Source organism: Mus caroli, unplaced genomic scaffold (assembly GCF_978045245.1).
Source record: "Mus caroli unplaced genomic scaffold, Mus_caroli_1 scaffold_6, whole genome shotgun sequence".
Taxonomy (NCBI): Eukaryota; Metazoa; Chordata; class Mammalia; order Rodentia; family Muridae; genus Mus; species Mus caroli.
The window spans coordinates 94,668,955-94,813,133 of NW_028227261.1; the positions used below are offsets into that span (position 1 = coordinate 94,668,955).

Below are 144,179 nucleotides of genomic sequence, written 5' to 3' on the forward strand. Positions count from 1 at the left end.
AAGAGAGCTACGACCTTCAGAGTAGTTTTGACTCTTATTGCAACATGCTTCTCGGTCAGACCTGTTATCTTGAAACCCACAGCAACTACTAGAAGGAATGACTCAGAAAAAGAACAAGTCAGAGGAGCATGATGGTTAGTTAGGTCAACCATGGCACCTTCTTTCAGGTTTAAGACAATGACTGGAAACTTCTAGGTGCTGCTCTGGTGCTGGAGTAGCACGTCTTAAAGCTAGAAGCTACACCTGTGGTATGTTGTTTTAAATGCTACTGCTTTTGCCCAGGGTCACCCGCACTACCAGCCCCTCCCACTTCCCTTTTGTTTACCTGCCTTTGCTCTGGAAGGTGACCTTGATACCAGCTCCCACCTGAGACCCTTGAATCTTTGAATAAAAGACACACACACACAAACACACACACACACACACACACAGATTGTTCCTCTACATTTGCCTTCTTGGCACAATTGTTGGGCACAGAAAAGCATACCCTTATTAATTTATTATCTCTGTCTCTCCACCTGCCCTAAACTTAGTGGCTAGCCCCTGCCAAACATCCTTGGCCACCTGCCTGTAGTGGAGGCTACAGGCCCTAGCTCCCTGTCCCCAAGACCTTACATGGTTGTTATTTTCTTCTTCTTCCAAAGCAATGGCAGAAAAGCCCTCTCTCCTTCCCTACATCTGCCCTTTCCTCCTGGGGTCTGGAAGACTCACCTGCCTGTACCTTCTGCCCAGCAATTGACCCTCTGCATTCTTTACTGACAAATCAAATACTAATTGGGGAACAGGACTTTAACATCAGAACTGCCCCCTTCATCAACCTCTCTGCCACCTCTTCCATGAGAATCTTGGGAACTGGGGCAGTCTATGATCCAGACGTTCCACTTGTGGCTGAGCGTTCCACAGACACTTTCTCTGCACTCTGCAGCTGTGTTTCTGCATTAACCACAGTCCACTGCAGAGAGAAACTTCTTTGATGAGGCTTGAGCTGTGCTCATCTATGAGCAGAGAGATATTAATTTAAGAGGGAGTTTCATACCATGCTCACTTAGCAGAATAATAGCAGTAGGTTTGGGGATCGAGGAATATAGTGGAACAGTGTCTTCTGGACAAGAGGGGACCACTGCATTGATGAAGTTAAAGCAACTGTGATTGCTCATCAGTTAACAGCCCCGTGGGCAAGGGAAGAAGGCTCACAAGCTGCAGATATTGACAGTCAGAGGGAGAGTCAGCTTCCCTTAAGAATGTGACCCTTGGTGGGTTAATCATGTTCCCATAGATGACTCCACACACGTAAATATGAATATCACAAATTAGGCTTGTTGGGTTATAAAAAGGTGGAGTGGGCTGGGCCAGAGAGATGGCTCAGAGGCTTGGAGTGAGTATGTGCTCTTGTGGAGGACCCACTTTTGGTTCCCAGCATCAATAGCCAATAGTCAGGTGGCTCACAACTTCCTGTGACTCGGGTTCTAGAAGATTCAATAACTCTGGGCCCCTTGAGCACCTGTACTCAAGTGCACATACACAAGCACACACACATACTTACAAGTAAAAATAGATATATTTTTTTAAAAAGAAGACACAGGGTTGGGAAGAGATAAGGGTCGAGGTGTAACTGGGAGGAATTAGAAGAGGAGGGGTCAGGGATGAGTATGATCAAATATATTGCATGTACGCGTGAAATGCTCGAAGACTTGATAAAAAAATAAATCACATACACAAAAGGCTGGCAGTTGACAACTTGTTTATTATTTGTTGATTAATAAACCATACCTTAGTTATTCTTCAGCCTTGCAGAATTGGGGGTGGGGGTGTTACCAGTTTCAGGTGATCAGTTATTAAATACAGACTTAAGCAGAAATCTGAACTAAAGTTTAAAGTAGCCAATGGGGCAGAAGCAATATGAACCCATGGATGCCCAGTTGCTATCCTTGTTCTTGGTCATTTGTCAGGCCTCTGAGCCCAAGGGAAGAGGCAGCACTCTAGCCAACAGCAGCTAAATCTCGGCTACACATGGATGCTCACGGCAAGATCTGCCTGACTTCTTGGCTGAGTGTGTGTATCTTTCTTTGTTTGATGCTATAGATTTAAATTTTACTACATTTATTGAGTGTCTGCATGCCACGGTGTGGATGTGGAGGTCAGAGGACAAGTTATAAGAGTTGGTTTTCTCCTTCCATCCTGAGGGGCTCAGGCCCTCACACTTGGCAAGCGTCTTTACTGGATGATGTATCTCACAGGCTCTATTCTGTTGTATATTTATGTTTCATATCTTATTTCCATTTTGTTGGGTGCAAAGGTTTACCTCAGCCCCAGAAACACTAGCAATAAAAAGAACACCTCTGTCTTGCATGTCAGCTGAGGGGTTCTCTTGTTACTCCAGATCCAGGTAAAATGGTTTAGCTCCTCAGTCCTGTGGCCTGTGAAAGCCAGAGCCTGCGCCATATGTCAGCCCACCTATGGGAGATGTGTGTGCTCTGTGGTCCTTGCTCAGCTTCGTGCCAGTTCATGTGGAAGTCACCAACTCTCCACCAGTTTCTGCTGAATAAAAGAACAAAGACTTGCACTGGCCATTCATGGAAAGAGGAAGCTTTCAGATATGAAACAGTGAGCTGTTGGAAATCTCTCCCAGCTATCTTTATTTTATTGTTTTATTTTGACTCATTGAGTTTAACTGTGACTGCTGGCATGAACAAGAATGGGTCCCATTTCCTGAAACATGAGCGAATTGAAAACAGTAAAACACAGCAAATACATGTATGGAATTATCAAAGAATAAGAAAAGGGAAGACAGAAACTGAAGGACACTTTTAGAAAGAGAGCATGTTAGTTCTTATATATGTTGCTTACATATGTATATACATGTATATATATGCTAATATACGTATATATGTGTGTGTATGTATATACACAAATATGTATACATATGTATATATTATATGTTTACACAACATATATACACACATGTATGGATACATATTGTATCCATACATGTATATGCATATACGTGTGTATATATGTTGCTTATAAAATTTTAAAAAATATTTTAAAGATATTTATTTATTTATGTGTATGAGTGCTCAATTTGCATGTATACCTGCATGACAGAAGAGAGCAACAGATCCCATTTATAGATGGTTGTGAGCCACTGGAGAGATGGCTCAGCAGTTAAGACCACTGACTGTTCTTCCAGAGGTCCTGAGTTCAAATCCCAGCAACCACATGGTGGCTTACAACCATGAGATCTGACGCCCTCTTCTGGTACATCTGAAAACAGCTACAGTGTATTTAGGTATAATAATAAATAAATCTTTTTTTTTTTTTTTTAAAGAAAAGATGGTTGTGAGCCACTACATATTAGCTGGGAATTGAACTCAGGACCTCTGGAAGAGCAACCAGTGTTCTTAACCGCTGAGCCATCTCTCTAGCCATATAATTTTATTTTATATTTTTCCTATGAGCTATATTCCTTTTAAAGATTTACCTTTGGTGCATGTGTGGGTGTGGGTGCACTCATGCCACAGTGAACATGTAGAGGTCAGGAGACAACTTGAAGAAGAAACTTCTCTCTTCTCTGCTCCTTTGTAAAATACATTTGAGGACATTAATTAAGGTAACAAAAGTATTTCCTATTTGACTGTAAAGTACCTGGGATGTATCTCAGTAAGAAGGCTTTCAACCACACCTCTTGTTCATTTCTGCAATCCACCGTTGAGCAATAACAAGTTCCTGCCCACATCATCGACAATGTTTTTGCATCTCTCCATCCTGGTTGCGAAGGCATCTTCAGATGGATTGCAGCATCCCCTCCACAGCTGTAGGCTTTCAAAGACTCCCTGATGCTAAATATTGGCTTTCTGTGTGAACTTGTGCAAATTACTTCAACATCTAGGATTCCAGCTCATAGGCTTCCCAGGACAATTCATTGAATTCATTAATATAATACGATTAGTATAGGGTAAAAGTTCAGTTAATGTTAGATGCCTCCTTTCTTCCTAGAAACTGTGGGCTAGGGTAGGGCTGACGATGTAGCTCAGTTGGTAGACGGCCTGCCTCGAATGCCCAATGCTCTGGGTTCTATCCCCAGCGCCACAAAAGCACAGCACAATCCCTGTAATTCCATCAAGAGGTAGAAGCAAGAGGATTAGAACTTCAAGGCCACCATTGGTGTCATGGTGAGTCTGAGGCTCGCCTAGACCACGTGAGATAGTGAACTAGTGTACCTTTATTCATATAGAGATTAGCCAGTTATGACTACAGATTGGTTTCCAGAACAATCCCCACAGCTGATATACAAGGCAGTGGTATTCACTTTATTGCTGGTGCTTTAGGAGTGGAGGAAACCTTTTCCAGAAAATCCAGGAATAAGAAAATTAAGATAGTCTGTAAAAGATACTTATTTTGATGTGGCAGAGAGTCAAGGCTCAACCTGCTGGTAGCCTGGGTCACAGAAGATGGCCAGTATGACTTCAGTTGGGTCCAGCATTCAGAGATGGAGAGGGGAGAACAAACAGAATGAGAGTATAATCCAATCCATGGTAGTCTACATTGGGAAATACATCATCGGATCTGAAACTAGCTCATTTCTATATTTTTTAACTATATTTTTTAAAGTTTTTTTTTAAATTTATGTATTAGTTATAGGAGTACACTGTTGCTGTCTTCAGACACACCAGAAGTGGGCATCAGATCCCATATAGAGATGGTTGTGAGCCACCATGTGGTTGCTGGGAATTGAACTCAGTACCTCTGGAAGAGCAGTCAGTGCTCTTAACTGCTGAGCCATCTCTCCAGCCTCTAGCTCATTTCTAGACCAGAAGATTCAGTTCTCAAGCCTGGAGAATCCCAAGGCTGACTATCACCTGGCTTCTCCCAGGTCCGATGTGAATCCCTCAGAGGTTTCTTACATTCTACAAAAGAAAAAAAAAAAAATAGATGACAAGAGCTGAAAACCCAGAAAGCCTGCCAGAGAGTGGGCAAGGTTGCCTCCTGCTGTCTACAGCACCAAGACTCCATTGATAAAACGGTCGGAGTGGTCCTTCTGGTTGTACTATCGTTGATTGCAGAGCTCTTGTAACTCAACCATCCCTGGAGTTTCTGCCACACACAGGAGCAGGTTGCTGAGTTGCCTCCTGCAGCCCTAGAAAAATATGTCAGGAATGGAGTAGGAGAGCCAGGCATGGGTTGGTGAAAACAGGCCAAGGTCAGGAAGAAAGAGAGATACAGGTGGGAGCCAGATCCACAAGGCACGGCTCTCAAGGGCAGATGGGGTACATCTTTCTCTTTGCAGAAGCCACAGTTGTCTGGATCTGGACACACACACAAAAGAGGCTGAGTGGTAACAAGGAGAAGAGAGAACACGCCACTTTAATATTACCAAAGGGGCACAGAGTTACACAGGACTGCCTGGAATCTCATCGCTACCCACTGTAGACGCATCTGACGTTTTAGACTCTCCTAGGTAGGCACCTGTATCCTTTTTGTAACTTTGAATCTGTGCTAGTCATGTGACCATTACTGTGTCAGGGTTGAAGATGGAGAGGTAAAAGCACTCAGGAGGCAGAGGCAGGTGGATTTCTGAGTTCGAGGCCAGCCTGGTCTACAAAGTGAGTTCCAGGACAGCCAGAGCTATACAGAGAAACCCTGTCTCCAAAAAAAAAAGCAGGGACTGGGTGATTTTTAACTATCCATGTGGAAGAGAACAATCTTCTTACTCCCTGGGTCACCTAGGAGCACCTCATCCAGATGCTTGAAGGAGAAAGAAAGGGGCCTGGGAAAGCTTAGCCCAGGCTAGACAAGATTGAGGCTATGAGATGGGAAGAGCAACTACTAGGAAGCAAAAGGATCTCTGCTCCCTTCTTTACTCAGACAAACCTGCTGACTTCAGTAAGCTCCACCAGGCCCTGCTAGAGTCCAGTTGTGTGCTGTGGAGGGGCATCTGGGATTGAAGCTGAGGCTGGAGTTCAACGAGAAAAGCCCATTAATACAGGTGCCCAACGTCCTCACTGCTCTGAGAGGCCTGGCCTGAAGGAGCTGCCGTTGAGATGGCTTCTTTGAAGTCTGTGTTACTAGCTTCTGACAGATGGGTCCTTGTCGTTTTTAATTTTTTTTTTAATCAATTCAATTGTGTGTGTGTGTTTCTGTACCACAGTATGAGTGTGAAGGTCAAAGGACAGTTTTCTGAGTCGTTCATTCCTTCCGTGGTATGGGTCTCGGGGATTGGTCCAGGGTCACAAAGCTTGATGGCAGACCCTTTACCTGTTGAATCATCTTTTATGTTTGTCCGTTTTTGTTTGTCTGTTTCTTTGAGATAGAGTCTCTTGTAGCAAACTTTCTATGTATCAGGGGATGACTTGAACTTCTGACCCTCCTGCCTCCCTGTCTCAAGGGCTAGAATCACAGATACGTTCCATCATCCCTGGTTTACATGGAGCTGGGATTAGCATCCTGAGCGTTGTACTTGGCTGCGCGCTCCAAGGTTCCTGTTACTTCCAACAAGGAAAACTTGACGCCTCAGAGTTGCATCAAGCAGAAGCCTAGGCATCAGACCCCTGCCCAAACCTGCCTCAAAGGAGGAAGAATTTGAAACGTTCTTTGGGCAGGTCCCAGAGCTTGCTTGCATGCTTGACTGAGCTTCAGCGACTTCTGTCCTCAGCTGTCAGGGAAAGCTGGTTGTCTGGGCTGCTCTGGGTTCGTGGGGAGGGAGCCAAGGCTTGCGAGTGCTCTGACTGAGTGAGTAGCTTCTCTGGGCTGTTGCCAGTCTGCTCGGCCAGACCCAGGTGGAGGTGGAGGTGGGGCGCTGCTTTTTCTGACCTGAGGAGGAGGGGCCGCAGCCAGGCAAGTTCCTTGGCATCTAAAGTAGCTACTGTCACACAAGCCGCCCCAGCTCTGCTCTTGAAGCACGCACCTGAAACACATTCTGCGATTGAGCCCTGACCCTCCAAATTCGGGAGCATCTCCCAGACTCTGCAGAGAGCAAGCCCTGTTCCCTGTCACGCAGGTCACATGGGTCCCGGGGTCACCTGTCCCTGGAGCGGCCGGCTCTCTGGCTTCCGGGTGAGGACTTGGATCGAGCCTGTGGTGGCCTCAACTCAGGTGGCCGGCTCCCTCTACGACGCAGGACTACTCCTGGTAGTGAAGGAGTCCTTCGCGTCTGAGGCTGGAGGCTCCTCTAATTACAGTGCCAACCAGTCGCTGGTGGGGTATCAGGAAGACCAACAGCAGAAGGCTATCTCCAATTTCTACATCATTTACAACCTCGTGCTGGGCCTGACGCCTCTGCTGTCCGCCTATGGACTGGGCTGGCTCAGTGACCGCTACCACCGTAAGATCTCTATCTGCACAGCGATGCTGGGCTTCCTGCTGTCCCGCATCGGACTCTTACTCAAAGTGATGCTGGACTGGCCAGTGGAGGTGATGTACGGAGCAGCGGCGCTCAATGGGCTATGCGGGAGCTTCTCCGCTTATTGGTCCGGGGTCATGGCGCTGGGATCCCTGGGCTGCTCCGAAGGTCGCCGCTCCGTGCGCCTCATCCTCATCGATTTAGTCCTGGGCTTGGCTGGGTTCTCTGGGAGCATGGCTTCGGGGCATCTCTTCAAGCAAATCGTTGGGCACTCTGCGCAAGGCCTCCTGTTAACTGCCTGCAGCGTTGGCTGTGCGGCGTTTGCCCTTCTCTACAGCCTCTTTGTGCTGAAGGTCCCTGAGTCCAAGCCCAACAAGGTGCACCCCACTGTAGATACTGTGTCTGGCATGATGGGCACCTATAGAACCCTGGATCCAGATCAACAAGACAAACAGAATGTACCAGGGAACCCTCCGACTCCTGGGAAAGGGAAGTCTTCCCAAAGGGAAGTCGTTGCTCTGCTGTTTGTGGGTGCCATCATCTATGACCTGGCTGCTGTGGGCACAGTAGATATTATGGCCCTTTTTGTGCTAAAGGAGCCTCTCCATTGGAACCAAGTGCAGCTGGGCTATGGGATGGCTTCTGGGTACATAATCTTCATAACCAGCTTCTTGGGTGTCTTGGTCTTCTCCCGCTGCTTCCGGGACACCACGATGATCATCATTGGGATGCTTTCCTTTGGGTCCGGAGCCCTTCTCTTGGCCTTTGTGAAGAAGACATACATGTTCTACATTGGTAAGTCTGGGGGCTTAGAGAAGCAGGGCACTGGGGTCCCTCTGTGCCATGGTCTGATGTTAAGGGGCACTGTGGTCTAGGAGTTCCAGTTCAGTACCAGGGACTAAACTTGTTATCCAGGAGGTACAAGGGAGACAGGAATAGACGTATCTGTATTGTGACTGTGTATCACCTGTATTGCTGTCTGAATCTTGCCATGGTGGGACCCTTGGCTCTGGGCCAAGATGTGGTCATTGGATCTTGGAGTGAGTATGGAAGGCTCAACACAGCCCTAAGTGGAGATGGATTGGGGTTCATTTAGCTTTAGTACATTCTAAAATCATATTTATTTACTCAGAGTGGGGAGGTGGGCATGGTCAGAAGACAAATGCCAGAGTTTATTTTCTCCTTCCACTGTGTAGGTTCCAGAGATTGAACTCAGGTTCTCCCGCTTGGCCTCAGACCTTTACCTACCAAACTATCTCTCCAGTCTTTTTTCTAGCTTTAAAGCAGTAAGACACACAAAAAATATTCCCTTAGTCGGGGCCCAAAAAAGGGCTTTTTAGCAATGCGCAAAATTTCTCAATAACTGGCTCCTATGATACCTTCCCACAAGACAGTGGCCTGAGGTTTCCACTGGAGGACAGAGAAATGGTCAAGCCCAAGCAGAAAGCCCTAGACTCGTGCTGCAGCAGAACTTTCTACAGGTGTAGAGTGGCCTCCATCTGTCAACACAATGTCCACTAGCCATGCGTGGCTATTGAGCATTTGATAGGTGATTGATGTTAAGGCTTACTTCATGTTAGCTTACATAGGCCACATGTGCTTAAGAGCTAACAACTTGGAAAGGAAAAGTCTAGAAAGTTATCAGAGAACTGCCCCTAGATCATACACCTCAGAGAGGCAGCTAGCCTTTCCCCTCCCTAAGTTTGACTAGTTAATAACGCTGCCGTAAGGAGGAGTGGCAACTGAACTAAGGAACCTTTCTGGAAGGGCTAACGATTCAGCCTGGGCCACTCAGGGGGCTACTAATGCTTCCAGGCCAAGGCCACAGGAACTGTGGGGAGAGGGGCTGGAAGGGAAGCCTTTGCTTTGTTCCCATCTCCTGGGTGGACGCTGGACTCAGGTGAGAGGTGTTCATTCTTACGATCTGTTTCAGCCCGAGCCATCATGCTGTTTGCGCTTATTCCGATCACAACCATCAGGTCAGCCATGTCCAAACTCATAAAGGACTCTTCCTATGGTGAGTGAGAGGACTCTCTTGAGGATGTCCCTGAGGCTGTCTCAGCTTGCTGCACCGACTTCCTGAAGACTCAGAAGTGGGGCCAGGGAGAGGGCTCAGCTGGTAAAAGGCTTGCATGAAGTCCTGGAATTGGATCTCCAGCACTTGTAAAATGATGGTGTGAAAATACATGTCTGTAAACCCAGTACTGAGGAGGCCAAGAGGGGGGCACCTGGAGCTTTATGTCTTGCTCTGCCTTCATACAAGCACACACACACACACAAACACACACACACACACATGTTCTAGAAGCATCCTTGGACTCATAAGGAACATATTGGTCTCTTGGAATGGAGAAAGGAGGGTGGAAAAAAACTCACAAAGCTATCACTAGAAATCCAGAGTCAAAGAAAGATATTTTGGGAAGCTTCATCTAGATGGAGGCAGGACACTCATCAAATTGCGCCACGGAGACTGGAATGGAGTCCTCGGGAGGGTGGGGGTGGGGGTGGGGGTGGGGGTGTCTCCTGGAGCTCCTCAGAGACCAGGTAGGCGAAACAAGAACGGGACAACAGCAGATCTGTTGATAACCTTTGTCTCTTCCACAGGAAAGATTTTCGTCATACTACAGCTGTGCCTAACTCTGACTGGGGTGGTGACATCCACCATATATAACAAGATCTATCAGCTTACGCTGGACAAGTTCATTGGCACCTGCTTTGTTCTATCATCTTTTCTCTCCTTCTTGGCCATTGTCCCAATTGGGTAAGACAGAAACTGCCTGCTGTGTGGGTTGGGGCCCCAGTGCGTAGGTCAATTGTAGACTCTTTTGTTTGTTTGCTTGCTTTTTGTTTTTTGTTATTGGTAATAATAAGCTCTCTCACAAAGAAGTTCCTTCAAACTGAAAATCCAGCAATCCTTAAATCACAGTAATGAATAGACGGCTCCAAACCTCTGGCTCCTTTCGGGCACTTTCGTGAGATGACTTATTTATAGGTGCTTCATCTGCCTTCTTACATTTGGAGACCAGGCAACAAAGCTGCTAGAGCCATTCTGACCTCTTTGGTTTGGATCCCTTTAGGCAAAAGTCACCCAGCTTGTCCCTTCCAGGGACTGTCTCTTCTCTGTGCTTTGAAGGCACTCAATGACCAGTGCACAGTGTGAGTTCCCCAGCAAGGCCTTAGGCAACAGTCCCTTGACCTCTTCCTCTGGGAAACTTTCTTAGTTGTGAGACAAGAGCACTCAGCTCCAGGCAAGCACAGGCAGGAGGACCAGGCAGAGAAGAGGCAGCGGCTCCTCGGCCAGGCACTAGCCCAGGGGTCAACCGAATGGAAAGAAAAAAGGGGTTAGCTCTGGCTTCACCGGCAATGAGTGTAAATCACAAGTGTGTGTATGTGTGTGTGTGTGTGTGTGTGGCTGTTTTTATTTTGTGTGCACGAGTGTTTTGTGTGCATGTACATCTGTATGCCATGTGTATGTAGTGCACAGAAGTGGAAGAGGAGATGAGATCCTGCAGAATTAGTTACAGATGGTTGTGAGTTTCCATGTGGGTGCTGGGAACCCAACTCAGGCCTTTTGAGAGAGCAGCAAGTGCTCTGCTTTTTTTTTTTCCTTTATTGGCCTCATAGAATACACCATGACCACAGTTTCTCCTCCCTCTTCTCCTCCCATCCCCTCTCATCACCTATCTCCCCCACACCCACTGTTCCTCTGTTTCCCTTTGGAAAAGAGCAGGCCTCCCAGTGATATCCACTGAACATGGGCAGTAAGTGTTCCTAACCACTGAGCCATCCCCACCCCAGACCCAAGGAGCCCCCATTTTGTTTGTTGTTTGAGAGACGGACTTGCTATGAAGCTCAGGCTGACTTCAAACTTGCATCTTCCTGCCTCAGTTTCCTATGAACTAGGATTGCAAGGGTGTGCCCCTATATCTGGCAGGAGCCTATGTTAAAACAGGAAAGGTGGGCTGGGTGTCGTTTAGTTGGTACGGTGCTTGATTAGCATCACAAGCCTCAGCTTCCATCCCTCCCATCATATAAGCCAGTGTGGTGCCACACATCTGTGATCCCAGGACTCAGGAGGTGGAGGCAGGAGGATCAAAAGTTCAATGTCATCCTGAGCTACACAATGAGTTTGAGTTTTGCCTAGATCATATGGGATCCTGTCTTCAAAAAGAAAAAAAAAGATGGTGAAATTAATTATAATACTATAGCTTAATATAGCTGGTACACAAACATTCCAGCACATAACAAACCAGCACGCACAATCAGGCAATACAAATGCTTTACTTCTTCCTTTTTAAAGATTTTCTTATTTCATGTATGTGAGTTACTTCATGTATGTGAGTTATTTCATGTATGTGAGTTACTTCATGTATGTGAGTTACTTCATGTATGTGAGTTACTTCATGTATGTGAGTTATTTCATGTATGTGAGTTATTTCATTTATGTGAGTTACTTCATGTATGTGAGTTATTTCATGTATGTGAGTTATTTTATGTATGTGAGTTACTTCATGTATGTGAGTTACTTCATGTATGTGAGTTACTTCATGTATGTGAGTTACTTCATGTATGTGAGTTATTTCATTTATGTGAGTTACTTCATGTATGTGAGTTATTTCATGTATGTGAGTTATTTCATGTATGTGAGTTACTTCATGTATGTGAGTTATTTCATGTATGTGAGTACACTATCGCTGTCTTCAGACACACCAGAAGAGGGCATCAGATGCCCATTACAGATGGTTGTGAGCCACCATGTGGTTGCTGGGAATTGAACTCAGAACCTCTGGAAGAGCAGTCAGTGCTCTTAACCGCTGAGCCATCTCTCCAGCTAAGAATGCTTTTCTTCTTAAAATGACCAAACCTTTGAGATCCAGTTATGTATTGTTATGTATGTAAATTCCATTTTGTAGACACATTTTAAGTGTTTGGTAGCTACATGTAAATACCACTGCCCCTGAATTGAAGCTCTCTCATGTACCAGTGGGGGCTAGCAATAAGAAAAATGTATCTTTCAGGACAGCCACAGAATATGCCCTAGGGTACAATGGATTTGACACAGTCTCACTCTTTGAGGTTCCCATAATAGTATTAGATATCAACATTAGTATTAGTATTTATTAGTATTAGGAATAGCTGTATAGTTGACAGCAGAGTAGATAATAGTTGAAGGCAGACTTGATGAAGCTGTTTTTTTAAAGACTTTGTTTGTTTGTTTGATTGTTTGTTTGTTTTATATGGATACACTGTAGCTGTCTTCAGACACGCCAGAATAGGGCGTCAGATCCCATTATAGATGGTTGTGGGCCACCATGTAGTGGCTAGGAATTGAACTCAGGACCTCTCAGAAGAGAGGTCAGTGCTCTTAACCACTGAGCCATCTCTCCAGGCCAAAGCCATTTTTTGAATCCTCACACTAATATCATAATATCTAGTTCTCTGCCAGGCCTCCAGTGATAGGAGCCATTGGTTGGTAAGGCTGTTAGCTTTGTTAGTTGAGAAAAATAAGACACAAAAATCAAACAGGTGGGGATATTTAGACAAGCAGACGACCATGGCCAAGTCTCATGTCTTAAGATGAGGGGACTGAGCCAGGACTGTCCAGGACTGTCCATCTTTAGACTTTTCCATTGGATCGTGGCTGCATGGATTGGACTAACTTGGTGAGAGCTAGCTAGCATACAGTATAGATTTTTCAGGAGTTCCAATTCCCTGGTCAGCTTCATAATGGATTAATAATTTCATCCAAGTAGCCAATCCCATTTCACTGAAGGTTGACACAGCCTTTCTAACCCAAATAAACACCCAGAAACAATAGTAGGAAACAAGTCTAACTAGCCAATGTAGGTCATCAGGTTATAAACAGACCAACAAATGCAATGACTGGATCCTTCCCAGTTTCACATGGGTTGTGCTAAGCAGGCTGGCTTGCCTTCTTCAATAAAAGGGTTGAGAGAGCATGGAACAGCCCTGACCCTTCACCCAGTGCACCTGGATACAGCCATTTTCTTCTGCACCAGTTTCTTTTAAATTTTTTTTTTACATTTACTGTGTGTGTGTGTGTGTGTGTGTGTGTGCATGTATGTGTGTACAGGAGTTCAACCTCTCCTTATACCATGATACCATGTAGGCTCTGAAACTTAATTCAGGTCATCAGGCTTGGTGAATTTATTTACTTATTTTGTGTGTGTGTGTGTGTGTGTGTGTGTGTGTGTGTGTGTGTGAATGAGAGAGAGAGAGAGAGAGAGAGAGAGACCATGTGTGTTTGGGTGCCCTTGGAGGCCAGAGGTATTGGGTCCCTTGGAACTGGAGTTATAGGCGGTTGTCAGCCTCTGACATGGATGCTGGGAATCAGACTCAGGCGCTCTGGAAGCTTCCTTACCTGTAGAACCATCTTACCAGCCCTTACCAAATCTCAACTGGCCACACAGGGCCTTCATGATTTTTTTGTCCCAGAAGCAGGAAGAGGTTCTGGAAACACCCGAGTGAGCAGCTGATCGGATGCTCCTGTGGCTCAGGCACCTACCTGCTACGTGTTTCTGCCCCCTCCCTTCTGCAGCAGAGAGACATGTGCAGACATACACATTCTCTATACATTGCATGGCCAGGGAAGATTTCAGAATGACTGGTCTCAGGTCCCATACCCACAGACTAGGACTCAACTGATCTGGGCTAGACATGACTTTAAAGCTCTGCAGGTCATTTGAATGTACAGGGAAGATTGAACACGGATGGCGTAACAACCGTGTTTCTATGACCTTCCCCTTCCCCAAGGTCACTCAATAAGAATCTGAAAATCTCTTCCAGCTGGAGGTTGCCAAGCTGTGTCACCAGTCATTAAGTAAAAGCAACAGGAAAGACCTGTGTGGTTTTTGGTCACAGAGGGAAAAGCTACATTCCAATCACAGAGAGTCCCAGGGAGGTGGGGCAAAGCAGAGGCGGCCAAGAAAGTCAGAAGGCTGGACCAGTTGTCATCTGCATTCTCCTTGATGCCAGCAAAGGTCCTGAGGCCAGGGCTGTCTATAAATGGTGTGTGTGTGTGTGTGTGTGTGTGTGTGTGTGTGTGTGTGTGTGTGTGCGTGCATGCTGGCCCCGCCTAGTCCCTATAACAAAGGCAGGCATTGTCACAGTCACTGTGGGAGTCTGTCTTCCCTTCCTGCTCTTCTTTACGGGAAAAGGGAGATGCTAAGGAAGTATTTGTGAGGCTCTGCTGCTGCCACAGCCCTCTTCCCTACCCCAGTCCATACACCACACACACAAGCACACAGGTCCTCATGGGTGCTCTGTGTTGCACAGAGCAAATATAATCGACCAAAGGAGACTGACTTCATCTTCTCCAACCTGCACACTTAGGTGAATCCCTATCCATCTCCATCCTAGACTTTTAAAAAAAAATGGTACTAACAAATGTGTTAGATATTTTATATATGATAATTCATAAGGATTCCATCGAAGTGACTATTATTTATCCCTATTTTACAGATGAGAAAACAAAACTCCTCCCTTTACCTTGCTCTAATCTGAGTCCTGCTTAAGCTCCTGTAGTTTTCCTTCAGAGCACACAAGCTGGTGACCACCGTGTTAATGTTTAATATGCTTCCCACTAGATCGTAGGCTTGCCGAGGACAGAGGCCACAGCTGTGTGGCTCCCATGTGTCCACTGTGTCCAACGAGAGCGCAGCACCTAAGAACTATTCTAGAAAGATTTGTTTAATGAATAAATGCTTTGTCAAAAAGGCGTGGCACCTGAGACTGGCACTATAGCTCAGTTGATAGAACACTCACCTAGCAAGCATGAAGCTCTGAGTTCAATTCCCAGCACACCATAAACCAGACATGCTGGGCCATCTCTGTCACCCCAGCTCTCAGAGGGTGAAGGCAGGAGGATCAGGAGTTCCAGGCTAGCCTCAGCCTAGGCTTCCTGAGGCCTGTCTAAACAATAAGGAGAAAGATTTGGGACCATGAAGACGACTTGGTAAAAGCTTGCTGTGTAAGCGTGATGATATGAGTCAGGTCTCCAGCACCTCAGGAAAAGCAAGTGCAACCCCAGTGCTGGGGACGGAGTGTAGGCAAGGTCCTCAGAGGTAACTGGTAACTGCAGTTGAGGCCACTCCGTGGCATCAGTAAAGGCTAATTTGCTGTTGAGATATTCACAAGAAGTCATCACTATGCTGGAATGCGAGGCAGAGTTGCTAGGACAATGGTGCAGCTGTCTAGTTCACCATGTCACTAGAGACAGGGAGAAGTTCATTATCATGGGACTGGAAGGCATCTGGAGAGTTCTCTAGAGCCAACCCTCTCACTCATGCACTATGCACTATGATGCACTATGGAGTTAAACATCAGTGACTCCATTGGTGAGAAAGAGGGGTGGGAGATGACTCAGGCATGGGTGAGGAGGAGGAGGAGGAAGCTACCTGCTTTGCCTCATTTCAGCTAGCCTTTTACAACTCTCTTCTGCAATTTCTTACAGTGTTGTGGCCTACAAACAAGTCCCGAGGTCACAACAAGGAGAGTGTGCAGAGAAGCAGAGGAGCTGAAAACGCCAGCGATAACCAGGTTCTGCCTATGAAAACCCAAGCTCCAGTCTTCCAATAACCTGTTTGGTCCCTGGTGGGAGGGAAAATCACTTTCTGGGTGTTGGAGAAGATTTCCTAGTTCTCAGATGCCTCTGCCAGGCAGAGGTTGAGGTCTGTGTGTACCAGCTGTTTTCACAGGTGTTCTGGATCCTGGAGGGCTTCGGGCTCCAGCCAGCCAGTCCCCTTCTTCCACTGATGTCTAAAAGGCGCCAATGGGGCACATGGGAATCGTGCTAGTTCTATGGAAGACTGTGACTAAAGCCTAAATTTAACCAACCCAAGGGGAATGAACATGAAATGGACATTTTGTAAAAACTGACAACTAAAAACAGTTGTATGCATGACAACGGTTTTTAAATTAATGTAAACTCTTAAAAAAAAAAAAAAAAAAGAGTTTTCTTGGCTGAGTATTCCTCGGCTGGAAAAGAGAGCAATGAAGTCAAGGTGGTGTCGGCTGCCTTTGTTGCTTTTAAAAGCACAGATCAGGACTGGGGCCCCAGCTCAGTTGGTGGAGTGCTTGCCTGGCATTGCCTGGGCTCAATCTTCCGCACCACATAAGCCAGGCATGGTCGCACACACCCGTAATCCCAGCACTTGGGGTGGGGTAGAAGCGGAAAGATCAATCCTTAGCTATACTGCCGGTCTGAGACCAGCCAGGAATACACAGAATCCTGCCTCAAAAAAAGCAAAAACAAACCCAGGAACAGCACCTACCACCAACAGAAAACAAAACCCACCAGCAGACTTCCTTATTGGAATACACAACTGATCGCTTTCAGTCAATACTTTCCTGAGTGTATGGGGGAAAGATAGGGGATGTAGCCTTGGTTGACCTGGAACTCAATATGCTGAGAAGACTGGCCTTTCTGCCTACCTCTTTCTCCCATGTGCTGGAATAACAAGTGTGTACCCTACATCCAGCTTCATTTTAACTACATATATATGTGATTGAGTGTGGATGAGAAGGCCCAGAGGTTCTGGGATCCCCCTGGAGCTAGAGTTTCAGTGTTCTGAGTTGCCGTACACAGGGACTGGGAACTGAATTCAGACTGTGTCCTCTGAGCAACCAGTGCAAGAAAGCTCTTTACACTGAGCCTCTTTCTCAGCCCTGGTGGCTTACTTAGAAATGCTAACGCTCTCACAAACTGTAGGCATTCCTTTTCTTTGAAAACAGGAAAAAAAGAAAAAAGAAAAAACCCAACCAAACAGGAGGTGCTGCCCTGACCCAGAATATAACGTTTGGCTATGGTTCCGCGCAGGAAATCTCTGTGTATCATCTACCTGGCAATCACAATGATACTATTCTTCATCTGCCAACTTGTGAGATGCAGGAGACGGAAACTAAGGCAGGACCTATACAGAGTGAATACAAAGCTTGTACATGCGTGTACATGCGTGTGCATGTGTGCATGCGTGTGTCTTTACGGTTGCTCTGTGTTTTGATTCTCGTAAGAAAATTACCATGTGTTCAGAGAAACTTTCAAAAAGCCCAAAAGGCAGACGCCCTGTCTTCCCAGTCCTAACAGAGACAAAAATGAGCACGTGATCCGGGAGAGATGAAGCATCTTTGATAGGTTTATTGGTCCATTAAGTTAACTGAGGTAAAGAAAAAAATTTTAATTTACAAGCTAATAGTTTATCAAGCAATACAAATTCTTTGTTTACCTCAAAATGTAATACTAATTCCATAGTAAACAACAAACAGAATTTCTTACATACAGAGATAAGAAAAACCAAAGTGGACAAGAACCTTGCGCCAGCATCAAAAATACAACAAGACAACTTTTTTTTTCCTTTTTTTTTTTTTTTCCTTTTTATAATCTCTGGTTCCACAACAAAGAAAAACGGTGACATTCTTTTTTGGTAGTTTCATGAGACAAAGACTTGGGTCTGTAAATCAGTCATTTTCCTGTCAACACGCATTCTCTCAAGCACCTATGTTCACAGCTTTTGTTTTGGCTTAACGGCAGCACGGAGAGAGAGCACACAGCAAGACCCCGTACCTCAGAAGCCTGCTTCTATCTCTGCAAGTTTTAAACATAAAGAACAATTAAAAAAAATAGTCCAAAAGTTTGTTTTAATTCCCCCCTTGAACGGTTAAAATGAGTTAGAAAGTTTGCTGGCAGTTTGTTTTGTGGGAGTCTGTCAGATGTAGGCTGTCTCTCCATGTATTCCTGACTCAGGCATGAAGGGAACAGGCACACAGAACTACAGTGAGAAAGGACTCTGAGGGAGAGGCCCAACCCTCAGCATGGTCCAAGACAGTGCTAACTGGTAGAAGATGCTGGTTTATGCTGGTCTGTTCCTGGATGAAGGCCCAGCTGACACAGCCATTGCTTTGTTACACCAATCCGAAGTCAAGGAAAAATCCTTCCTCCCCTCCAGCATCTCAGCAGAGCGTGGGTCTAAGGCTGTGAACCAGTCTGTCCAACAACAGTGAGCATGGGTGTTAGCTGCTCTGAGCTGGACTGTGGAGAGCCCAGAACCTCCACACACTCAGGCAGTACTGCAGGGACAAAGGGGTTTGCAACTCTTCACCCTGGCTTTAATATTGAGTCAACAGAACACGTTTCATGTTATTTGGCGTTTCAAACTTTGGAGAATCTCAATCCTAAGTGACCTCTGGGGTCCACTCTGCAGAAGCAGAGTAAACCTGTCATGCTGTCACACCTGTCATGTTGTCACAAACTGGAGGAGTTTTTGAAGCTATGTGATTTGTCACTGCCGATAATGTCTGTATCCTCCACTCCCAAACTATGCCAAAGCATACTACATTCCTCTTTCTCACTTGAAAACATCGAACAGTACTGTGGTCCCCGTTTCCTGGTATTATTTCAAATACTATTTGGCAACAGCAATATTTATTCTTGCTACCTGAAAGGCCGCCTTCCTTCCGTGGCCCCCACCCTCTAGCTTGAGACTTTAGGAAGGACTGCAGCTGCCTATATGAAGTCTCTACATCAGCTGCTTCCATGTGTAAAACTTTCTATGCAGCCTCTTTATAAACCACTAGCTGCAGAATAAGGCAATTAGTAGGTACTGACAAATTGTTACAAGCTACAATTAGGCTTTTAACAATCTGTGGCTTTTTCTGAGTGTGTTGGTTTTCAAGTGCTAAGTTCATAAATATGAGAACCATCTTACTGATCTTTTAAAGGTTCCCCCCGCCACAACACTTATTTACAAATTACAGTAGTTAAAAACTACTTTGGTAATGTGGGTTTTTGCCACACAATAAAGTCATACCCAGGAATATTCAAACAGATAAGACTATGAGAGAACAGTCTGCCCTGTAACAGAGCCCTCATCCCAGCCTTCTTAGACACAGAGAGTCCCTGTCCTCTGAAGTGTACAACCACGGGGACACTTTCAAAATGGAACACTGACAACCTACAGAGTGGGTTAGTAAAATATTGGGTCTGTGGTTATTCACTGAATTATAAACAGGGAGGAAGCAAGCAGTTCCCACACACCAAGTGCATCTCAGTTTGGTCAAGGAGAGGTCGTTTTCCTCAACTTTACTGCAAAGCGCCCCCTGCTGCCTCGAGCAGAGAGACCTGCAGGCACTGAGATGGCACATCCAATCTGTTGCCATCCTGAAGGCTTTTGAAAGGCAGGAGGCAACCCCATATTCCCACCATAGGGTACACAAAAATGACCAAACTCTCCTAGTCATATACTTAGCAAGACCAACTGAGGGAAGGTGGTGTGCCCTGCCCCAGCCACAGGCAGCTGTTCCTCTGGGGGGGAAAGGGGGGAGAATCACCCTTCAAGGTTGCCAGTTCCACCTACTCAGGCAGGAACCCTGTTCCAGCCCATCCCAAGACCCACATCAGTAGGGCCAATGCAGCCCAGTCCTTGCCTTCTTCTACCCACCCCAACCAGCTCAGGATAGTGTAGTGTAGGGACACTCCCATGATTCAAATGACCTCATCAAAACAGCCAGCTACCTACAGCTTTGGTGCCACAGGACAGGACAAGTCACACAGCCTTTGAGTGTTCCGTGGGTGTTGTCCTAAAAGAGAAACACTGCCATCATGCCCACTTCTAAAATTAAAATCTCTACAGAGCCCTGGCCAGAGGCTGTAGTGTTCACATATGGTTTCCTCCTGTTTATGGGCTGAGAGGGTACATTCTACAACTCCATTTGGCATAGAGACGTATCCTACATTCCGCTTCTAGCCCCAGGCATGCTGGCTTTTCTTCTTTCAGCTTTGGGAAAATATCTGGTGAGGTGAGGAACAGCTGGGAGAAGCTACTTCCCACTCGGCAGCAATAACTGCTGAGCCTTCCGAGAGCATAAAACTGGACCACACACAGGCTGAGGGGTCACTCCCTCCTCACTCCAGAGCAAAGCCTCCTTGTTTGAAGCAGCACAGCCCAGATTCTTCTTGCAAATTCCCAATATCAGGAGTATCCTTTCCTGCTACAAACCACAACTTCCTAAACAATCTCGGCTCTCAACCTCCTTGTCTTTATGAATTCCCTCTTTTGCCTTTGCAGGTTTTTTGGTTTTTTTGGTTTTTGGTTTTTGGTTTTTTGTTTTTTGTTGTTGTTGTTGTTGTTATTGGTTTTGGTTTTGGTTTTGGTTTTTCGAGACAGAGTTTCTCTGTGTAGTCCTGGCTGTCCTGGAACTCACTCTGTAGACCAGGTTGGCCTCGAACTCAGAAATCTGCCTGCCACTGCCTCCCAAGTGCTGGGATTAAAGGCATGCATCATCACGCTCGGCTGCCTTTGCAGGTTTCTAACCCCGTGAACAAGCCCTCCATTTCTCAGGACCTGGGCAGTTGCTAAGGCCAACTTTCATCTCACTGGCATGTGTTCAAGCCTCAAAAGCTATCTATATCTCTCCACCTGTGGCACCCTCAAGGCAAAGTCTCCTGGAAAGTAAGTCGGAGGGACCTGTGACATCAGGGAACAGCTGTGTAGGCTCCAGAAGTAATGGAGCCTCTCTGGGGCATTTTGGCACTGTAGTCTCTGAGCTATGTAGGGAGTCTCTTTTGTGCATACTTTTCCAGGGACTAAGGGGGCCTGTGGAGCAGGGAGGGAGGAAGGCCTCTTCACTGTCTGCTGCCTTTTTTCCTCTAGGCCAGCCTCCTCAGATCACCAGCTGCCATCCCAAGGAGAAGGGCAAGCATGCCTCCTTGTGCATGGGTGTCCCTGGCTCTGCCACTGCCACTGGTCCCCAGGGAGAGAAAGTCTCCATTATTCCATCTCTTTCTGGAAACTCAAAGCCCAGGGACATTCCTTACTGACCAAATGAACAGAACAAGACAAACATTGCAAGATGCCATGAGAGCCACCTCTCATGAGGGAATGGCTGTGGACCCTGCTTCCCTCCCTACATCTCCCAGTGCAGCTGGAGGTTGTTTCTACGGGGCTTTCTTCTTGCATAACTAACCAGCACACAGGATTGACTTGAGGTTTTGGCAACCTGCTGGCCATCAAATTTTAGCTTCTGGATAATTCTTTCTATAGTTCCTCCCATGTATCATCACATGACTATTCATCGTATCAGGCATACAATCCACAAAGCAAAGCTTCATGTTTCTCAAAGATGGACATCACCTCTGAGCGAGTCTGGTGTCTGCTGATACACACAATGGAGGCCAGTTGGTGACTAAATACACACCCTGACTCTACCAGCATGCTTGGGTTAGCTCTGAGCATTCATACCCACACCAACCCAGTGGTTTAGAGGTAGAATGAGATACCGACTTGCTGGCATTTGGGTGTATGGACCACTCTTACTCCTCTGCCTCAGTGGGCCATTTCTATTTGTACCAAAGAAAATTCACATCAAGGACTTTGGGATGGCACAGACAGGGTTTAGGCAAGTACCGGTAGATGCGGGAATTATTATTTCTATCACAAATTTGTCAAGTATGAGAAGACAAATTGTTTCATGCTATCTAGCTGCCGTCCCATGATGTCCCATGATGCAGCTGACTCCATGTTAGAGGGAATTACAGGACTTAGCATGCTGTCTGCTCCGGATTTACAAATTAACTTGTATACGGAGCAGTGCTTGGCTGCCTCACCTTAAAGACAATGACGCCCCTTCCGTTTACCTGCAACTCATATCTACGGATTTTTAGCAAAGAGCCACAGATGAAAGAACACAAATATGCAGCTTCCTTTTAGCAAGAACAGTGGTATGGAAGAGAGATCCTTTCTGATTGCTGGCTTTATGGAAATCTGAAAGGCTTCAAATGAAGATGTTAAGTACAGTAGCAGCCCCCAGATTTTGGCTGCGAATGGAGATTTCCACATAGCCAGAAGCAAAGAGCATGATGTTGCTCTTCTCGTCTCGGAGGGACCTGCAGATGCTTTTGTCTTCCTGACCACAGAATGCTGAGGGTTAAAACACTCATGTAGAAGTCACACTGAGTTTACAAATTGTGACGGCAAAAACAAGACAGCACATCAGCCCCCACTGCAAGGCTGCCCAGACAGTCAGCGGGCACGGCAGGAAGATTAAACTAGACATTTTTGGTGAGGTAAAGGCAAATTGCACAAAGCAGACATCGGAGCTGGGGCTTGGCACACAGGAGCATCACTGACAGCAGCTGTTTCCAAACAGGTCTAATCCCAACCACGATGACAGTTAACAAGCAAAACACACACACTAAGACCTTCACGGAGAAAAATGCACCTTTTTTTTTTTTTCGAGTTCACACCAAAAAGCTTCTCATCTGTTGCATTCTGGTGTCAGAAACAAGATCCTGAGGCATCCCGTAAGGACAAGGACGCTGGCGTGCTCGCTCAAGCGTCAATGCTCACAGACACGGAGTCAGGTGGCCCCACGTGAACCAGAAACAAGTCAACAGAGGCCACTCATCATGAGCAGGCAGCAGGCCACGGCCACGGCCACAGGCCACTGTAAATTAAGGACTTTCTGAGAAGGTACCCACACCTCCTTCCATGCTGGGTCAGGTTAATGCCCTCATGGGTAAAGTGCAGAGCCACGGGGTCTCCACAGCAAGCTGCAGCTGCCTTCTTCATGTCTCCCCATGTCCCTGAAACGCAGGACTGGGATTCTGTTCCACAATGGCAACTGGGCTGTCCCCAAAGTGATGTCACGTGTCATGTGGGGGTTATCTTGCCCCTCAGTTTCAAGTCTTTTAGTGTTCCATTTAAGAGGTTCCTTCACAATACGGAGGTATGCTTCTGCTGAGAGATGATTACAGTCTCATAGACTCCAAGGAATAAATACTAACTGAAAACAAATGGGGGCAGGGGTAGAAAGTACACACACACAAGAGGTGCTGTTGTGCTGTTTTCCCACGGCGACCTCTCCGGCACTGCAGGGACATTCTGGTTCAGGGTTCCATGCCCTGTGGAGGCAGAAGAGTCTCTGTTCCAAAACCTACTTAGTCTCTTGTTTCTCTTGCAGTAGTGGAATAATGGACTCCCACGCCATGAGGCACTGAAACGAGAACACGCATACAAGGTCAGCTACTGAGTCCTACTCTGTTAATCCTCATCCTGCCGGGTCACCTCTGTCTAGTGGCGCCTACGTCTGTTATCAATACTATTATCAATAGGGGAAGTGACAGGTGTTTGTCTGGAATCTGTCACCCCTGCCTTTATGAAAGAGGCATGTCCTTATAAGGCTTGCATGCCTTCACTCTAGTGTGAAGCCTACACCCAATGTATGGAAAGATCCACTCTCACTAAGCAAAAACTGGACCAGGCAGGAAACGCTTGATGAGGATGGCAGCTCTGGGAACCGACAGAGGCATTGTTGGAGGTGTGGGCAGGGCTTGTCTAAGGATGGAGCCAGGAGAGGCCAGCCACCTGAGTCAGGGTGGGTGGAAAGCACACTCTTGCTCACCTGAAGTTTGGTTTGCTTGTTTGGACAATTTTATATATCCCCAAAGACTGGGGAGAAGGGAGTCTAGCAATCTTTACATTTATTTATTTTATGTGAAGGGTGAGGGCACATGTACCATGACGTTCGTGTGGAGGTCAGAGGACAATTTTAAGGAGTTAGTTCTCTCTTCCCACCATGTGGGTTCAAGGGATCAAACACAGGCTGTCAGGCTTGGCAGCAAGCACCTTTACCCGCCCCACTGACCCAACAATCAGGTTTTACTAGGCCTACATCCTGTTGTGTATTTTCTACTCATTATCCCACGGTTCACAGTTAGAGCAAGAACATGAATGCACACTGACGTTCTTCTCATTCCAGATCCTTCTGACAGGACAAGAACTTAGAAGACTTGGGCACTGCCTGAGAGTGGCTGACCCAGGACATACTGTCCTCCCTCTGAAAAGCCTTTTGCAAAAGGGAAGGACAAGCCCGCTGTACACACAGGCTCAGGGTGAAGAGCTCGACCCTGAATCACCTGGGAGGAGGTCTGCAGGGTGGGTGGAGAGAGGCAGCATGGGGCCAAGCAGAAAGAGGAGTGAGTGCTGAAACCTCTCCCCCACACCTTCCTTGTCCACTCTGAGGCTGGTGAGGAAGTCAGACTCAGACGCCTGTCCTAAACAAGGAAAGCCTAGTCAGCCTCAAGGAGCTTGCTTCCAGCAATGGACTGGGAGGGAGGCCCACAGCATTCTAAACTCAAGGTCACCCCTCACAGCTAAAAGGGCCTTCCTTCCTTCCTGTCCCAAGAGGAACATGCTGATCATTCTTTTCAGTCATCAAATGTGCCAAGCTCTTTCCTCACTTAGGGACCTCCATGTGCTGTGCCCTCTGCCCAGAGTATATGTTCTAAGGCTGCTCCGAGACTCCGCGGGCTGCTCTTTCCTGACTACTCCATGGCCCCAAGGACTTTTTTCCTTGCTCCTTCCCTTTGGCACACTTATTCCATCCTTACCTCTGGGAATCTATCACTAATGCTTCTCTGATGGACTTAGGATGCCTACAGGGTTAGGCAAAGTCCGCTGTTGCTCAGCGGGTTATTTGATTGATCCCTTGCATATGAAATGTGCAGAGAAACAACCTCAGATACAGGTAGACGCCAAGGTCAGGCTACAATGGGAAGAGACAGATGCAGGCGTGGAAGGTTAGAGATGGTGGTTCATCCACAACAGGCATGCTGGAGACACTGGACCTCGTTGGTTTTAGACTGTCAAATGCGAGCATGGAGGTAAACGTTAATTGGGGGTTTGCCGCATGCTGGGCGTTCTGGTGACATGCATGTGCATCTCACTTCATCTTTGCCATCACCCTGCAAAGATGATTAGTACTCACACATGAACACAGAGAGGCTGGCAGGTGCCTCCCCTAACACACAGCCAGCAGGAAGAGGCCTTGACTTCACATGGGGAGGGCTTTCTACCTGTCCCCAAAAGTGTATGACCCCTGTCTCCTAAGCTGGTTGGGCGGGGACAATCCAGACTGATGGTTCCATCAGTTAAATACTTATAGTTTGGTACTCCAAGACTGGTCAGCTTGGGAGGAATTTTTAAACTTCTGTGAATGATGGTTTCAATCATAAAATTCTCTCTATCACACTACCTGCCATGACCCTCGGAGTCCTGAGTCCTGCAATCCTGACTAGACGTGAAGGGAGAAAGGAGAGACACACAGACACACACACAGTAAAGCTGGGATCAGGAGGTGTGTGTTCACTGTGATTGAGGGCTCATATTGCCAGCAACATGGAACCTCAGTGAGCTTATTAGGAATAGCATAGGGGGAGGGGTTGCTAGTATCTGAAGATCTCCTGCTACAAACATCTAGAAGGAGGAAGCAGCAGTTCTAGTCTTCGAACACCCTGATCAATTATTCACAAACACTCGTACTCAAACCCTAAGGAAAGCTTTGCTGTCCCCCAAGCCTGGCACACAGGATGAAATGCATCCATGGGTTGGAGGCCTCAGGGTCCTTGGAATGGGTCAACAATGCACATACACTCAGGACTTTGGCTCACTCGGGGCTCCTCTGATACCTACATGGCTTGGCAGGATGAAGAGTTAAATTTAATGAGCTGACAACTGCTAAGCACCCAGAGCTAACCCAGTTCAGAAGTCGTAGGGACTCCAGAGAAAAGGTGTGGAAGGGTAGAGGGCGGCTTTCTCCCCCAGCTCCCTTTAGTAAACCAGGCAGAGTGCGGGCACATCAGCAGCCACAACCACCTAAGCCTCAGGACAGCAGGGGCCAAGGACTGCTCTCTGTGTGGACGGCCCTGTGTGGACGGTGCGGTTTGTATTTTGATGCTAACTCTGCTTCCTCAGGAGGGGCTGCCCTGGCGGAGTGGATCACTGCTCAGGTGATCTCAGGGGAAACTTCTCCCCATTGTAACAGGTCAAATAAAGATTAGAGCCTGTGATTGAGCAGAGGAAGGAAAAGGTGGGGCTGGGAGTTTTAGAGAGGGTAAAGGAGGAGGGGGAAGACAAGGAGATGGAGGAGAGAGAGGAGGACAAGGAAGAAGAGATGGAAGGAAGATGGAACAGAACCACGTGGTCTAGAGGAACCTCAAGTAGCAAGGGATTTCATGGCTGGGGAATAGAGTAGTGTAGTGGTAGATCTGCCTAATCTAGGTGTGCAGTTTATAAATATTATGTCTGAGTTGTGTGTTCTTTGTACTTATTTGGGCTTATTGGGATTGGAGATTTAGCTCAACAGTCCTAGGGCCACAATCTAGGAGAGAGGCCTATCCCTAGCATCGTCCTACAGGGTTCTGTTCTGTTCCCAACAGCTGAACTTCAAGGCCAAGCTATTTCAACTAAAACTGGGCCATTGCTTAACTGTAAGTTTAGGCTACAAAAGGACATCAGGACTTATTGCTAGAAATGATTCCAAATTAGATACATAAGGAGTGGACCTTGATTTTAGGAGTTAGCTCTTTTATCCTCTCCTTCCCTCTGTGTGTGTGTGTGTGTGTGTGTGTGTGTGTGTGTGTGTGTTAATGGGAATACTAACTCTGAGGTCCACAAATCAAAAGGATATATAAATAAAAGTCTTTTTAGTAGCATTGCTTTCCTGTGTAATTCCATATACCTTTATTTAAAAAGAATGTTTTAAAGTTCAACATTAACAACAAGTATTAGTGTGGTCTGGAGAGATGACTCAGCAGTTCAGAGCACCTGACTGCTTCTAGAGGTCCTGAGTTCAGCTCCTAGCATGGTGACTCACAACTATCTGTAATGGGACCTAATTCCTTCTTCTGGTGTGTCTGATGTTTGTCAGCTTCAACAGATGACTGGAGGGGCCCACAGCATAGTGAGAGTGAAGACACGTTTATGTAAAACCACAAGGTAACATGAAGTAACCCCAAAGGCTCCATTAACTGGGGGTGCCCACATGCTGGTATCACTGGGAAGCAGCTAGCTGCCCAGTCACAGAGCCACTTCCTCCAGCAGGAGGAGGCCTAGGAGAGCAGATGTCTAAGCTTTGAAACTCAGCACAGTCTGCCAGGGAACTGGGGTAGCTCACATGAGGCAGGTCAGGGATGGAACGTGGGGGATCTGGAAGACACCGGTGGTGGTTTGTATATGCTTAGCTCAGGGAGTGGCACTATTTGGAGGTGTGGCCTTGTTGGAGTAGGTGTGTCACTGTGGATATGGGCTTTAAGACCCTCATCCTAGCTGCCTGGAAGCCAGTCTTCTCCTAGCAGCCTTCAGATGAAATACAGAACTCTTAGCTCCTGCACCATGCCTCTTTGGATGCTGCCATGTTCCCGCCTTGATGATAATGGACTGAACCTCTGAACCGGTAAGCCAGCCCCAATTAAATGCTGTCCTTATAAGAGTTGCCCTGGTCGTGGTGTCTGCTCACAGCAGTAAATCCCTAAGTAAGACAATGCCCATGAAAGGCCTTGGCTCCTGGGAAGCACAGTGGCATGTGTTCACCTTCTCATAATACTGGATATTCTTGTCAGCCAAGCCCACGAGCAGCTGCCGGAAGTCGTGCCGCTTGTTGCTCTGCCACCTCTCCATATCAGCCTTCAGGTCAGCGTTGAAGCACTCCATCCTATCCTGGCACTTCTCCACATCTGCTGGCACCTGGAAGGAAAACATATCCTTGGCTCCAAAGTGTGACTGGGTTCTCCTCCACCACAAACACTGCTCTCAATTAGAATGTCAGAGGCTCCCTGGAAAGCAGGCCCTGTCCTGCCTCAAGAATCATCTGACCCAACCGAGCAGAGCAGACACACGGGGGAACCATTCCTTCGTGTCAGAGTAAGGCGGTGTGGAGCCCCTTTAGGATTTACTCAGCCATGCTGACAAACAGGTAGAGAGTTAACAGGCACACAACAGCCCTGGGCATTAGTGTCGTGTTGTGTCAGAACTAGAGGAGAAGGGGTTCCTGTTCTGGTCACATGAGCTAGTCCAATACTTATGATATCTGATAACGCCTTTCCTTATTCATCTGAGTGAATTGAGTAAGGAGTTTACCAGCCAGGTCCTCTGAACTCCCCATCACACATAAACGGGGCACCATTCTGCACTCTGGGTGGCAATTAACCACAGAGCTCAAGAACAAAGGAAAAAAAATCCCTGAAGGGTATTAAAGTTTTGAAGCATAATATAGCAAGTGGCTTCAGGTTTTTCTTATGGTTTAGAAAGGACGTATGTCCCTGGGTTTCATGACTGTCCCTTTGCTGTGGTAAGTTACATTCAGCCCACATGGCTAGGGAGGGTCTCCTGGTCATGCTGGTTCTCCAAAGCCAGGTTTTCTGTCATAGCTCAAGTGTTCCATGCCAGAGGCAAATGGTGCTTGAACCTTGAAAGTTTTAAGTCCCCAGACCACTGAGCCCAAACATCCCCAAGCTACAGGAGTTTGAGTCAGTATCTACCAACCAGAGCAATGTCAACACGGCGTGGACACAGGGCTGAGGGACTCGGCACCTTTCCTTGTGAAGTTGCCCAACTTATGGATGCCAGGACGGCTGACAGCTGGACACTCAGGCTTGCAGGTAGCTGACAGACACTGTGACTATTTCTTGCTTGTGGGTTTTTATGACGATTAACTGACAAGGAACACTTGGATTTCCTCCTTGTTTCAATACTCTTGTTCTGTGACTGAGGCAGGCATGTGTTCCTGTGTCTGACTGACATTGGGACGGCAATATCCAACGATAATGGATGAGTGCTGTCTATCTCAAGGTACAAAAGATTGGGGGATTGGGCCACCTGTTAAGGCCTTCAGGTGGCAAAAAATGTCTGAATGGAGGAAAAGCTACAGTGCCCACACAGGTTCCTCCATGTCGGATGTGGTGGTCTGTACGGCACCCAGGGTTCTTGCTGTTTGCTTATTTGTTCAGTGTTCAAACTCTGTTTTGTGTGTTGCAGTGCAGGGTGGTATCCTAAGTCCTCTTGAAATACATTACAAATATATATTCTTGAGTTCTTTTGTGGGCAGGACATATAGGGCATTTACATGCACTAACATATAAATCCCTACCTATTTCCTTCTCGGAGCAAGACCAGAAATTCATGTAAGATGCAGGCAGCTTTCAAATTCTAGTGTGGATCCATGGTAACACACGAATCAACGTAGCAGACTTGCATCCACCTGCTATTACAGCATACTGGATACAGACACATCTGCACCCCGAAAGACCAGGCAATCCCCAGAGCTCCTCTGTGACTCACTTCTCCACCCCCTCTGAGTCCCAGATGACTAGCACAGTATCATGTGAGGCAACTACATTTTTTAAAAAGCATAAACAAAGTGAAGGAGTGTTATCTCTGAGGTGTCTGGACTTTACATTTCCCAGGTCTGTTCCAGGAAGGAGAGGTCAGGTGACTAGTTCTGACATCAAACTATTGGCCCGGACATTGGTCTTTACCATTTTCTTTTTAATAACATTCCCTATTCCCATCCTTTCTGTGAATAGAAATACAACTTTGAGTCACAAACAAGTAAGAAACAGAATAACCAATAGATAGAAGCAGATTCTATCCTTCCATCTAAGGACAGGCAGCAGCCGCAGGGAGCCTGCAGCTTGGCCCACCCTCGCTGGGTGTTCTCCTGACCTTGGGACGCTCTTCCTTCCTTAGAGCCACAGCTTCCAGTTTGGCTTCGTACTCTGCTTGAACTTGGTCCCTCTTCTTCAATACACCCTGTGGGAGGTAGAGAGAAGCATGTAACAGTCTTCATCTCCAAGTCCTCCCCAAATCACAGTGCCCTGAACCATAACACCATACTCATAGCACACCAGCTCTGAGGACAGGAGGGAAGGAAGGAGAGCCAGCCCTGGAGGGTGGGGTTGCCAGGGAGTAACCCACCAGATGTTGACAGCAACAGTTTTGAAAAGGGCAAGTCAGGAAGATTGGCACCACTGTCACACTGCTGGGGGCCTCAGCTTTACCACGTTCAAAGACCTCAGGCAGACACTAAGCTTTATGCTTAAAATGCAGGGCTGTCTCTGGGTTCAGTGGAAAACTCTTAGCAAAGACAGTTCTTAATTATTATTATTAACATATAATTGACAAAAATCATACATATTTACTCTGCATAAACTGTTCCAAAATACATGCCTATTATGGTATGGCTAAATTGAGCTAATTAAGAGACATTACCTCATACTTATTTTTTTGTGGTGAAGGCATTTAAATCTCTCCTCAGCAAGTTTCATGAATACACTAATCAGCTCCCCTCACCATGCTATAGAATGATCATAAGAGAGTTCTTGAGAGTTCTGATCTGTTAGCGGACGCCTGGAGACTGATCTGCCCATTGTTTGCTCTCTATTCTGAGCCAGGTAAAGGATGCGGGAGACTCGGTCCCTATGCAACGGTTCAGTCTGAGAGAGATCCGGATATGGAAGAGGATGTGTGTAAGAGAGTTCTGAGTGATGCGTCTGAGCCCCTCGATTCATATTGCAAGCTCGCAAGGAGGAGGGGCAGATGGGCCCAGTGACATCCGGCCTGGGATAGACAGAGATGAGGAGAGCCAGGAGCTCAGGTGGCAGGCATAAGGTCACATTCACTCTTCTGTCCATGCTAGCAGGCAGCACCAGAGAGGGAACATCCCCTTGAGCCTGCACGCCAGCTTCCCTTTCCTCCCCTTGGCCTCAGCACTGCTATGCAGACCCTCAGTGCCAGGCAAAAAGCTTGCAGTTGAAGAAGCACAGCTCTGTAAGGAACATAGTGAGAGGCCTTTCTACCCACTGCCTCTGAAGCCACCGGTTATCAAGACAGGTCCTCCTAACACAGCATGGAGAGAGGGCAGGAAGGCCCCATGCCTGGGGCACTTGGTGTCCCTGCTGACACTCAGGAATGCTGGGTGACTGAACACCCGAGGGCCCTCAAGGCCCATCTTCTAAAGGAACTCATCACTGGGATGGCAACTGAAGTCTTCTCCTGAAGATTAGACCCTGCCATCATTCACCTCCCATTCACTTTCTCCTAAGTGCTCCACACACTGTCACCAACAGAGCTTTCTGTGGTGACAGAAACATGCTCTAACACAGCCATCACAAGCCCCATCTGCCTATCAAGTACCTGACATGTAGCTCATGTGACTGAGGAAATAGATGTGTGTGTGTGTGTGTGTGTGTGTGTGTGTGTGTGTGTGTATGCGTGCACACACACGAGTGCACAGATTCCCACCAAGACCAGAGTTGTCAATCCTGCTGGACCCTGACTCATAGACAGTTGCCACGTGACATGGATAAGAACCATAATTTGTGTCCTTTGCAAGAGCAGAAAGGGCTCTTAACCATTGAGCTATCTCTCCAGCCCTGAATTTTTATTTATTTCTTTAAATTTAAAGTTAAATAAGTCTTTTTATGGCCAGTGGGTACCACATTGGACTAGGTAAATCTATAAAGGAAAATAACAAAAACCATGGGTCATTTCTGATTTCACAAAGCATAGACTATAACCTAAAATACTGGTCTGGTACCAGGAATACTGACATCATCATTTCTACCCAAGAGAAATAAACACATGATGATAATGGCCATCTGTCTGTCTGTCTGTCTGTCTGTCTGTCTGTGTGTATACACACCCCCTTCACAGAATGCTGCACATCTTACTGGAAAAGACATCATTTTCAGTCTAGCACTCCAAGGAATGACGCTGCACAGACATGCACCCTGTTGGTGTGACAGGAATCTCAGAACCAGCGTTCTTGAGATGATGCCTCGGGACTGTCAGCCCAGTGTGTGGTTTTCTCTCCCGTTTCTTACGGTATCACTTGGCTGAGGATGCTGAGACTCCTGAAGGGGGGATGTGGGAGAAGATGCATCACTTGGGATGCTTACCATCGTCCATCTACTCATGCCATCCCACAAGGAGTGCAATAGGACCTCGGATGATAGCATGCCTCGCTTTCCACTTGGTCTGGGCTGCTCTTCTGTCTGAGCTTGTGCCACCCCAGCTCTCCTGGAGCGAGTGGGATGTTGTCTCCATGAGCAGGCTAGTGGGAGGACCTGGGCTTACATCCCATAAAAGACTCCCAACACCCTCGTGGAGGTGACGGACATAGAACCTACTGTCTAAATTAGGACACTTGGCATGGTGACAATATAGGACTTGTCTGAGGCCACACTGCTGGATGGTAGAACAGCAGCAACTCAGTTTCCACCATCTTCTGACTAAAGTTTCACAGTCTGACCATAACCCAACCATGCCAAAGATTGGGTATCTTCTCGAGGGACTGCTCTACACACTGCTGGCCATGTTAAAGATGGCTCCCCACTCCCATAACAGTCTCTGTGGGTACAGCTGGCCAAACCAGCTTATGACAGTTAGAAAGGGTTGACCCTATATAATGGGGTAAAAGCCAAAAGGCTCTATCTACAGAGTCCCCCTCCTGCCACCTGAGCCGCCTCTCTCCATGTCACTAGCTTTCCTCCCCTGCTTCTGCCTTTTGGGTATCCTGATTCATCAATTTAGAGGCAGAGAACAAACAAGACAGCTTTGCCTCGGTAGAGCTTCCATGCCAGAGCAAGGAGGGGCAGACAACAAACAAGAAAACAGTATTGGAGGCAGCGTGAAGTGTCACTATGTGTCACCAAATGTCACCAAATGTGAGAAGGCCTGGGGATTTGGGGACAGGGTGAATTTAATTCGAAACAGAATGAGCTTGCCTTGGATAGCATGTCCAGAAGTGGAGCACTTCAGCATGACTTTAACTGGCCCTAAAAATCTGGAACATCACTAGTGTGCTGTGAAGATGAAGAGAAGCTAATGACTCAGCCTAATGCTCACTTTTAACAAGAAAATGTTAAGGAAAACAATTTTTAAAAATGGAAAGAAATTATAAAATATTTAAGAAACCTATCAATAAATATATGGATTCTGATGGATTTGGGGGAAAGAACTATAAAAACTGTGTGAGACAATTTGAGTACTACTAAATATGTGACCATAGTTTAAGAAACTGGTTTTTTAAATCTTCTGTGTCTCCCTCTGCAAACCCCAGCAACCCTCCTGTTTCTGCTACCCTCGCCCCCATCCTCTTTGGACATGTTGGAAATTTTCTACAAAGAATCATCAAACAATACAAACATAATGCCTGTCATCCAAAACGCTTTCAATAAACCAACAGTTAGCAACAGGAGACTTAGAATTGTCAACTGTGTCAGGTTTGTGGCAAGCAGCCTTCTGCCTACCATGACAGAGCGACCCAGAGGAGTCACAGGCACATTCTGTGCTTTGACTTCCAACATCAACACTGGATTTTTTTCCAAGAAAATACCACAGTTGAGGGTATACAGCAGAGATCACACTACATGCCCCCAAGCTCAAGCCCATGCCTTCCAAGGGTGTGGCAGTGAGCTCACAAATGGTGGGAAGAGAGAGGTTTCCTCAAAGACTCCCTCTGGTCCATTCAAAGCTAGCACCAATAACTACCCTAGAAGCAAAGTCAGTGGGACCTGCTTAATCCTGCAGGCCACCCAGCACTTGCAGGAAACGATCTCATCCAGGCCTCCAGTAAACCCTCTCTCAATTTCCCTTTTCCTAGCAAACTCCAAAGCCTCTCACACAAATATAGAACACCAGAATGTTTGCCAAGCATGGTAGTGTACACTTTAATCCCTCACTTAGAAGGCAGAAGCAGGAGGATCTCTGAGAATTCAGGGCCAGCCTGGTCTGTACACAGAGTTCCTGGCCAGCCAGGGCTACACACAGAGATCTCGTCTCAAAATAAAAGATCAGAAAGCTTTTTTGAAAAGGACTCTCTTAGTAAAGAAGTAAAATGTGGAAATAGACTTTTTAGGCAGCATGAATAGTCAAGGGAACCAATGAAGACATGCATCACTGTCTGCAAATCTTATTTGAGTGCCTTGGACCTCAACAACTTTAGGTCAATGCGGTCTCTGCCATGGCCTCACACTGCGCATCCCTGAGCAGTCTCCTCCTTTACTAGCTGGCTTACCTCGCTGGCACTGGGCCAGAGCTCCAGCCTCAGAGGCTGCCAATCAACCCTTCCTCTTCCCCTTCCCAACCCCCACGACACTGTAGTAAATCCTCCTTCCTGCCCCACTAACCTGACTGCAGTATTTCGGGGATCAATGATTAAGAAACTCAGTACAGTGCTTCACACATGGGGTGAAGAAGAGAACAACCCACTACTTCCTTGCTGTGTCTCAGTTGCTCTGGCAACCTCATGCCTCACACTGCAGTCCATACTCTAATTAAGACACCAGATAAATCTTTGCTTAACAGCAATTTAAAATCCTGCTCTAACCACAAATGTATATTGAGTATTAACATATTTACCACATGCTAGAATAGGAAATCCCTACAACTGTGTACATATTGGATTCTGTCTGAGCAAGGTTGGGGAGCATCCTGATAAAGGCACAAGAGTCAAATCCACACAAACACCCAGGATTGGAAAAGTTACTTTTTGTTTACAAAAGCAAGCACTGTGAACCTTGTAAGCAAAGTGAAAACATTTTGGTTCATTTCCTAATTTCGGGAGGACTTACTTCGGCCGCACATTAGAAATTCTTCCTTTTCAAATAAAATAAAATAAAATAAAATAAAATAAAATAAAATAAAATAAAATAAAATAAAATAAGAAATTCTTCCTTTCATCTACCTATCTATATCTATAGTAAAAAAAGCAACAGGTTTGGAGCCAGAGTTTTGGTTTTTCAGCCTCTATTAAAAGAATTGCCAATTGTAGTTAGTACAGTATGCATCTGCTTGTAAGTGGGAGGATCAGAGCTGGGGCCATCCTTGGCAACCTGAAGGGGGTTGCTTGTAAGTGGGCTTTCAACACAGAGCCTCCCGAACTTTTGGAAGACAGATCCTTTCTCTGCCTGGTGCCCCCTGAAACTGCGTTCTCAGCCAGTCTCTGAGCCACCATGTGGGCATGAGAACCTTCCATCCTTGCAATCCCACCAACAATGGAGGAGTGTTCCTCTTTCTCCACATCCTCGCCAGCATCTGCTGTCACCTGAATTTTTGATCTTAGCCATTCTGACTGGTGTGAGGTGGAATCTCAGGGTTGTTTTGATTTGCATTTCCCTGATGATTAAGGATGTTGAACATTTTTTCAGGTGCTTCTCTGCCATTCGGTATTCCTCAGGTGAGAATTCTTTGTTCAGTTCTGAGCCCCATTTTTTAATGGGGTTATTTGACTTTCTGGAGTCCACCTTCTTGAGTTCTTTATATATATTGGATATTAGTCCCTTATCTGATTTAGGATAGGTGAAGATCCGTTCCCAATCTGTTGGTGGTTTTTTTGTCTTATTGATGGTATCTTTAGCCTTGCAGAAGCTTTGTAGTTTCATGAGGTCCCACTTGTCAATTCTCGATCTTACAGCACAAGCCATTACTGTTCTATTCAGGAATTTTTCCCCTGTGCCCATATCTTCAAGGCTTTTCCCCACTTTCTCCTCTATAAGTTTCAGTGTCTCTGGTTTTATGTGAAGTTCCTTGATCCACTTAGACTTGACCTTAGTACAAGGAGATAGGAATGGATCGATTCGCATTCTTCTACATGTTAACAACCAGTTGTGCCAGCACCATTTGTTGAAAATGCTGTCTTTCTTCCACTGGATGTTTTTAGCTCCCTTGTCGAAGATCAAGTGACCGTAGGTGTGTGGGTTCATTTCTGGGTCTTCAATTCTATTCCATTGGTCTATTTGTCTGTCACTATACCAGTACCATGCAGTTTTTATCACAATTGCTCTGTAGTAGAGCTTTAGGTCCGGCATGGTGATTCCACCAGAGGTTCTTTTATCCTTGAGAAGAGTTTTTGCTACCCTAGGTTTTTTGTTATTCCAGATGAATTTGCAGATTGCACTTTCTAATTCGTGGAAATCAGTCTGGCGGTTCCTCAGAAAATTGGACATAGTACTACCGGAGGATCCAGCAATACCTCTCCTGGGCATATATCCAGAAGATGTCTCAACTGGTAAAAAGGACACATGCTCCACTATGTTCATAGCAGCCCTATTTATAATAGCCAGAAGCTGGAAAGAACCCAGATGTCCCTCAACAGAGGAATGGATACAGAAATTATGGTACATTTACACAATGGAGTACTACTCAGCTATAAAAAAGAATGAATTTATGAAATTCCTAGCCAAATGGATGGACCTGGAGGGCATCATCTTGAGTGAAGTAACACAATCACAAAAGAACTCACACAATATGTATTCACTGATAAGTGGATATTAGCCCAAAACTTAGGATACCCAAGATATAAGATACAATTTGCTAAACGCATGAAACTCAAGAAGAATGAAGACCAAAGTGTGGACACTGTGCACCTTCTTAGAATTGGGAACAAAACACCCAGGGAAGGAGTTACAGAGACAAAGTTCGTAGCTGTGATGAAAGGATGGACCATTTAGAGACTGCCGTATCCAGGGATCCGTCCCATAATCAGCTTCTAAACGCTGACACCATTGCATACACTAGCAAGATTTTGCTGAAAGGACCCAAATATAGCTGTCTCTTGTGAGACGATGCCGGGGCCTAGCAAACACAGGAGTGGATGTTCACAGTCAGCTATTGGATGTATCACAGGGCTCCCAATGGAGAAGCTAGAGGAAGTACCCAAGGAGCTAAAGGGATCTGCAACCCTATTGTTGGAACAACATGATGTACTAACCAGAACCCCGGAGCTCTTGTCTCTAGCTGCATATGTATCGAAAGATGGCCTAGTCGGCCATCACTGGAAAGAGAGGGCCATTGGACTTGCAAACTTTATATGCCCCAATATAGGGGAATGCCAGGGCCAAAAGAATGGGAATGGGTGGGTAGGGAAGGAGGGGGGGTATGGGGGACTTTTGGGAAAGCATTGGAAATGTAATTGAGGAAAATATGTAATAAAAATATTAAAAAAAAGAAAAGTCCAAAAAAAAAAAAGAGAGAACCTTCCATCCTTAGGCTGTATTCAGATCGGTGTGCTCTCACTTGCCACTGAGCCAAAGCTTTTTTTGCTCTTATGCCTTTCATACATGACCTCATTCTCCCTTATGTTATCTCTTCCTCAATTTCCCTCCCTTGGTTTTCCTGTTCTCTAAATTAGGAATCCTCAGGAACCTTGAGATAAAACATATAACGTCTCCACCCAAACAGTTTTACATGTTTGCAGTTGTATCTCACCATCAAACACCTTCCTTTTTTGGTCTTACTTTCTAAGATTTCCTCAAACTGCACTTTCCAATCATATACCTTTAAACTAAGTTTTTAGGCATATGGGTGCTTTTCCCACTTATGTCTGTGCAGCATGTAAGGCCAGTAGGCTGAGGAGGCTAGAAAAGGATTCTGGGGACAGGACCTACAACAATTGTGAGCCACCATGTAGGTGCTGGGAATTGAACCCAAGTCCTCTGGAAGGGCAGCCAGTGCTCTTAACCACTGAGACATCCCTCCAGCCCCAACAAATTGTGTTTTTATTCTCAAAGTTATCTGACCATCCTTCTCCACAGCGTCCACTCCTGTTTAGGAGCTATTTTATTTTCCCAGTATAAGAACACTGAGAACATTTCTTCTAACCTGTTCTTCCACTTAATTCACACCCTCTGTTCACCACATGTTCTATTTATATGACCTTGGTAATTAGTCTCCTCAACTACAAAGGGATGTATACCACATGCAAACAGGCAATAATCCACAGGCTCTTGATGAGTGTGCAAAAGCAAGCCAGCTTACCTTCATGGAGTCAGAGTACAGAATGTATTCCCTGAGCACAGGCAGAAACTCTTCTGTCATGTCATCTGTCAGCTCTTCCAAGGCTGTGGAGCAGTTCCCAATGCAGGCTGACACACCCTCCAGGGGCTCGGCCAGCTCACCTTCCAAGGCGCTCCACGTGGAATACACAGGCCCATACTCCCTCAGCTCTACCAGGTACTCTAGAGGAAGAGAGGAATTGGAATCTGGCAGGGGAGCACCCACTGGTGTGACTGACTCTGGGATCCACAGCCCAGACCTCCCTACATTAGGACACACAGCCTTGGCTTTTCTCTTTCCTGGACACACTCCCCTTTAAGTGTAATATATTCCTAACATTTTCTTAATACCTAAAAGCTAATATAAATTATTACTAACATACAAATCTGGGACTCTTGTTACTAGGAACTAAAATACCTTATGGGAGAAGATGGTTAAGAGCCAAATCCAACAAACTTCTTCAAAAATAATTACCCCCACTCATGATACTGCAAGTGAAATGCTCTGCAAAGCAATGAGGGAGCCCCTGGAACTTGAGTTATAGATGGTTGTGAGCCACAGTGCAGGTGCTAGGAACTGAATTCGAGTCCTCTTCAAGAGTAACAAGTATTCTTAACCTAAGTTATATCTCTAGTACTTGAGGGTGGGTTTTGTTTTTTAAAAAACGGAAAAAAAAATCAGTCACAATGGAAAAACAATGGAATTACGGGAACAAGCTGCTGAAAGAGATGTGGTCTCATAGAGGCAACTCGCTCCCTTGCTCAATGGTCCTATCAGTGGTTTCAGGGAATAAGAAAAAAAAAATTATTTCTTTACCCCTACAAGAGTAAACCCAGCCCTCCATTTGTCTCAGGGTTGCTGTCATTTGACAGAACATGGCCGCTGTTGTTTAACTGAACAGGCCTGTGTGATGTGCTTCAAGTTTCAGCATGGCTATTACATTGTTCAGGTGTCTGCCCACACCTGTGGAAGGGGACAAGGTTAAGTAAGAGACCATGACAGGAGGAGGCAGACAAGCAGTGGTGACAAGAACAGAGGAAAGGGTGTGAAACGATGTGGGGCAGGGAGGAGCAGATGCTAAGGTCAAAAGCTCACTGGGTCATAACCTTGGCAAGAGGTTGGGTTGGCACCACACTCTTCTTTTGAGCCAACTCTCAGCTACGTTTATTTCTGTAATCATCAGCCCCATGGATGAGGCATGGGAACAACAAACACCACGCTGACTGCAAGACAAAGGACTGAGTGCAAAGTGACAAGGGCTGAGTGCAAAACACATTCCAGGCACCACCAGACCCTCCCCTCTTTGTATCTGGTTTTTAAGCAGAATAAGGCCAGGTTCTGTCACTGCAGAATGTCTGCAGGTTGCTTCAGCACAGCAAAATGAACGCCATTCCTGCCATTCTGGGCACCACCAATCTCAACAAAGAGCTCACCTATTTCTTCTTTGATGATCCGCTGGGCTATCCGATCGATGGTTCCCAGTTTGAGTGCAAAAGTATCTAAATAGTCACTGATGGCCGCAAACTCCAGAGGCCGACTCCTCAGCTTATAGCCTCCGGTGACGTGCTTGACTGACTCACCCACTCTGCTCAGCAATGCTATCCCTTGCTTCTTGTAGGCATTCAGGTCCTGCAGACAACAACACAACCTCAGTCAGACAGCCAGGGCTAAGGGAACCAGCTTCTGAAGTCAGTGTCTCATTGGAAATGAAGAACTAGAAAGCAGGAGCTGTTAGGGCCAGGTACACATCGTGGCCCCACTGTGGGAACTCTCTTCCTGTGGAGGCCAAACAAACATCTGCCTACCCATATAGGGCAACCCAAAATACAAATCTAAAGTCCAAATTGAGGAGCCATGCCACAAGAAAGTCTCACCCTAGCCTGGATGATGATTTCCCCAAAGCTGCAAAGATGGAATCTCTCCTCAGCTAATGTCCAGAGTCTATATACACTAGTATCTCCCAAGGCCAGAAGGCCACACGCAATTAGGAAGAATTATATACAACTATCTGTGAAGTAAAAGGGGGAGTGGCTGAGATGAAGTGAGGGTCCAACAAAGCCCCGTCTAGCACACATGCCCATCCTCCTACGATGGAGGATCAGTAGCCACCAGGCCCCACTCTTAAAAAAGTCACAGCTACTGTGACAAGACGGTGGCTTGAAGGAGAGCATTCTACAGTAGACTGCTCCAGACTCACATCCACAAGCTCATGGCCAGATTCCCTGTCAACATGGCTGGGCCCCAGACCTTCCAGTCCAGTGGCTCTCAACCTATGGGTTATGACCTCTCGGAGGTGTGTTAGATGACCTCTAGACAGGGGCCCTGCATATCAGGTATTTACATAATGAGTCATAACAGCAGCAAAATTACTGTTATGAAGTAGCAGCCAAAGTAGTTTTTGATTGGGGGCGGGGGAGGCCTGTATTAAAGGGTCCCAGCACTAGAAAGGTTGAGAACCGCTCCTCGAGTCAAATATTCCCCCAACTTTAAATGCAACAACATTCTTCCTAACACAATTTTTAAAAACCTCTGACAGATCCTGTACTGTCTTTAGGACAAAATTAAATGCCCGAGGGTCATTTCATTCCTCACTCAAACCCAACTAGAGCCACAGAAGGAGGGTGGAGGGGCAGGAGCTGAGAAGCCACAGAAGCACTGCTAGAAAACTCACTGCAGGGACTGACACCGCAGACACATTTGAAATCAGAATTTCCTGTGGGTAAGGGCAAAAAATGGGAAATGGGTTGGGCCTTTAAACCTCTTGTGTCTGAATTTTAAAAGATAAAGCACCCAGCATGGTGGCTCACACCTTTGGTTCCAGCACTGAGGTGTAGAGGGAACCTTTGCTCTATGTGTGGAAGCATCCACCTGTCAATACAAAAGCCTATGGCCTACTAGATTAGGCAGGAAACAGGGAGCTTCGAGCTCCAGTACACAGAGAGGATTTCTGGGAATAAAATCAGACATGAAAAGATTTGCCCCAGACATAGAAGACAGCCACGGGAAACTGAAGACCAGGTAACCAGCCACATGGCATGGCTTAGAATAGAGTAAATAAGCAATTAAGCTAAGAGTTAGTCGGGGAACAAGCAAAGCTTTGGCTTAGGTATTTATTCATGAAATATGTCTCAGAGTCACCATTTCTGGGAACAAAGTGGACGGGTGGAAAACCACGAGGTTACAATTGGCATTAACTACACTCAGGAGGTAGAGGTAGTGAATCTCTGTGAGTTCAAGGCTAGCCTGGTCTATACAGTAAGACTCTGTGCCTCAAGCTAACCCACCAAACAAACAAGCAAATAGCTCTTAGGGCTGAGCTGGTGGTGCATAGGGATCATTACAGCCGTGGGGGCTTGAGAAATAAGGACCGGGCACTCAAGCTAGCGTGGGCTACAGAGTGAGGCCTGTCATCACCACTGCTCTGCTGCTGTGAGGAGACACCAGGACCAAAGCAACTCTTACAAAAGAAGGCATTCAACTGGGGCTTGCTTGCAGTTTCTGAGGTATAGACCAGTATTGTCATAGTAGGGAGCACAGTGACATGCATGGTGCTGAAGAAGCAGCCAAGAGCTACATCCTGATCCACTGGAAAAGACAGACAGACAGACAGACAAAAAGATCCTGATAATGATCCACTGGTGGGTGTTGGGAAACAAACATACTGACAGACACTGGGCCTGGTATGGGCTTTTGAAATGTCAAAGCCCACATGAAACACTTCCTCCAACAAGGCCACACCTCCCAATCCTTTTCAAATAGTGCCATTTTCTGATGACTAAGCATTCAAATGTATGAACGTATTGGGGAGGGGAGGCATTCTCTTATTCCAACCACCACAGACCCAATCTCAAAACAGCAACAATCAAAGTGTATACAGCCTGTCGGGGGAACAAGCCTCCTGCTCCCATCACTTCCCATGAGTCTCCCAGTACCACTGGCTTCTTCTTGGGGACATGTCTAGTTTGGGATGAGGGCAAGAGGGCCGCTGTCTTATAAATGCTGCACAGAAGTGCTTCATTTAAGATCTTGGCCTTAGTGCACACTATAAAGCACTTCCCTTCCCAACCTAGTGCCTGAATCTAGCAGCTGTGACTACCCAAGGGACCCTTGTCAAGATCAGGCCTGATGCTCTTCATAGGAGGAAGATCATCGGACCCTTACCTGAGACACTATCCGTTCCATCTTCTACCTCCTTGACATCTGTACGTAACTCTCCTTTGTAGTTGGAGTGAGCTTACATACAGCACAGAAGCTGATGGGGGAGGTTCATCCGCACAACTACAGGGAAGGCATGGCCTACACTGGGGTGAGACAGCTGTGAGGCTGTTTCAGTCACACATGCTCCTGTGAGTAACCCCTTCCCTAGGGGGCTGTAGATAAAACCCAACACCTTCACTATCTTAGCTCTGGAGGAATCATTATATTGTTCTGTCATAGGTCTCCTGTCTTGGGAAATAATAGATGTTTCTTGACATCTCCCTGCAGGGAAGTTCACACGGCAGTATGTTAAAGGAGAACACGGGAGAGTTAGTAGGGAGAAACAGAGCTGCTGTCTCATGAGTGTAGCGTTTCCACTCTCTAAGAACAGAAAGCTCTGCTTCTTCAGACAGGGATTCATGGAGCTCAGGCTGGCCTTCAATTCACTATAGAGCTGAGGATGAATTCCTGATCCTTCTGCCTCCACCTTCCACATGCTAGAATTAAACATGTTCACCATCCCACGCCCAAGTAGAAGACATTGATTTAAGGGCTGCTCGCTTGCACTCCCTTGCATGAAACTGGATTTTTCTTAATTTATTTATTTATTATATGTAAGTACACTGTAGCTGTCTTCAGACGCATCAGAAGAGGGCATTAGATCTCATTATGGGTGGTTGTGAGCCATCATGTGATTGCTGGGATTTGAACTCAGGACCTCCAGAAAAGCAGTTGATGCTCTTAACCACTGCGCCATCTCTCCAGCCCAAAACTGGATTTTGATGGAGATACTGAAGGACCTTATTACTCATCTTTAAATAAAATATTTGTCACACTGTTTAGCCCAGAAGTCTCAATTCATCTCTCTCCAAATACACACAATCTCTCACAGCCTCTTCATGCAGAGTCCTAATGACCAGGAATCCAAGCCACAGCCCTCTCCTACTTCATCAGTAATGAGGATGGCCTGGGGCTTCGGAACAAAGGACCTGCAACCTCAGAGCCAACCTTCACTCTGGGAAAATAAGAAACTGGAAGAACCACACCCAAGCATCAGTATGCTGAGAAATGCTTACATTTAAACAGGTTCAACCTGTAGGGGGAGCTAGTGCGTGGGCAGCCACCAACTGAAGCTAAAAACAAAAACTGGACTTTGCCAGGTAGTTTCCATGAGTAGAGAACAGAATCTTCTGGGAGCCTTAAATGTCAGCAGCTGCTATCTGTATACATGTCGCTGTTTTCTTGTAATTTTAACACCTGCCCCCTGCCCCAAACCAAACCAAAAACCCAAAACCTAAACTTCAAACCTTTGTCATTATATATGGCTTGATGCACAGATCTGAACTGAATGGGTTGGCTTGGGAGAAGCTGAGTGCCTGCGAGTCTGAGCATGTGACCCCATTTCTGCACAGTATGAATGGACTGCCTTAGATTTCAGGCCAGTTCTGCCAACAGCAAGTGAAGCACAAAGCCAGTGAACAAGCAACCTGAGCTTGAACAGTCTAGCAACACACTGGAAGGCAACTGCTTTTCTGGCAAATGACTGCAACAGAGGAACCGAGTTGTCAGCAAGCAATGGCCAGGCCTTGTGAGCTAGAAAGAGGGGCCTTACGAGCCACAGGACCCGACTTTAAGTCCTAGTGATGTTGACTGAACATGTTTAATCTCTCTGAACTTTAGTTTCCTTGTCTGAAAACTGAAGTTGGTTGTTTTCAAGGTTCTTGAGTGCCACTCTGCAGGTGCTCAGACAGGGGAGTGACTGTGAACAGGTAAGAATAAAAACTCTGCTCCATCAAAATCCACTTGATAAGGAGACTGGCCTTGCCAGTGTGGTGCTGGGATTTCCTACTGGTTCCTTGAACAAAGTCTATGCCTTAATGAATAACAACGAAGATTAAATGAATTTAAGTGCAAAAAAAAAAAAAACCTCTGCTCAGGCTGATGTCATCAACCTAGATCAAACCTGGGGAGTCTGATGCCAGGTCATTCGTTACTGGAACATTTAAAACACAGTACAGTTTGGGGAAAAGTTTCCAGGAAAGTCACTCCAATTCCAGGTGCACAATAAAGCTTAAGGCGTGACTACACAGACACTGCTTTACAAAATCCGAGTGCCATGACGGTGGGTTCTGTAGTTAGAAGGCTTAGATTCTGCTGTGGTCTCTGACCAACACAACACAGAGGCCAGAAAGTACATGTGACAACTCCCCTAAGAATGGGTTCTATTGACTGGAAACTAAAGATTAACAGTCTGGTGGGATAAACATTTTTGGGTGATTTGGGTGAGGTCTGTCTCTACAGCAAAAGGTGGGTGAGGTCTACCTCTACAGACAGAAAAAAAAAGTCACCAGATGGTTAACAATGTCCACTCCCAGTCTTCTGGCTGAAAACAGCTAATTCCTCTTTTGAGGAGAGGACTCTTTGTGTTTAATATTCCTGGTTCCCTGGTACTCTGTGGGTGCAAGGACCTTTGTGCACACCTTGGTGTATAAGTATTAGGCATGTGGAGGTCAGAGGTCAACCTTGTAGAACTGAGTCTTTTCACATTTACATGGGCCCTGAAGAGAAGACTTGGCTCCTTAGGCCTTTGTAGTGAATACTTGACCCACTGAACCATCTTGCCAGCCCTGAAGAACACTCTTACCAAACACTCGGTGCGCTTTCTCTTTTGTGCCTATTGTTGGTAAGCCTGCCAACCTACTAACACTGCCAAGAAGTGTTTAATGGGCACTTCTGCTTTTGGTAAGTAAGAATATTGACTTTCATTGCTGCTAAAGGGGGGTGCAGCCTATTATCCTGCCAGATTCTAAAAGAAACTGTGCCAATGCAATGGGCACCAGGAAAGTAGAGGGCCTTTGTGATGTCCAGCTCAGGGGACCACGAGTGGAAGTGGCTCGTGGAAGAGCAAAGCAGTGTTCGAGGAGCCCGAGAATGAGCATTTAGAGGACCACACACACAATTCTGCCTGTACCTTAGCAGTGAGGAACACATTGAAGTGTTCATTGAAAGAGAGCACGGGGTGATCTGTAATCCTTTTTAGGAATTTGTCCAGCGCTTTTCTTCTGGTCTCCACAAACTCTTCTGAGAAGCGATCCACGACGCCCTTCACCACAAACTTCTCAGGAAGCGGCTAGGAGACAAGAGGACAACAGAGTCATCAAAACGTAATCACGAGGAAGCATGGGAGCACGGGAGCGTGAGAAGCTGACCAGGCCACCAAATCCCTCCTGCCAGTCTGTCCAATAACAGTGTTGGGTGTCAAGGCAGGAACTCATATAGTCCAGGTTAGCTTCAAACTCGCTAGGTGCCTGAAGATGACCTTGAACTTCTGCCTTCACCTTCAGACTGAGACTACATTTTAGTACCCGGTCACTTTATGCCGGGAATTTTACCAACTGAGCTACATTTCCAGCCCATGAACAGTAGTTCTTAATCTGTTAGATCTTTATGTTATCATCAAAGATTCTTGGGACCTGCAGCTGCAGCAAATCACAAGTGCCCCGTCAGCACAAAACACTTTATCACATAAGCCCCTGACACACTGAGAAGCCAACACCTGTTCAGGAAATGCAGCTGCACTGTCTACAGACGCAGAGAAGGTACAAAGAGAAAGGGGAAAGACAAAGTCCAGGAAAAGAGAGCAAAGGCTGGGGAGACACTGTAGTTGGGAAAGTACCTACAGTACAAGCACAGGGATCTGAGTTCAAGTCCTGGAACCCACGTTTTAAATGAAGGCCAGGTGTATCGGTGTGTATCTGTGGCACAGTGCTGAGACTGCAGAAACAGGCAGCTCCTTGGGGCTTACTGGGCAGCCAGCCTTGCCTACTCTGTAAGCTACTGCCCTGTGGAAAACTACGTGTCCACCTACCCCAACCCCCATTCTTCCACCAAAAAAAGAAAAAAGAAAGGAAAGGGGTAGAAAATGTCAGAGGAACACCACCCAGGGCAGTCCTCCATGCCCACACAGCCAGAGACACACGAACCTACACTAGCTACCCTACACACATACAGACACACAAAGATACACTAAGGGGGGGGGGGGCAAACAATATTGAGCACACAAAAGTATATTAAAATAGATTAAGATTTTGTTCCCAGTTCACAGGGTACAAGAACACGGTAAATAAAGAAATAAGGAAGTAGGCACACTCCCACAGCTGAAGACAGTCTTAATTTCCCTTTTAGGTTTGTAATCAAAATATACTTTTCTTTGCTTCTCTCATTCAATCAAATTTCTCTATCATAAATCTGTGAGCAGATACTGTTGAACAATTTAAATTACCCGCTCACCCAGGGACCTTTGATCTTCAATTTATTTCCTTGGGAGCTTGCTCAAGCACGTCGTTAAAAGGTGTCTTTTTTACTTCTCGACAGGGAAAAGTGACTATGTACAACCTAAAAATATTTGCATTCTGACAAAAATAAAATTAAATTCCAAAGTTCGGGAAGATGCAGACAAGAGGGAAGCCTGCCCTGCCTACCCGTAGGGAGGTGAACCAGTTGTTATAGTGAAATCCAGTGGAGTTTCCGCAGTAAACCAAAAACTGCCTTCCCTTGACAGCACAATAACGTCTTTAATCCTAGCACTCTAGAGGGCAGAGGCAGGCAGATCTCAGAGTTCCAGGCCATCCAAGGCTGCACTGTAAGACTGTCTCAACAACAAAAACAACAAACAAAACCATCCCAAGATCCTGAAAATATCTCTTGTAGTTTAAGAGTCTGCGACTCTTTCTCGACTTTGTAGCCAGAATTAATAACACAACTGAGGTCACTTATGTCTTGAGGACTAGCCTACTATGCTCTATCTAAGGGAACAATGTAACAGCCATCTCACTTGCCTTGGGCTTTTCATGTAATCAGCTTCTACAATCTAAACTAATGCATAGCTGCAATCTTAAATCACATACTAGTCCATGCCCCTGTCTCAGAACAATGCATGTGCATCATTTGCTGAATGCAGCAAGAACAGAGACTGAAAGCAATTATCTAAAATCTACCAAAAAGGTTGAGTGCAATATGCATGGATACTGATTGCTCAACAATGTTTCTAGAACTGTTTAGTGTCTCCATCAGATGCAGCCAGTGATGTAATTCCTTGTAAAACTCTGTTAAAGATTTCTGTAAAGTACCCCATTGCTTCCCATGTGATGCTTTCTGTGCTGTTGAAGAAACACAGAATGAAGTCCTTTGTTTAAGCATAGCCACGCAGCTTATACAACTGACAGACTCAGAAGACAAAGACACAGGGACATATTAACAAGACAGCTTTCAGGCAGGCACAGATTCAGATCACACAAGAGAGGACAGAAGACTCAGGGAACAGAGAGAATTCAAATCTGGACCATTCTTGGTTAAATCACACCAAGGGAACATTCTTTCCTTAATTCAATACCGATGCATTATTGGTGACTCAGAGATAATCACTAATGTGTTTAATCCATGCATAAAAATCCATTTAAAAAAAACTGAAAACAGATCTGCTAAATAACCCTGTTATGCAGCAGGGTATCTGCTAAAGATTGTAAGCCAGTGCACCACACAGACGATTCCCAACGGCTAAGCTAGGGGTGCCAGGGAAGAAAGGACGAGGAAAATGTGCTGTGCACACATCGAGTCTTCCTCAGCCACAGAAGTTATGTCATTACAGGCAACTGGAGATAACTACATACTAAGTGAATCAAGCCTGTCTCAGAAAAGCAACTATCACAGGTTTTCTCTTGTGTGAAGCATCTAGATTTTCTACATACATGAGCAAAATCACATATGTGTAGACGACATGAATCTGTAAGAGAGTAAACAGTGCTGATTTTTGTGGATTTGTTCAGGAGACCACATGTACCTGTAAGAAACATCCTATATGCCAGACCTATGTCCACATGTACAATGATTAATACAATAAAAGAAACAATGTTTGAGTTTTTAAATGTTTAAAAATGCATTTTAAAAATGGACAAGTAGGGGTAGTGATGAAGCTCAGAGGTAGAGCAATGTTGGCAATGTCCCCCCAGAGCTATGAACAGCCAATGAGCACATGAAAAGATGCCCACCACGGTTATTAGGGAAATGAATCCAAACCATAGTGAACTTGACACTGTGACACACACATAACCTCAACATTCAGAAGATTACGGCAAGAAAAACCGAACATCGTGCCAGGTTACAAAGTCAGGCTGAGCTACATAATAGGTTCCTAGCTCAAAAACAAACAAGCAACCTCAAGTATCTATACAGATATATGTTGGAATCTATAAAAAAAAAATCCTACTTATAAATTGTTACAAGAATCTATTGGAAACTTCAGGGTTTAATTTTGAAACAGTGACATTACACACAGCACTTGAGAGTCTGGGTTTATGTTACATATGCTTTTAGCTCCTTCACCTGGTCTGTAATCTGAAATAAAGCATATTCCCTACACATTACCATAGAGAAGCTTATTTCTATTTCTAAGTAGGAAATCCATATGCAACTGTAATGGAATGTCCAACCTCTTCTTGTCTGAGTCTGAACTCTTGCCTGCACTCAACAAAAGCTTCCTGAACACACACACCAACACTCACACCCGGGCCTGCTGAAACTTACCAACTTGATAGAAAACCCCACTCAAGGCAAAACCCACTGCCAAATAAAAAGGCATCAAGATTAAAGCCCTGCCATCAAGAAGAGTAACTGTCAACCCTAGTTTAATTCAAAGTACTTGCAAGTTCAATCGATATCTTACTATTAATGTCCCTACTGAGTAAGCTAAAAGCACCTCAAAAAAGGGGGGGAGGCTAGAGAGTTCACTGGTCAGGAACATTCACTGCGGTTTCAAAGGGCAAGGGTTTGGTTCCTAGCACCCACCACAAGTATCTTACAATTGCCTGTAACTCCAGCTCCAGGGGACCCAAATGCCTGCTTCTGGACTCCATGGCATCTGCATACCCATGGCAGATGGCACATACATGGGTATACACACATGAATAAAAATAAAATAAATATTTTATTTAAAATTGGGGTTGGGTCAAAAATGAAGTCATTTTATCATTTCAAACTGGGGAAAGAGTTGTTATAATACAAACTCTCCTCATTAGCTCCAGTGAGGGGAAAGCTGCATAGGAGACACATCCTTTGTCCTTCAGGAAAAGCACACCTTCATTCTGCAAGTCAAACTGAACACCAAAGTGTTCGATAAGTGAACGTAAGTCATCTCATCTCCAGAGCCTGTGCGTGCCCGTCTAATTGTCCATGTGTCTGCTGCGCAACGAGCCAACGAGCAAAGCAGCAGCGAGGCCAGTGAGCACATGTAGTGAGCACAGCAAAGGATGATGGCTGCCTGGGGTGGGGGAGGGAGCTACTTAACTCATATACATTCACTGCTATACATGATAAAGCCTCTCCAGTGAACAGCATGGTGTGCACTTAGGCATGTGCTATGAAAGAGCTCAGGCTGTAGCCTGGTGGAAAGTGGGAGACCCTACATTTGATCTCTAATACTGCCGAGAAAAAAAAAAAAAAAAAGGTAAAACAGAACAAAAAGAAACATAATTTTAGTTCTCAGAGAATAAATACAAAGATTATATTTTTATAATTTGTTATGGGATATATCATACTTCGGAAGGGGGTAGGTATGTCTTGACTGTGGTAACACTCTCACGAAATTGTCCACATGTAAAATGTACATGTGTATTAATGTACATCAACTTACAGAGAAACAGCGTGGGGCAAAGCCTCTGTTCCAGATTTTCTGACGCCACCATTACATGATAAAGAAGAGTGGACTAAAGGGCAAACACTCCACACACCTCCAGCTCTCAGCACATATGGTGACTTCTTTCTGCTTTTAAAATTCCAGAGGAGCAAAGCAATATAAAAGAAAGCAAAAACATTGCAAGACATCAGAGGGCTCTGTAGGTTTTGAAGCTGTAATGTCCCCTACAGACTCACAAGTTAAAGGCTTGGTCCCTAGGCGGTGGTGCTATTTGGGAAGGTGGCAGAAAGCTAGCTGGAGGAAGCAGGTTGCTGTCTATGGCGCTATCCCGGGTCCCTCCTTACTCTGCTCTGCTCCCTGGTGGCTCTGAGGCGAGCAGCTTCAGACACATGCCCCCAATGCTGGGATACTCTTACAGGCCTCAGGCTCAGAGCAACAGGTCCAACTAAAGGGGTTGGGAACTTTAAACCAAAACGCATTCGTCCTCCTTTTGAATGGTTTCTGCAGGCATTTGTCAGGGTTGAAGACCCATGTGATGTGCATTGTTTGGGATGTGGTTCAGTGGTGGGAGGAGCCCTGTTAACCCTCAGAACCACAAAAGGGGGTGGGGATGGGGCAGGCATGATACTTTAAGCAGGCCAGGATTTGTGAAGCCAAAGTAGAAAAGAGTGAATTGAAAGTCAATCAATTTATACATCATCTTGTGACTCCTCAGGCAAAAAAAAAAAAAAAAAAAAAAGGGCGGGGGGGCCGGATGGGTCTAAGGAGCAAATTGTGTTTTTCCATCAGAACCCATAAAGAACGCCAAGTTTGAAGTCAGAGACTGGAAACAAAGCAGGTATATTACAGTCCATGGGGAGAAGCAAATCCCGCCTCTGGGTGCTTTCCCAGAGCCACTAGTTAACTGGCTACAACTTCCTATGGCTTCACTCAAGTCCCACCCCCTCCCCCACGAGGACCTGGAATGGAACCCAGGGACCTGCTCATGCTGGGAATCCTTCAGCCAGAGCTTTATCTCTCATTCTTTTCAAGAAATGGTTTTATCTCCACACTCCCGGCCTCAGCAGTCAGATCAGAAAGCGCAGCCATTCTCACGTTTAACAACAGCTAATCTAAGATAGAGAGAGGTAAACTGGCAGATGCCTCAAGACCACTCTCCCCTAGGTTTCACAACCAATTTGAATAGATTCTTAAGTTCCTTTACTTACTTACTTATTACTTACACACACACACAGAGTTAATTTTTAAAGGGGCAAAGAGGGGACTTAAATAGACAGCTCAGGTTTGCTTCCTAGTACCCATGTCTGGTGACTCACTGTAACTCCAGCTCCAGGGACAAGGGACATCCACACCTCTGGCTTCCAAGGACACTGGCACTCACATACCCACAAACATATACATAACTAAAATAAATCTCTAAGAAATTAAATGGAACAGACATTTCTCTAAGAAGACATGCAAATATCCACCATGAACATCAAAGGATGTTCTCAGTTGTCAGGCAAATGCAAATTTAAAAAAAAAAATCACAATATGATACCACCTCACACCCACTAGAACAGCTATAATTAAAGACAGATAATAATCATTGTTTGTGAAGATGTAGAGAAACCAGAACTCACACACCATGTGAGGGGATGTCAAAAGGCTGGCAGTACCTCAAATGATTACATGCAGAATAACATATAATTTAGTAATTATACTCCTAGGTCTGCATCCAAATAAATAATACTTGGCCACAGGGAGACTTATACACAAATGTCTGTAACAGTATTATGCCTAAGAGCCAAAGGAAAAAACAAACAAAATTCCATTTGAGGGTGGACAGACAAAATGTGGTATGCTCACACACAGACTATCACCTTACGGTAAGAAGGAAGTCCTAGCCAGTGCTCCACTGTGAGGGACCCTTGGAACATGCTGAATGTAAGAAAGAAGACGACACCTGAGAGACAGAGATGAGGGCACCAGGCTCCAGAGAGGACAGTGACAGTGAGGACTTTGAGGTTTCCCTCTGGGGTGCTGAAAGGTCCTGACACTGATTTGTTGGTTGTTCTACAAATCTGAATACACTAAAGCTTTGAAACGTACATTTCAAATGACTGGGCTGTACATATGTGGCTTCAGTGGGACTTTTTAAAAAGGAGGGATCATGGGGCTAGAGAGAAGGCTCGGTGGCTAAGAGTGCATTCAGCTCTTGCTGAGGGCCCAGGTTGAGTTTCCAGCACCCACATGGGGCAGCTCACAGTCACCTATATAGAATTCTGTCTCCAAGGAATATGGCTCCCCTTTCTGACCTCCATGGGCACACACATATGTACATAATTAAAAGTAAAAATAAGGTCTCAGACAGGTGGTGATGGTGCACGCCTTTTATCCCAGCACTCAGGAGGCAGAGGCAGGTAAATCTCTGAGTTAGAGGCCAGAGAAAGTTCAGGATGGCCAGGACTACACAGAGAAACCCTGTATCAAAACAAAACAAAAAAAAAAAAAAAAAAAAACAGAACAGAACAGAACAGAACTCAGTGATGAAGAGCACTTGTTCTTTCAGAGGACATGGGTTTGATTCCAGTATCCGTGTGCTGATTCACAACCATCTGTAACTGCAGTTCCTAGAGATCTATTCTTGTGAGCTCCTTGGACACCAAGCACACATATGGTACACATGCATATATGCAGACAAAACACGTATAAAATAAGTCTAACAAAAAATTTAAAAATAAATTCTCTGTTAAAGGAGACAACAAAACCGAAACAATAATTATGCCGCACACTTACCTAGTCCTCCATTTTTGTTAAGGTTTAGTTCAGATTTCGTTTTAAAAAACTATTTTTATGTGTATGGGGGTTCTGCCTGCATGTATGTCTATGTTTCATATGTGTGCCCAGTGACTGTGGATCCAGAGGAGGCTGCCGGATCCCTGGAACTGGAATTATACTCAGCTGTGAGCCACCATGTGCATGTTGAGAACCTGGGTCCTCTGCAAGAAGAGCAAGTGCTCTTAACCACTGAGCCGACGAGACAGCTGCCTCTGTTTACAGTCGACACTCAGTTCTCAGGGCAGAGGTCCCTTGTCTATCTTAAAATTCTTCACCCTATCTACGTTCCTACCAAGATTAGCTACCGGGTCTAGTGAGGACGACGCAGCTGCTGCTTAGATACTGAAAGGTGACTTCTAACAGTTTCTGTAGGGTGATGTGGGGTAGAGCAAACCTCATTCCTCATTTGACTTCTCTATTTAATCAGAAATACTTCCCTGAATTAAATCTCTCTACTTCAGCTAAGGGTCAAGGTCTTGTGAAGAAACTTAAGTCTCTGCCTGCTTCTAAAGCACTTCCCTGCCCACCACGCTGCCCAGCCACTGGAGACTACAGAAGAATATCTGGATCCTCCGGACGCTGGAGACACATACACTGCCTCGTGGGAGCTACAGACTGGTGGCACTACATTTTACCAGCAGGTGTCACTCTCGAGCTTTTGAGTCTCAAGTGCCAAACCAGAAGGAAAAAGAAGCAAAACAGCCCTAGCAGCCAAGAGGGGAGCAGGGCTTGGGCAACAGGGAAAGAGCAAAGAGAGAACAGAAACCCCTTAAGTCATGTGACCTGGATTAACAGTTTACTGCTGTGAAACACCTTACTCCATCTTCATGGTCTAACCAAGAAAACCTTGAGACAAATGTCCACTGAACCTCGCTAGCAAACCCCAAAACTGTCAAAGGTTGTCAAAGACCAGGAAAACTTGAGAAGCTGTTACAAGCAAAAACTGCCAAAGGGGTTATGTATGACCGATGTCCTGGTAGGGAGCCTGCAGTGAAACACATCAGACAAAATACTCACCGAGTAAACAAAGCTTATCAAATGATGACGCCAGCTAGCCCACTAACTGGGACTAGCATTTCACATCTGTGCAGAATGTGAGCCATGAATGCAACTGGGTACTGAGTACGGAAAACCTTATTCTCCTATTTTTACAATAACCCGAAAACTCTTCTGAAATAAAAAGCATATGTTTAAAAAAAAATTACCACTAGCTGCCAATTTGGCCAAGTAGGATTCTATTTTAAGGTCTTGTTCCGACTGCTTTAAAATGGCTGCTTCTTTTTCAGGCACGTTCTTAAGTGACTGGAGGGCAGAAAAGTAAAAAAGTGGGCTTAAAAGACCAGACAGGACTTAGGGTGGCAAAAGAGAAGTCTGGGGACAGCAGATTCCTGCGGGCCCCAATTGCTTCCAGTCCTGTCCTGGCCACAGGGACCACCTTACCTCAAAACCCTACAGACATCCAGTATTCACTGCACACACAGCCCCACCCAGCCATGGTGGGTGACAGAGGTGGGAAGGTGAAGATGCGACCGAGAACTGGGCAGCCCCTGGGGTTAGTCAATCAAGGTCTTGTCAAAGGATAAATTGGCCTCTGAATAGTCATACACTCTAAACTTTCCTAAAGTCTCCAAAGACAATGGGGGCCCAAGTAATAATTATCTTAACTTAAAGGCCTTGGAAAACTACCCAATGTATATTGATTATTCAGTCTTTAAAATTTTAGTTATCACCCATTTTAAGAGAGAGAGAGAGAGAAAGAGAGAGGCAGGGAGTTATACGGGGTGGGTCCATTCACGCTGCTACAGTACGGAGGAGTGAGTGGTTTTCTTGCTTGAGTTTTAAATAAAAAACTGTGGTTGTGAAGGGATGGTGTGCCAGATTCCTGTCCCCATCGGCCACAATCTGAAGCGTCAGCTTTGCCTTCTTGGTAGGCAGCCAAACCTCAAGAAGAATGTCTGCCAAGTGGGAAAAGCAGTTTCGGTCGGTGAGACTCACTTCCAAGCATCAATCTTTTTGTTTTTTGTTTTTGTTTTTCCAGACACTGTCTCATACAGTAGCGGAGACTTGATGGAACTCATTATGTAGCCCAAGATGGCCTTGAACTCACAGTAATACTCCTGCCTCTACCTCCTCAGTGCCAGGGTTATAGATGTAAACCAGAATGCTCAGCTACCAAACTTCAGTCTTTTAAAGAGGTAGGGTACTGGGGTATTCCCCTTTTCAAAAAAATAAAGACAGACAGACAGAGACAGAGACAGAGACAGCGACAGAGACAGAGACAGAGACAGAGACAGAGACAGACAGTAATAATACAAGTGAAAATTGGAGCCAGGCACCATAGCTGTACACAGAGCTGAGGCAGGAGGATTGCCACAGGCTTGACGCTAACTTGGGTTAGATAGTAAGTTCTGGGCCAGCTTGAGAAATAAGATAAGATCTTGTACTGGGAAAAAGAAACGTGAGCAGGGTGGTGTACTCCTGTAGTCCTAAACACTGAAGGAGCCAATGCTGGCTTCACGTTCAAAGCTCTCCTAGGCTACAAAATGAGCTCAAGGCCAGCTTGAGTAGCTTAGTAAAACTCTGCCTCAAAGAGTAGGGGTCCAGCTCGGTACAGAGCATATGAAGAGCAAGTATGAGTCCCCTGGTTTAATCCTCAGTACCACATAAGAGAGAAACCGACAGAGACAGGGGACAGATGGAGAGACAGAGACAGGGACCAGGGAGATGGCTCAGGCACTAAAAGATCTAACTGAAGAATCTCCACAGGCCAAGTTCAGTCTCTGGAACCCATGTGAGAAACTGGATGCAGTGGTGCACATCTGCAACCCCAGCACTCCTACAACTGAGATGGGAGGCAGAGGCAGGAGACTCGCCACGCTCACGCACCAGCAGCCAGGACTACAGGGAGCAGCAGAAATAAGAGAAACCATGCAACCAGGTGGAAAGCAAGAGCCAACTCCTGAAGTTGTGCTCTGACTTCAAATGTGTGTTATGACATGCATGTGTGTGCAGAAACACACACAGACATATACACATGCACAAACATATACACACACACATGCACACACATACATACACACACACATGCATGCACATATACACACACACAGACACACATGCACACACACATACATAAATAGTGTTTTGTATTTTTTTCTTTTAAAGAAAGGAGGATGGGAGGAAAGAAAAAAGTAAAAATCCAGCCCACCGTACCTAAGAGGCTGGCAGTGCAGAGTAGAAGCTGAGAGTGTGAGACACTTCACCTCTATCTTACATGCACTCTTGGTGAGTGCATTCAGTATAAAATGCTAGTGAACCCATCACTGCTAAGAACCAAGCGCTACCCGTGTGGGTCTAACTCAGGAAAAGTGAGAACAAGCAGCAGTGACTTACTACCTACGGGAATGAGATGAGTGGGCTGTGACTCTTCCAGTTTGTTCCTCAGCCAGTCGAAATCCTGGTATCGTCGACGAACAGAATATTCTGGCAAGTCAAACTCCACCCGTGTGCTCTGCAAGTAAGAAGAGAGAGGGGAGTGCACATGTGAGGAGGAGTGTTTTCTGACCAGGGGAAGGAGACACATAGTTTCAGAAATCAAATAAGGTGAAGACACCCCTCCTTCCACCCATGCACAGCTGAATGGCAGAGTTTACCAGCAGGCTGCACAGTCAAGGAGCTAGGATGGAGCCTGACATAGTGGTGCACGCCTTTAGTCCCAGTACTCAGTGGGCAGAGGCAGGCAGATCTCTGAGTTCAAGGCCAGCCTGGTCTAAAAGGCAATTTCCATGATAGCCAGGACCACACAGAGAAACCCTTTGTCTTAAAAACCAATCGACCCATCAATAGGAGCTAGGAAACATAAGACCTTTGGTTTGGCTTGAGTTTTTGGTTTTTTGTTTGCTTTTTTTTTGAGGGGGGTGTTATTTTCCTGCCCTCAGGAAATGAAACTCAGTTATTCTTCAGAATTGTCTAGAACATTTGATTCATTTCCTCCAGCTTAACTCTGAAAGGGTTGTAGGTTTTTTTCCCCCCTGAATAATGTAATTTCAGATACTGCTGAACCAACACAAATCGGCAAGGAGGAATGGTGTTTCCCTGTTGCACATGCTGACAAGCTTTGCTGAAGGGAAGGACCAGTCAAGCAGAGACCACAGAACACTGCTCCCTCAGCACACAATCTACGGCACTCAAGGCAGATGTGAAGGAAAGCTGTGAGTTCAACGATAGCCTGGCTAGCCTACATAGGGAGTTCCAGGCCAGGAAGGCTACATAGTCAGACAAAAACAAAAACAAAGGGAAAAGAAAAAGGGAAGGAAGGAAGGAAGGATGGAAGGTAAGAAGACATTTTGCTTCAACTACCAGAACAATGACCTTGATAGCATACTACATGTTAGATCTAGATGAGGCAATATCTAGAAAAAAGATAACAAAACGCCATTGTGTGTGGAAAATGTTAATGGTCTACCCTAATCCTAAATTTTTTTTATTTTTATTTTTATTTTTGGTTTTTCGAGACAGGGTTTCGCTGTATAGCCCTGGCTGTCCTGGAACTCACTCTGTAGACCAGGCTGGCCTCGAACTCACAGAGATCCTCCTGCCTCTGCCACCCTAGTACTGGGATTACAGGTGTGCACCACCACTGCCCAGCATATTTGATTATCTTAAAACTTCAAGAAAAATAATGACTGAAAAATATAAAAATGTAGACAGTCCCTCTAAATAGGAAATAAATTAATATTTAAGTTTATAAACTTCCACTTTTTCTACGCATATTCATTCAGTTTCTGTAGCACATTAAGACATCTGGAACACCTTTGTGCCCAGATCATTACAATCACTTAACACATGCATAAATTTCAACTAAGAGGTTATAACATGATTAAACCAAACCGCTATTTAAATTGTTTCTAATCTTTTAATCAATAAACAATGTTACAGTAAACATAATCAGGCTTCTGTCCATTAGTCCCACTAAAATAATTTCCTAAGGATAAAATTGCTGGATTAAAAAAAAAATACTTTTTTTTTTTTTTTTTGAGACAAGGTTTCATTGTGTAGTCCTGATTGGCTGGCCTGGGACTTCTCACTTTATAGACCAGTCTGGCCTTGAACTTGGAGATTTATCTGCCTCCCAAATGTTGTGATTAAAGGTGCACATCCTGATGCTCACCAAGACAGGATCTCTTGGTGTTGAGCACTGCTTATTCCAACTTCTGGGGATCCTCTTGCCTCAAACTCTATCTCATAGTAGGAGCACTGGGATTGCAGATGCTCTACTATGTCCAGTTTTATGTAAGGTCCAAGACTCAAATTCTGGACCTTACCATGTATGGCAAACTTTATCCACTGAGTCATATACAGTGTATGGGTGCTCTACTGCATGTATGTCTGTGCATATTTCTTTACTAGATCCCTAGAGAGGACAGAAAATGGCATCAGATCTTTTGGAACTGGAATTGGAGGTGGTTATAAGTTGCCATGTGGTGTAAGAATTGAACCCAGGTCTCTAGAAAAGCAGTCAGTGCTTTTAACCACTGAGCCATCTCTCCGGCCCCATCAATGCTCCATTAGGGACCACAGGGCAGGAGATATTTATCTGACACCGCAGGGTAAATATAATTGTGAAACAGAAAGGCTCATTCTTTTTAGACTCAAATTTTACTTTATTACCACAGCTCGTTCTATGAAAATCATACTGACACACAGAATCAAATGACATAAATTAAATAGGTAGGAAAGATGCAGGGAAAACAAGAACGGGGAGTCTAGCAGAGAAGAGCCAAGAACGAGGCCAGCACTGCACCCTTACAACACAACTCTGCTGCAGTCAGCCACGAGCACTGCTGACTTCATGGAGAGGAGTCTCCAATTCACAAAGCGTGCTGCTCAACAAACCCCAGGGATGAGCACAGCCAGCTTTCCTCTGTGAAACTCGGTAAACAGAAAGGGGTGGGGAAGAACCAGAACTCCATCATCATCAGCGAAGACCTCAACCCTGTCCCTCCACACTGTGTCTAGAACCTATGGTGTCCATCAGAGATCACCGCAGGCAGCGGGCAGCCCCAGTCAGATCTGAGGCAGTCACCGAGCACAGAGGGACTGCATGCTCACCACACAGTCAGCTCTGCTGCTCTTCCTGAGCACCTCTTTAGTCATCTCTGGAAACATTAGCATCAGCACACAATCTAATCCACACCCAGCAAGACAGGCTGGACCTAGACTCCACAGACCACAAAAGGTCCCCCTTCCACCAGTCTAGATGGCAAATGGCTCTGGGAAACCCAGTGCCCTACAGACTTCTATCCTACAGACAATATTACAGGCACCCAAGGATTTTGAATAGACATTTTAAATTTTTAAATTGTTCAAAAACAGTCTCCAATGCCAATAGAATCTATGGTGGGTTTAATGAAACTGGCCAAAACACCGAATTGATTTAGCCAACAACTCTAAAGCTAAGACCGTCGGCTGATAACTCTTGTGCCTGTAGCAATAACAGGCAAAGAGCAACACCTCTACACCAGGGTCCCTAACACTGCCAAGAAGCTCCAACACTCCCAGCACCACGCAACCTCAACAGTCCCATCACCAGTTAGGAAAAAGCTGTAGACACCTCAAAACTCCTGCTTCAAAACCTCCCATGTATTCCTGCCAGATGATCTTCTCACTCTGCCCCAGATAAAACTGCAGCTATAAGCAAAGAACCCCTTCCCTTCCTGTCACGAGACAAGCTTCCCTTCCTTTTTCCAGACAATGGAGAAAGTGTGCTTCTCTTTTTGCACTTCCGGCTTACTCTCCACTCTTCACCCATATCTGCTCTCCCACCAGCCCTGTCCATCTTGCTCTTAATTCTCCTTCATCCTCAGAAATAAAAACACATAAGCATATTACAGACCCAGTGATACATAGCTCTAATTCCAGCACTCAGGAGACAGAGGCGGGAAGGATCAGAAAAGAGTTCTAGGCAAGCCTGGGCTACACAGCAAGTGTGACGTCAGCAAGGCTCTGTCTAACACACTTACACCCACACACACATTCACACACACACAGCTCTCTCATTCAAGCACACTCTTGCAGTTACTGCTGTTTCTTTCTTTCTTTTTTATTATTTTCTTTATTTACATTTCAAACTTTATCCCCTTTCCTCATTTCCTCTCCAAACTGTCCCCCCATTCTCAGCCCCTTCCCCCTGCTCACTAACCCATCCACTCCTGCTTCCTTGTCATGAAATACACTGGGGCATTGAGCCTTCACAAGACCAAGGGCCTCTCCTCTCATCGATGTCCCACAAAGCCATCCTCTGCTACATATGTGGCTGGAGGCATGGGTCTCTCCATGTGTACTCTTTGGTTGGTGATTTCGTCCCTGGGAGCTCTGGGGGTACTGGTTGGTTAAGAGGAACACACCTCCAGTACTGGTGGGATTGCAAGTTGGTAACAACCACTCTGGAAATCAGTTTGGTGGTTCCTCAGAAAATTGGACATAGTACTACCTGAGGACCCAGCTATACCACTCCTGGGTATATACCCAGAAGATGCTCCAACTTGTAATAAGGACACATGCTCCACTATGTTCATAGCAGTCTTATTTATAATAGCCAGAAGCTAGAAAGAACCCATGTGTCCCTCAACAGAGGAATGGATACAGAAAATGAGGTACATTTACACAATGGAGTTCTACTCAGCTATTAAAAACAATGAATCCATGAAGTTCTTAGGCAAATGGATGGAACTAGAAAATATCATCCTGAATGAGGCAACCCAATCACAAAAGAACACACACTCACTGATAAGTGAATATTAGCCCAGAAGTTCGGAATATCCAAGATACAATTCACAGACTACATGAAGCTCAAGAAGAAGGAAGACCACAGTATGGATACTTCGGTCCTTCTTAGAAAGGTGACCAAAATACCCATGGGATAATATACAAAGACAAAGTTTGGGGTAGAAACTGAAGGAAAGGCCATCCAGTGACTGCCCCACCTGGGGATCCATCCCATATACAGTTACCAAACCCAGACACTATTGTGCATGCCAAAAAGTGTTTGCTGACAGGAGCCTGATATAGCTGTCTCCTGAGAGGTTCTGCCAGTGCCTGACAAATACAGAAGTGAATTTTCACAGCCATCCATTGGACTGAGCATAGGGTCCCCAATGAGGAGCTAGAGAATGGACCCAAGGAGCTGAAGGGGTTTGCAGCCCCATAGGAGGAAGAACAATATGAAGCAACCAGTACTGCTGTTTCTTGATGCTCTGTTCTTGCTTCACTGCCAAGCTAGCTGCTCACATCTTTTCCCCCTTCCTCCCATTCACATTCATTTGCAAATCGCACCAGGGAAACTCCTCAAACCACATCGCTCTAGCCACCTGAGGCTTCCAATGTGAAACTGGCCAGAGCAAAGGAGGTGGAAATGACTGAGTAGCAGACACAACCCTAGCTGTGCCTCCAGGTGACTCCAGCTCCACTCCAACTGACAGTGCAGACCAACCATCATGTCAGCACAGCACAGTTATTAAGAGAATGGTCTCTGCACTCAAACTCCAGCCACACCGCATGTGTTACTGAGCAATCACATCCATGTCACTGTATTGAAGTTCTGTTTTAACAATAAGAATAGTTGCGACAGTCATGATAGCAGCTGCACACACACACACACACACACACACACAAACACAAAACCAACGATCCCGTGGAGAGAACAGGACTCCAGTCTCAGATGACAGCAAGTGTGCTGCCTGGGACTTGCTAGCACAGAACAGCATCTGCAATGCAGTAATGAGCTGGCTGCACACAAATGCTCATTTTCATGAAAGAACAGAGGCATCCCACAGTTACTTCTGACTGTGAGTTTATGGGCATGTTTGCATTTTATTATTTTAGCTTACTTTCCTTTTCTGTTTTCTACAACAGATTAAGTACATAAAATAAAAATTGAAATTTCCACCACAAAATGGATAGACACGTGGTGAAGTGTCCAATAATTAATTAGCTGTTACTGTGTTGTGACTTTCTAAGAGGCTGAAGAGAAAACAGCAAGGAGCTGCCAGCCCTGAGAAGGGGCTGTGCTGACCTCCAGGTCACAGAGGAAGACAAGAACCGTAGGGATTTGATGGAGCACTCCATAACAAAATGCCTTCAGCTAATTTCAGCTCAGGCAACATGGCTCTGTACCAGTCGTCAGGAATCTGAATTAGAGGGGCCAGAGAGGTAGCTCAGTGGACAAGACTGCTGGATGACTCCAAAGACCAGGTTTGAGCCTTAGCACCCACGCAGCAGCTCATGATCATCTGCAGCACCAGTACCAAGGCATCCAACGCTGGCTTTGGCCTCCAAAGGGCACCAGACATGCAGATGGTACCTAGACATGCATGTAGGCAAAACACTCATACATATAAAGTAAAATGTTAAACATTAAAAAAAAAGAAACAGTCTGAATTAGGGGCATAATAACACACACCTTTAGTCCCAGTATTTAAGAGCCAGAGGTGGGCAGATCTCTGAGTTCCAGACTAGGCAGGGCTACATAGTGAGACCCTGTCTCTCACCACCACTACCACCACCACTATCAGTTGGTTTCAGGCCCCAGAACAAGCAGATGAGGTGCCTATTTTACATACCAAAGCAGACCTGGCCTCCAGGTTCTCCCAGCATCCTTCAGTCCCTACCTGGCACACCCTGCCCCCAACCCTGAACTCTAGCCCAGTGGCTGGGCTGCCCTTCTTCCAGAGGCTCTTTGCTGTATAACTCAAACATTTTGGTTTTTCCTCCTCCTCCTTTTCTTCCTTTTCCTCCTTTTCTTCCTCCCCCTCCTCTTCCTCTTCTTCTCTATCCTCTTCCCAGCCCCTTCTTCCTTCTTTGTGAGCAAGCACACGTTCTCTTCACTCTCTCCTCTCTCTCTTTCCCCATGGCGACTTCCCTGGTCTCCTTCCTTGGGGCCATCAAACTCACCCACCCAGGGACACCTTCCCAATAAACCTGCATTTATATATTTTTTAATCTGGCTTGAATTGGCCCATTTTACTGGTGGAGAGATAATTTATCAATCACCACCACACTCATCATTTAGAGGATCTGGAATCAGAGCCTTGAACCTGTAGCACCGCCTGCTCTGCACTAGCTGTCTGAGGTCCTCAGCAGAATGCAAGTCCCAATGCAGGATCTTGTGACCTCATCTTCCTCTTTCTCATTCCCAGATATCACTATCTATCATGATAATAAAACGTAAGGTCTCAGCAGTGACTGCTCACCCCAGTGGAAAACCAGGATATAATTTAGAAATGGCAGTTTCTCAGTTACAAGGAATCAAATAACCCCAGGAGAAAGGACAGAGATAAGAATGCAGAGGGGAGGGGTAGGCTAGGATGGAGCAAGAAGAGGAGAGATGGGGGAGTGATAGCAGGTGCATTAGCCAGTGAGCCAGGTAAGCCCTGCAGGAATCTCTTTACTGTGTGTGGCCAGGAACAGGACTGCAGGGTACAGGAATCAAGCACTGTAGAAAACTGTCAGGGTGCGTAAGGGCTGCTTGCCAGCAAGGCAGTCACCCTGCCACCAGGCCGCTTGCTTATGTACCCAATCAAGAAAAGCAGGTTTTGTGTTTTACTGACTGCAGGGTGAAAAGTAACCTCACCCGGAGGGAGAGGTAACAAATGCTAAGAATTCTTGGAGCTATGCAAATCACCCCAGGCCCTCACTCAGACCTGTGCGTGGGAGCCAGGTGCGAAAAGACGGGGGTGGGGTGACTTTAAAAAGCTGAGAATGGTTTAAATGTCCACCAAAAAAATTTTTTTAAAAAGACATTTGTATAATCATTGCATAATCAGGCAGAGGCCCAGAGAGTGAGCTAAGTGTAGCGATGCAAGCAGAAGGGCCTCAGCAGCGATGTCCAGTGGGAGGAAAAGCAAGAGCGCACACGCACTGGAACCCACACAGTGTGCACTCTTAAGTACGTGTGTGCCATAAATGAAAGAAGTGGAGGCACTCCGCTGCAGCGATGGCTGCTTCTGGTGAGAAGATTGTCAGCCAAGGAGAACAGGGAGGCCAGGCTTGTGCCTCTGTATTTGTTTGTGTTTTACAACCAGTTAAACTATTTGTGATTTTAAAACACAGTATTTCCATCCAATAAAAGATGAAGAAATGTGTGAACATATTTCATTCTGTTTATCTTTCCTAATAATTTAAACAGGTATAGAACTTACCAAAATTTTACAATTAAAAAAAAAAGTTTGTTGAGTATAGAGGCACACCCTGTCATCCTAGAGGATCAAGAGTTCAAGGTCAACCTGGGCTACACACAGCAAAACCTTGCTCCAGCCCCCCCAAAAATCATTAATAAATCATTTTCTTAATTGAAGTAAAAAGGAGGCCAGGAACATAGTTCAGTGGTACTGCACTTGCCTGGCATGAGTGAAGCCCCAAGTTCAATTCCCAATATAACTGGGGTGTGAGAGGCTGAGGACTGAAGAAGAAGAGAGATGCAGTTTATCTGAGCTACTAACACCACCCATAAAAGTTCATGAAACATCTGTAATTCTTTCCACAGTATGTGGTTTGTGGTAAAGGAAAAACAGAAAAAGAATGCTTTCCTGACTAAAGCACTTACTACATACATACATACATATGTGTACACACACACACAAACATATATATCCTGGTCACACTCGCTACCTCCCTCTTAGTCCCTCCTAACCCTACCAAGTTCTCCCCACCCCACCCCAACTCTGCCAGGTCCCCATCCCTCTTTCCTGTCTTTTTGCTTTTTGTAAAGTACTTTCAAATTATAAAATACAAAGTGATGGTAAGAATTTTCTCCTTAGTAATAGAGATGATTTAGATCAGCAATTTCCTATTAAGGAGCAACCTTGTTCCCCAGCAGATATTTGGCAGTGTCTGAATATATTTGATTGTCACAAAGGGAGTTGGAGATAGTTGGAAAGAGCTACAAGTACCTAGTGACAGGGCCTAGGGGTATCGCTACACATCCTACAGAAAGTGTTGCTCATCCCAAAAGATGGATATTGTCAGTCAAGAAACCCTGCATGAAAAACAACACAGCCTAGGGATGGGGCTCAGTGGTGGAGTGCTTATCTGCCCAGCAGGCATAAGGCCCTAGGATCTATCCCCACCCTTCCGCCAAAGAGTAACAATTAAAGTATTCTTTTACAAGTAAATTATATAAAGAATAGGAACACTGTAGTCTTAAAAATTCATGTTAGAAACATACTTAACAATTTTGTAGCCCCATACAAGTTATTCAGTTTCCTCACCTATAAAATTCTAACTAACAAAAGCCTTTTAGGATTGCTGTGAAAACTGTCCTCTGTCTGTCTGGTAGAAGGCATGGCAGGCCGTCACAAGGCTTAGGTTCAGGCCCCTTCTGTCTTTAACTACATTTAGGCCAAATTACAACCAGGGTCTCATTACAGATTTAAGTGGATATAAGGCCATGCATATTGTGAAATGGACACATTAAGCAAAACTGGCATATGACACAGAGGTATCATGGGGACTAAATGTTTAATTTAAACTACTTCAGCCACAACTTCTCCTCATTTTAAGAATAAAAAAGTATATAATCCTTTTAACTTTTAATATAATCATTCTATCCCATAACTATAGTAAAAGTAACCAGAGGAGACGAAGCAAAGGCAAAGGGAAGGGTCTCAGTCCACAAAGGGCACTGTGGTTCTGGGAGGATCCCAGTTCATGAAGAGCACTGTTCTAGGTTGATTCCTACGGCTGCGATAAAACACCAGGACCAAACTTTGGAAGGAGAGGGTCTATTTTGCATACACATCCCAATAGGAGCTTAGAGGCAGGAACTGATGCAGAAACCATGGAGGAAGGCTGCTTACTGGCTTGCTTCTGGAGGTTTGTTACCTTATACATCACAGGACCACCTGCCCAGGGGTGGCACCACCTATACTGGGATGAGACTATGCCAATCATTAATTAAGAAAATGCTCCACATACTTACCAACAGGCAGTCTTATAGAGGCATCTCCTTAATTGGAGATCCCTCCTCCAGATGACCCTGGCCTGTGTCAACTGACCAAACACAAAAGCACATGTCTGAACCCCGACATTCTGAAACAAGACCTACTTTGGTGGTGATCCTGTATGTGATGTAGGTCTCCATTGTGCAGACGTGCTTCTTAGGATCATCTACTGTGACAAAGAGGTCTCTGGTTTCACCATCAATGTCATCATCAAGCTGAAGTCTGTTCAGAAGGGAAGATGAAGAAGCTGGGCTGGAAGTGCCTGCTGGAGTACCACCGTTGGGCAAGATGAGATCCTGGAGGAAGAGAAGAACATCCTTAGACCACAGGGATGGAGAACCTCACCAACCACAGCTGCCGCAGCCACCTCAGAAACACCTCAACAACAACTTTGACAGCACCAGTGCTTCTGTTCACTCCACGTGTCTCAAATGAACAGCTCAAAGAGGACCTCAAGCTGGAGCTGGAGCGGAGGCCTTGGAGGGATGCTGCTTACTGACTTGTTCTCCATGGCGTGCTCAGCCTGCTTTTTGAGAACACCCCAGGATCACCTGCCCAAGGATGGCACCTCTTACAGTGAGTGTGGCCTTCCCGCATTAATCATTAATCAATACAGTGCCCCACAGACCTGCCAACAGACAATCTGATGAAGGTATCTTCTCAACTGAAGTTCACCTTCCCAGATGACTCCAGCTTATGGCAAGTTGACAAAACCTTGATAACCAGCACCTTAGCCCATCATACAATCTGTCCTCTTTTGTATTTAATTCACAATTTCAGATTTAAAGAGATCAAAGAGATAGACAGAAAAATATCAGAGAGTGATAGAAGGAGGGTAGAATGGAAGGAGGGAGGAAGTGGGGTGGGACAGGTAGGCAGGCAGGAAAAAAGGAAGAAAGAAGGCCAATAGACTTACAAAACAACAGCTTTCATTCTTTCCCCTTAGGATGAAGGTGTAAAGCTACCTGAATAAACTGCATGTTAAGAATTTGTTACAGTGTACAGCAGGGTGGGAGTGAGCATGGTCCAAGGGACCCTGGGCACATGACCTTTGTACTTAGAAAAGTGAAATAAAGGTTGTAGAAATATTTAAAAAAAAAAAAAAGAATTTGTTACAAATATAACTTTTTTTTTTTTTTTTTTTGGTTTTTTCGAGACAGGGTTTCCTTGTACAGCCCTGGCTGTCCTGGCATTCACTTTATAGACCAGGCTGGCCTCGAACTCAGAAATCCACCTGCCTCTGCCTCCCGAGTGCTGGGATTAAAGGCGTGCGCCACCACGCCCGGCCCAAATATAACATTTTAAAAAGGCTATAGTGATTTGAATGAAAATGGCTCCCATAGGCTCATGGGGAGGGAGTGGAACTATTAAGAGGTGTGGCCTTGATTCAGGAACGTCACTGGGGGTGGGCTTTGGGATTTCAAATGCTTGAGCCAGTGCAGTGTCTCTCCCTACTGCCTGCTGATTGGATGCAAAACTCTCTGCTACCTCTCCAGCACATCCGCCTGCATGCCACCATGCTTCCTGCAATGACTCTGTTGGACTAAACCTCTGAACTGTAAGCTGGCACCAATTAAATGATTTCCTTAAGACATTTAATTAAGAGTTGCTATGGCCATGTCACCTCTTCCCAGCAATAGAAACCCTAAGACAAAGGCCCAGTCCAATGGTCTTGTTGTTAGGACTTAACAAGGGAACAGAGCCCTGTCTAGAAGTTGTTAAGAGCCCTGAATGTTACCTCTGATAGCACTGCAAGACAAAGACTAAGAATGTGGCAAGAAAGTGACATGATAGCAATGGAAAGGCATTGGTGACCCAGATCATAGGGTGGGTAAAGGAAGTGCTCTGGAGGTTGCTGTGACCTGTCCCCTAAAAGTCACCTTGGCAGTCATATCCATGAGCTACAGTTGATCAGAGGAGACCCCAAAGAAAAAGACAAGACAGGAAAGCATGGCCTGGGGTGAAGAGAAATGTCATCCTCCTAGGTGGGTGATAGAGCACACAGAACGTTCTTTTCTTTGCTCCCATCTGCACCAACCACAGATCATGGAATCAGACACGTAAGGCAATGTCAAAAATAAAAGGTTTGCTGAGCATGGTAGTGCATGCCTTTAACTTTAGCACTTGAAAGGCTGAAGCAGGTAGATTCTCTGAGAGTTCAAGGCTAGGCTGGACTATAGAAAGAGTTCTAGAAAGCCAAGGCTATATAAGAGAGAGAGAGAGAGAGAGAGAGAGAGAGAGAGAGAGAGAGAGAGAGAGAGAGAGAGAGACCTGTCTTTTAAAAATAAGTTTCTATAACTATTAAAATGGTGTCATCTTTACAGATGACACTCATGGGTACAAACTCCCAACCCTACACTGTGCTTCTCTGGTGCTTTGAATAGGTTTGACCCACCCACAGATTCATGTGTTTGAATGCTTGGTCATAAGGAGTGGCACCAGTGGGAGGTGTGGCCTTGTTAGAGGAAGTGTGTCACTGTAGAGGCAGGGCGTTGATGTTTTAAATGCTCAAGTAACTCCCAGTGTGAAACACATCCAGTCTCCTCTTTGCTGCCTTTGGATCAACGTAGAACTTTCAGCTCCTCTAGCACCACATCTGCCTGGACACTGCCATGTTTACCATCATGATGGTAATGAACTAAGCCTCAGAAACTGTCAGCCAGCCCCGAATTAAATGTTTTCTTTTATAAGAGTTGCCTTGGTCATGGTCTCTTCACAGCAATAGAACCCTAAGTAAGACAGCTCCTGTCTCAGCTATGCTTCCAACCACAGGACAGCGTGAGGGGCCATCCGCTGGGGCTCCATGCCCTCTGCAGCTGCTCTGCTAACCACTGCACAAAAGTATGAAAGAAATAAAAATCCTTGGCCAAACAATCAGCTCAAACTGACCTAGCCTGGCCACTTCCAGAAGCCACCATGTTGTCACATACTGTCTCTGAAATCTACCCCATCTTAGATAGGTGTCTCCAAGTATATGAGATGCTCTCTCTTCTTGAGTCTTCCCCGACCCACTCCTCTGTATATCTGGTAGGCACCTGCACTGAAGCAACTATCAATAGTAATCATTGATCTACGGGCTGAAGAGATGGTTCAGTGGCTAAGAGCACTTGCTGCTCTTGCAGAGGACTAATAAGGTTTAATTCCCAGCACCCATCTGGTGGCTCATAACTGTCTATAACTCTAGTTCTAAAGTATCTAAAAAAGTTCTGTATGGCATCTGCAAGTACCACACATACATGCGGTGCATATACATATCTGCAAGCAAAGCATTCACACATAAAAATCTTTTTAAATCTTTTATACACTCAACTTATCCAATGTATATAAGCTATCAAACAATGGCTTCTCCTTGTGTGTGCCTGAATACACGTGTGTGCGCTGTGCTACTGTAACTATCTATCTGCCATCTCTTTCCCTGGTCTACAAAGACCTATGCTAACTTTCCCAGGCTTTGCCTAGGGACCTCAGCCTGTAACCTTTAGGAATAGCCACATATAATCTGAAATGCCCTGAGTATAGGGAGAGTCAAGCAATCAAATCAGGTCAGATCCTTCCCTCCTGGGACTCCCTAGCCAGGATGTAGTTCCTCGTTCCAGGTTCCAGGTGGGCACATGGGAACGACTGAGGAACCTCCAGTGCCCAAAGTCTCTGGAATAGAGAGGCTATCACTCTGACTGCACCCATGACTGCCCTGCAAGGTTAGCAAATCAGCCGTGATCTCTCTCCATGAAGACACAGACTGAAGAGAGGACCTAGCCTGCCCTAGCGTTTGGCGTGCCAGTGGTGAGCCCATGTTCCTTACCATGGAATTTTCCCAGCCTATTCCTCCTCTCCGTTCTCCAGTCATAGATCCTTCTAAGTAAACATAAAGCCGGTCAGGTAAAGCCAACATTTTCTTCAGGGTCATAAGTTTATCACAAAATGATTCTCAAGACATTGCCCCATGAGAAACAAAAGCAACAGGAAAACACCTTCGTGTTTAGGGGTGATGAGCAAGGGTTGGGTCCAGGCATCTCAGCTCAGCAGAGGGCTCAGCAGTGGAGTCTGCTGTGACCTGAACTCTTGAGTAGGCATTATCTCATGCTGGCAGCACCACCTACAGCCAACATGAATGCAGACACAGTTCTCCACACCACAGCTAGGGAGCTTCAAAACAAAACTAAACTAAATCCAAGGCTAGAAAGCTGACTCAGCTGTTAGCAAAGGGTACCCACATAGGGTAGCTCACGACTGTCTGTGACTCCAGCACTAAAGGGGCATCTTCAGGGGCTGGAGAGATGGCTCAGTGGTTAAGAACACTGACTGCTCTTCTGAAGGTCCTAAGTTCAATTCCCAGAAACCACATGGTGGCTCACAGCCATCCGTAATGAGATCTGACACTCTCTTCTAGTGTGTCTGAAGTCAGTTACAGTGTACTTACATAAAAATAATAAATAAATCTTTAAAAAAAAAAAAAGGCATCTTCAGACACCTGCACTCATGTGTACAAGCTCATACACTGACACAATACATAGGTATATAGTCAAAAATAAATAAGTAAATACAGCAAGCTCCAGGACAGCCAAGACTACTACATAATGAGATCGTGGCTTTTAAAAGAAGGTTTTAAAAATATATAAATCCAAATACGTCCCTTCCTTGCTTTAAATTCTCAAAACCATCCCATTACACAAGTCTAAACTCACTTCCATAGAGCGGGCATTACTGACCCGCCCCTCCCCTCCTCCACACACTACTTCCCTCCCTGAGTTCCTCCTACTCTCAATCACTGGCCTTCTGGCTGACCCTGCTCACTGTACCTCAGGCCTTTGTACTGTATGTTCTATGTGTGTATGTGTGTGTGTGTGTGTGTGTGTGTGTGTCCCAGTCCCAGATCCGGATGTGGCTCCCCCCTCTCTTCATACAGGCTGCTGCTGGAAGCTACCCACTTAAGAGGTCATCTCAGTCCAGTAAAATATAAAAGTATCCCTGTATCCTTTCATCGCTCTTCAACTCCTTCTCCAGCTTTGTTTCCCACAGGATTATCATTATTTGAACTTTATTGCATATTCACTGATTTGACTGTCTGACCCTCTACTCAGCTGTGAATTCCATGAAAGCAGAGACTATGCTGTACTGGGGGGTACTCGAAAAGTGGAGATGAATGAGTGTTAGAACAACAGAAGGTACCAGTTAGACACCTGGGAACTGAGAATACCTCCAAGGGTAACCTGAGCCACGCTGGCCATGTTAAAAGCCTCAAGTAGCAGGAACACTGTACCTTAGTTCTCCTATTTGCAATAAGGGTACAGCAGCACTGAGGGGGTCAGTATATGGGAGCGCAGAAGAATTTTAATCCAACAACATGGCAGCTCTGGCAAGGGATCACATCCAAAGCTATGATTTGGCTAGAATGCAGACAGCTGCACACCTTTAATCCCTCTGACTGGAACACATACCCTTGATCCCTCTGAATGCAATACCCTTAGTACACACCTTTAATCCCAAAGGATGACAACTAATTGAGGAGCAGACAAAGTGATGAATCAGAGGAAGATTTGTCAGAATTTATCAGAGCTAGGATACACCCAACTCACACAAGAACAGACAAGAAAGAGATGCTACTTAAAAGTCGTGAGGGAGAGAGGAAAGCTCAGAACAGTTGAGTTCAGTTGAGTGCAGCTGAATTCAGCACATGGAGTTCAGAGGCAGTCTTTTCAAGCAGAGCAATTCAGTCAGAAGTCAAGAGAAGCCTATTTGAATCAATCAGCTTGGAGAGGAGTTTGAGTCAGAACAGCTGAGTTGACAAGCCAGCCAGAGTTCAGAAAGAGCTAGAAAGGGTGAGTTTATTCAGTGTAACTCTCAGAGGCTGAAACATTCTAGGCTTACGTTAGCAGACAGAGGCTGGAAGGGGAAGCCTTCAAGGTCCAGGCTTGCCGAAGTTTAGATTGTACAGAGGCTAGAAGCTTCTAGGCCTAGGGATAGTTAGATAAAAACGTTCTGGGCTCAACCAGAACGTTCATAAAGCTCAAGAATGGCTCTCCTCTCATCACTTCATCTGAGGAAATACCAGCGAAATCACATTTACAGGGCAGTAACCAGAGGAGTGTGTGTGAACTGTGAGAGCATGGCAAGATGCATGTCATTGTTCAGTTTAAAATAATAATAATAATAAGAAGAAGAAGAAGAAGAAGAAGAAGAAGAAGAAGAAGAAGAAGAAGAAGATGATGATGATGATTTGTCTGTTAAGTACCTTTACATTTCATTGTAAGCTGTGGTGTAGGGTTTACCATGGGCACAGCAATGTTACTGAAAAGAAAAAAAATCACAGTAGAGACATAGCTGGTACCTCAAATTCATTTTCTTGCTGGTTTTATCATACAAACACCTATCTAGAATAATTCTTGTGAACTATGGTAACTGCTTGCTGATGAAAAAAAAAAAATACTCACTGCTGTAAAATGTCAACTCTCGCCTGTAAGAACATTCCTTCCTCTGTCCCCTGCCCATCACCCCATACCCAAGGAAGACACAGAGTGAACTTCATTGCTTTACAAACTCCTCTGGTTCAAAGATTTTCAGTTTCAAGATCTGTTATGGCCATCTGTTAGCAAGATAATTAACAGAAATCTCTGGTGGGGTTCTTCATTACGTTAACAGGTTTACAAAGGCAGTATGGCATCTACCGGGAACCAATAGGGATGCAGTGAAACACAAGGCAGGCTAAAATAACCCAGCTTCTCTAAGGACACCACTGGGGAAATCTGGGGAATGTGATGACTCCACTTCAGAAAAGCCTGGCAAAGCAGCTCACAGCGACCCACAGCAGAGAAGGACAGCACCCTGTCCACAGCCTGTACCTGCCTGGTATGCCCTAATGCACATGCACAGTGGACACCTAAAGAAGGAATGTCCTACACAGATCAAACAGATGATTCTGCTGTGAACTTCAACTTAAACTCACTAGGGAGAGTCAACTCAAAAGGAAAAACCTCAAAAGCGTGCTTGTCAAAGATACTCAGAACAGAATGGCAAACACCATGAAACCTGGAAAATAACCAGGACCCATGGTGTTTACAGCAGCAAGACAAAATGTTGCACACTTGTTATAAAAGCTGGAGAGAGAGGACGGTGCCTGTAATCCCAGCACTAAGGTGGCAGAGGCAGGAGGGCTACAAGTTTAAGGCCAGTTTGCATTATAGAGCAAAGCTAGGCTTAAAGAATAAATAGGTAGGTGGAAGGAATGTAGGAAGGAAGGAAGGAAGGAAGGAAGGAAGGAAGGAAGGAAGGATAGACAAACAGACAGACAACAATTATAAATATAGACTTCTAGACCATCTCAGTAAGTTACCCACAGCAGCTTACTCCTCTCCATCCTACCCTCAGACACTAACTTAGATTCTAAAGAATAGGCAACAAAAAGAACTGGGTAAAAGGTGATAGGAAAAGCAGTATGACTCTGGAAATCAGGAGAGGGTCATCCAAGTGCCAGACTCTCTAAAATGTTCTACCAGACACAAGTGGGACACAGCTGAAGAGGGAGCCACGAGGCACCTTTAACAGTTTTTGAGGCTATTTACTGTCACTGAGGCTCACAAACAACCCTGTCATGTACACCCTAATTTGAAAATGCAGTTGTGGGGTTGGGGTAGGTAAGACAATGAGACAAAGAAAGTCTTCTGGCTGAGGTGCACAAGGGCAAAGCACAACAGAGGACCACCAGCAGGGGGCACCCTGCTCACAAGGCTTTGGTGCATTATTGAGGGCAGATGAATGAACCCAGGCAGACAACTCTAGACATGTTCACAGACACAAAACAGACACAGCTGAAAACACAGAGGGGTGGGCTCTGCCATGGAGATCAGGCCACTGGAACCCAGACCCTAGGATGAGCCAAGCCAACTTTCCTCTACAGGAACGCCAGGACCCAGCCTTCCTTCCCTTTTCCTGTTCGAGTGATTACAAGTAAAAAACTCAAGAAGATAGTTCTAGCAACATCAAGCAGAAACAGGCGGTCCAATTCACCTGTTCTAACGCAAGGCCAATAGCAGACATGTGTTATAACCACATCAGCCATGAGTAAACAAACTAAAAAGGAAAAAGAAACCTTAAGCCTGCATTACCTCATCAACTTAACCCAAGAAAACACACCCAGGAGAGTCAGAGTTCACACAGCAGCGAGAGACATGCACGAGATAGCTTTAGCCCACAGCATGAACACATCCAGTCACATCTACTCCATGCTCTCATTTTTGTTAAAAGTGAGAAAGCTTAAAATGTATACTGAAAACAAGAAAAAGGGATAAAACCAAACTTTGATTATTTTAGAAGATGGACTGGACATAGTAAAACTTACAAGGCCTGTCCAATATAGAAAGAAAAATATAACTATTTAGATCTTATCTCTCTATATGATTACAAGTTATATGTATATTACAAGTTACTATACTCTAAGTCCAGAAAGCCACAGTTGGGCAGCATGAGAAAGGACAGACCCATGGCTGAAAACAACGACCACCTAGGCCAGTAGGTTTGCAGCTAACCCCAGGGAGCCCAAAGCCTGCCTTAGTCAAGTATTCCAAGGCACACATAGAACCATGGAGAACCTCCCAAGTCACTTTATGAGGGTTAACCATTAATCTGCTACCAAAATGACAAAAAAGGAAATTATTGTATATACCAACAATAAAGTAACAGTTAAAACCGTATTTTAAAACCTATGGCTTATGTGTTAGTTTTTTGTTTGTTTGTTTGTTTTTTCAAGACAGGGTTTCTTTGTGTAGACTTGGCTGTCCAGGAACTTGCTCTGTAGGTAAGGCTGGCCCTCAAACTCAGAGATCCACTTGCCTCTGCCTCCTAAGCACTAGAATTAGAGGCATGTGCCACCACCGCCTTGCTAAATAAACTTTTAAAAATGAATATGTCGTGGCTGGAGAGATGGCTCAGTGGTTAAGAGCACTGACTGCTCTTCCAGAGGTCCTGAGTTCAATTTCCAGTAATCACATGGTGGCTCACAACCATCAGTAATGGGATCTGATGCACTCTTCTAGTGTGTGTCTGAAGACAGCTGCAGTGTGTTCATATAAATAAAAAATAAATAAATCGGGCTGGTGAGATGGCTCAGTGGGTAAGAGCACCCGACTGCTCTTCCGAAGGTCCAGAGTTCAAATCCCAGCAACCACATGGTGGCTCACAACTATCCATAACGAGATCTGGCGCCCTCTTTTGGAGTGTCTGAAGACAGCTACAGTGTACTTACATATAATAAATAAATAAATCTTTAAAAAAAATTAAAAAAAATAAATAAATCTTTAAAAAAATAAAAAGAATATGTCAAAGGGCCAGAGAGATGGCTCAGTGGTTAAGGCCCACTGCTGCTCTTGCAGAGGACCCTGGTTCAATTACCAGCACCCACGTGGTAGACCCAAACCATCTGTAACTCCAGTTCTAGGGTATCCAATAGGCATGCATGCAAACAAGATATTCATACACAAAAAGTAAATAAATAATTCTTTTTAATCTTTTAAAAAGCCGATTAAGTGGTTAAGGGCACTGGCTGTTCTTCCTGAGGACACCCCCAAGTGACTGGCCCCTCTTCCCATAAGAGGATCACATGTTCTTATTGTTTCCAAGTGGCTTCTTACAGGAAAACACTCTAGACCACTGGCTTTGGGTTAGGTCATGTGACTTGATCTAGCCAATGGCAAATGAATGATTGTAGCATAGGCCAAATCTAAGCTGACTGTTAGGAATTCTTGTGTCTCCCACAGTCTCTTGTTCTTTTCTCTGCCTAGCTTGTCCCCAAAAGGGACTGTTCCTTCAGAAATGTAAGATTTGGGAAGAGCAAGTACAGCTGACTCACAGCCAGAAAACACAACATGACCTGAAATTAATGTCTGTTGCAAGCTTTGAGCTTTGGGAGTTGTTTATTATTTCAGGAAAGCTGGCTAGTGCATATAATTATAAAATGTCTCTGTAATTTTCTAAACTGCAGAGAGGAAATGGTCATACAACACTAGATAATTTTTAAGACATTATCCTTTTCAACCCTGGAGTTATTCACATATGTCTTAACTAGCTTGTATAAGCTCTTGGACGTCACTTATTCTTACTAGTGTAAAAGGTTCTGTTTTCCCCACCACTGCCCTAGAAACCCCATCTCAAATAATCTCCAAAACCTCCACGGCCATTTGCACCCATCCACCAAGTCCTGAGGCCACCTTAGCCTGGTGTGCAAGGTGGTACTACCTGGGAATAGGTTTATACTTTCCTCCTCTGGATTTTGATCCATTTCCTATGTGACAAAGACTCTTCCTTGTATGTGCGCGCACAGACCACCTGTTTCCACACTGATAGGCTGATAAAGCCTTTTAGAAACAGAGTATGTTTCCCTGGCTTTCCTATGAGTAACCCTACCCTTTAAAATGCATCCATCAGCACAATACAAAAAGAACACCTTCAAAGGAATTTCAGAATCAAAACCCCAGTCCATATTCTTTGGCCAGGTTTCCATGATCTCCAGAGTGTAGTCCCTGCTCCAGACATCCTTAGAAACAAGGATTTGCCTAGTTGATGGATTTACACATGGTTCCTATGGATGCCTTCTAAGGAGGCACCACTATTACAACAACCGACTGAGCATTTAAGTGATGTCAGCCAAAGTGACGATACTGGGCTACCAAAACACAGGGCCAAGACCATCTGTGTTTAAACCACTCAGTAGGAATGCCAAAACCGCTAATGATGACACAAAGCAAAACTGGTTGTGACAGTACTCCTTGCCTTGAAGAATGAGAGCAAAGGGTGCTAAGACAGCTTAAGAAGAATGAGGACACTTGCCAAACAGAAAAGCAAGGCCAGGGGAGAGCAGTGTGGCCATTCCAGGCCAAAGAGTTACCAGCACTAAAGGAAGAGAGGCATTCCTAAAAGCTTCTCCCTAAACGAAGAACTAAGGCCCACAGCAAGAAGATGGCTATTGCAGGTGTAAGCGATGAGCCTCACTGTCAATCTGACAGGATTTAGAATCACCGTGGAGGGGGGAATTTGGGTGTTGTCTGTACGGGAGTTTCTAGGCTAAATGAGGTGGAAAGCCCGCTCTCTATGAGGGCAACACATCATACGGACAGGGGCCCTGCCCTGAATCAAAAGGAGAATGGGAGCTGGGCAGCAGTGTTCATCTCTCTGTCTCTGAGCACAGATGCAACATGACCAGCCACCCCTGCCCCTGCCCCCTGCCTTCCCATCACAGTGAGCCTAAAGTAACCCTTCTTTCTTAGCTCACTTTTCATGGGTATTGTGTTTGGTCAATGCATGCACATAGTACTTGGCAGACTTCAAAGTCAAGCACACAGCTTTCCAAGAAGACAGACTAAGCTGTCCTGACACAAGTAAAAACACAACTCTCCCTAAGACCAGCTCTCTTTTATGCCCACCTCTGGCCTGCTCTCAGGATCCTGCCAGCCAAATACCACAATTGAGCAAAATGTTCATTCTTCCACTGGCATTTCTACACACACATCACACAAGGCCACGACGGGGCACAGAACCTGCCAACCGTCATCAAATCTGGTTGTTCTACATTAAAAGGAAAAGACACTGAAGTGACAGGCACGAGGCCATTCAACAACATATAAAGAGTCTAGGTCTCATGCATGGCTGTCCCACACCACCCTTGTGGAGCCCTGTCCTTCAAGCACAACAGCCATCAGCATCATATCAGACGACGAGTCTACTGATGTGTCCCAGGGAGCAGAGGGTCATTAGACCCTCACCTGAGATTAGGGCCACTCCCTCCAGTACCCCTTCCTCCCGGCCATATTTAATTTCTGTCCCTACCTGTGTTATGACCTAGGAGCAGCTCAGGCAAGTGTCCCATCTTCTGATATTGCAACACAAAGTTGTCACACACACAGTTCATGCTCAAGAAGCATCAATCAAGTTACAAGAAGTCAAACATAAAGTAACGATTTGTGTTGGGCCCCACTCACAGCTCTCCTGGGGTACGTGCAGCCCGTGGGATACATGTGGGACATATCTGTCAGATAGAACAGAGAAGATAAATTGAAGGCATGCTCCATCTATCCAGCTAAGGAGAAGGAGTGAAGGGAAGTCTCACCCAGGCAGGGATGAGACTTTAGTGATACACACCTGTCTTGGGGTTTATTTCTGTGAAGAGACACCATGACCAATGCAACTCTTATAAAGGCAAACATTTAATTGGAGCTGGCTTACAGTTTCAGAGGTTCAGTCCATTACCATCATGGCAGGAAGCATGGCAGCCTGCAGGCAGACTTTGTTCTGGAGAAGGAACTCAAGAGTTCTAGATCTTGATCCAAGGGCAGACAGGAGATTCTTCAGCAGGCAGCCATGATGGGACTCTCTTCTGCACTGGGCAGAACTTGAGCATAGGAACTCAAAGCCCACCCCCACAGTAACTCACTTCCTCCACAAGGCCACACCTCCTAACAGGGCCACTTCCCATGGCCAAACATATTCAAACCATCACAACAGCTGTGTGGGGTCACCTGCATCCTATTAAGTAAGCCCAAATAAACTCACTGGTCCACTAAGCTAGTTAAACAGAATCATTACTTTGGTCTGTCATTGGTAACCTACCAGGGTTGGGAGCCAGAAGAAGGCATTAAATCCCCTAGAAATAGAGCTACAGGGAGCAGCCATGCGGGTGCTGGCAATACTACCTAGTCATCTGCAAGAGCAGCAAGTGCTCTTAACCAGTGAGCCATCTCTCCAGTTCCCAACCCAACCTTGTAACCACCACTCATTCATCTCACAAAATAAGACGATTCAGATGTGTCAAAAACGTTAGTAAAGAACTTTCTTGGTTGTCAGAACCAGAGTGTAGAAGAAACAAAATACTAGTCTGTTCTATGTGATCAAAATACGGGTTAATCATTACCCCAGACCAAACTCTCTTGAGGGCAAAAGCCACTCAGGCAAGGAACAGGACAGGACAGACTCACAGACCAATGGCAAGTATCAGATGTTACTATGACAACAGCCTTCCCTGCTCTCATCTCTAAATGTGCTTTAAATCCCCCACATTTTCAGGAAGACTGAAAGTGTCCTTTTTATCAGACACAGACTCTGGAATTTGTGAGCCTCTCAGGGACAAAATTTATGTGCCAAATTGTGCCATTTGAGTCGTATGTCCCTCCTTGGGAGAGATATAATTTCTGCGGTCTTAAAACCGTCTGTGGGAAAAGGAAGGGCCACTGAGTTGAAACTGCCTTTCTGATCTGGAAAAGGAACGCAAGCACACCCTTCCTCCGGACACTACTCACACCACCTTCTGGTAGAGCTCTCTCACGCTCGGGGTTTGTGACAAACACACCCTCCAGCTGTGGCAGTGGGAGGCCTTCAAACCCACAACCAAAACTGAAAATTAACACAAGGCTGAACTGGAAGGAAGCCTGTAACCGTATCCCAGAGGGCCATGCTTCCTACGGTCAGTCAGTGGTCATATCATTCCTTTCTCTCCAACAAGAGGGACAAGGGTCTCACAGTGTCAGCTCTGAGGCGTTGGCTCAGCAGTAGTGCCCAGATTCCAATCCACATCTTAGGAATTCCTTGAGGCATGGTGCCCCGGACACCTGTGCTAGAAGCCTCCTATATTCCTTTGTAATACACATTTTCAACCCCCAAGTCCACGTGGATGTCTCTGCAGGGCCATCTGCTTGGTCCATGGCTGCTCCAGATCCCAGCCAATGTGGCTCAGACCAGAGAAGGGTGGTTCCTCTTTATGTCCATGGTTAACTGAGTCACTGAAGAAGAAATGAAAACACTGCACCAAGAGTCTGGTCACGGGATAAAATTAAGAATGGGCTTGCAAGATGGCTCAGCAGGTGGAGGTGCTTGCTGTCAAACCTGACAACCCGAGTTCAATCCCCTGGACTCCCACCAGTTATTCTCTGACCACCACACACACAAACTAATAATAATTAATTTTTGAACATTAAGGAATAAGAGAAGAAACGGGTTCTCTGAATGCATGAGGCTCTGGGCTTAATCCCTGGGACGTGACAAAGCAAGAAACAGCAGGAAAAAGAAAAAAGGGAGGTTTGTGTTTTAAGCTATGGGGCTTGGGGGTTTTTGACATAAAAAAGTTTTTTTTAAGTTTATTACAGTAAGATGAGTTGTCATCAAATTTAAAACTGCATCCATGTGTTGCAGCCTAAGTGCAGAGCTCATGCACAGGGCTGCATTACTCTAGGGAACAGCCCCGCAGCTCCACAAGAATTGTGCTGTATATAGCCTGTTGCTATTTTGTCTCGTTAGCATCATGTTTTCACTGTCCTTTTGCTAATGAATAAATTATTCAACTGCACAAATTTCACCGTGTTACAACTGCCTACAGAATTCAACACATGTCGTACCACTGGGCAGCCTATACTCTGTTGTATTCCCCACAGTCAAAGGGTACAGCAAGCTCCACCACCACTTAGGTTTGGAAGTCCACACCGTGTTCACACAATGAGGAAATCATCTAGAAACATGTTCCTCAGAACATATTCCTGTTGTAAAGAGACACAGGGCTTCACTGGTCAGTCCCATCCTCTTTGTAAGGCCATCTGAGCTAAGCTGCAGAGATGGGCTCTGCAAAGAAGGGCCAGTTATCTGAATCCTCACTTGACAACAGATGACAGAGAGGCAGTTAGGTAAAGAAGAAACCCAAGGAAAGAATGAGGCCAAAACCTTACAGTGTCTAGAAACCATGTGTTGTAACCAAGTTGGAAACAAAATAACAAAATGGCACCTAGGAAGAGACTTGCAGACTTGTCCTGAGGCCAATACCCAGGAGATCAGTAACAGGATTTCTAAGCCTACTGCCTCTTTTTGTTCTTTTGGTTTTGCCAGGGTCTCTCAGCAGCCCAGGCCCAGCCCCCTGGGTGCTGAGATCACAGGTGTGCGTGTACCACCACACCTGCTGAAGATGCTTCTATTTCACATTTCACACGATGGAGGGAAATACCAGCCGTCCGAATTGAAGACTAGGAGTATTATTGGTTAATGCTGTTGTAGAGAAAGGCTAACAGATTGCAGGAGCTCGCTTTCCTCAAAGCCTCTCCCAGGTACAGCTGCTGTTGGACAAAATTTAGCTAAAAGGTTACTTTCCTAAAATATAATTAAACATGTGTTAAGCACCTTTCTTCTAGTGATAAAATACCTGATTATGTCTCTGAGATGTCAGAGAAACAAAATAATTATCACTCCCTGTTTATTCTATAGAGCAAAATACAGGTGTTTTCCAACACATGGGATCTTAAGTGCTGTAACTGACAGGTGCTGTAGCCCCTAAACCACAGCTGAGAGGATATGAAAAAGCAGAATTTATTAGTGCATGTATTTAATCCAAACACAGCATTCTTGATGACTACCAGGTGCAGTTCTGGGGAAGCAAGCAGGCTGAGAGGGGAGTTACTGAAGGACTCTACTGCAGGCTGCAGCATGGAACATGGCAACTTGATATGCTGCAATAAATGCACAAATAAAGGAAAACCTATAGCCAAGAGCAGGGAGGGACAGCAATCGTTCTCTTGGAGGACACTTCAGGATAACTTTGATGTGATTCTTCAACAGGATGGCGGGGACTGAGATTCCAGCTGACTGTCAGGCCCCAGGTGAGCCCCTCAGACTCAGCCACTCTGGCTGGAAGATGGTGAGTCCACCTTGCTCAGCAGGCAGGTCACACGGGGATACTGAGATGTAGGCACACACACTCCAGAACCAGGGAAGTGCCCTTCAGTGAAAAAGAGGTAGACGTGTGAAGAAAGTTGGAAACTTCAGGATGGAAACCGGACCTTGGGTAGGTGTGAGCTGTGGGGGGAGTGGCAAGAAACACAGCCTAGAAAGGAGATGAGCTGCAGCCTCAAACATCGTAAGGAAGCTTTAGAGCAGTGCTCAGCAAAGGATGCTAAGCTTTGAAGCAGGAAAGCGGTGGCCGTGCCTAAGCTTTTCAGAAAAAAACACAGAACAAAGGAGGGTCAGTACCACAACAGTGGGCAGCAGGCAGACACCACACCTTCCCGAAGATGCCAGGAGAAGAAGACAAATGAGGGATTCTCGATGCTAAGATCAGTGGTTAGAATCCTTCCACCACTCCGTCATTTATTCTCATTAGAAGTTAGCATATGCTATGGAGCATAACAATGGAGACGGGGTGAGGACAAAGACTTGGATGTTCTCTTGAATGCTTGCCAGGTAGGGGGAACAACAGACCAAACCAGAGGGAACCTATATTCCTAACACAGTAAGCAATGCTGTCCTTCAGGCAAAACCACATACAGCCCAAATCAACAACCCTATGTAATCTCCACAGACTCCATCCTTAGGGAAGGGCTGCCAAAATAACTGTTCAGCAAAGGCCAAGGCCCTGTAATGCATCCGGCCTCATTATCCTTTAAAATAACTTGGAAGCAATGAAGAGAGTTCATTATCTCTATGTGACTACTGATAGAATAGAATATGGACTAAGGAGCTTAGAAGATGGGCCTAAGTCACACACCAGTGACAGGCAGAGGGACATAGACCTGGACCCAGGACCCCAGAGCACTCACCACCTACCTCTCACATTCCAGAGATAACACTAAACAGTACCAACTACATAAAATATTCTGACTCCACCTTCACTTTTTTCCAGGAGTGGCATGTAGGGAAGTCCCCAAACACAATCTGCCTCCGTATGTTTCTTAGAACAACAAAATTTCTGCTCCACCAGTGTCCAAGGAATAAATCAAGTCAGACTGCTGCTCAAGAGACTTTAGAGCTGGCCAGCTCCAGACAGTCCATAAGCCATTAACAAGTGGCTCCATTTAGCATCATCATTCCTCTGTGGACCAAGAACCGTACCAGTGTCAGCACTTAGAAGTAAGCCCTGTGGCTGGGCACCACTGTGGGTGGTCCATCTGATGCTCAGGGTGACGCAGGTTAGGGATGCTCATCCCCAGAGAACCCTGAATGTCAGCTTGATGACTTGATAACCTGTCAGCCCCAAAATCAACACAACAAATCTGAGTTTTAATATTAACTGATAACTCTGGAACTTCAAGGACTGAAACAATAATATATTATTCAATTAATACCGATGGAGAATTTGGTTAGATATTTTTAAAAGGATAAAATAATTAGGACCTTCTCAAATAATGTTCTCAAATTCCAAATGCAAAAACAAATGTCCATTTGCTTAAGAAGTCTGATCACAATTTATGGCAGGGGGATACAAATTTTTCAGAATCATAGAATAAAGATGCTCATGTCTGTACCATTGTCTGTCCTCACAGCTCAAGCAGGCCGTAACTGCGCTGTTACACAAGACCACTGAAGCTTTCGTCTCACTAGTTCTTACATATTACAACACGTAAGAAAGACTTAAGATTAATTTACATGTATTTAAGATGTGAAAATTTTCCAGCACTTGGAAGGCTGAGGCAGGAGGATCACGAGTTCAATGCCACCTGAGCTACATAGATAAGTCTTGTCTAAATAAGTACATGAATATTCTCTTAATGGTGAGAGGTTAGGAATGGGGAACTGGTGTAGGGTGGCAACAGATGGTAGCAAGTGAGTCCTGACTATGGCATGCTGGTTGGAAAATATGTTCATGTGATAGGCATGCATAGAAACACACATATACACACCAGCACACAGGAAGCAGAGGCAGGCATGAGCTTGAGGCTAGCCTGGTCTACAAAGCAAGTTCCAGGACAGCCAGAGCTACACAGAGAAACCCTGCCCCACTCGCCCCCCAAAAAAGAAAGGAAGAAAAGAAGTAGAAAAGTGGAAAAGAGAAGAAAAAGAAAAACACACACAGAGAGAGATAGTCCAACACAAGAAATGAACACCTATATAAAGTCAAAAAACAATTGTTTATCCTCACTAGTAAATGACGTAAAAATTAGTTTTATTTTGTTTTGCTTTAATTTTATTTAATGTGTATGGAGTTGTGATGGCTGATCTCTGTTGTCAACGTGACTACATCCGGAATGAACTAATTTTATTCGGGATCCAATCATCTGAATCATTTAGGATGGGAAACTGGATCATCTGCAGCTGGATAGCTCACCCTAAACCTGGACCACACTTTCTGGTAGCAGTCCCCATAAAAGGACATGGAAGAACAAGCTATCCATGACCTCACACTCACTGACAAGTTATCTATCCTGAGACTGAGGCATTCCCTCACTGATGTTAGAACCTACTTCTTTGGGATTCTGATATAGACCGAAGACCACCTGAGACAACCAGCCTTGTGGCCTTTCTTTTGGGAGACAACCTTTGGTGGTTTGAATGAAAATGACACTATCTGGCTCATGGGAGTGGTACTATTAGGAGGTGTGGCTTATTGGAGTAGGTGTGGCCTTGTTGAAGGAAGTGTGTCACTGGGGTCGAGAGCTTTGTGATTTCTTTTTTTTTTAATATTTATTTGTTTTTATGTATATGAGTACACTGTAGCTATACAAATGGTTGTGAGCCTTCATGTGGTCGTTGAGAATTGTATTTAGGACCTCTGCTCACTCCGGTCAGCCCCACTTGCTCCAGCCCAAAGATTTATTTATTATTATACATAAGTACACTGTAGCTGTCTCCAGACAGCACCAAAAGAGGGCATCAGATCTCATTACAGATGGTTGTGAGCCACCATGTGGTTGCTGGGATTTGAACTCAGGACCTTCGGAAGAGCAGTCATTGCCCTTACCCACTGAGCCATCTCTCCAGCCCCGAGCTTTGTGATCTCAAATGTCCAAGCCAGACTCAGTGTTGCTCTCTTTCCTGCTGCCTGTTAATCAGATGCAGAATTCAGCTCCTTCTCTAGCACCATGTTTGCCTAGATAATGCCATACTTCCCATCATGGTGATAATGGACTAAACCTCTGAAACTGTAAGCCAACCCCAATTATATATTTTCCTTTATAAGACTTGCCATGGTTATGGTGTCTCTTCACAGCAATAGAAACCCTAACTAAGATGAGGCCATTACTGGACTACAGGCTACAGCCTGTAAGGCACTCTAATAAATCTCTTTTTAATATTATACACACACATATATTCCAATAGTATATTTCTCTAGAGAACTGAAACAAATACAGGTGTACAGCTCAAGATGGCCAGTAATAATATACCATGTAGCCCAGGTTGGCCTTGGAAGTTTTCAGCAATCATTCAGATTCCCAAGAGCCACCACACACAAAGTATCAAAATGAAAACATTATCATTTCCCCTATCAACTGGGTAGCTTTAAAGACTACCTCTGACCCCAAGGCCTCACAGAAAACAAGTGCAGAAATACCACCACTGAAGTAAAGTGGTCCCTCCCCCACTCCCCCTGATGCCCTCAAGTCCTGTCAGAGCCAAAGACCACGGAAGGACTCTGAAAACAGGAGGAGGGATGGTGATACATGGGTCTGAGGCTCTGTCGGACTATCTGAGCTAAAAGGAAAATGAATGACAGATCCAGTGCGCCCTCTCTGCGGTCCTCAGCCACACCAATGACAAAGATTTAGAATGCAGTTTACAGCATCCATCTGTCTTCAACGACCTAAGTGCTTCTCCTGTCAGCAGCAGACAGTAATGTTCCTGCTAATAAATTTCTTCTCACTATGGCAGACAGCCCTCAAATCAACTGAGGCAGCAAAGCCCTGGCGGCCTGACGCTGTGCTAAAGCCAGATGTAAGAGACCCTCTGCTTCTGTATCTGGGGTGTCTGATGCCTAAATCCATGCACAGGGCTGGATGCTGTGGCAGGCATCTAGGACAACCTGCCAGAAGTACTTGAGCTAACTAGCCTAGACTACAAGGGCACAGGGCAACACCAGAAACAAGAGCCCCTGCCTCAAACCAAGATGTCCTCTGATCTCCACACAAATGCCATAGCAAGCTCATATCCAATCACACTCGAGTGTGCATGCATGCACACACATTCAAACGTAAATAGTAATACCAAAACCAAAATGGGGCTGGGCATGACAGAGGACACTTTTAATCCCAGCACTGGGGAGGCAGAGGCAGGCAGGCAGATCTCTGTGAATTCAAGGCCAGTCTGGTCTACCTAGTAAATTCAAAGCCAGCAAGAGCTACATGGTAAGACCCTGTCCAAAGAAAGAACCTATATTGACCACATGGGAAATGCTGGCTATGAGATGGGATAGGATTTTCTTTTTTTTAAAGCACCTGGGGAAAATAGCAAATACAGGGAGGGCCACAGTGGCTGAGAGCAGAGGCCGGAAAGGGAAGGGTGGTGGATACGGAGTGGCTGGTTTCTTGGAGAAAACAAAGAGGGAGGGATTTCTAGAACAGCTGTTAAACTCTCCAGTGCAGGGCAACTCAGTTTACACTTCCTCAGCTGAGGAGGCCCTAGCCAGCCATGGAGCACAACAGGAAGCTGCAAAGACCAAGTCCAAGAGGCCAGTCTCCGGCGTTCTCCCTCTCCAGCCTTATCCTACACCTTCCCCAGTCCGGCAGCCTGGGCAAATGCCAGCTCTAGCCTTAGTGCCCAGTAAATGCCACACGCCACACCCAGATGCTCCACAATACCATGGAGAAGACGGCTCTTATGGACCTAACACATCACATTAAAGAAAATAAGTCAGAATAAAGCCTTACTCGGAACAGAGGGTTGGGGGTGTAGGTCAGATGACAGCCCTTGCCTAGTGTGCAGGAGGCCCGAGATCTCCAGAACTGCAGAGAGTTAGGTATGGCAGTGAGTGCCTCTAATTCCAGCAGTGGAGACACGGAGGCAGGAGAATTATGAATTTGAGTTCTAGGACAGCGTAGGAAACATTAGGGGGTAGAGAGAAGAAAAAAAGGAGAGAAGGAGGGAGGGGAGGAGGGAGGGGGAGAGGAAAGGAAAATATTGGTTGTGCCTTGTTGGTAGAGCATGCACTGAGCAAGCACAAGGCCCTGGGCACAATTCTTAGTACACACAGTCTGTCTGTCTGTCTTTCTGTCTGTCTGTCTGTCTGTCTCTCTCTCTCTCTCATACACACATACACACACACACACCCAACATACACAAACTTATTAAAAATAAAAAAATTTAAACCATTAGCAAACTAAATCCATAGCAAAATAGAATGCATTCTAAGTATAAATATAAGCACAGTTCAATATCAAGAAATCAACTAACAGCTGAGCATGGTGGTGCATGCCTTTAATCCCAGCACTCAGAAGGCAGAGACAGGTGGCTCTCTATAGGTTTAAGGCCACCCAGAGAGAATTCTAGCTAGGCCAGCCAGGGTAATAATAAAACCCTATCTCAAAACAGAAAAAGGGGGGAAATAATCAATTAATTAATGCAGAAAAATACAATAACATCCAGAGATGCTAAATGCTGCATTTTATCATAACCAGTACATTCATTTCCTAATATTTCTTGAATTAGGGGTGGTTGGAGACATGGCTCAGTGGATAAGAACACTTGCTGCCCTTCCAAGAGGATCAGAGTTCAATTCCCAGCACCCACATGGCAGCTCACAACAGTCTGTAACTCCAATAACAGGGGATCCAACACCCTCTCTGCCCTCTACTGGCATCAGTAACACACTTAGTGCACAGACAGACAAACAGGCAAAACACCCATACACCTAAGATAATTTGGCAATTAAAAAATACAAGTAGAAAACTTCTCAACTCAATGAGAAACCAACTCAGTAGCAAATAAAGCTAATGAAGAAACACCCAGTGCCCCCGTCAAGGACATGACAAGAATGACCTCATCTAAGAACTTCATAGGTCCAGGCCAATGCAATAAAATGGTGTGTGCGTGTGTGTGTGTGTGTGTGTGTGTGTGTGTGTGTGTGTGTTTTGAGCTGCCTGATACAGGTGTTGGAATCCTAACTGTCATCCTCTAATACAGCAGAGCTACCATGCAGCCCTGGCTGGACTGGAATTTGCTATATGTAGACCAGGCTAGCCTTAAACTCACAGAGATCCACCTGCCTCAGCTTCCCAGGTGATAGAATTAAAGACATGCACCAGGATACCCAGACAGCGTCTTTTTTTTTTTTTTTTTTTTTTTAAGAAATCAGTAGGTTTCAAAACATGACTACTTGAATTTTCTAAGTAGGCAAGTATAGAGGCTAGGATGATAAATGTCCCCTAAATCTGAGTACTTGGTCCTAAGTTGGTGGTGGTGTTTGGCTTGGCAATGTGGCCTTGCTGGAGGAAGCATGTCGCATGCCTGGGGGACCCATTTCCCACATACTCCTGGCTTGTAGTTTAAGATTGGAGCGCTCAGCCTGCTGTCCCAGCTGCCACTGTTGCCCTTGACTGCTGCCATGCTTCCCTGCCCCACCACGACAGCAATGGACTTATCCCTCTGCAGCCTCAAGCCCAAATAAACGCCTCCCTCTGTAAGCCGCCCTGCATAGCAGGTTCACAGCAATGGAGAAGAAACTTATACAAGTTATTCAACATTGGTAGGAATTGAGTACGTCACTAGATGCAAGATAAAAATTTAAAAGTTGCTCTGCATATTGACAATAAAAATATCAGACAGGAGCAATACAATTTTTAGTTTGAAACCTTCATCTTTTAATATTGGGGCAGAAGAAACAAAAGGGAACCTGGAAAGTCCTGCACAGAGGCTTGTCAATGGGGATTTGGCTGTGAGCACAGAGACAATATCCAACTTGATAAATATTTAATGAATAAATGAATGGAATCTGAACCCCCTGACGAAGTCTGGTTTCTCCCGTCTGTTTCCTTAGGGAGGGAAGACTGTTTTCTTGCCAGCTGACATAAGCCCTTCTTCAAGGTGTGCAGCACACATATCAAAAGGTTCTTCCTTCGCTTTCGAGACATACGTGTTCAATGAGTCAAGGGGAATTCAGTCTTGTTGAAACAGGATAAAAACTGAAATAAAGGAGAGGAGACGAAAACGTGTGCCATGATGAGATGAGGGCCGTGACCAGATCGATGGCCCTGTAAACAACGTACAGCCAAGCAGCACTGGGGGGTGATTAGTTTCAGGACGATCTATAATTTGGCCTCAAAGTCAGGATTTTCTTCCCCCTGATAGACTCTGCAGAACTGGATTCATTTTCTCTTGCTCTGTGTGTGGTGTGGTGTGGTGTGGTGTGTGTGTGTGTGTGTGTGTGTGTGTGTGTGGTGTGTGTGTGTGTATGTGTGTGTGTGTGTGTGTGTGTGTGTGTGTGTGTAGTGTATGTATGTGTGTGTGTGTGTATGGTAGGCTGCAGAAGAATATGGATGTGGGTCCGTGACCGTGTTGAAGGCTGTACTCATGCACGCGATACCAGCATGGGAGGCTAGAAAGCAAACTCAGGTGTTCCTTTCTCTGAGATGCTGTCCATCTTCTTTTTAACACAGGGTTTCTCACTGTCCCATCCATGTTGGCCAGAGCCCAGTGCCAGGACTGCAAACACACACTGCACTGCCAGCTCTCTGTCTAACTACGGTCCTGGAGGACCTTACAAACAGAGGTATCTCACCTGCCCTCCTCCCCTCATGCACCTGCTACACAGCCCTGTTGAGACAGAAAGCAGTCTTCCTTTCAGTTTTTAAAATTCTATTCATTTTTATGTGTACTCATGTTTTGCCTGTATGTATACCTGTGCACTACCTGTGTGCCTGGAACCCGAGGAGGCCAGAAGAGGGCATTGGATCCCCTGAAACTGGAGTCACAGATGGTTGTGAGAGGCCATGTGGGTGCTGGGAATCAAACCCCAGTCCTCTGAAGAGTAGCCAGTGCTCTTAACTGCTGAGGTGTCTCTTCAGTCCCATTCTTTATTTTCTTTCTCTCTCATGTCTGGGTGGCTAAGGTAGCCCGTTCTGCACTAAAATGCACCTCTCTACCATCAAAAGCAAGCAAAGAGCTGATATGGTGGTTCATAATTCTAAATCTAGCACTTGAAAGGCTGATCCTTAGGTTCAAGGCTAGCATGAGCCATAGACTGAGACGCTGTATTCAAAACAAAAAGGAAAAAAAGTCTTCTTAACCATTAAAAATATGTTCATCTTGAGCCTACAAGATAGATCCGTGGGTAAATGGCACTTGCTGCCACATCTGGCAACCTGGGATCCACAAAGTAGAAGAGAATCAATTCCCACAAGCTGTCTTCTGACATCCACCTACACACACACACACACACACACACACACCACAAAAACAAACATGAAGAAAAAAAAAATCAAGTAAGTTCAAGAAAGTTACCAGAAATCACTTACAGAACCACATTTGAACTTTAAGAATCTCATTAGGCTATCTGAACAACCTAATTGAGTAAGTATTATTATTAATATCCCCTCTTATTGATTGGACAGCCAGTATGTGATTTTATCAAGATTCTCTTGGCAACCTGAAAGGCTCCGTCCTGCAGCAGCTTGCCCTGCCTGCATTTATAGCCTTTAAGCAATCTCTCCAAGGCAACAACATCACAGGAGCACTTCCTGCTTTGAGAGGAACACAGACGGCCCAGGCATAGCATCCACTTGGCTCCTGGCTGCACTGTCAGTCACTGGACAGATTCTCTTCCCTCATTTCTGTAACACCTTAACCCCACGAGGGAATGAGGCTTGTCTGATTCACTATTAAGCCCATAGCAAGACTTCTCTAGCCAGCCTCATAATTTAAACACAAAGAAACATGGAAACAAAATGCTGTGCTTCTGTGTGCTGTGCATTAAGAAGCAAGCAGGAGAAGTGAAACGCAGCCATCTATACGTACTTGGCTTAGGTGAGATGAAACTCCTCCTGGGACACTGCAGTGCACTGTGAGGGAACATCCTGAGTCTGAATTCACACTCTGTAGAGTGCTGGGGTCCAGGAATTGCATAGGAACCACACGAACACTGATCTCAGTCACACAGGGATAGTTTATTGAGCATATGCCCCAAGATTGATCAATCAGGGCCATGGTCCAGACTCAGGAACTGAACCATGGCACTGTATTAAGGTCCTACTGGGTTTTTTAAACCTGAGATCTACAGTCAGGATTTAGGGATAGGGGATTTCCTTAGGAACATGGCTTTGTTGTACACGGATCCTGCTCCCATTGGTTGGGGTATTCAGCTGCGGTAGAGGACCTACTTTGCCTAATATTCATGTTTTAACTTATCAACCAGGGTGAGACTTGTCTTATCTAACATTCAAGTCTTAACATGCCAACAAGAATGTCAATCACCTACGTACATACGTACGTGTCTCTTTGTGCCACGTAGGATGTAGGTTCCTAGGGAGGTCTTGGGAACTTAAACTTTACTCAACCACTACTCAAAATGGAAGTCCTATTCCAAAGAGTTTCTTATATTGGTGCAGGTGTCTCTCTTATGTTGGAGTCCATCTCAGGGGCAGTTTATAAAAGCAAATACCATAGAAGCTTATACACAGATGCAGGAAGTGCAGCTGGGTGGTTGGTTTAGGTCCAAGCTTATGGTGGGTAGCTAGACAAAACAGTTCTACTGACTTCTATCGTGATTGGTTTTCAAAAGCACAGAACATAACATAGTATGTAATCAACTTGGGTACAAGAAAGTTCCCTAGTAACAGCAGAAACAACATATGAGAAAGTTTCCTTATAATATTAGTAACAAGACAAAATGGCAGGCTAGCCAGGTAACAGTTACCTAGGCCTTAACATTCCATCAAGTACTTAACGTTTTGCTTAGGCTTTAACCGAGAGGGCCTAGGAGAATCAGAATGACTGGAGAAAAGCTACAGTACAGCTGTGGCTGAGGTGGAGATGCGACCTTTTGGTCCAAATCACCAACTGAGATGTGCTTAGCCAGAGATGCATGTTAGTGCCACAACCCCACGCCTGGACCTCTTTCAGCCAACAAATAAACTGCTCTCTAGTCTGCAATACTACAAAGATAAGCTCTGAATTGTACAAAACCCTTCTTCAACAACACCCAACATCATAGGCCAGGCCTCCCAACACACCTGGACAGACTCTAGGGGCAGCAAGAATGCTGAGAAACTCAACTCTCCACCTTGTTGTTGAGACAGGACATCTGGCTGAACCAAGGGCCTGCCATTTGGCTAGCCTGGTTGACAGGTGAGTCCCTGGATCCTCCTGGATCCACCCTCATAGTACTGGGGTTAAAGGAATGTGCCACCACAGGTGCTGGGGAACCAAACTCATGTCCTCACAACTGAATAGCAAGCACTTTCCTCCTGAGTGCTGGAACATGGTCCAGGAAGGGAGTCATGCGAGGGGAATTCTGAGTATGAACACTCCAAGCATCTTGTGACCTCAGTTCTTCAAAACAGAATTGTTCTTGGAATGAGTCTTTGTACTCCTCGAGGGTGTATGGGATAGGAGCGAGTTTACTTCCCGTTACTTATTATTGCCTGCTGTTGTTGTTCAATTAAATGGTTAAACTATCCTCTATATGCCTCTGCGGTAAAACATGTCTTTGACACGTGTAGTGATTGTATACAGCTTGAACTTATGACTTTACCCATGTAACCTTTCTTAACCCTCAGTATAAACTGTTTGAGGCTCGGCTTTGAAGAAAGTTTGACTTGTTTATCCATTCCATTCTCCAGGTAGCTTATGTCTGTGGTCCTCTCACTTGAGAGGATGAGGCAAGAGGATAGCTGTGAACCCAAGATCATCCTGGACCAAGTTTCAGGCCAGCCTGGGATACAAAAGCAGCTGACAAATGATTGCTATGTAGGCCCTTTGCTTTGCTATTAAACACAACACTGAGACAAATATCTTTATAGGGACATCACTTAGCACATGTTCATTTGCTGGGTCAACAATGTGTATACCTATACCATCCTAGGTTTTGTTCATGCCTTGAAATTACATCAATAAACTGACCCAATAAAGCTCTAGTCTTCAAGTGGTTTGGTTTATAGCAATGGAGAGACAGGTGTTAGGCAAAACATCTGCTGGCAAAAGAGCTGTTAAGCAAAATAAAGTAGGCTAGAAAGGGAGAAAATGGAGCAAAAAGGGCCCTTGTGTGCCGCAGCAGTCATACTTCCCATGAGGTCCACACTCTAAGGGAACCCACAGCAAGTGCTGAAAGGAAGGTGAGCGCTGAGACCTATGAATGATTTCCCCTAAACATACACAACGGTGGCAGTTTAATCTGAAGTGGAGCACAGTGAGGGAAACAAACACTATTAAAAATGAAGCAATGACAACAACATATTCTAATATGACTGCCAGCATCACCACTGCTGTTGGAAAAAGAATGGCTCCAGTGTTTGAACACTTGGTCCCCAGTCAGTAGTGCTGGCTGGGAGGTTTAGGAGGTCCAGTTCTGTGGGAGGAAGTAGTTCTGGAGGCAGCTCTCAGAGTTTAAAGGTCCATTTGCTGCTCTCTATTCCAGAGAGACTCCGCCTCCTGCTCCTGCTGCCATGACAACCACTTGTGCTACCATGACAACCACTTGTTCCCTACCTCCACTTTGCTCTCATCCGGTCTTACCCTCTGGAACTGTGAGCAAAAATAAACTCCTGACCTTCCATAAAGAAAAACTAACTAGTTTGGGGCCATCTTAAGTAAAACAAGGGTTGAACTGATAACTTAGATGGCTACTAAGTAGCAATGGAAAGACAGTTTGCCCAGCACAGATCCTGAGCCAGGGATTTCCCTGATCTGGGTGGGATCCTACAGAAAAGTACTGGATTTTTCACGTTTCTGTTGGAGTGCAACTTAAAAACTTTGAAATTGTGTATTTCTGGAGCTTTCCATATAAGATTTTTGGGCTACGAATAACCATGGGTAATGGAAACATCAGAAAGAGAAGCCATGGATAAGGTAAACGACGTGCCGCAGGTTGTAAACTGTGAGCCCCAGTGCTATCTGGGATAGGATGCTCTGCCAAGGGAACACACTGTGCAAAAGGCCTGAGGCAAGGCAGTAAGTGTGCAGAAGCTGAGAAAGCAGCCAGGGCACCTTGAAGGCTGAGAAGGATGGAGGAGGGCTGGGGGTGCTAAAATGTCTCCAAATGTTTGCAAGGCTGCTGACTGAAAGCACACTCTGACCACTGTTGTCAACTGACTGACAGTGCAGAAGGCGAAGCAAGGTGGCTAGCCAAGAGGCTCCTGAGACAACCCTGGTAAATCAGGCAAAAGATGAAGCTGCGTGCACTAGGGCAGCTGCAGTGTAGACAGTAAGGAGTGCTAATTTTCTGGATATACCTCCAAATGATTGGGTTTTGGGCTGGGGCCAGGATGAGAAAGAGAGAAGAGCTAAGGATAATCCTAAAATATTCCAAACGTTTTCAGATTTTTGTTGGCCTAAGAAACCAGAATAATACAAAAAAAAAAATGTAGGAATTCATTTTCCCCACTGCCAAGCTAAGTGGGCAGTTAAGCCCGCTGGGAGATGCATGTCTGTGTGTCAGACGTCAGTGAGAGAGAAGGATCCAGAACTCGAGGGTTTGGGATCGTACTCCTCCGTGCACAGGTGATATTTATAGCCATAAAGCTAGATCCCAAACATTTAAGGGCACTATGCAGACAAGAGGTGTCAGGATTGAATCCCAGAGCATCTCAGTGTTCAGAGGGAAGCAAGGAGGGCCCGGCAAAGGAAGCTGAGAACAGGCAGGCAGCAAGCTACAGCAGGGACCAGGAGAACTGGCATCCCAGAAGCCCTGGGACGGATCAGCAAGTCCTGTCTGAGCCTGGAGGATGCAGTGGCAAGGACCCTGGCATCAGGCTCTTTGGGAGTGGAGCAACCAGTAACACCACTGGCATGCAATAGTGGAGGAGAACCCAATGCCAGCCAGCAGCCAAAGGCACTGGGCGGAGGAAGGATGAGAAGACAGACCGGACTCAAGGTCGAGGGATGCTAACAGGTGGGGGAAAGGACAGCTTTTTCCTTCTGTTCGAACTCACAGGTAGAGGAGAGAGAAAAGGAATTTGATTGTTTGTGATTTTGACAGATAGACGCTGTGAGGTTGCCTCCACAGATGTGTACCCCATCAGTCATTTATGAAATTCTGTAAGGGTTAAGTTAGGGTGAACAGGGAAACTGACAGCATCAACTCGATCACGAGCTCTCCCTCTCTGGGTGAGTGGGAGAATTCTAAGGCAGGCGATCTCAATCTTGGATGGCCACAAAATTTTCTTAAGCAACTTTAAGGGCCTGTGAGATGACTCAGCAGGTAACGGCAGCAGGCACCAAGCCTGAGTACCTGAGTTCAATCCCCAGGCTCCACATGGTGGAAGAAGAAAACCAAGTCCTACAAGCTGTCTCAGGCACCACAGCATGTGGGCCCATCCCTTTACACACACACACACACACACATGTACACACACACACACACATAAACGCACATATCTTGGAAAAAAACTAGAAAAAAAAATCAAAGGTCTAAATCTAATTTCTTTTCATTTTTCAGTGCTGGGGATTGAACACAAGCCCTCATACATGCTAAGCAAGCACTTCTACACTGAGTGACATTCTGATTCGGAGTCATGGGGCCTCTGTGTCACCAGGCTGGCTTCAAACTCATGGTCCTTCTGCTTCAGCCTCCCCAGGGATTACAGGTTTGTACCACCATGGGATCCAAACTTCTCAAGATCCAGGCAGCACTACTACCTAAGAGCTCCTCAGAGGGTCTGAGTGCCCAAATAAATCTCTAAATGTTCTAAAACAGTGCACTCATTGGAGAGGGGAGACGAGAAGGGAGGGAGGGAGGGGTAAGAGGAAAAGAAGAAAAAAAAAAGAAGAAAAGAGGAGGAGGAGGAAGAAGCAGAGGCAGCAGTATTTTAAATGTTTATATTTATTCTGAAGCCACGTCTGGCTATATATAGCCCAGGCTAGGCTCAAGCTCCTGATCCTCTGACCTCTGCCTTCCAAAGGATCACAGACATGTTCCACCATACCCAGCATCCTATCCACATTTTGATATGCATACAACTCACTTAGGGTCCAGTCAAATGCAGGATGCTGTGGTGGTTTGAGAGGAATGGTCCCTGTAGACTCACGATTCTGAATGCTTGGCCATACGGGTGGAGCTACTGGGAGACATGGCCTTGTTGGAGTAGGTATGGCCTTGTTTGAGGAAGTGTGTCTGTCATTGTGGAGGTGGGCTTTGAGGTCATACATGCTCAAGCTCTGGCCAGTGTGGTAGTCTCTTTCCACTGCTTTTGGATCAAGATGTAGATCTCTAGACTGGAGAGATGGCTCGGTGTTAGGAGCACTTCCAGAGGTCCTGAGTTCAATTCCCAGCAACCACATGGTGGCTCACAACCATCTATAATGGGATCTGATGTCTCTAGACTGGAGAGATGGCTCGGTGTTAGGAGCACTTCCAGAGGTCCTGAGTTCAATTCCCAGCAACCACATGGTGGCTCACAACCATCTATAATGGGACCTGATGTCCTCTTCTGGTGTGTCAGAAGAGAGTGACAGTGTACTCACATAATAAAATAAATAAATAAATAAAATATAGATCTCTTGGATTGTCTTCAGCACCATGTTGGCCTGGACGCTGCCATGCTTCCAGCCATGATGATAATGGACTAAACCTCTGAAACTGTAAACAGCCCCAGTTGAACAAGAGTTGCTGTGGTCATGGTGTCTCTTCATGGAAATAAAACCCAAACTAAGAAAACTAAGTCAAATACTGGTTCTGCAGCTCTGGAGTTCAGCCTGAGGTTTGGGGATTTCCATTTCCAACAGTCGCCCAGGGAGTGTCCATGCTCCTGGTTTACAGGCCACTTGGAGTACTGGGGTCTTAAGGCAAAGCCCCTCACACAGTATCCACTCATTCTTGCAATCAAGAGCAATCTGAAGACCCTACGGCACAGTGATGGGCCGAGGCCATATTCGCCTGTAATTTTACTCCCCTATCATAGTCTTGGAAACGAGAATTCACATACCATGCCAGCCAGCTCAGGAGGAAAATCAGTTGGCAACAGCATAATTTGCTAGGAAGGAACAAGAGAGACAAACAGATCCCTGGCCAGAGAAAGTCAGCCCGGGTAAGGGATCACTACTGGATGAACAATGTCCACACAGGTGGGAATGGATATGCAAGGCCTTCCTTGAGGAATGTGGAATTTGACTAGTGCTCAGAATATGAGGGGCCTGTCTGAATAAACAGACAGTCCCATCTTAATGTGGATGCTGACAGTCACAACAGAAATGAAAGCAGACATGAAGGAACACTATACAGGAATGAGACTGTCGGGGAGGGAAGAGACGTGTGGTTTGAAATCCTCTTCCACAAGGAACTGCAGGATGAAACGTGGGAATCATTCAAAGTCTGGACCACTGAGCCAGAGATGCAGCTGTGAGACTCCTGTGCAGTTCTGCACACGGAAGCCCAGCCAGAGACATCAGGAGAAATGGATAAACGGAGGAACCAGAGCTCGGGGTGGCCTCAGAGCCTAGAAGGAAACAGGCCAAACATGGAAAGAGTCCGTTCACTCAGCAAGTATTAAACACTAGATGGAGAAAATGGTAGTAAATGGTAACTCCGATTTGGCAGGTCACAGTTCCCTCCGCTAAGAAATAAGCCCTTGGGGAAAGTGGGAACGATGTCCACAGCTCCTCAGCTTTGGTGGCCTGGGATTCAACAGTGGAGAAACAACTACAGATCTGCTGAGCCAGACTGGTGGGGCAGGCCCTGGCTGGTGTGGGTGTGACACTGAATCAGGAGGAAACAGATGGTAAGGCAGATGGACGTAGTACACCAAGACCACTCAACCATGGCACCCATGATGATGGGAGCAAAAGGCGGCTTTAGAAACAAGGCAGAGAGGTACACTGTGAATTTAAAGCCAAAAAAGGAAAAGCCAGAAACTGAGGAGGAATTTGATGCAGAGTAAGATGCAGGGAGAATTACCCAAAGACCATGCTCTACATAAGAAATGCATCATGGTCAATTCAGGGTCATGCTGTACAGCATTAGTGAAGGTCCCTGAGTTGAACAGACCTAAGTTCAAATCCCAGCCTCACTCTCTTTCAGCTCTGTAACCTTGAACATGTTACTTCACCTCTCAATGGTAACTTTCTGGTTGTCAGAGAGGAATAGCAAGGTAGCCATGTCAGGGGGTAGTTCACTGAAATAACACAAGCGAGCACCCTCCAAAACTTGGGTTCCATAGTGTTAACAATGGTTCCAGGGACACACATCACTGTGACCTCTGAGAGACAGTGGGGAAAGGAGACATCACAGACTGGATGTACTTGGTGCAGAAGAGACAAAAACAGAAGGAAAGAGAAGCAGCCAGGCTGGGGAAATGAAGGACCACCAGGCACACACACTACTCAAGGAACGCTGGGCCTCAGGGAGATTGCATTAAGTTCTTCTACAAACAGAGAATGCTTCAGAAGGAATCTTGTGACCCTCACTGTCAACCACGGCTGCCTGGCAAGCCCAGGTGTCTCTTACACACAGGACGGAAGCAAGACGAAGCAGGACAGATCTAGAGCACACCACGTATGCTTCTGGAATTACAGAAACAAAAAGCTGGGTGTGGGGCCACAAGCTTGTAATCGTAGTGATGAAGTGAAGGGTGAAGGTCCCTGGGGTTCACCAGTCAGCCAATTAATAATGGCTGTAACTGGACCTGGAACCCAGGGCCCTCAAGGACATGTGGGCCTGCTTCATGGACATGCCATCAACACACCTGTACAGAACATGTGGGCCTGCTTCATGGATACACCATCGAGACACCTGCACAGAACCCTGTGTTTAGATGTAGTCCAATGCTGAGCCTGATGCTCTGTTGTCACTACCCCAACACATCTAATATTTAAAATTGTATGTGCATGGGTATTTTGCCTCATGCACATATGTATGTGTATCATGTGCATGCCAGGTATCAGCATAAACCATAAGAAGACACCAGATGCCTGAACCTGGAATTACAGAAACTTGTGAGCCACCATGTGGGTGCTGAGAATTGAACCCAGGTTCTCTAGAAGAGCAGCCAGGAGTCTTCACAGCTGAGTCATCTCTCTAACCTCCATGCTTAGTATTTTCAAAAAAGAAGGCATGCATTGAATTGTGCACTGGGCCTTACAAACTACATAGTCAAATGGGGATGCACTGGTGATAATGAACTCTGATTGGGTTAGAACAATATAAAGATCGGGGAGGGGCTGGGGAGTTGGCTCAGTCAGTGAAGTGTTTGTCATGCTAGCATACAGACCTGAGTCTGATCCTCAGAACCCATGTCAAAAAGCTGGGCGTAGAACCACAAGCTTGTGATCCCAGTGATGAAGTGAGGGAGGGAGATCCCTGGGGTGGACCAGCCAGCCAGCCAGCCAGTCTAGTGGACAGCTCCTGAGTGCAACATGTGAGACTCTCCTCTAACCTTCATACATGACCACGAGTGGAGGAGGAGAAGGAGGGAGGGTGGGAGAGAGAGAAAGAGAGAGAGAGAGAGAGAGAGAGAGAGAATATGAGTATCTAAGGGCTAAAACAAAAAAGTAGGGGAGCTCTCATTATTGTCAAAGCAGAAAAGCAACCATTCAAATTCTCATTAAATATAAAATGTAGTTGCTACCTGAAATAGGACACCAAAGACCTCAGTCAAATTTTAAAGTTCTTAAACTTAAAAAAGAAAGAGAGAGAAAGAAGGAAAGAGAGAGAGAGAGAGAGAGAGAGAAACCACTCTGTCGCCCCAACACACCGTGTATATATCTACAACATCAGCTAACCGGACAGTTTTCACCTGTCCTTCCTCTATCTGAATGGCTGTCCTGTGAGGTTGCATCTCCGGATCCCTCAGCACGTGACAGTCCTGTACAAATCTGTGAGGAGCTAACAAGAAGCTGGCCTGCCCTGTACAACTGCTGACAAAAGTCACAGAGTGCACGCGGTCTGCCTGGGCAGATGGTGCAGAAACGTGGCTGCAGTGTTTCCAGCACAGATGCTGACGGCAGCAGCACAGGCCTCTCCTTAGCACACCCCGCCCTCACTCAGCTGCCCTGGGATGTCTTGGCCTCCCCTTCTGTAATCAACCAGTCACTCTGCAACTCTTCCTGCTATGACTACAGGAAGATCTGTTTGCTGGAATGTCTGGACCTGACCTGACTAAACGAATGGCATTTCTAGAATGTGAGGATCTTCCACATGTGTGCAGTCCCTGCCGAGGTCAGAGCCCCCAGGACTGAACTTCCAAACAGTTGTGAGCCTGGAATCATATAATTACACCCACTGTAATGCATGTGGGTGCTGGTGACCACTGAGCCATCTCTCCAGCCCAGCTCAATGTAGTATTTTCAAAACAGCCAAGAGGCAAAAACAACCCATTGTCCCTTAATAAATAGATAAAGATACAATGGCTAGGTCCAATGGAATACTACTCGGCCTTCTGTCTATGTTACAACATGGACGATCCTTGAAGGCATGCTGCTAGGTAAAATAAGCCACAAAGAGACAAATACTGTCTGGTCACATCCTCAAGATGCTACGTAACGAAACCTCACAAAAACAAGAATAGGGGTCATCAGGGGACAAGCAACGGAAGGTGAGAGCTGCCACTTGGTAAGTACAGTTTCTCTTTATCAAACAATGTTCTGAAGATCCGAACAACAATGGGAATGTATTGTATGTGCGAAAAGTGTTTGGAGATGGGGAGAAGAAAGGCATGGAAGGCCCTAGAAATCACGCTGGAAGTAAAGTAACTGGGTAGGCCTGGGGGTGCAATGCTGTAATCCCAGCTACTGCAGAGGTTGAGGCAGAAGGACTGCCAAGTTCAGGGCCAGCCTGGGCTACACTGTGAGCTCTAAATAACTTAGTCAGAGTTGGTCTTGAAATTTAAAAGGAAAAAAAAAAAAGAAGTAAAAAGAAGGCTGGAGATATAACTCAAAGGTTATATATACCTAGCAAGGTGAGGTCATGTGCTCAATCCCCTGGATAGTTCTGAAAATGAATTAATTACTTAGAATGACTGTTGCAGAACACTTGATCACACTAAGAGGCTGAGATTGTGATTTACTGAAGAAAAAATACTTTTTCTACTTATTGTGTGGCTCATCCCTTAGCACACACCTTTAATCCCAAATGAAGGTTAGTTACTTTGTAGAAGGAAGCACTCATGTTTGAAAGTGATGTCTAGTTGAGTGGCAGGCAAGGTGACGAATCAGAGGAAGGTTTGACAGAATAGGATCTGCCCAACTCATGAGAAGAGGAAAGGAAAGGGACATAAGAGAGCAGTGCAGGAACTAGAAAGAGGAGGCAGTGATAAACAGGCTAAAGAGGAAACATCCTAGACACAGGTGAAGACAGAATGAGCCAGAGAATGAGGAAGGAGCCAGAAGACTAGAACAAATTGCCAAAGTTAGTTTTTGAGGTTAAGCTGGGCAATTCGGTCAGAGGCTGAGAGAGAAGCCAGATTGAATCAGTCAGCTAGGAGTTTGAGCCAGGATAGTTGAGTTGACCATCCATCCAGAGTTCAGAAAGAGCTAGAAAGGGTGAGCTTACTCAGCAGCAAGTCTCAGAAGCTGGAAACATTCTAGGCCTAGATGAGATTATATGGCAGCTAGATGATTCCAGTACTAGGCCTAGGTTAGCAGGCAGAAGAAGTAAGCCGCAGAGATGTCGTCAGGTGAATAAAAGATAAGTTTACAAATGACCATTGACCTAACATATCAAAACTATTATAGAAAATTACATAGGTTACTTTATTATCCTTTGGGGGTGGGGGGAGGAAAGGGACACAGGCCTAATACAACCTAGTGTCCATCAACTGAGGAAAGGATAAAGAAACAGGGTATATTTGTAAAATGAGTATCACTCATAAAGGGACAGTGATGCCAGGGCTAGAGATGAGGGGAAAGAGGAAGTACTAGTCAAAAGACAAAAACTGCCTGTTACAAAATGATTAACTCAGAGAGACCTACTATGCCGCATGGTCACTATGGCACATAATCATGTATTTTATATTTGAAATTTGCTGAATACTCAAATGTCCCTGCTCATTACCAAAACAAGAAAAGGTAACTACATATGAAGTGATGGATGTTTTATAGGCTTTTTTGTTTGGTTTGGTTTGGTTTGGTTTGGTTTGGTTTGGTTTTGGTTTGGTTTGGTTTGGTTTGGCTTGGTTTTTTGAGACAGGGTTTCTCTGTGCAGCCCTTGCTGTCCTGAAACTCACTCTATAGACCAGGCTGGCCTCGAACTCAGAAATCCGCCTGCCTCTACCTCCCAAGTGCTGAGACTAAAGGCATGCGCCACTACTGCTCAGCTCAATGTTTTATGTTTTAAGTAGCTTGATGTGGTGGTTTCACAATGCATGAATGTCAAAACATTGTATTGCATGTCTTCAATATATATCATGATTTGGCAGTCAGACTGCAGTAAAGCTTGGGGGACAAACAAGTGGAAGTGCTCATGATGACCCTTTAAAACATCAGAGTAAGTGACAGATGCTGGACCCAAGGGCACATACACCCTATGATGCTACAGACGTGAAACACCTGTGCACCAAGTCTACACACTCAGGAATCTATAGCTGCCAGTGGCTGGGAACAAGAGACTCAAGAATGCCTGCGCATGGCACAGAGGTCTTCTGGGGACATGAAATTGTTCTGGAATCAGGTACAACCTCAAAATTATACTGAAAACTACTATGGTATACTTTCAAAAAGTTTATTTTTGTGGCTAGGCATTGGGCCATGTGTCCATAGAGCCAAATACCAGAGGAACTGAAGGAACAGGATCACTTGGGCCTAAAAATTCAAGAAAAGCCTGGGCAACATGCAAAACTCTACCTAAAAGCAAGTAAATCATAGACCTGGAGAGACGGCTCTGCAGCTAAGAGCACATCCAGGTCTTTCAGAAGACCTGGGTTCAGCACTGTTGATGTCTCACAACCATGGTAACTCCAGCTCCAGGGGACTCAGTGCCCTCTTCTGGTCTCCATGGGCACATACATGAATGTGCTCACACCCCAACACAGACACAATTATATACATTTAAATATAAGTAAATCTTTAAAAAAAAAATGTTGGGCATGATGGTGTAAGCCTTTAATTTCAGTACTCGCGGGAATTTGAGGATAACCTGGTCTACATAGTAAGATCCTGTCTCAATACATATATACATACATACATACACACACATGGCTGAATTCTATAGCATGAGAATATATAGCTTCTTAAAAATCATGTGCCTTAGAAAGCCTATACTTTTATTTCTGACCTATGTCTTCTCAAATTCTGCCATCAGCATCCTACTAGTCACCCACGCTGCTGGCAGATGCCCTCACTGCGATCCTTTACAATCCATCCAACGTCTAGACCCAGCTATTAAACTCCTCCACAGCCACAGACGATTGGCCCAAGTTAAGCCAATCAGTGTCCCTCTCACTCTCAGGGTCCACTTGGTGCACATGGCCCAAGCCAGGCAGCGTTGGCAGGTCCCCATTCACTCTGGCTGTAAAACGTGTGGGGTGCAAAGGCTGCCACGTTCCCACGTCTGAGATGGTGAGACCCGTCGTCAGTGGCATTCAGAGGTTCCAGCTGTGACTGTCAAGAGGATCACCCACCCCCTCCCCTTCTGCTTGACTTAACAGGAGCTGTATTCCTATTATTAGCAAATAAAAGGCACACTCAAGAGTCCAGTGAGAGGAGCCCCGTGGAACTGCACCACACACACACACACACACACACACACACACTCACCCCCACCTCCACCACCAACCATCTGCTCCCAGCTCTAGGGGCTTGATCAACAGGACTTAAAACCACAAACCAGCCCCGCTCCTCCTGTTCCTTACTTAGCACTTGGCTGGCCTCCCAACAGCTTCCTCCAATGGTCTGCCACATCACCCTCCGGCCTCTCAATGGCACTTCACCAACTGACACTTAGTGCCTGCACATTTACATTTTGGGCTCTGGGGGTGGGGGTGGGGGGCTGAGTTTCTTATTTCTGTTCGTTAGGAAATCACCTACTTCATTCTCTGAGTCAAAAACTCGCTTCTTTGGCAGAGGCACATCCTCTTAGTGTTACTCCCTGTACATAAACTTCATGGTAAGGATAGCAGGTGCTGCCAGTACCCGACAGTACACCCACATGCTGACCACTCTGGCACCCTCTGGTCTAACTACCAACCAAGCTCCTGCATTTCTGAGCCTGGCTGTTTCTCCAGCTCAACCTGCTCTGTCTCCCCTCTAGGCAGTTTGAAAAATACTGTTAATTAATGCCTAAACTCACCACCCAAGCAGCCTTCAGCCAGTGGTTAATGATAGCTTCACCCCTTCCCTTGTAGAGGCCGCCAGCATGAGACAAAGGTCCAGCTGTGCTCAGGAAGACTGCTCAGTCACACACTCTCCCTGTAGAGTTGTGCAGTACCTGTTTCACTTCTGAAATGTTCTTGATTTTTAGACAGGTTTCACTTTATTGCCCCGGCTGGCCTGGAATTCACTATGTAGACCAGACTGAGACTAACTCAGTCTCCAAATGTTTGCACGAACGAACATGCCTCAAGTGCAAACTGTGCACCTGAAGGCCAAAAGAGGGAGTCAGATTCCTGGAACTGAAATTACAGACAGTTGTGAGCTGCCGTGTGGGTGCTCGGAACCAACCCTGGGTCTTCTGCAAGAGCAGCAAACTCCTAACTGCTGAGCCATCTATCTCTGCAGCCGGAGTCCAGGTATTTGAGGAGGAGGTGGTTCCCTTTGCTTTGCATGGAATGTGTTTGAAGAGGAGGGATCTCTGAGTCACCAGCTAACTCCATCTTTTAATTCTTTAGAAATCTCCATACTATTTGCTTCATTTCCTTTTTTTTTTAAGCTCCACACAATTTTATTACAATTTTAAAAGAAAAACCTCCAGAAGAGACAAGCTGTGAGACTCAGCGAAGCTGCTGAGAGAAGGAGAATGAAGCAGAGAAAAAAAGGAAAAAAGCCACTCCATTTACTCAGCCTGGAGATCTGACACACGGTGGGGAAGGGTGCCTGAGGGAAAACTAAGACGCCCAAGGTATCGCAAAAGCATATTTAGCTTCTGGCCAGCGTCTGAAAGAAGACAGAAAAGAGAAAATTGGGCTTTGTGACCCAGGCCTCATCGAGGAGGGCAGGCCCAGCAGAAACACATGGTGTCTCGTAGGTGTCACCACCGTCCTATGTCCTGTGGTGGCTTTGCTGACCTCCACTGACTCCATAGACACCCACCACATGGTCTGCCCTACTCTCCTGCCTTCCATCTGAGTCAGTAGTGACGGATGCTGCTTCTCCAACCTCATGTCCCTCCCCTCCTTTCATTTGTGTCCCCCTTTGTGGTACCAGGGAGAAAACCTAGGGCCTACCATGAGCTGCTGGACCCTGAGCTGCAGCTCCAACGTCTCTACCCGCCTCTATTTATGTATTATTGCTTATCTGTGACAAGGTATCACGTAACCCAGGCTGGCCTCAAACTATAAATCTGAGGCAGCCTTTAACTTCTAATCTGCCTGACTCTACCTCCAGAGTGCTTGGATTACAGGGATATGTCACCACACATGGTTTATGGGGTGCTGGGGGCTTGAACCCATGGCTTCCTGCATGTTAGACAAGTGTTCTACCACTGAACGGCAGCCTCAGCCCCATCTGCTTTATGTAATGAGGCCCAGCTCAGCAGCTGCCCCGTTTCACTGTTACCTTGGTTTTTTGTTCACACCTTTCCCCAAAGACTAGAGAACAGAGGCGGCTGGAGCATCATCACAGGCGTAGCTCACAGGTGCTGGGTGCCTGTTTCCACAGTAGCCCTCGCATGCCCCTGCAGCTGACCGAAGGCTTCTGCCTGCCCCTCACGTTCTTGCCCTTCCCCTACCTTCCCACTCTACTGATGACCTCAACCACGCCTGAGAGCCATAGGATAGGCCTCTCTAAGTTACACAGTCGGAATGTGTAGCCCTCCTTTCTTTCCTGTTTTAGTAGGAGTTGATATGGCCAATCCTGGGTATTGTCCACTTTTGGAGAGACTCTCTTCCTCACCTGAGTCTTTCTCTCCCACAGTATGAATATGATCTGTGTCTCTACAACCTCCAAAGTTCAAGTGCTGAGAACTTGGCATCCAGATTGGTAGTACTGCAGGATGGTGACATGTAAGAGCTGAGTGACTGCCGAAGACTCCTCCCTTTAGAAAGGACAGGCTGTGTTTCCTGGTCCTCCACAGTAAGCTGATAGAGGTGGGTGTTGTACCCTTAAACCTTGTGTGCGTGTGCGCGTGTGTGTGTGTGTGTGTGTGTGTGTGTGTGTGGCATTGATTCCCCCAGAGCTTTGTATATGCATGTATGCAATCTACCACTCGGCTACACTCGTAGCTTAAATCTTTTCTGATAAAACACGTAGTCTCTGGGGAACTTCGCCATAGTAAACAAAGCTGGCAGCAGACACTCCCAACTGCCTCATTTCCATCTACATCTGAACATCCTCAAACTTAAGAGTCAAGAAAATATTTCCGTGGTGGTCTTTCTCTCCACCTCATACTTAGTACATACATGAATATAAGTATGTACTTTTTGTTATTGTGCTTCGAAAAGAAACTTATAAGGAAGTCATGCTGCCGTCCTCACTACTTGTAACCTCTGGCTTACTCCCCAGCCTCCTGTTATCTGTTTTCTGGCTTTGCTGTTCAGGGTCCTCCTTGACATCCTTATTGCTAAATCCGGTAAATGCTTCCCAGTTCTTATCTCATCTGGCCTCTAGCAGGTCCCACCTACCCTCCTGAGAACCCTTAAGCTCTAAGCCCTTGCTCAGCTCCCTGTGTTAGTGTGCTCTGAAGCCAGGTGCTTGCTTTGAATCTCAGCTCCACTAATATGGCTTTGATGCATCCTCGCCTGTAAAAGGGGTCACAGAGAGACTTCCAGCCCAGGGTTAATGTGAGATCAAGAGAATTCACGGTATGGTAAGGTAGCTTTTCTTATTCCTTGATACGTTCCTCCACATTTTCTTTCCCCATTTTTGTATATTCATCTGTCGTGGTCCAATTAGAAAACAAAAAACACAGAAGGTACTTCAATCTGAGGGACTTGAAGTACAGGGAATTAGTTGCCTAGGTGATGAGAAACCTGAGGAGCTAAGAGGGGCATGATGATGTCACCAAGAGCAGCAGTAACAGAAGCTCCCATCGTCCTCAGGACTGGAGGGTCAGTGAAGAAGTTGACCTTAACCTTAGTAGAATCCAGTCACTTCTGTGGACTCTAGCAGAGCAACAGGGCTGTTCCTCTCAGGATAGGAAGCAGCCTGACCAGCTTCTCGGAAAGAGGAAGCGGGGGAGCAGGGGAGCGACCTGACCTCTGGCTTAATCCTGTATTCTGGCCATCTAACCAAGGTCTTCTAATACCAAAATACAGTCCTTAGTGGGCAAGTGACATGGGGGAACCCCTAGTCTTTCCCAAGATTTATTAGATACTGAGGGAAATATCTTTCTATTGGATTGGGGTCAATTGTTTCCCAAAATGCAGAGTGCCTACTTAAGAATGAAGTCAGAGCCAGGCATGGTGGCGTAGGCCTTTAACCCCAACATTTGGGAGGCAGAGGCATGGGAGATCTCTGTGAGTTCAATACCAGTATAATCTACAAAGCAAGTCCTAGGACAAATAAAGCTACATAGTGAGACCCAACTCAAAATAAAATAAAAGTCAGAGGTAAGTAAACTAGAAGAGAAAGAGAAGGCAAGAGTGTTTGAATTCTGGAGCCAGCTTGTTTAGCACCTAACATGTCTTCCTGGTCCTGGGAGCCAGTTTTCTTCTGTTGATACTGCTTTACATTAAAAAAAAAAAAAAAAAACAGCTTAAAATATGAAGTGAATCTGGGCTGTGGTGGCACACGCCTTTAATCCCAGCACTAGAGAGGCAGAGACAGAAAGATCTCTGAAGCCAGCCTAGTCTACAGAGTGAGCTCCAAGGCAGCCAGGGCTAATAAGTGTGTGTATGTGTGTAGTAAAAATCTTGGGAGTGTCCAAAGCTAGTGTGTGAGTCCCATTATTCAGGTTATTTGTGCTTGGCTACAAGTGGGCTTAGGTAGCAAGCACTATGTGCTCATCTGGTCCTTGAGGCTTAAGGAGGCTTTTGGGAGTCAAGTGGGGGTGTGAAGACAGCCCCACTTCCTCAGTGGCTTGGGCAAAGCTCCAAAGGTGGGAGGTGGGGAAGAACTGTCAGTGCTAGCAGTAAATGACTAAGAGTCTGAAGCACGCACATGGATTTTGAGCATCTTAAGGTGGAAGATGGTCAGAGAGGACATGGGTGGGAAGGGCCTGAGGCCCTCTCAGTGCACTAATATGTGTGTCAGCTGTTCTCTCTTTCCTTCTTGTTGCCTGGGGAGAAAGGATTGGCAAGGATTCAGCTGACTCTAGTTGGTGAAGTAGGGACTGGCCTCCTGGTCCAAGGGACTGAGAATGATCTGTATCTTCCCGGAGGAGGAGGACTCAGCTAAGTAGCAAGGGTGCTAGTGATGTGTTTAGAAGACTAGAATGTGGCGGTAATGAGTTATCTCAGGGCAGAGTTTGTCCAAAGCTCACCACTGAAAGAAACCTGCTCAGATGAACACTGCCCTGGGAAACTTCATTCAAATGAGCAATCACTGTCAATCTGAACAGGATGAGTTCAGGATGAATGAAGGGGACTGCAGGATGAAGAAGCTGAGCTTAGAACTTAGACAACGTGTTTCAGGGAGTTGTAGGCTAGCTTGGGCTACACAGCAAGTAGCAAACCAGCTAGGGATGCACAGCAAGAAAAAAAAAAAAAATCAGAGCTTAGACACAGAGGGTGTTTGTTGGCAGTAAAGGGAAGGCAGGACACCAAAGTGGCCTGGGAATTGAGAACTGCGGGGAAGTCAGATGTTCCATGAGAGACAAGAGCTTCTCAAAGCAAAGTGAGTACAGAGACATCAGCTTGGCCAAGGAACACTGGCGATCTATGAGCACTGAAGCTTGCTAACCACAGGCTCTGGGTCCTTCATTTGACCACCAGAGCAGCCAATGAAATCCAGTGTCATTTGTGCGTGCATTCTCCTGTGTGTACAGAGGGCAGAGTCAGGAGCCAGGGCTATTCAGGAGAATGCCTCAGCAGTTCGGTTTGAGGACTGACAGAGCCCAGAAAGCATGTGACCTATCTGTAGAGGTCACTGCAGCCCTTATCACACTCTTATCTCTTGAGCAGTGTGCCCAGCTCTGGGCTGGATGCTGCGGGTATAGGTGAAGGTAAACAGAGGTCTACTTGGTGAGTGTTCCCTGTCCAGTGAGGAGACGCCAACAGATAGTTACAGTGGATGTGACTGGTACTTAACTCTGTGGCCTAGACAAAGTTAATGGTAAAATGCCTCCATTTCTCCAACTAAATTTTGGTCATGTTATAAGGGTGTTCTTACATTTAACTTTATCATTGTTAGTGTGTGCGAATGCTCACGTGTATATTCCATGGTACATGTGTGGAGGTCAGAGGACAACATTCAGGAGCAGTTTCTCTCCTTCCACTGTGTTGAGGCCTCTACTGTTTCTGCCACTCTGGACTCCTGACTAGCTGACCCTCCAGGTTCCAGGTGAGTCTCCTGTCTTCTCTGCCCCCTAGCTTGCTGTAGGGATGCTGGGATTAATTACACAGACATCGCACCCCAGTGGTCTCACTTTAAATGGGGCACTCAGCATTCTCTAAGGTGCAGTAGCCCACTGTAGGTTGATCATCCCTAACCTGAAACTATGAAAGTCTAAAAAGTGATGGGAAATGACCCCAAATCTGAAAAGTTAGCCATTACGATTTGTAAGATTTTGGAACAAAGCCAGGCACAGTGGCACACACCTGATCCCAGTATCGCTAAAAACCTGACTCAGATGTGGAATCAAAAGACTTTCATACCAGTACTTGGGAGACAGACACAGGTAGATCTCGGTAAGTTTGAGGCCAGCCTGATCTACATAGCCTGTCTACCCAGGACAGCCAGGGTTACATAGCAAAAAACCTGTCACCCAAAAAAGAAATAAAGAAAAAGGAAGGAAGGAAGGAAGGAAGGAAGGAAGGAAGGAAGGAAGGAAGGAAGGAAGATTAAAAAAACATTCCTGTTCTCACTCACTAACTCCCTGTTCACTGCAACACCATTCTCTACAGCCAAAATACTGTATTAATCTAAGTTAGTCTGCTTTGCTGTGACAGACTTTTTTATTATGTGTATTACCCCATCTTGATTGTTCTGAGTTTGCCTAGTACATCACTGAACTGGCATTATCTCAAAGCTAGTGATCTAAGTGTAACCCAGGGGACAGACGGTCCTCACTGGACAGCCATTCTAGCTAAACCGAAGTCCAGGATCATAAGGTAAATAATAAGAAAATAAGAGATGAAATAATAATTTTAAAAATGTTAAGAGACCTGAGAGATAGCTCAATGGTTAAAAGAACTGGCTGCTCTTCCAGAGGACCCAGGGTTCAGTTTCCAGCGCCCACATGGCAGCTCACAACCGTCTGTAAATCCAGACCTAGGGGTGACAACACCCTCTGCTGACTCCTTGGGTACCAGGCACACACGCAAAACAAAAATACAAGCAGGCAAAATATGCATACATATAAAATAAAATTTAATTACTAAACAAGGAGAGGCCAGGGGTAATGGCACAGGCCTTTAATCCCTGCACTTGAGGGGCAGAGGCAGGTGGATGTCTGTGAGTTCGAGGCCAGGCTGGCTTACATAGTAAGTTATAAGACAAGCAGACCTGACTAGTGTGACCCTGTCTCTGTTTTTGTTTTGTTTTTTACTTCTTTTCTCTTTCTTTTGGTTTTTCGAGACACGGTTTCTCTGTGTAGCCCTAGCTATCCTGGGATTAAAGGTGTGTGTCACCACCATCTGACAAAAACAAAACTAAATTTAAAAAGGTGAAATATGGGCTGGAGATGACTCAGTGGTTAAGAGCACTGACTGCTCTTCCAGAGGTCCTGAGTTCAATTCCCAGCAACCACATGGTGGCTCACACCATCTGTGATGGGATCTGATGCCCTCTTCTGGTGTGTCTGAAGACTGCTACAGTGTACGTATATAAATAAAATAATTAAATCTTTATAAAAAAAAAAAAGTGGAGTGTTACTGAAGATGACCAAGGATATCCACACAGAGACACAATTAGACACACACACACATACACATCAAATGACAAAGTAGTGGAATATCTCCAGTGAATACTCATTGCTTCCTTCTTGCCCAATACACTCTTCTCTCTGGTAACAGAAACATTCTTCTTTAATGTTTTCTCCTCTTCTCTCTCTCTCTCTCTCTCTCTCTGTGTGTGTGTGTGTGTGTGTGTGTGTGTGTGTGTGTGTGTGACTAGGAATTCACGCACAGGGTCTCATGCACAACAGTAAGGTCTCCACTGAGCTCTTCTCCCATCCCAGTTGACTTTGGAAGTCATCATCTTCCTGCCTGATCATGGAGGTGCTTCTAAAATATTAGTATCCAATGTCTTAACATGTAGGGTTAGGAGCATGAACGTTGATCTTATCCCTCCACTGACAAAAGTAATGTCTAACTCTTCACATTCCACAGGCACATTTCTAAATACACTTAATTTGTATATTTCACTTTTTAAAGTCCCTCAAGCCAAAGGTAACTGGATTCTAGCTAGCTCTGCCTGATCAGTCACAAGCATGGGTGTGGGTATCCGACCCAATTCCAGCCAAGACAGAGCTTTGCCGAAACTATCAGAAAGAGGGACCCTTGTTGCAAGTGACAGATTCCCAGCATCATCAGCACCTATTCTAGCCATGCCTAAAGCCAAAAATATCTGGGTCCCTTCAATAGCAAAGCTTGTACACTTTCCTAAGGCCAGCTTGCTTTTTTGTTTTGTTTTGTTTTATGCTCTTTTAAAAGAATCTTAACTAGGTGCTAACAAAATGGCTCAGCAGGTAAAAAGCACTTGGCACTTATTCTGCCAGCCCATAACTAGAATTCGATCCTCAGGAGCCCACTTAAGAAAGCCTGGTGTCTCTCACCTGGTGTCATCACAGCACCTCCAGATAGGGGGTGGAGGTGAGGGTGGAGACAGGAGAATGGCCCAGAAGCTCACAGCCCAGCCAACCTGGATTAAGTAGCACCACAGAAACAAGAAACCCTGCCTCAAAGAGGCAAGGGAAAAGGGACTCAAAAAGGCGTTCTTTGATCTCATGCACACAAGTGCATCCACATACACCAGTGGAAAAAAGACTAACAATCATAGCTAGGCGTGGGGATCCACACCTTTAATCCCTAACACTAGGAGGCAGAGGCAGGGAGTTCAAGACCAGCCCAGCAGATCTACATAGCAAGAACCTGTCTCAAAATAAAAAAAAATAAAAGAATGATGCACATACATGTCTGTGTGTGCAGTGTGGGGGTCAGAGGTTAACGGTGGGTGTCCTCAGTCACGGTCCCCACCACTATGGTTTCCAGCTTCCAGATCAGAGATCCACCAGTCTCGGCCTCCAGAGTGCTGGGGTTACAGGTGTGCACCAGTATATCCAGCAAGCTCCAACTTGTTTTTTGAGACAGTCTCTTGCTGAACCTGAAGTTCACCAGTTCCGCTAGACTGGCTGTGTGTCATAAAGATCATCCTGTCCTGTTCCCAGAGTCATGATGTGTGCAACTGTCCTTTATATGGATGCAGGAGACCCGAGTTCAAGTCCCCATGCTTGCACTGCAGGCACTTTCTGAGCAGAGCCATCTGCTCATCCCCAAACCCCATTCCCTTGCTGGCCTTGAACTCTCCGCCAAGGATGATCTTAAACTCCTGCTCCTGCCTCCCCTCCCAGTATAGCACAGTGTGGATACCGTGTGTATACTGCCATCGTGTCCTACTCATCTCTGGTGGGGTCTGGACTCCAGCCTAGGACAAGCTAGGCAAGCTCTCAGCCATCCGAGTGGCCCCACGCTGCTCCTTGGAGGCACGCATCATTCTTTCTGTTCATCCAGAAAAGAGTTCGGGGAGTCAAGTACTGTTCTAGGAACCAAGAGTATTTACTAAAGCTGCAAAATTCCCGTTCTCAGAATCTGCACGGTTCTGCAGCAAGTATTGTAGAAGGAAGGTAGCAGGGCGGGAAGGGGACTTCGGGACCACTGGCTGATGGGAACCGGACTTGGGTAGGCCTTTATGAGAATTTGAGACTTGAATAGACTTAAGGAAATGAGGGAAGTGGCAAGTGGATGTGTCTGTGATGAATGTCAGGTGGAGGGCACAATGGAGAGAGGCCTGAAGAAGGCCAGCTGAGTCAGGAGTAGCCTGATTCTGTGGGCCTGGAAGGACCCTTGAGAGCACTGGCCTTCACTCTGCCTGCCATGAGGACAGTCCAAGGTCTTGAGCAGGAAGAAGTCAAGGCTGCACTGCCAGACTGCTGGCTGAGAACTGGCTATGTGACTCACTATATTAGCTCGCTTTATTTAAATATGTAATTATTATTATTACTTGAGGTTTTGGTGGTGGTGGTTTGTTTTAAGACAGGGTCTCCTGGCTATTCAGTCTTGAATTCACTGTATAGCACTGGGTTTAAAAGTTAAAGGTTTAGGAGGCTAGAAGAGATGTTAAAAGCACTGGCTGCTCTTCCACAGGACCTGGGTTCAATCCCCAGCACCCACATGGGCAGCTCACAACTGTTTGTAACTCCAGTTCCAGGGAATCTGACATCTTCACACAGACATACATGCAGGAAAAACGCCAATTCACATAAAGTATGTAATTTTTTAGAAAGTTAAAGGTTTAAAGAAAAGCTATCAAAGATGACAGGGGAAGATCTGGATTTCCCAAACTCAATGATTGAAATGTAAAAGAAAGCAACACCTCGGTGGCAGGAAGGTCAGGAAGTAGGTGGTGAAGAAGGTGGAGGTGTGTGGAGAAGTCCTGAGGACTAGAGGCTGAGAGGGGTCAAGTATTCAGTTTCAGAATGAACACACAGGCAGGAGGCTGAATCACAAAGATACTGCTCAGAAGACATGGACAAAGGTAAACAGCCCAAAAATAGGTCAAGTGGTTTTATTTACATTCTAGCTGGAGAGGGAAAATGAAGGGATGCATAGCCTGGTGGATTTGGGTAGCCATCAGAAGGACGCATCCATCCAGCCCTCAGTAGACAAGAATTCTTCCCACTGCACTGCCATTTGGATGGTGTGAGAAGGAGGTGGATGGAGCACCCACCACACTTTCCTATACCCAGAACAAAAAAGGCCATTCGGAAGTGTCAGCTACACTGCTAGCAACGCCATCTGAAGCCAGAGAAAGCAATTCCCTTCTGGGCAATAACCTGACACTGTCTCCAGCCTGCCAACGCCTTCATGCTCCTCACCCAGAGCCAACCCTAAATCGTTGTCTGGGGTGAAACCCCAATGTCTAAAGAGGCAGGGAAAAAGGCCTCTTCTCACAAGACTGAACATAGCACCTGATGCTACCTCCTGCCCTCCAAGGGGCACTTATGATACCTAAACAAGATGAGGATGGGCCAGGGAGCTCCCCCCAAAACTGTCCTCGTTTCTGCAGCTTGCTAGCTTCTCTTTACTAATACTTGGGAGGGGTTGGAGAGATGGCTCAGCAGTTTAAGAACTTCCTACTTGTCCAGAGGAACTGAGTTCAGCCACCAGCACCCATGTCAGGAGGCCCACAGAGCCTATAACTCCAACTCCAGGCAAACCAACACCCCCTTCTGGCCTCTGAAGGACCTGCACACACCCTGTATCCATTCACACAGAAGCACACACCCAGACACATACACATACAAAATAAGTCTCGTTTTAAAAATTGTATGAGGATACATGTATACCAAAATAAGAGAACACTACTCGAAATCAGAGAGAAACTAGAAGGCTTAGCCTCTGAGGAAAAGTGGCTGACTGTAAATTGGGCCCTGGAGGCTTGGGTCATTTAGATGCTCTCTACAGTTGTTAGGATATTTATTAAATTAATGTTAAATAATTAATAATAGTGCCTTCAAAGCTCTCAAAGAGTAGATCCTGTGGAGGAGACCATACATAATCAGGCAAGGGCCTTACTGCCAGCCAACCAGATCGTAGTGGGACAGAGCACTTAACCTTCCCAAGTACTTACTAGTAAACTGGCTGCACTTCTGAATTAACTATCCAAGACTGGACCACAAGGAAATAGTCAAATATTCAAAACAGCTATATGTGAGGCAAGGGATATAGCCCTGTGGTAGAGCACGTGCCACGGGCTCAATTCATAACACACGCACTGTAGACTAGAAGCCAGGCTCCAAGATGGCCTCAGTGATCTCCATTTCCTGTTATTCTCTAGGATTCACACCCTCTTCCCACACTGTGCCAGTGTCCCTCTATAAGCAACAGAATCCAGCAGAGTATGTCACTTTGAGGATCAATATTTACAGGGATGGCTGGAGTCTGGGGCTGTCTTGGATCATCTTCTCTACTGTGGCCTGTGAAGAACCACGGGAGTGAGCCTAGAAGTGACGTTAGAGTCCTCCCAACCCAGCCTTCAGATGATGGCAGCATCCTGAAGGTCTTACTCAGAACCTCCCAGCTTCCTGACTCACAGACAGCATTTTCAGGTGCTAAATTCTGAAGTAATCTCTTACACAGCAGTAAGGAAATAATTCAATTTCCTACAGAGAACTGAGATTTAACCTTAGTTCCCATTCTACATCCATTCAAAATCAATTTCTCTGCTAATAATAAGAAAAAAATTATCATTCAGGCATTCAACGATCACTCTTTGAATGTCAAACATAAGGGAGGGTTTGCAAGCTGCCTATGTTTTCACATAATCTTAAAATCTAGAAAAAGCAACGACCACAGAGGTACCAGTGTGAACGCAAGAACATATTTTGAGCTGTTCAATTTATCCATTTCATTAGCTTATGCTTTATAAATCCCTATCACTCCTCGGTCATTCTGAGAGCTTAGGCCCAGCAAGTCACACTCTCCCATAGGAAATGTTACCTCCCATATGCCTTCCCATCTAAGAGAAGAAGAAAAGTTAAGTGTCCCAATTCCATTAATTCCATTAATACTAGAGAAAGGAAGAATACATTTACTATTTTAATAGGAGGAAGAAACCCTGATCTCAAGTGCTAAGAACAATTGGAATGTCTGCAACTCATGACTTAGTGGCAGCAGGCGCGCAGATACAATCGCTGCTCAAAATCCTGGTCACAGCTGAAATGGAGATGGGGGCGGGGAGGGGGGGAGATGCAATCTCTTCCTCCTCCTCACGGGACTTTGCTGTCTCTCAAAGCAGCAGGAGACTATAGCAAAACGACCAAGAGCCTCCCTCTGCACAAAGAAGGTCAAAGGGCGAGCTTGCTTTCCCTCAACCACAAAACCAGCCAGTGCCAAACCTAATCAATGTGGTTCGCTATAAGAGGTGAATGAAGCCCTAGACAGAAAACCAGAGACTCTCCTCTAGCCGCCGCTGAGGTCGGAGTCAGGTGACTCCTGGGGCAAACAGCAAACCTAAACAAAGATCACTCCCCACATGACCGACTGGGGAGAAGAAGAGCAAGGCTGCTCAGACCCACCCCGGAAAACCATTAGCCATTAACTCTTGCTTTTTTTTTTTTTTTTTCAGTCCGGAGAAACTGGAGGCGCCAACAAGTTATTCCTATTCTGCAGCTCCTCTTCAAGGAATGCACCTAGTCCCTCTAGGGGTGAGGGACCTCATTCTCGGGACACAGAGGCGAAGTACCGCAGCACACGCCCCGGGTCCCCACATGCTTGCTGCAACCCGAACCCCTCCCCACCAGCTGTCACCCGCGCTCCGGGCCACTCTCAGCCAGGGAAAACACATGCCCTCTGGCCGCTTAGCCTGCAGCTGCGACCCCGCGGGGGCAGTGAGAGGACAGGCTTTGGCCAAGGGCTGTTGGGGCCAAAGCACGCCTAACCTCCGGGAAAGGGGCGCCAGGATGAGCGCGGCCCAGTGTCAGGGGTGGTCCTGGATCCATCCTTCTCCCGCTCCGCCCCAGGAGTCCCCAGCCCCAAGCGCCCCACCTTGTCACCGAAGCTGCGGGCCATCAGTAGGTCCGGGCTGGGCGTGCTGTCACCTCCCACGGCCTCCTCGCTGCTGGAGCCGGCTAGCGGGTGCGGCATGTCGCGCAAGGACTGGGGCCCCGTGGACGGCAGGGCCTTGGGGGGCCCGCCCGCCATGGCGCGCAGCGCTCGGGACCCGGGCCGCCGCTTACTCCCGCAGCTCTCCGCCCCACTCGGCCCGAGGCCCTGCACTAGCCGGTGGTGGCCGCCTCCGCCCGATGCTTCTCCTGCCCGCGAGGCTGAGCTTTCCGGAGCGTTACACCACAGCTCCGTGGGCTAAGCCGCGCCGATCCTCAGCACCTCCGGCCCCGCGCCCTGCTAGCAGCGCCACGCCGCCCACGGCTCTCAGCCCCGCCCCCGCGGAGCTTCTGCCCGCCGGGAGGGAGGGCGGGACGCAGGGTGGGGCGGGGCTTGAAAGAGGAGGTGGCCCGCCCCGCCCACCTCCCGGCAGGAAGTGCGCCCACTGGCAGCTTTGCTGGGGGCTCAGAAAGCATCCGCGTGAATTAGGATCTTCCAGCCACACTGCACACGCAGAAAGAAATAAAAATGTGGAGCGTGTCTTAGTATCGTAAAGGGTTACGTGGCTCAGAGGAACTAGAGAACATCCAGTAGAAAAACTAGAAGGACATTTAAAGAGGCAGTGTGGTATGTCTTCAAATCCACACTGAAGTCCCCATACCGACTGGCTTCTGCAGCTAAGCGGGGTTTATGTAAGGCGAAACCTCAGAAGCGTGAGCATCCGTAAATAGCGTGTGCTACCAATGATTTATGGTCCTGACGTGCACACTTAGCCAACCAGGTCTCCTGCAAGAACCGTGAGGTCCTAGTTGTTTTTCACGCATTGATGGTTCCTATACTGGCCTCGGGCGGCGTTGAATTCTCCAGAGCTTTTATTCGCTGCCATGATGGAGATAGACTGGGCTTTACTTCCAGCTCTTTAAAGTATATCATTGTCCCCTTTTCCACTTACTTTGTCACTGGCGCTTCAGTCTCGAAGGTCAAGTTAGAGGGTCATCTGCCCATCTAGCAAACACGTAAGTACTGTGTGGGGCTCACTGTGAAGAAACACATTTTTTCCAGTCCTTGAACTTCTTAGTTTTGTTCAGTTTGCCTGTTAAAAAATGGTGACAGGTTTTAACATTGGGATTCACAAAGGTCTCTATCTGTCACACTTTCTCTAGAAACAAAACATGTAGAGTGCAGAATTGAAACCAACCCAAAATAACTACCAGAGTCTCATTTAACTTCAGTGGCCCCCTTCTGACATAGTCCAAAGAGTTGAGCCCTTAGTACAGTATCCATTGTCTTTTATCTCCTCCAGAGCAGTCTGCCTTGGTTGGGAAAATAATATTGAAGGCACTAAACAGCAATTTTAAATGCTGTATCTGCCTCATGGGAGTGCTAGGGTCTGATCTCCTGAGTTGGGCAAAATTGTCACTTCATTTTTATTTAGGAGCTGCCTAAAGCTATTATATACCCTATTATCTTCATTAAAGTAAACAATACAAATATAACTAGAAACGACTGATCTATAGATATCTGGCAGATCTTCTTCTTGAATATTGTTATTTATTTAAACAATTAGGCCACCTCAACATAATGGTGCTCTTAAGATTTCACAGAAGTAGCCGGGCGGTGGTGGCGCACGCCTTTAATCCCAGCACTTGGGAGGCAGAGGCAGGCGGATTTCTGAGTTCGAAGCCAGCCTGGTCTACAAAGTGACTTCCAGGACAGCCAGGGCTATACAGAGAAACCCTGTCTTGAAAAACCAAAAAAAAAAAAAAAAAAAAAAAAGATTTCACAGAAGTAGGGCTGAAGAGATGACTCAGTGGTTAAGAGTATTGACTACTCTTATAGAGGTTCTGAGTTCAATTCCCAACAACCACATGGTGGTTCACAACCATCTGTGATGGGACCTGATGCCCTCTTCTGGTGTGTCTGAAGACAGCTACAGTGTACTCGTATAAATAAAAATTTTAAAACAAACACTGCTTTTATACAGAACCTAGATTTGACAATGAGGTGAAGTGAAAGAACCAACTCCTCAAAAGTTGTCCCTCTAGCCCCTCACATGTGCACACAATAAAATAAAACTGTCTCCCAGCCTGCCAGGTAGGGAGAGGGACACAGAGGGCCATCCATGAGACACTGTGGGACTCCCAGGCTTGAGGCCTTTGCTCAGTGTTAGGAGCTCCTCAAATGTTAACTCCCTTCCTTTGCCCTCAGGTTTTTCTCTCCTATTCTTATGAATCAACAACCACAGAATATCCTTAATTATATGATGCATTCCAAGCTCCATGTCCTTAGTTTGAGTCAGAATGAAACTGTTTTATGTCTCCCCACAGAGGATGGAGAGGAAGAGGAGGAGAGAGGAGAAAGACAGAAAGAAAGAAAGAAAGAAAGAAAGAAAGAAAGAAAGAAAGAAAGAAAGAAAGAAAGGAAGGAAGGAAGGAAGGAAGGAAGGAAGGAAGGAAGGAAGGAAGGAAGAAAGAAAGAAAGAAAGAAAGAAAGAAAGAAAGAAAGAAAGAAAGAAAGAAAGAAAGAAAGGAAGAAAGGAAGAAAGGAAGGACCAGGTTCCTAAAGGGCCATATGAAAGTTTCTTTATTTACTTTCCTGATCTGTCAGAGGCATCTGGCCACAATGATCCAAGAAGAGGTAGTCATCAAAACTAAAGAAAGTGAACTATGGGAAATAATCTTGGTGGAAAGTTCCAGCGTTCATTTTCAGCTGAGGCCTGCCTGTTCCGTCCACCATTTCCTGATTCATTTCAGTGCTCCTTACAGTGAAGAACAGTTCCTGAAATAACCCAAGTCCCCGAGCATGTGACTCTGTGTCTAGCGCAAGGTGGTAGTAAAGAGGAAGCCTGGCAAGATTCTCAGAGCAAAAGGCTGTGACATGGCTTAGGATTTATGGAGGGAAATTTGAATTTCTGAGGCTGAGTTCTGTGAAAGACACGGGAGTTTGTGGGATATCCCAGTGTCATGACAATCCCCAAACTTCTTGGGAACTGCACAAAGTAATTCCACAAAGTAAACTTGTGGTGTTAGAATGTTGCAGATCATCTTTGTCTATCTTTAGTTCCCTTAGTCATTTATTGCTAAGGGTGGAGCACATGCCTTTAGTACCAGCTGAGGCAGGTGGATCTCTGAGTTCAAGGCCAGCCTGGTCTACAAAGAGAGTTCCAGAGCAGCCAGGGCTACACAGAGAAACCCTGTTTCTCTCTTTAAAAAAGAAAAAGAAAAAAGTCACAAATTACTAATCTCTGTGTCTGACCTAACTTCCTTTTGACTATCAAATGAAATCCTTAGGATGTGTTAACTCACCAAGCCGACTAGCTTCACCAACCCAAAAGTTGAAAAAACGGTCATCAGAGAGCATCTGGGGCCTGTAGCAGAGATGTCCCCAACTGTTATATAGCCTGCTTCGCTGATATCACCACCAACTTTGCTATAGCGTGCCTAGCTGATATCACCACCAGCTTGGCCTACATATGTGAATTCCAGGACAGCCGGGGCTACATAGTAAGTCCCTGTCTCAATTTAAAATATATATGATTAACTCCCACAGTAGAACATGTCATTCAGAGTACCCCAACCCATTTTGTTCCTCAGGACACGGCCAAACATACTCACCCCAGAATAAACTATCTGCCTTTGAAGCAAGACCCAGTCGCATGGGCCCTTTCCCATCCACAAGGAGTGGCGGGCACTAAGCCTGGGACCTATCAGGAGATAGGGCCCTGGGCCCCACAATTTAGTATTTTGCCAAAGAAGAACCATGTCACCCTTACTGGCAACTCCGCCAGGACTGCTTGAGAGTGCTCAGTACCGACAAGGAATTGTCCCATCTTCTCCCTTGGTACAGCAGGTGCTTAGGCACCCTGCTTGGTGTTTGTATTAGCTACTTATCCTCCGCTGGCGTTTAATACAATCATAGCTTTATTCTATATGGCATCCCAAACCCCGCCTCAAAATAACGCCACCACTTCTAAAGTGGATGGCTGGTGAGGACAAAGGAGGTTTTCAGAGGACATTCAGAGTGACATGTAACAAACCACAGAAGGCTGACTCAAACAAGGGGTGGGGGGGTAACCCAGCTGAGAAGGCAAAACCCCAACAGAGAGAATTTTGTGTGGGCAGTTTAATTCAGCTGGTGACGTCCCCAGAAAGAAGCAAATCTGCTTGAAGCCAGAATCTGAAGAGTTTTGCAAACAAGAAATTGGATGGCGTTTCAGAGGCAGCAGATGAGTTTTGGGGTGAATGACAGGATCATTTTACCTGTCCATATCTAAACACTCTATGGTGGGGTGGGTCAAAGTGCTTGCTGTACATGCATGAAGACCTGAGTTCAGATCCAACTATCCCAGATGTAGGAGCTGGGGAGACAGCTCAGTAGTTAAGAGTACTTGCTGCTCTTGCAAAGGACCCTGTTTGATTTGCACGCCCATGTGGCAGCTCAAAACTACCTATAACTCCAGTTCCAAGGGATCTGATGTTTTTCTCTAGTCTCAATTGGTGTCAGGCACTCACACACATACAAATATAAATAAATCCTTTAAAAAAAAAAAAGTCAGATGCAACAGCAGAGCGGGGGAAACGAGGAAATCCTAGAGGCTGACTGGCCAGCCAGGCTAACCAAATCCCTGAGCTCCAGATTAAAGTAGAGACTCTGTTAAAGGAGGAGGAGGAAGGGGAGGAGGAGGGGAGGAGGAGGAGGAGGGAAAGAGGAAGAGGAAGAAGAGGAAGAGGAAGAGGAAGAAGAAGAAGAAGAAGAAGAAGAAGAAGAAGAAGAAGAAGAAGAAGAAGAAGAAGAAGAAGAAGAAGACGAATCCGATGATAATGATGATGCAGTAATTGCTTGTAGGTAACACCCAACATCCACCTCCTGCTTCCATACATGCTCACACACACAGGAGCACAGAGTAGGGTGGGGGAGGCTAGAAGTCCACCTTCGTTTGGGTATATGTGTGCAGGTTTACATGTATCCGTGTGCATAAACATGGAAACCAGAAAAGGATGTCAGGTGTCTTCCTCCTTACTCTTGTGAGCCAGGTCTCTCAGGGAATGGGAAGCCCAACATGTCAGTCAGCCAGGCTAGCTGGGCAGCATGCTCTTAGGGTCCACCTATGCTGCCCACCCCCAGCACTGGGGTTACAGGCACTCAGCCCACCTTTAATATGGGTGCTGAACTCAGGTCTTCCAGCTTGCACAGCAAGCACTCTTCCCCATCAGCCCCTCCCACTCCCCCCCTTTTTTGAGACAGGATCTCACGTGTTCCAGGATGGACTCAAACGTCTATTTAGTCAAGAACTTCTGATCCTCATGCCTCAATCTCCCAAGTGCTGGATTACTTGAACCACTCGCAGTTTAAGAGGAGCTGAAGATTGGACAGAAGGCTTCCCACATGCTAGGCAAAGCTCTCTGCCAACTGAGCTGCATCTCGGACCCACCCTCAAACTATCACAGCTTGTTTTGGTGGTGGTTTGATTGGTTTGAACATTTAGCAGGTTTAAATTTTAGAAGAAGTCAGGTGGTGGTGGCACATGCCTTCAATCCTAGCACGCCAGAGGCAAAGGCAGGTAGATCTCCATGAGTCCAAAGCCAGCCTGGTCTATAAGGCAAATTCCAGAGAATTACACAGAGAAACCCTGTCACAAAGAGAGAGAGAGCAGGTGGGAACATTCAGATGAACGAGACTGTGAGTCAACTCCTTCCATATCTCAGGTTGTGGAGTGTATCACAAAAGAAAGGATATTTTCTAGAACTCAGCAGTAGACGCTTGGTAGCTGTGGACCTCAGCTGGCCATAGAAATGCAGTTTGCTGCCATAACCTAAGGATATCTGCTCTCCAGCTCTCTTCTCAAGCAAGTGTTGGCTGGGAGTGAGGTAGGGACGGACGTGTGCTCCTTTGTTGTGACTGCTCAGCATAGACTGGGCTAGACAAGTTGTGGAGCTAACAAGCATTTGGAAATGCTGACACTGACTTGTATTAGCAGTGATTCTCTGGTTAGGATGGGTATGCCTCATGATGACATCTTCTATGACTCAAACTTCTATTTAGCCAAGAATTAGATAAGAGTCATGTGAGGTTTTTTTCTAGTTTTAGCTGCCCCTCTGCGAACATGCATGTGTGTGTACATGTGTGTGTGTGTGTGTGTGTGTGTGTGTGTGTGTGTGCATGTGTGGGCTCGCATGTGTGTGTTTGAGAGCAATGTATGTGCATGTGTGTATTGAGGCTCATCACTAGGAAATGTCACTAAAAAGCATCTAAAAGTTGAACTCTCGCACATTATATGACCCCTATAAAACAGAAAACATATAAATAAGTATTACAGCTAGGTGTAGTGGCACAAGGCTATGATCTCAAGGATCTGTGGCTGGTGGATTATGAGTTGGAGAACAGTCTGGACTACAAAGTGAGTTCCAGGCCAGTCTGGGCTATATATGGAGATGATGTCTCAAAACAGAGACAGTTCTGGGTCTTGGGCACACGCCTATAATTCCAGAACTCAGAAGGCAGAGGTAGGAGGCCTGCCTGCAAGTCCCAAGACAGTCAGGACAACATAGAAAAACCCTATATATCAAAAATCTGAGGAGGAGCCGGGCGTGATGGCACACGCCTTTAATCCCAGCACTCCGGAGGCAGAGGCAGAGGCAGAGGCAGAGGCAGAGGCAGAGGCAGAGGCAGAGGCAGAGGCAGAGGCAGAGGCAGAGGCAGAGGCAGAGGCAGAGGCAGAGGCAGAGGCAGAGGCAGAGGCAGAGGCAGAGGCAGAGGCAGAGGCAGGCGGATTTCTGAGTTTGAGGCCAGCCTGGTCTACAAAGTGAATGCCAGGACAGCCAGGGCTATACAGAGAAACCCTGTCTCAAAAAAAAAAAAAATCTGAGGAGGGAGGAGGAGGAGAGGAAGGGGGGAGAGGGAGGAGGAGGAGAAGGACAAGAGATGAGGAGGAGGCAGAGAAAGAGGGACAGATGTTGGGCAGGCATAGGGAGGCATACATATACTTGCCAGAAGATGAAACACAGCACTAGGTAATTGTGGTAGAGACATGGCTCAGCCAATAAGAGTGTTTGTTGCACAAGCATGAAGGCCTGAGTTAGAACCCAGTTGTGTGCTGCCTATAACCCTACACTATAGGCAAGAGAGTAAAAATGGCTGGCTGAGGCTGGTTCGAGGTTCAGTGAGAGACCTTGTCAAGAGAATCAGATGAGAATGATACAACAGGGACACCTGAGGTCTCCCTGTGGCCTCCATAAACACATGCTCTCATATACCACACACACACACACATATACACACGCACTCACAAAGCGGGGCAGCTAAGACTAGGAAAAACCTCACATGACTTACCAACACTGTAATGCATAAGTAAACATAGCATATTTGAATAATAACATATTACACAACCATAACAATGAAGGAATACATGATGAATGAGTCTCGCAATTATAATGATGATAGAAGCCAGGCACAAAAGAATATCTACTATGTGATTCTACTTATATAAAATTCAAAGCAGGCAAAATTAACATATAGTGCTAAGAGAAAGTTTTTTACACCTAAAGGGAGTTCTAGGGGTACCGATAACATTCAGTTCCTGAACCATCAGGTTGTTATTTGTAAGACTTCTTTTTTTAAAGAACCTTGAATTCTTTTTTTTTTAAAGATTTATTTATTTATTATATGTGTGTACACTGTAGCTGTCTTCAGACACTCCAGAAGAGGGCATCAGATTTTTGTTATGGATGGTTGTGAGCCACCATGTGGTTGCTGGGATTTGAACTCAGGACCTTTGGAAGAGCAGTCAGTGCTCTTATCCGCTGAGCCATCTCACCAGTCCCTATTTGTAAGACTTTAAGTAGACCACTTATGATTTGTAAACCTTGATGGTCTGTTGCATTAATTTTATGTTTTAGGCCCAGGTAGAGTCTCAGGGGGGTAAAGACACTTGCTGCCAAAACTGATTACCCAAGTTCAATCCCTGGGACCCACATGGAACAAGGAGAGAACTGATTCCTGCATGCTGTCTTATAATCCCCATTATACACGGCGTGGCACATGATGCACAATAAATAAAAGCAATGGGAAAGTTTATGTTTTTAAGAGGCATCTACTCTGTGTTCCTCGCTTTATGAATGAAGAGGTGAGGCCATCCCAGAGGTACTAAGCCACTTGCTGGATGTCAATCAGCCAGTACTCTTCTCTGCTTGGTTTCACGTTGGTGAACGCCTGAGTCTGAGAGCAGGCTACTTTAGATAAAGCTAGGAAGCTGGGCTATGGCTCAGTGGTAAGAGTATGTGCTTGCTCTTCAGCAATGCAGTCCAACCCCAAGAAGCGACCCATGCGCAACTAGCAGCACTGAGTGGATTCAGTGACTCTCAAAACAAATACACAACCAACCCTGGGAGGGAGTAGTATGAAGGCGTTAAAGGGGAGGGGAGTGAGTGGACCAAAACACAGTATAAGCAGATATGAAATCCTCAAACAGTTAAAAAAAGAATGTGTTCTTAGAGTGTGTGAGCCTGGGTGCCATTCCCAGCTAAAACCAAAAGCTGCCCCGTCATCAGTCTCCTACGATGTTTCATTGCCTTCTTGCTTGTATCATGCCAGGTCTCCTCCTTTCAAATGCAGCCCTTTGTGGACTGATGCCTGGTGCCACGGCAGCCATCCTGTGGTCCTGACGGAGCCATCCCTGATACCCTGAGGATAGCTGTACGTGTAAGTGGAAAAGCCCAGCCTTCATTGATGTTTACTTTGCTTTCCATTGCTGTGGCAAAAATACCCTGGCCAAAAGCAAATCAGGGGAGAAAGGTTACATTTCATCTTAGTCTTCTGGGTCAGAGTCCACCATTGAGGGAAGTCAGGGTGAGGAGCTCAAACAGAAGCCATGAAGGAATAATGTTCATTGTTTAGCCTTTTGTTTTGCTCGGCTAGATTTCTTATTCTGCCCGGACCCACCTACCTAGGGATAATGTCTCCCATAATGCACTGGACCCTCCCTCTTCACTCATCTGTGAAGGCACACTCTCACAGTTATAGCCTCAGATCACTTTGATCTGGGAAATTCCTCAATTAAAGTTCCCTCTTTCCATTGATTCAAGGTTGGGTCACATTGACAATAAAAACTAACCAGCACAGACGGTCCCATTGTACCAGTGCGGCTAATGCCAGACAGGCTTACTATTAGTCGTGTGTGTGTCTGTGTCTGTGTCTGTGTGTGTCTGTGTGTGTCTGTGTCTGTGTGTGTCTGTGTCTGTGTGTCTGTGTCTGTCTGTGTGTATGTGTCTGTGATTGTGCCACGGCACAAATGTGGCAACCAGAGGACGACTTGTAGGAACTGGTCCTCTCCTCCTACCATATGGGTTTCAGGGTTCAAACTCAGGCTGTCAGACTTGGCAAGAGGTGCTTTTATTCACTAAGCCATCCCTCCTGCTCACACAAAACTTCTTAACCGCTTACACTTTCAGAGGTGCAGTCAATTATCATCATGGCAGAGAGCATGACACCAGAGTTGCAGGTGAGAGCTATATCTTGATGTGTAGGCAGAGGTGGGTGGGGAGAGCTGGGGTGGGGGGCTTTTGAAAGCTAAAGCCCACCCCAAGTAACATACTTCCTCCAAAAAGACCGCAGCTCCCGACTTTTCACAAATAGTGCCATTCTCCTATGGCGTGAGCCTGTGGCAGCCATTCTTATTCAAACTATCACAGATAGCAATAAGGAAAAGACTGTAAGTGTGCAGGAAAAGTTCTAAAACAGAGGAGAAGTGGATGGCATCTCTGGGTTCCGAGGGCAGAGTTCTGGGTTCTGAGGGCAAAGTTCTGGCTTCTTCCCCAAGCCTCTGAATTCCTCATTCTCAGAGCCATGGTGCCTGTTCCTGTGTGCTCTGCTCACTCCCTCCTGAGGGCTCCAACACAGGTGACAGAAGGTTCTGCAGGTCAACAGATGAGCCCCCACTACACAGACCAGGAGTCTAGATATGACACAACTCCTTACTCTGTGTAACTCTAAACAGTGGAACGAGGGGTGTAGACCACTATAGAAAACTAGAGTCAGGGGCTGGGCATGGAGCTCAGTTGATAGACCGCTTACCTAGGCTGCCCAAGACCTTTGATACCATTCCTAACACTGTAAACCAGACAGAGTGGTGTACATCTGTAATTGCAGCACTCAGAGGGTGGAGGTGAGCAGCTCACAAGTTCAAGGTCCTCCTTAACTTCTTAAGGATGAGGCCAGCCTGGGCTAGAAACCCCTAGCTCAAAAATAGTCAGTTGCCTGATTATAGATTCCAGCTAAGGCAGGGCTTCCCACGTACACATATGAGGTCATTGATTCTGCAGGCGTTTTAGGATTCTTGGACTTGATGTGGTGGTTTACATGAGAAATGTACCCCACAGGCTCAACTATTTGAATTCTTGGTCCCCAGTTGGTGGCGCTGTTTTTGGAGATAGTGCAGTCTTGCTGAAGGAACTTCTCACTCCCACCACATGGGATCAAGCTTAGGTTCTTAGGTTCAGCTGCAAGCACTTTTACCACTGGGTTCTCTACTTGTCAGGGTTCTCTAGAGTCAGAGAACTTATGGAATTAATTTTTAAATATGGAATCTATCTATCTCTATCTATCTCTATTTATTATCTATATCTACATCTACACACATATATACATATGCATACATACATACATATGGGGAATTTACTGGAATAACTTATAGGCTGCAGTCTGAATAACTGAACAATGGCCAGCTATGAGTAGAAAGTCTAAGAATCTAGTAATTGTCCCACCAGTCTAGATATTTTCAGTTGGTCTTCTGTATAAGCTGTAATCTTGAAGAAGTAGGCTCCAGTAGAAGTGCTGTCAAAGGGCTAGTGAGATGGCTCAGCAGGTAAGAGCACTGACTGTTCTTCCAAAGGTCTTGAGTTCAAATACCAGCCACCATATGGTAATCACAACACCCATAATAATATCTGATGCCCTTGTCTGGTGCACCTGAAGACAGCTACAGTGTACTTATGTATAATAATAAATAAATCTTTGGGCTGGAGTGAACAGGGGCTCAGACTGGAGTGAGCAGAGGTCCTAAAAGTTCAATTCCCAACAACCACATGAAGGCTCACAACCATCTGTACAACTACATAAATAAATAAATTAAATTAATAAATCTTTAAAAAAGAAGTGCTGGCAAATGAAGCAAATGAACGCAAGCAAACGAAGAATGAAGGAACCCTTCCTCTTATATATTGTCCTTCCATTGTCCTTATATAGGTCTCCAGCAGAAGCTCCTGTCTTTCAGGCTCAAGATCCAGGTCATAAAGTGTGCCCTCCATTTCTGGATTGAAGTCCATTCCAGATGTAGTGACGATGACAGACAAGAATAGCCTTCCCACCTACTGAGGTTTCTCTCCAGCCCAAAGCCCAGCTACTCATATCTATACACCTCCATATGTTTCCGGGTTTAGAGAGGATGTTCTTTATCTTTGATGAGACAGCTGTTGATCATATATGGAGAAGCTACACATATCCACCTTTTCCAATGAAGTTCCAGCAGGGCTTGGGCTAGAAGGACAAGCAAAGCTGGGTGTGAAGGAATGTCATCTGTCTGCAGCTCCAAGAGGTAGTGAGGTCAAGGTTGTGGAAGGCTGAATAAAGTGAGCATCCAGAACTTAGGGAGCCAAAATAAGAAGAGTGGAGACAGCGACGAAGATATTAGAAATGAAGAACAGAGCCAGGGTTCGAGAATCAGGAGCAGCAGCATCCAGGGGGCATTGGGACCACTGAGTGCTGGGGTGGGTACGTGGTGTGGCCTGGGACAATTGAGTGCTGGACTTCCACATAGAGAGGTAAGGACAATTAGAATCCACAGTCACAGAGAGTGCCTCTGAGCAAGCTGTGGTGGTGGCAGTAGGTGTTGACAAACGACTCCTCAAAATTCCTTCCTGACCATCCGTATAATTTGTTCAAATTAAGCACTAGGTTGCAGGCGCATCGACTATTTCTGAAGCCCAGGCTTTTGGTTAAGCTAGGTTCCCTCAGGAAGGATGTGGCTGGCAGTAGGAATCGAGCCCCTCCTCCTTCTGGTTTAAACTTTTTATTTTAGAATGCTCTTTAGATGTCCAGAAATGATTCGGAGTTGGTGCAGAGAGGTTTTGCCTCACTTGGTGTCTCCCATGGTCAACATCATCTGTCATCATTATGCCACATTCGTCACAGCTAAGGAACCAACTCTGCCATTAACTGGACCGCACTCTCCATTCAGATTTCACTAACATTTTCTTAATATTCTCTTCCAAGTTCAGTATCACATCTATGATACCCCATTACACTGTGTGTGTGTCTGTGTGTGTCTCTGTGTGTGTGTGTGTGTGTGTGTGTAGTGTGTAGTGTGTAGCAAAAATAAAAAGAAGAACGAGGCTGTCAGTTTGAGAGTGAGTTGGAGGGTAGAGAAGGCTGGAAGGAGGGGCACGGGAGAGGTCGGAGCGAGGAAAGGTAAAGAGAGAAGTGATGTAATTAGATTAAAGAAAGAAATGGGAAAAAGAAAGAAAACACCTCCACAGATTTGCATACAGGCTAATCTTATGGAAGTATTTTCTCAATTAAGGACCCCTCATCCCTTGCTTGTGCCATGCTGACACAAAATTAAGCAGCACAGAGCTCTTCCAGAGGATCCAAATTTAGTTCCCAGCACACATGGCAGGCTGATCACAAATGTTTGTATGTAACTCCATCCCAAGGGGACCTGGTGCTATCTTCTGGTCTCTGTGAGCATCCAGGTGCATGTGCACACCGACTTGGAAAAGAAGAGAAATGGATAGGATGTCCACACATATGTATGATACATGCACACATATATAAATGTATATGTGTTGGTCAGGCTCCACCCCCCCACCCATAGTGGCATAATTGCCTGTGATCACAAATGAGTAGAAGAACATTGGGGGGGTGGGGGAGGAGAATGGCCATGGGGATGGAGACCTCAGGCAGCAAGTGAGCATGCTGAGAACAGCCTCTTGGGAGGCAGGCTTCTGCTCCTTTAATTGGGAGAACAAAAACTATTTAAACCTTTAGGGAGTAGGTAGGGGTCTTTGGGGGAGAATGTAAATCATTGGCCAGGACCAGGGTGCTGAGGATGTCTTGTATACATAGGGAAGAATTTCAGATATTGCTGGACTTGTAAAGCGAGGGAGTCCATTCTTGTTGCCAGTCTACGTTATGACCTTCTCTGAGGAGAAAAGGTGGGGACTCAGGACTGTGTAGGCTGGGATATGGTGGGGGTGGGGGTTGGGGGATGGCGGAGAATGATCCCACTGCCACCAATCTCAGGATGAGATTTCCAGGGTTTGCAGACACCTCAGCCCCACTTTTGCTCCAGGCCGGCTCCCCACAGCTTTCACCGCCCCCCCTCCAGCCCACATGTATGTGTAGACATTTACATGGACATAACATGCACCGCACCGTTAAGGTGTAGGAAATGGTACACTGTTTCCTTCCTACAATGTCATATTACTTACATCTAGGCATTGCAATGATCATTTACTTCTTTTTTAGTTCATAAATATGAATGAAAACTAAAACATTTAAATGTAGGAAACTTATAAAGATATCTATAGTGCCTCCTTCTTCTTTCCCAAGGCTAAGCAATATATTAATATTTGTGAGTTTTTTCACTTTAAAAAATAATTGTTATTCCAAATCATGTGTATGCATGCATGTTGTGCAGGGGTATGTACGAGTGAGTGCTGTTGTCCAGGAAGCAAGTGGAAGCCAGGAAAGGGGATCAGATCTCTGGAGTTGGAATTATAGGTGATTTTGAGCTGCCTAATGGGGATGTTGGGAACCAAACTTAGAGTTAAAAGCAGAAGACTCTGCCAAGCTATCTCTCTAGATCTTTCCTTCCTTCCTTCTTTCCTTGCCTCCTCCTCCTCTTCTTCCTCCTCCTCCTTCTATTTCTTCTTCTTCCTCTCCTCCTTTCTTTTTTAAAGTTATTTTTTACTTGTTTGGAGCTTTTGGCTTTTCACTATGTCACCTAGACTAACCTGGAACCTGTAGCCCAGGCTGGCCTTGAGCTCTCAACATTCTCCTGCCTCACCATTTTGAGAACAAATGATAATGCATTTGTGACTCCAACTCTATGCCTATGTTTTTCTACTATGAAAGTGAGAGAATTCCCGAAGAAGTGTCCCTGGCCCTTTTGAGAAACTTGAATTCCATGCTACTGTGTCTTAACAAAGACTGTTGATATGAAGAACGCTGGAACTCCACCTTACAGCTGTGGGACTGCCTTTCTCCCCTACAAACACCCTTCTGCAACCTTACTTTGAACAATATATTTTGAAAACTGTGATAGCAGGCACAGTTGTTATGTCATAGGCTGTGAAGCCCATTATAGTTTTATAGTTTTAGAAAAAAAACCTTCACTGTGACTTCCAACTAGAATATGTTTGTTTTCTTTCATCTTCAGGATTGTTTGTCATTCAGTTGTTACCTGTATAAGTAGTGTGTATTCATAACTGGAGATGCTCTGTATCTTCCGTGGCTTCACTTAGACCACTGCTTCTCAACCTTCCTAAAGCTGCAACCCTTTAGTACTGTTCTTCATGTTGTGGTGAACCCAACCATAAAATGATCTTGTTACTACTTCAGAACTGTAACTTTGCTGCTGTTAGGAATCATAATGTAGATATCTGATATGCAGAATATTTGATATGCAACCTCTGTGAAAGGGTTGGTTGACCCCCAAAGGGGCTTTGACTCACAGGTTGAGAACCATTGCTTTAGATAATGACTTTTTTAGAAATCTTAATATGAAGTAGCAGGATATTCTGAGTTGTCTAGATGACCATGATTTTACTGACTAATGAAATGAGTTATCAGTCCTTTATTTACATAAGATTAAGAAATTATTGGGCTACAGACACCGCAAACAACTGCTGGGGGAGGAGACCTCTTGAGCTGCGTGCAAGCCGTGCAAAGGGCTTCCCTGACTGTAGCTTCTGAGTCGTCACCTGTGTTGGGATGGACTTTTGGTAAAAACCCCTCACTTGAGTCATCTCTAGTCCTGTAAGTAACCACAACAAAGATCCATTGGTTCACCAAGTTTAACTTTGGTAGAACTGTTATTTCCCTGTGTTACAGGTTCCCTACTGGGGTGAGCAGATGAATGGTCCATTTTATGTCTCACATACAACATTCTCTGACTCCACATGGTTCACTGTGGCATGTGTGCACTCACACACATACAATAAATAAATAAATAAATAAATAAATAAATAAATAAATAAATAAATATGTGTGATAAAAATGTAAAGGAAATTAGGACAGAATCAGAACTAGGAAGTTCAATGGCTTTTTGATTTTGGTGGTGGCTAAGTGCATAAACCACACTCACTACTGAAAGTGGAGAATTTAGAGTGCAGTGTCACAGCTTCCATTTCTAGTGCCGATGCTACCTGTATATAACTCCATTAAGTTGCATAGGCTTTAGGTCTGGTTAATTTTGGTGTGTGGATTTTTTAAAATTTATTTGCAAGGATTTTTTAAAAATAATATAGTTTGCCCCCAAAAGGAAGTCAGTCATTTAGCTGGCCAGAACTATAGTTCTGTAATAGATTTGCCTTACATCTATAAAGGGCCAATGCCAAGTACTGTCGAAAGAAAAGGAGGGAGGGATAAGGGAGGGAAAGAGGATGATCAAATATGTCAGCTTAGACTTCTGTATGTTATAAGGAATGAACAGAAGACAGAGGTGGAATTTGTGGGTTTTTTTTTTTTTAAGTTCATATGGATCTTTGGGAGCCAAGGGCAAGAATACAGATGCAGGCTTAGATTCTGCATTTCTAGAGATTTACTTTACTTTATTTTTGGCAGTACTGGGGATTAAGCCCAGGGCCTTGTGCCTGCTAGGTAAGTACTCGGCCACTCAGCTCTGACTCCAGCACCTGTCTAAATATTTAAAGGTCATAAATCAAGCTAATATAAATCTGTGCCTTGAAAAGGACTGAAAGGTGATATAATATCGAAGACAACTGCTACTGGTCATATCTGGATAATCTTGATATTTAATTCACAACAAAATAAATATATACATACATAAATAGTTTATAAATTAAGTATATATAATAAAAGAGTTTATCTTTTTATCAACAAAATAACTATTCGTATTATAATAATAAGATTATGTGTTGTTTTTATAAAAGTCATTGCCCATTGATGATGGAAGTTGGACAGCTCTTGTACAACTATACATCTTAAGTAGTTTTGAAGTCATTTTAGTTTGGAGAAAATATTTGCTCCAGTATGGAAACAATTGAAACTTCTAACTAAATAACTTTAAGCAGTGTGTAGTTTCAGAAATGAGAGGGTGTGGGGTTAGAGAGATAGCTCAGTGCCTAAAAGCACTGTGTATTCCTCCAGAGGACCATGGTTGGGGTTCCAGCACCTACATGTCTGCTAACAGTTGTCTGTAATGCCAGTTCCAGGGGATTTGAGGTTCTCTTCTGGCCTCTGCAGGCACTGCATGCTAGGAATACACAGGTAGACATGCAGGCAAAACACCAATACACATGCAGTAATTTTTTTAATGATAGGTTGGGGTGTAGCTTAGTTGGTAGAGTGTTTGCCTACCAAGCATGAGACCCCCATGTCACATAAATCTAGTATGGTGGACCCGCCTGTGATCCCAGGACCTGGGAGATAAAATCAGAAGGATCATAAAGTCAAGTTCCCCCTAGCTACATAGGGAATTCAGAAGGAAGGAAGGAAGGAAGGAAGGAAGAAAGGAAGGGAGTTGCACTGAAGTTTTATATGACATATGTGTTGCATATTATATTAAAGCATTTACTCGGGGCTGCCATAATACAATATCATTGCTTAGGTAGCAGATGCTTGTGCCTCAGTTCTAAGCATTAGAAAGTTCAAGCTCAAGATGCCACAAGGTAGATTTCATTCTAGAGCATCTTCTCCTGGCAAGTAGCTGGCCCCTCATGCATGACCCCGTCGTGTTTGCTTTGGGAGAGAGCCAACAAGCTTTCCAGGCTGGCCTCACACTCAGAGATTCCCTGCCTTTGCTGGGATTAAGGCTGTGTGCTACCAATACACCAGGCAAAAGTATCTTACGGAGACAAGAACACATCATTTTGCTTGTGTTTTTCCAGTGCCTTACACAACACGTGAGTCATTAGATGTTTGTTGAAGGAATGAGTGAGTTTCAGCCTTTTTCTTCTGGAGCATTGAACTGAGGGCCTCAAGCCTTAGGCAAGCACCCTGCTGCTAACGGTCATCTCCAGCTCCACATGCCAACTTTAACTGGACTTAAATTAAACACTAGTCAACACCGTACCTGCCTGGCATCCTTTCTGGCATTTGGATAATACTGGAATACTGGAAACTTGGTTCTCTAGAGGCACTCAAATTATAAATAGGTGTTAGGAAATCATATGTTGGCAATCACGCAGCCATTCCACGGGAAACCTAGTGCAGTTCAGTGAGCCCTCTAAACAACCCATGGAAAACACCAGGGTTCAATATAGCCAATAACGAGGCAGGCTTCAGTCTAATTACAAATTATCACACATTAAGGAATGGAGGATGCAAAACCAAAAAAAAAAAAAAAAAAAAAGCTGGGCGTGGTGGCGCACGCCTTTAATCCCAGCACTTGGGAGGCAGAGGCAGGCAGATTTCTGAGTTCGAGGCCAGCCTGGTCTACAAAGTGAGTTCCAGGACAGCCAGGGCTATACAGAGAAACCCTGTCTCGAAAAACCAAAAAAAAAAAAAAAAAAAAAAAAAAAAAAGAATGGAGGATGCATGGCAGCTAGTAGCATATAGCCATGTATCTACTTTCCTTGTCTTCATGCAAAGTAGGAGATGTTCAAGTCCAACCACATATTACCACACAGCCAGGCATGGGGATGGAGGCAGAGAGTTTGGTTACAAGTACCCACTTCTCTATCAACAACCAGATGCTATATTCCAACCGGGCTGCTCTGAACTCCAATTGGCCAACCCTCATGGCCACGTTTTCATGAGTCACCTACCGCATGGTGTTCTCTCCTCTCTCCACCTTCTTCTTCCTTCATGATCCTTCTCAGATCCCAAGCTTGGGAACCAAAACTCTACCCATCTCTCTTCTGTCCAGCTACAGGCTGACAGTATCTTTATTCAGCCAATAATTTTAAATTAAGGAGCAAGGTCACGTAACACCATTTGTTATAAGTAAAGATTCTCTTGTCTCCGAGGCAACCAGATATTGGGGGCCAGTATTAGCATTATAATACACAGCAACAGACCAAACTTCAACAAAGATCCAACTACTTCTGCCTCCATTGCTGGGATCAAAGGTAGGTGTCACTACTGCTTGGCACCATTAGCATTCTTGGTGGTTATAAACATAAGCACCTTCTACTGGGTCAGTTCACTATCATAAATAAGCAGAACAATTGTGGCATCTTGGACACATTGCTTTATTTCTCAAACTCTCAATGTATCTTCACCTTTAAGATAGGAAGATGACAACTGTGTCCTTCTAAAAGGCTGGCCTTGCGGAAATGCATGTTCTAGGACACAGTAAGGACTTGTTAAGTGACACTGATCTCCCCTATGGCTTCCAGAACTTTCCCTTCGGCTTCACTGAACCATCAAACTGCGTACATTTGTACTTAAACCCACCTTTAAGAATAAGCTTTCCTTGTCTTCATGCAAAGTAGGAAATGTTCAAGTCCAATCACATATTATCACACAGCCAGGCATGGGGATGCAGAGAGAGAGTAAAAAGTTTGGATACAAGTACCCACTTACAGGTATAATCCTTAGGCAACCAACATCCAATACCTTCACCATCAATTCCAAACTACTCATCTTTCCTGATCTGGTAAAAGTGCCAGTTCTTCAGCTCTCATACTGTCCTATGCTCCGCTCTTTGCTGCCATCTACCGGACAGATTGATGAACGCCTCCCCCGCCTCCCTGCCCCCCTCTCTCTCATCAAACCTGCTACCTTTGTAGAGAAAATATCTTGAAGATAATACATTCTAAAGGAGACAGGTCATTTCTCTTAACTAGATGATCCTCTTCCAAGGCTAACAATATCTCAAAAACCAACCAAACAGACAACCAAACAGCAACAACAACAACAAAACACTTGCTGCTCTTCCAGAGGACCCAGGTTTCCACCTGCACATTCAGGTCCATGGAACCTGAGACTCTTTTCTGGATTCCATAAGCATCAGGCCTCCACAGGTCCCAGGCATGCACATACACACATGCAGGCAAAACACATAAAATTAAAACAAACAAACAAACAAAGAGATACATCTAATCAATGGTTCATACATCCTAGGCCTAGCTCCTCTGGAAGCTGAGTCAGTAGTAGTACTTAAGCCCACGTGTTTGAGAATAGCCTGCGTGACATAATAAGAGAAAAGGAGAAAGAAAAGAGAGTGCACAAATAGTCTCCTGGGTGGTTCTATGGTTCAGGCTCCTTTTGGTTATACAAGTTCACAATACCTCCCTCCCCTTGTTTTTGAGACAGGGTCTCCCTATGCAGCCCTGACTGGCCGATAGAAGAAGTTCCAAGAACTCTCAAGGAGAAGACAAAATGGTTTCAAGGGTTACTAGTCACAAAAATCAAAGGCAAAACAATTGGTCATGAGTAAAATTTATCTTTCTGCTGATCATGTTCCTCCTTTGTAGTCATACTGAACTGGCCAGGGAACTATGAATTGTTTTAGAGGAACTTTCTTAAACAATGTTCTTTTAGAATGCCCACTATTTTAATGTGTTATTATTTTAACTACTGTGTAGGCAGTTATAATAGTAAGATGTAAGTATTCACCAGGCCATGATCAGGGGAGTAAACATTTTCAGCTAGTTAACCCTTTTATTTCCCCCGTTTGGGAATTAAAGAGGTTCCTGTGCCCTAGTTCTTGCACTGACTACTTGGGCAACAGGACAAAAAAAAAATTCTCCTAAGAATATAGATCTTATTTATTTTTTAAGTCAGCCTCAGCCTCACCAGGACCTTTTAACTGAAAGAATTTGTTAGGATTTTAAAGCTTGAATAAAGCTTTATTTTCCCAGCAGATCACAGAAGAGACTCAAACTTTATTACCAACATGCTTTATATTTTAGTTACTGGAACTGGATGTGAAGACTCAGGCCTGTAAGTGCCAGCACTCAGGAAGTTGAGACAGGAGTTTTCCAATCTGCAGCCTGGGCTACAAAGTGAGTTCAAGGACAGCCTCTGTGTATCAAAACCCTGTCTCAAGGGGGGGGAAAATCACAATGAGCTGGTTCCAGAGGAACCCCTAATGCTTTGACCCTTTAATACAGTTCCTCGCGTTGTGGTGACTCCAGTCATAAGCTTATTTTCTCTCATGTTTCATAACTGTAATTTTTCTACTGTTATGAATCATAGTATAAATATCTGATATGAAGGATACCTTATACGTTATCCCTGTACACAGGTTGAAAACTGCTATTCTAGGGCAAAGACAATATTCAGAAGTTAAGAATTTGGTAGAGTTTGGGGGTTTTAGCTCAGCTCGTTGCTGCATACAATGTAGTAATATCTCTGCTTCCCATATACAAATCACAGGCAGACATAAACTAATGCAGAGCAAGCACCTAGCACGTGGAAAACATGCAACAATTTTTTTTTCTATGAACTAAGTAAATCTTTGGTATTGACCTTACTGTCTCAGTCCTGGACTGTGCATTGTAAACATTAGCAAACATCAATTATTATTTTAGAAATAAGGTTTAGTGCTCAATACTGACCTTAAACTTGCTATGTAGCTATGTTCCTTGTTCAAGCTCCATACCGTGGACAAAAGATCCTCTTCCCACTACATTCCCAAGGCTGGATTAAGAAGTATACACTACCATGCCCAACTTTATGTGGTGTGAGGTATCAAATTCAGGGCCTCCTGTGTCCTAGACAAGTACTCTACCGATTAACTACATCTCCAACATCCCAATTATTAATTATTAAGAGCACAGGTGCAAGTTGTGGAGAGTGGTTGATAATCACAGAACAAATAATACACCTCAAAACATACTTATGTCTTTTGGGTTTCTGGTTGTTTGTTTGTTTGCAAATAGGGTTTCTCTAGGTAGCCCTGGCTGTCCTGGAACTTGCTTTGAAGGTTGGCCTTGAATTCATAGAGCTATGCCTGGCTCTGCTCCCCTCGTGCCACCACCGCCTGGCAAACGCGTTTACTTAAGGTAAACGTCTGGATTTAGCGTGAGACTATGCAGCATCATCGGGTAACTTCCACTAGCATCTTGGTGTGGCGTTCACTCTTTTGTTTGTTTGCTTTTGAGTCGGGGGTTTCTCTGTGTAGTCCTGACTGTCCTGGAGTTTGCTATGCAGACCAGGATGGCCTCAAACTCCGAGAGGTCCGTCTCTGCCTCCAAGAGTGCTGGGATCAAAGACATGCCCCACTGCTCTCAGCCGACACTTTCATTTTTAAAATTCAGATTATGCACACTAGTGAAAATTTGTACCTATTTAGTGCTTACCTTGTGTATAATTAGACTCAGACGGTAAACAACAAAAACATTCCTGGGATGGTTGTTAAAACCTGAAAGTGTGCTCAACCTCCCTCTGAAGCTCTACTAAAGTGGATTAACATCAGGGTTAAATAAATCCTGACAGACAGACAGACAGCTAATCTCCTGCAAACCTGAAGGGGGGAAAAAAATCAATTTAGGTGCTAGGGACCCGGCTCCATTCCTGCCAATCAGCGTTTGGCTCCGCCCCCAGCTGTACGGCCTGCATCTCCCGTGAGCCTCTTCGACTGTCATTCTTCGGAAGGGAAACCCTTTCCGGCCGAAGAAACGCTTAAACTACGAATCACTTTGGGTAGCGTCCGTTGCGTCCAGTCGATAGGCGGGACTTCCGCTTCCAGGGGGCCCGTCAGTCAGGAGGCGGAAGTTGGTGCCGGCGGGAAGGTTGTAGCGCGGTGCATTGCTGCACTCTCGCCGGGTTCTGCGTGGGCGCGCCCCCCTGCACGGCGGCGACCGGACAGCGAGCTTTCTCCAGGCTCCTCGCATTCCGGGTAAGTAAAAAGGACTGGTGACGCCAAGAGAAGTGTAGCCCGAACGCCGGCCACGGGGCAGCGGCCTCGCGCGGCATAGCGTGCGAGGGTTTCTCACTTCCCGTTGGGTTTCGCCCACCCCGCGCGCGGGCGGGGACTCCTGGGTCACCCTGACCCTTTCTCAGGGTGGCCTTGATCGCCTTCGGTACGAGCTCGGCTTCGCCCATACCGTGCTCCAGCCCCAGCCGTGGGAGACGCGAGTCCTTTCCACCCGGCATCTGCTTAGAGCTCATGTCTTCGCTCAACAATAGTTCTCTACTTCCGCAATCCCGTTCGCGCCTTGTTTTGTTTTGAGTCAGGGTCGGGCTGTGTAGCCCTGGTTGACCGGGTACTCAGGGTTCTTCTGCCTCATCTTCCCGAGGGCTGGAATTACCGCTATGCGCGGTCACGTTTTTAAAGAGCACATTTGTTAAATTAGTTTTCCTCCCCCCCCCGCCCCCCCGCAATCCCCAACCCCGTGTGATTACTTGAATGGAACTCAAGGGTCAAGGAGTTTGTCTTGTGATTCCGGCGTGGCCAAATGCAAAACTTTTATTTCTAAACTTAGAGATGAGCAGGCTTGGGGTTGGAGAGGTGGCTCAGCTGGTAAGAGCACTTGCTACCCAAGCATTAGGGTCTGTGTTGGAATCTCCCGTGTCCCATGGCCGAAGCCGGACGCCTGCACCCCAGAGCTGAGGGAAGGCAGAGACGGAGGATCGGTGAGGGTGGCTGGCTGCCAGCCTAGCTCCGGGCTCAGTGAGAGACCCTGTTTTCAAGGGAAGAAGGTAGAGAGTGATAGCACAAGGCATCTAATGCCTTTTCCTGCCCTGCTCACACATGCACCACACACACAAAGGAACCAGGAGTCCAGGTTTCCTTATTAGTTTTGTGACAGTTGGCCTCCACGTACATAAAAATGCTCATTACAATCATTTTTGGGGAAACATCTTACACAATATATGGCGCAGAGTAGATGCTTGTTAGGTTGGTTGGTTCTTTCTTTCCTTCTTTCTTTCACCAGCACAGCAAATGCTGGAATTTGTTTTTTTTAAATGAACGGAGAGTGATTTTTATAGAATTTTATTTTTCTTCCTAGCACTGATTATGTGGATACTTTACAAAAGGTTGATATATTTGGTAAATACATCTTGATGATGTAAATTAAAAGTAATGCTAAATGTTGGTTTTAACAACTTCAGGCCTAGAAAAAAAAAATGTTCATTTGTGAAGTGCATGAGGAATTTGCAGAGCTAAATTTCTGATTTAAGTCTGCTTTTTACGTGTATCTTTCTTAAGAGACTAAGAAACCAAACTCAGCCTAGCTGTTCTTTTTTGAGTCTGTAATTTAAGGCCAGTGCATTTTATGTGTGCACAAAAATTTTTTTACAGATGATTGTAAAGTCCTGATCAGTGGCCACTGAATATAATTGACCCAGAATAGGAAGATGGCAGCAAATCCTTCAGGACAAGGTAATGCATGCTGGGACTTCTGTTATTACTAGGAACGTTCTCCCATACAGTAAATATATTTGAGGTAGAGAAAATTTAGTATAGAGCAGTTACTGTATCCAGAATTATGAATAGCAAAGTGGAATCTCCCAATTTAAAATCAGTTTATCACTGTATTAGCAACATATTTTTTAACATTACTAATTATTTTAACCTGTCAAGATTAGTGATTCACATCGGAAACTTTTTTCCTTCCATTTACTTTTGTATAGTGTGCATCTGTGTATATGCATGTTTGCACGTGTGTGGGTGCATGTGTGTGTAGGGGTGGGCGTGCATGTGGAGACTACAGGTTAACATCGAGGATCATCTTCCAGCACTTTGCACCTAATTCGTTGAGGCAGGGTCTCTCAGTCAAATCCAGGGCTTGCCCATTGGCTACTCTCGCTAGCCAGCGTTCTCTACCGTTCCCCTCTCTGCCTTCCAAGGCTGAAATGATGCTACATATATGTGGGTTCTAGGGATCTAAGCCCTGGTCCTCATGATTTTGGGAGCAAGTGCTTAACCACTGAACCACCTCCCCAGCCCACATCATAACTGTATCCTCTGGCATCTGTTTTCTTGCTTTTAAAACTGTTGTCAGATAATAACCATGCCTTTATCTTCATTGCTATAAAATTTTCAGTCATTTCACCTGTTACGTTTTTAATCAAATCAGGTTAGGTACAAGTTGCTGTTAAGGAAATTTTTTAAAAATGTTTTGTTGAAATAAAAATGTATTCCCGTGTTTTTAGCTTTCTGAGGGCTGTCTATGTCTTGGACTTGTGGTAGTCCTGCTTCAGCCTCTTAATTGCTTAGGATTACAAGTATGTGCCAGATTCTTTTTTTTTTTTTTTTTGAGACAAGGTATGTAGTCTTGGCTGCCTGGAGCACACGATGCAGACTAGGTTGGCCTCCAACATAGAGCTCTGCCTGCCTCCCTAGTGCTGGAATCATAAGCATGTGCCACCACACCTGGTAAAGGTATTAGCTATCATTTTGTAAGTATTTTTATGCCAATAATTGAAACAGGTCTCTTTCCACATCAGGCCTGAACCATTTGACTTTTAGGTATGTTTGATTCATCATCTCAGGTAAAGGTTGTATTTATGGTCTCTTAACTTCTTTTGAAAGGTTCAGATTAAAGTAATTTGTATTTGATCCTCAGTACTCCCCAACCTCTGCCAAAACTGAACCACAATGAAAACTATGAGAAATCCATTTAGGAAAGGAAAAAAAAAATACTAAAAAAGCCACACAATAAAATCATATAAATTATCTCGTTCTAATAACAAAATTTGCTGGTAACTTTTCTCTTTGCAATTGCAGTAGGAACAGCTACTGGTAGTGCAGCTTTTTGTTGGCTCATAGTCAGATCTACTATGAAGCATCGAAAACCTAAAGAGTAACTAGTTGGATAAGTCATTTGACTTTCATTGCCGTTAGGAACTCTGTTGGTATCACCACGGAGCTGCTGCTATTGGACACCAGCAGGGGGAGTCTATATCATGTTCTATAGACTTGCAGATTTTCAGTGAAAAGTTTAAAAAATTAATATTCATTGGTGTTCAAAAGTTTTTAAAAAATTAATATTTATTGATGTTCATTTATTTGTTTTGAGATAGGGTCTTTACTGTATAGACCTGGCTTGGCCAGGGTTTTTGTTTGGTTTGGTTCTTTTGGTTTCTTTGTTTTGGTTTTTCAAGACAGAGTTTCTCCATGTAGCTCTGGCTATCCTGGAATTCACTCTGTAGATAAGGGTGGCGTCAAATTTACAAGGATATGCCTGTCTATGTATCCAGGGTGCTGGGACCATCGCCATCTGGCTAGCCTGGAACTCTCACACGTTTGAATGTTTTGCCTGTATTGCCTCCATGCATGCCTCTATGCATGCCTCCCATGCATGCATTGCCCTTGGAGGCTAGATGATCTCCACTGCCCTAGACGTGTGGGTGCTGGCAATCAAACCTGGGTCTTCTGAAATAGCAACCGTGGCTCTTGATTGCTGAGTCATCTCTGCAGCTCCTCAATACAAATTTTAAATCTTCATTGTATTTTACCACCTTTAGTATAACATCTGTACTTCTCTATTGTTTATGTGCATAGAAATTCGATGGAGGTTGATTGTCAAATGCCTTGGTTACTCTTAAATAGTAACAGAAAGAAACATGATTTTCTTTTTTAACATTTTAAAGTATACATTTTATTCTTATTAATTAATATTTATTCACTTTACATACAGATTATAGCTTCCTCCCCCCCTCTTCTCCCATTTCCTCTCTTTCATATCCCCTCCCCCCTATCTCCACAGAAAAGGGGAGGGAATCTTATGGATATCAACCCACCTTGGCATATCAAGTTGCAGTAAGACTAGGCACGTCCTCTCCTACTGAGGCTAGACAAGGCAGCCCAGTTAGTGGACAGGGTCCAACAGCAGGTAGCAGTCAGAGACAGCTCCTCCTCTGGCTGTTAGGAGTCCCACATGAAGACAAAGCTGCACAACTGTTACATAGGTATAGAAGGCCTAGGCTTGTCCCAGGCATGCTCTCTGATTGGCAGTAGTTTCTATGGGCCAAGGTTAGTTGATTTTGTTCCCCAAGCTCTCTCTAATGTTTGGCTGTGGGTCTTTGCATCTGAAGAAACATGATTTAAAAAAAAAAGTGTTAGTATATGCCTTATAATTCATTAATGTCTCTGGTGCAAGGGCCAAATATCCATTGTACTTAATTATTGGCTTCATTGGGAGAGCCTAGAAGGTAGTTAAGCACATTGGGTAGATTTGTGAGAATAGTTAAGAAAAGTGTGTGTTATATCTCAGGAACCATCTGCCCTTGGGCAAGGGGCTTACAGTTTAGAGGCAAAGTTTTATGGATCAGTAAATTAAAATTTAAAAGATAACTTTGGTTTTCACATGTGGTAGCTTTTAATTGTATTCTCAGCACTTGGGAGGTGGAGGCAGGAAGATCAAAAATGAGAGATCATCTTCAACTACTACAAAAAGAAAAGAAAAAAGAAATTATTACATAAACAAACTGTTAGTTTTTCTTGTTTTTTTTTGTTTTTTTTTTTTTAAGATTTATTTATTTATTATATGTAAGTACACTGTAGCTGTCTTCAGACACTCCAGAAGAGGGCGCCAGATCTCATTACAGATGGTTGTGAGCCACCATGTGGTTGCTGGGATTTGAACTCTGGACCTTTGGAAGAGCAGTCGGGTGCTCTTACCCACTGAGCCATCTCACCAGCCCAGTTTTTCTTGTTTTGAGATGCCTTGCTGGGTGGCTTTAAACTGAAGGTATAGACCAGGGTGGCCTCCAGGTTGTGACAACATGGCCCTGCCTTCAAGTACTGGGGTTTCAGTATTATCATTATACCCAGCTCAAGGTATCAACTATTATAGTCTTTAAATTTTCATTACAGTTGAACAACGTATAGACTTTATTTCTTTTATCTGAAAGCATCCTGGGGTATTATGTATGTTTATAAAGCAGTAATTGCAAAGGCAAAGCAAAAATCTTTTTAAAATTTTCTAGGAAGAAACATTCAGTGCTGGATATGAACTTATTTTTTTTGTTTTTGTTTTTTCGAGACAGGGTTTCTCTGTGCAGTCCTGGCTGTCCTGGAACTCACTCTGTAGACCAGGCTGGTCTTGAATTGAAATCCACCTGCCTCTGCCTTTGCCTCCCGAGTGCTGGGATTACAGGCGTGCGACACCACTGCCCGGCTGAACTTATTTTTATTTTTTTTTTATTTTTTATTTTTTTAAAGATTTATTTATTTATTATATGTAAGTACACTGTAGCTGTCTTTAGATATTCCAGAAGAGGGCGCCAGATCTCGTTACGGATGGTTGTGAGCCACCATGTGGTTGCTGGGATTTGAACTCTGGACCTTCGGAGGAGCAGTCGGGTGCTCTTACCCACTGAGCCATCTCACCAGCCCCTGAACTTATTTTTAATAGTGACACCTGGGAATTTCAAAAGCCTAATAATTGCCTAATAAATAGTTGAGTAACCTAACAGTTACTCAAGCTGTAATTCTGGGAATCTCCTCTTGTCTTTCTCCCTCTCTGTGTCTTTCTCCCTCTTCCAGTCTCTTTTTAG

General features: G+C 45.4%; 3 protein-coding genes across 4 annotated transcripts in view; 2 read left to right on the forward strand and 1 right to left on the reverse strand.

Annotated features, from left to right (window-relative positions):
* Positions 1–7,002: 7,002 nt before the first annotated feature.
* Slc46a2 (solute carrier family 46 member 2) lies at positions 7,003–15,993 on the forward strand. The gene is made up of 4 exons (XM_021161520.2): positions 7,003–8,134; positions 9,273–9,356; positions 9,944–10,100; positions 15,813–15,993. The coding sequence occupies exons 1-4, from the start codon at positions 7,003–7,005 to the stop codon at positions 15,877–15,879; spliced, it is 1,440 nt and encodes a 479-aa protein (XP_021017179.1). The 3' UTR covers positions 15,880–15,993.
* A 1,471-nt stretch (positions 15,994–17,464) lies between these two features.
* On the reverse strand, positions 17,465–116,887 carry Snx30 (sorting nexin family member 30). The gene is made up of 9 exons (XM_021161448.2): positions 116,490–116,887; positions 65,775–65,966; positions 56,073–56,183; positions 45,134–45,292; positions 39,399–39,594; positions 37,948–38,147; positions 29,854–29,940; positions 27,724–27,876; positions 17,465–23,347 (listed from the first exon to the last, which is right to left on the reverse strand). The coding sequence occupies exons 1-9, from the start codon at positions 116,643–116,645 to the stop codon at positions 23,288–23,290; spliced, it is 1,314 nt and encodes a 437-aa protein (XP_021017107.1). The 5' UTR covers positions 116,646–116,887; the 3' UTR covers positions 17,465–23,287.
* A 21,554-nt stretch (positions 116,888–138,441) lies between these two features.
* Inip (INTS3 and NABP interacting protein) overlaps positions 138,442–144,179 on the forward strand; it is a 14,989-nt gene continuing 9,251 nt past the window's right edge. Inside the window, exons 1-2 of one of the 2 annotated variants that reach the window (XM_021160524.3) lie at positions 138,442–138,570; positions 139,978–140,058. In XM_021160524.3, coding sequence (XP_021016183.1) covers positions 140,034–140,058 — 25 coding nt within the window. In that variant the 5' untranslated portion in view covers positions 138,442–138,570; positions 139,978–140,033. The remainder of the gene's footprint in view (positions 138,571–139,977; positions 140,059–144,179) is intronic. The other variant, XM_021160525.3, reaches the window with a different exon arrangement.

Excerpts from the sequence above, each read along its gene's own strand:
- Slc46a2 (XM_021161520.2), top strand. The coding sequence starts at position 7,003 with ATGGGTCCCGGGGTCACCTGTCCCTGGAGCGGCCGGCTCTCTGGCTTC. Across the intron at positions 8,135-9,272 it reads GACATACATGTTCTACATTG|CCCGAGCCATCATGCTGTTT; the intron begins GTAAGTCTGGGG and ends GATCTGTTTCAG. Across the intron at positions 10,101-15,812 it reads TTGGCCATTGTCCCAATTGG|TGTTGTGGCCTACAAACAAG; the intron begins GTAAGACAGAAA and ends AATTTCTTACAG.
- Snx30 (XM_021161448.2), bottom strand. The coding sequence starts at position 116,645 with ATGGCGGGCGGGCCCCCCAAGGCCCTGCCGTCCACGGGGCCCCAGTCC. Across the intron at positions 27,877-29,853 it reads GGAAGGAAGAGCGTCCCAAG|GTGCCAGCAGATGTGGAGAA; the intron begins GTCAGGAGAACA and ends TTTTCCTTCCAG. Across the intron at positions 23,348-27,723 it reads ATATCCAGTATTATGAGAAG|TGCCTCATGGCGTGGGAGTC; the intron begins GTGAACACATGC and ends TTCTCGTTTCAG.